At 45.3% G+C, this 139,595-nt stretch overlaps 5 protein-coding genes across 12 annotated transcripts; all 5 read left to right on the top strand.

The window, feature by feature from the left end:
* Positions 1-4,029: 4,029 nt before the first annotated feature.
* CACNG2 (calcium voltage-gated channel auxiliary subunit gamma 2) lies at positions 4,030-5,289 on the top strand. Its single transcript, XM_059847913.1, has 2 exons — positions 4,030-4,282; positions 4,714-5,289. Exons 1-2 carry the CDS (start codon positions 4,030-4,032, stop codon positions 5,247-5,249), a joined length of 789 nt encoding a protein of 262 aa, XP_059703896.1. The 3' UTR covers positions 5,250-5,289.
* Positions 5,290-20,634: 15,345 nt separating this feature from the next.
* EIF3D (eukaryotic translation initiation factor 3 subunit D) lies at positions 20,635-28,122 on the top strand. 3 transcript variants are annotated; one of them, XM_059846337.1, is made up of 15 exons: positions 20,635-20,786; positions 21,083-21,216; positions 21,450-21,495; positions 21,880-22,016; positions 22,114-22,199; positions 22,683-22,755; positions 22,896-23,008; positions 23,217-23,349; positions 23,935-24,082; positions 24,317-24,447; positions 24,893-24,978; positions 25,187-25,316; positions 25,795-25,937; positions 26,683-26,963; positions 27,966-28,122. In XM_059846337.1, the coding sequence occupies exons 2-15, from the start codon at positions 21,094-21,096 to the stop codon at positions 27,977-27,979; spliced, it is 1,644 nt and encodes a 547-aa protein (XP_059702320.1). In that variant the 5' UTR covers positions 20,635-20,786; positions 21,083-21,093; the 3' UTR covers positions 27,980-28,122. The 3 variants fall into 3 exon arrangements, with proteins under 3 accessions (XP_059702320.1, XP_059702319.1, XP_059702321.1); XM_059846336.1 differs by having other exon boundaries at positions 22,893-23,008; XM_059846338.1 differs by lacking the exon at positions 27,966-28,122 and having other exon boundaries at positions 22,893-23,008; positions 25,187-25,377; positions 26,683-26,754.
* Positions 28,123-28,290: 168 nt separating this feature from the next.
* On the top strand, positions 28,291-37,258 carry FOXRED2 (FAD dependent oxidoreductase domain containing 2). Of its 2 annotated transcripts, XM_059846330.1 has the most exons (9): positions 28,291-28,419; positions 28,896-29,441; positions 30,881-31,132; positions 31,592-31,861; positions 32,551-32,717; positions 33,359-33,524; positions 34,031-34,272; positions 35,099-35,269; positions 36,044-37,258. In XM_059846330.1, the coding sequence occupies exons 2-9, from the start codon at positions 28,918-28,920 to the stop codon at positions 36,307-36,309; spliced, it is 2,058 nt and encodes a 685-aa protein (XP_059702313.1). In that variant the 5' UTR covers positions 28,291-28,419; positions 28,896-28,917; the 3' UTR covers positions 36,310-37,258. The 2 variants fall into 2 exon arrangements, with proteins under 2 accessions (XP_059702313.1, XP_059702312.1); XM_059846329.1 differs by lacking the exon at positions 28,291-28,419 and having other exon boundaries at positions 28,616-29,441.
* Positions 37,259-38,040: 782 nt separating this feature from the next.
* TXN2 (thioredoxin 2) lies at positions 38,041-46,589 on the top strand. Of its 4 annotated transcripts, none has more exons than XM_059846331.1 (4): positions 38,041-38,171; positions 38,695-38,879; positions 39,857-39,980; positions 44,753-46,589. In XM_059846331.1, the coding sequence occupies exons 2-4, from the start codon at positions 38,695-38,697 to the stop codon at positions 44,867-44,869; spliced, it is 426 nt and encodes a 141-aa protein (XP_059702314.1). In that variant the 5' UTR covers positions 38,041-38,171; the 3' UTR covers positions 44,870-46,589. The 4 variants fall into 4 exon arrangements, with proteins under 4 accessions (XP_059702314.1, XP_059702316.1, XP_059702318.1 ...); XM_059846333.1 differs by having other exon boundaries at positions 38,048-38,141; XM_059846335.1 differs by lacking the exon at positions 38,041-38,171 and adding an exon at positions 38,188-38,281.
* Positions 46,590-68,448: 21,859 nt separating this feature from the next.
* MYH9 (myosin heavy chain 9) lies at positions 68,449-138,645 on the top strand. Of its 2 annotated transcripts, none has more exons than XM_059846327.1 (41): positions 68,449-68,603; positions 84,158-84,510; positions 89,329-89,485; positions 99,610-99,637; positions 100,374-100,467; positions 105,414-105,506; positions 106,202-106,265; positions 106,803-106,901; positions 107,749-107,892; positions 110,769-110,864; positions 111,927-112,045; positions 113,146-113,298; positions 114,471-114,644; positions 115,414-115,587; positions 116,160-116,274; positions 118,628-118,821; positions 119,160-119,281; positions 119,640-119,709; positions 120,666-120,826; positions 121,558-121,666; positions 122,660-122,791; positions 123,367-123,573; positions 124,069-124,206; positions 124,708-124,831; positions 125,609-125,780; positions 126,376-126,588; positions 127,036-127,180; positions 127,672-127,878; positions 128,825-128,929; positions 130,202-130,354; positions 130,721-130,969; positions 131,462-131,674; positions 132,334-132,546; positions 132,900-133,061; positions 133,744-133,872; positions 134,218-134,306; positions 134,514-134,637; positions 135,728-135,936; positions 136,355-136,463; positions 136,762-136,934; positions 137,102-138,645. In XM_059846327.1, exons 2-41 carry the CDS (start codon positions 84,178-84,180, stop codon positions 137,220-137,222), a joined length of 5,886 nt encoding a protein of 1,961 aa, XP_059702310.1. In that variant the 5' UTR covers positions 68,449-68,603; positions 84,158-84,177; the 3' UTR covers positions 137,223-138,645. The 2 variants fall into 2 exon arrangements, with proteins under 2 accessions (XP_059702310.1, XP_059702311.1); XM_059846328.1 differs by lacking the exon at positions 68,449-68,603 and adding an exon at positions 78,309-78,417.
* Positions 138,646-139,595: the final 950 nt, after the last annotated feature.

The raw sequence follows: 139,595 nt of genomic DNA, 5'->3' as shown, positions 1-139,595 counted from the left end.
TACGTGGTTCCCATTCCCATCCCGCCTCCCTCCGAGGCAGGCAGTGCTCTCCTGCCTGTCTGCAGCAGGAGTCACGGAGCTTCTGGCGCTCTCCTCTCACTGGGAGGCATGCTGGGCTAGGTTGGCATCAGGCTGGAGCCTGACAGCAAACCCCCCATTCCTGTGCAAATACGTGTGCGAGTGTGCAAGGAGAGGCCCCGGGCATTTCCCGGGCACACACACACAGGTGGGCATACTGCCTGGGAGGAAGGCAGGCGGGCACAAAAGGTGATGCAGAGGGCAGCTGTTCCTGCAAGGCAGGTTTTGGTGTTCTCATTTGTTCTTTTTTTCTCTTGTTCCCTAGGGAATTTTAAAGGTCTGTGTAAGCAAATCGATCACTTCCCTGAGGATGCAGATTATGAAGCCGATACAGCAGAATATTTCCTCCGTAAGTCCGCAGGCTCTTTTTGCAATGGCTCGTAGGTGCTAGCGTCGGGGGCCTTTTGTTTCTGAACCCGGGGTGGTGGAGACACAGGGACCTGTGGGGCTCAGTGGAAACCCCAGAGCCTCGTCACCCCCTAAAAATGACTCCACTCTCATTTCCCAGGGGCTCTGCCCATGAGAAAGTGCAAATTCAAACTCACAGAAACAACCAATGGCATTATTTTTATTAGCAGCGATTAATTGTGATGTAAAAATCAGAGTCTTAATTCAAATCCACTGAAAGGCTGCTGATTGAGCCTAAGGTGAGACTGGCCTAGCTGGGGCAGCGTGTGTGTGTGTGTGTGAGTGTGCATGTCCTCCTAAAGCGGAGAAAGTTTATATTTCCTTATCTGGTACTCCAGTGGCACCAGACTTAAGAAATTAGCTGGATTTTGTCTGAGGAGCTCTTATTGCTGTCTTCACCTTTCCCCAAACACCGCTTCCCTACAGAGGCTGCAGATCTGATCTTTGCTGGTTTAAGTGATGGGAGCAGGCAGCGGGAATAAGGACAGCCAGAGCCCTTTGAAGGAAAGACCTGGTGCTCACTCAGAGCCCCTAGGAGAGATGCTGAACCCTAGGCACAAGGCATGTCTCTAACGTCTACAATGTCTTGTAGCCCAAGCTCCAAGTCCAGCCTGAGATGTGTGAGTGAAGCTCACACTGCTTTGCGCAGCAGCATCCTGGCAAGCAGGACAGATCCACATCATGCGTTGCCTGCCTGGTTGCCCTCTCCAGCCAGCATTTTCACCCCCCTCAGAGGCAGGTACTTACTCTAACTTTAGCACAACTGAACAGGGAACACTCCTTTTAGGTCTCCACCTTGCCATCCTGCCCTCCCTCCACAAGCCCAACGTCTTTTGACATCATGAGATTTTCTCCCAACAGAAATTTGAGATAAGTGCTTTTGACCTTCCAAGGTTAATCATCAGAGGCTTCCAAAGACCGGGAGTCTTTCAGAATAGCTACTTGTCATCCGGGTGTGCTACAAGCCAGATGTGGAAACCCAGCCCTGCGGCAGGGATGAGAGAGATAATTTCGGATCTGTGAGGCTCATTTGTATGTGAAAAGAGGCAGATCTTATGCTGCTTCCTCTTGGTTTCTCAAACAGTCCTTCATCCACTGTAAATTGTAAACAACTGAGGGAGATTGCTTCTTTCAGCTGCCTTTCTGCAGCACCAGTCTCTTAATTGCTGCATGGCCCCTGAACAGCAGAGCTGAACACAGAGGTTTGATCCGGTTTGGCACAGGGATGCCAATGGTTTGCAGGCTGCCTCCGAGGGCAAATCAGCCTTTGCAGAGCTGCTTGGGAGCAAGGAAGCCGCTTGCAGCATCAATTGCACTTCAGAAAAAGAGTTTGGGGCAGGGGCCAAACATCACAAGAAGGATGGGTTTGTTCCCTCAGAGAGAACAAGATCTGAAGACAAAAACTGGCCCAATGTCAGGACCTGACAGTGTCCCCAGGGTAGAGCCCTTTTTAAGAAAGAACCAGGTTCAAAGAGGGATTTGGCAAGTCAATAAAGGATGATTTGGGTCATTCCTGAGGGAACTGGGATTTCTGCTGGCTTAGACCTGCCTGGAGAAGGACCCCACTGAACAGCTTCTTCCAAGAACTTCTGTCAAACCGGAGTCCGTGGGTGCTCTGCATGGGCGATGCCAGCGGTACCATCAGGAACAACTAGGAAGTTGTTTATCCATATCAGAGTAGGCAATTCTCTCATGCCCCAGGGGACCAGGACAGTGATGGAGCAGTGTCCATGGCATGGCTAGAGGGTTTTAGCCATTATTTCTGCCAGCCATCCAGATAAGGTGTATAGGATTTTTGAAATCAAATGCCTGTTATCAGAGAGGAAGCAGAAGCATCCCTGTGTTTCTTTACTAGCAGACACAGACGAGTTTAGGGAGCATACGCCACCAGCACCTTTTCTTTAGGCCACAGGCTCTGGAGCCAGGAAGGCTGGATGATATTTTCCTCCTCTCTTGCTGGAATGGTCCTCCTGAAAGGCTGAGGAAGACTGCTGTCCTTCTCCATTACAGGACACCTGCAGCTTCCCATATCAGTCAGCAACTTTGTTTTCTCCCCACAGATGTGAATTTCAGAATTAAGACACAGACAAAACTGACGTAGTCAGGACCAGGTTGCAGGACTGACCAAGCATCCCCCTAGAAAGCCTCTCAACAGTGGGTGTCTGTTTAACGTTTTCTTCCTGCCATTTAAGCTTCCCATCGTCAAATGCCACCTTGTTTTCCAGAAGCTATTAAGATGGTTATTACTGTTATCCTGTTCCCTGAAACACAGCCAGGTAGAACTGGAAAGCAAGCAAGAGAGGTTTCTCCCTGCCTTCTGCATTCCTCATGCACAAGCAGTTGGCTAGGCCCCCCTCAAAGAGCTGATTGCTTGAGCCTAGCAGGATCCAGAGGCCAACAGGGTCTTTGAAGCAGGGTCTCTGCTCACTTAGGAAAAAGTCCTGCATTTGCTTCATTGGATTCATTCTTGCAGGCAAGGAAGGATTCGCTTTCATCCCCCCCTTCCAGATCTTTGCTCCACAAGCAGAATTGCACCAGCCTGTCTGATACCTTTCTTTATCAAGCAAGGCTTCATTTCACACTTTAACAGCTTATTTTCTCTTGTGAAGGGAGGAAAGAAGGCCTTCCTAGTTAAAAAAAAATAGGAATATTCTCAACGCAGACTCAGGCAGAGCTCGGGCTCCCACCGAGCCGCCCACGAGCGGTGTGTGCGTGCATGCCCATGTGTGTGGGTGTGCGTACACACAGACTTGGCCTTTCGCTGTGGGAACACGAGTCAGGCCCCCCAGAAGCTTTGGGGTATGTTTTGCATGCACATACGAGCATATACGTGCATCTGTGCATCTATGCCATTGCCCTCTGCTGGCTGAGCTCTTCCCATATCGACCGATGGAGAGTGTGCGTGTGTGGGAGCTGGCACATCCAAACCATCACTGCCCTCTGGAAGCAGCCCAGTCATTTAATCACTAGGTTAAGCTCCGCATTTCAGCACACAGGGCTGGGACTGTTTCTTCTCAGTCCTCACTGCAGCTGCAGAGCAGTGCATGGCACCACGAGCTCCTTCTCAGCCCTAAAAAAAAAAAATCTCCTTGAGATACTCATGCACTTTTGGGAGGATTCGAGATTGAGCAGCTCTGCAGGAAGCATTTGGGTTGCTGTTCTTTGAAGTGCAGGCTTGAGCGGCAGAGCCCTGCAGAAGAAGCTGAGTGGTGCCTGGGCTCCCCCTCCAGCCCACAGTCCCCCCAAAACAGAGGAAAAAACAGTGTGAGGGGGCACAGACAATGCAGGCAGGCTCCCAGCCCAGCCACCAGCCCCACAGCCCCCTCTGCCCTGCCATGCTGAACCACCAGCTCTGTGGCAGCAGCAGTGGCCAGGGCATGGGAGGGTTGCTTTGGACCACCCTCTTTTTCTGACACACTTTGTTTCTCTCTCCCTCCCTCCCTTCCTCCCTCCCTCCATCCCCCAATGCCTTTATCTCTTCTTAAATTACTCCCCTACTGCACACTGCCCTCTGTCTCTCCCCTTCACCCCCATCCACTAAACATGCTCACGTGCCCCCGTCCCCTCACTCCGGTGCCATTTCTCCATGCCCCTTTTTCCTCTCTCTCACACCTGTGTTGTTCTTTCTGTCCCGCCCTCCCTCTCTCCTCTGCAGGGGCTGTTAGAGCCTCTAGTATTTTCCCGATCCTGAGTGTGATTCTGCTTTTCATGGGTGGACTCTGCATTGCAGCCAGCGAGTTCTACAAAACCCGACACAACATCATCCTTAGTGCCGGCATCTTCTTCGTGTCTGCAGGTAAAGGGGTGCACAGGGCCTGATGCCCCGGGGGTGGGCTCCAGGGACTGGGGGGCTGCCCAGCCAGGACGTTGGGGTACAGTTGCCTAGGCAGGAGTGTGTGCATTTCCCAGCCCTGATAAGTCTTATTCGGGCTGAAGGCAGCATCACAAGGACGCCTCTCCATCCCACCTGCTCACCCAGCAGAGGCAGGCAGGGAGAGGCTTTCCTCCTGCTTGGGAGCTCACGGAAGGAGAGTTTCCCTAACGTCTGTCATCTCTCAGGGACCAGGAGTGCGGTCCAGGGAAGTGGCAGGCACATGAGGAGGGTTTTGCCTGAGCTTCCCAAGGCAAACTGTCCATCCAGGAGGGGATGCAACCCGTCAGCCCCACCACTGCCATGTGTGACCTTCCTGACATCTCCTTCTCTCTCCCCTGCCGGATGGCTTGCAGGTCTGAGTAATATAATTGGCATCATCGTATACATATCAGCCAACGCTGGAGACCCCTCCAAGAGTGACTCCAAGAAGAACAGCTACTCCTACGGCTGGTCCTTCTATTTCGGGGCCCTGTCCTTCATTATAGCTGAGATGGTGGGAGTGCTGGCTGTCCACATGTTCATAGACCGGCACAAACAGCTGCGTGCCAACGCTCGTGCCACGGACTACCTCCAGTCCTCCGCCATCACCCGCATCCCCAGCTACCGGTACCGCTATCAGAGACGCAGTCGCTCCAGCTCCCGCTCCACCGAGCCTTCACACTCCAGGGATGCCTCTCCTGTCGGGATCAAAGGGTTCAACACCCTGCCATCAACAGAGATCTCGATGTACACCCTGACCAGGGACCCACTGAAGGCAACCACCACCCCCACCGCCACCTACAACTCCGACAGGGATAACAGTTTCCTCCAGGTTCACAACTGTATCCAGAAAGAGAACAAGGACTCTATCCACACCAACACAGCCAACCGCCGGACCACCCCGGTATGAAGCCGTCACCAGGAGCTGAAAATGGGGCAGGAACAGGCAGGAGGAGATGGGGGTGGGCTGCAGGGTGGGGAGGGTGGAAGGGGGCAGGGGGCAGCAGGGGGGTGGGGAATGAGGAGGTGGAAGTGCCCCTTGGTGGAGTGGGGACCTTCCCAATGCAAAAAAAAAAAAAAAAATCCACAAAAAAAAAACAACAAAAGCAAACAAAAAACTGACAAAAAAAAACCACAACAACAACGAAGGAACAAGCAGATAAGCAGACAAACAAGAGAGTGAACAAAAAAACAAATAAATGAAAAGGAAACATGAGGAAAGAGACAACAGTGAAAAAAATTCTTTAAAAAAAAAGTAAAAGAAAAAAGAAAAAAAAAGAAAATCCTTAAAACTGAGAGAAAGAGATTTAAAAAATAGAAATAAATTTAAAAGAAAATGCATGATTTCCCATGTACCATTATTTTAACATTTAATAAAAACAGATTAAAAAAATAAAAGGGAAGCAAGAAATAACAAATGACAATAAATCAAGTGGGAGGAAGAGGAGGAGGAGGCAGCTTTTTTAATTTTGGGAGGTTTTATTCTTTTATTTTATGGTTTGTTTCCCACTTACCTTTAACCCAGCACAGGCTTCTTGGGGAACAGGGGATGGGGGTTCGGCCTCCAGTGACTTTGGTGTCCTTGGGCCAGTTATGGAGGATCCTGGGTGCCGGAGTCAGCCATGACCCCCTCTGTTCCCCTGAGACCCATGGCGATCCGCTCCATTCCCCTGGGATCCGTGGGGATCCGCTCGTCCTCCACAGATCCATAGGGGTTTAAAGTGACCCTAGGAAGCGCAGGAGCTAATGCTGAGTCACCCTCCACAGTGTCCCCAGGGGGCTCCCCACTTCTCCAGCCCTGGGGACCCTGGGGTTAACAGTGACAGTGCAAAAAACAAACAGACACAGTAAATAAAGACACACACAGAGAGATAAAAAAAAAAAAAAAAAGGACAAAAGAGGTTTCTTAAAAAAAATAAAGTGGCAATTTTTTAATAAAACAACAGCTATAAATAAATGTAAATATAATAAGTGGGTTTACTTGCAAGAAGAACAGATAGTATTTTTTTCTTTTCATTTTTGTTTTCTTCAGCTTTAAACTGTGAAAAAAAAGAAAAGAGGCAGCAGGGAGCTGTGTGGGAGGCACAGGTGGAGGGTGGGGGGGGCTGGCGGAGGGCAGCTGAAGCTCCCATCCTTTCAGGGTGATGATGCTATGGGGGGGACACACATGGGATGCTGTGGGGGGGACAGCACTCGCGCACACGTGTGCCCATGCTCACACACTCTTGCCCTGCTGGGCGCATGCTCTCCTGTGAATGCTCCAGAGGCTCCCCAGGGTGGCCATGCACCCCTCAAATCTGCCCAGATCCTTCTTGGGTCACATCAGTGGGGCTGCAGCCATGCAGGGGCATGGTGAGGCTACACAGCTGCTCCCTGAAATCGCTCCCGTCCACGCCTGGGCACATCGAACACACCCTGAGCCAAAGCCGGCCACAGGCTGCCCGCCCTCGATCCGTGCCGCCTGCCAGCCGCCACGGCAGAGCCCCCGAGCCCCGAGCCGTGCCGGGAGAGGTGCCAAGCCGGCGGGTGTCCCCACGCCCACGGCGTTGTGCCTCCTCCTCCTGGGGGTCCCCGACTGCCGTGGTCCCCTCCACAGCAGTGAGGCAAGGCGAGCTGGGTCCCCCCGGGCCCCTGGCCTGGCTGCCGCCCCCTCCCTCCCTGGCACCCGGGGAAGGGGGCACCGGGGTGCCAGCTTCTCATGCAGCTCCCTCCATGAGAGCCGCTGCCGATGGAGGCGGGAGGGGAGGTGGCACAGGGTGACGGGGTCCCTCTGTGACACCCACAGACACCGGCCAGCCCGGGGCGAGGACGGGACCCCTTTGGGGCTGCCCCCCGAAAGAAGCGCCCGGGGCAGGCACAAAACCGAGAGTTTGCAGGATGGGGCCACTGAGCCCTTCGGCAGCTCAGACCCACTTTTCGACTTTTTTCCGTCCCCATTCCTGCTGCTCCAGTTTTAGGAGCTGCGCAGTCCCCGCTCCAGGTCCCAGCGGGGGTTCTGCTTTAAAGCAGACAGATCCTCCCCGCTCCCCCCGACCCACTGCTACTTCACCCTCCCTTCCCCGCTCTGGGGTAGGGCGGGGGCAGCAGAGGGACGGGGTCACCCCCAGAAATGGCATCACGGGGCAAGAGGCGGATGCGACGGCCTCGGCTGGGTGTTCAGACCCCACCCCACTAATGACATCCCCTCCCGTGGCCCCCCCAGCCCTTTCAGAACGATTCACAGGGGATATCCACCCCCTCCAATGCCCCCCGAGGAATAAGTCAAAGCCAGTTCCCCAGATTCCAGCGTAGAGGGAAGGTGGCGTTGGGTTTCCATCCCCACCCAACACTGCTCGGAGCTGGGGAGCATTCACAGGGCTGAGCGCGCCCGGGGGCCAGGAGGGAAGGGGAGAGTGCGGGAGGGCGCCGGGAGAGAGTGGGCAGGAGGCAAGGGCTGGAAGGGAAGAATTTTCCCCAGGGCGTTGCTTATGTCCAGCTCAAACCAGTACAAGAAACCAACCTCCATTTTCTTTATTTCCTGGGTTTTTTTCAGACTGTTAAAAAGAAAAAAATTTTAAAAAGAGAAAATGACAAAAAAAAATCCTGGTACATGAAATAAAGATTTTTTTTTTATATAACTTGGTCCTTGTTTATGTGGATTTATTGGGGGGGATTTGTAGTGCCAGAAGAGTACCTCAAAACCCAGCAAGAGAATCTACTGCTGTGGACAATTTCATCCTCACTGGAGATTCAGAGGATGGGCTTGCTTCAAGAGTCTTCGAGATACAGGAATGGATGAGGCAAGAGGAGAGTGTTATGCCACAACTTTTTATTTTAAGTAAGTGTGGATAAACTCAGGTTATACGTGGGCTTTCTCTGCTGCCCTCCAAAACACTTGCTCCAGCCTCTCTTTAGCCTCCTTCCTGTTCCATTCTTCCTGGGGTGAAGGTACCACAAAGGCTGATGATCCAATTCATACTGGAAACAGTGGCTTTCGTGGCAAGCCAAGAATTGCCAGCAAGGTCAGAATTCATACACACTGGAGGGCTCAAAAAGGAAAAAGAAAGCGACTGTTTTGGGGTTTTGTTCAGCCACTCATGGAAGTTTCCTCAGTAGCTGGGTTGGCAGTGGCTGCCTGGGAGAAACACTCAGGTAGGAGCTTGGAGAGGGGGAATAACCTACAGCTGGAGATACAGACCCAGAAACAGGTAAGGTGGCAGCAGAGCAGGGAGGCGAGATCCCCACAAAGGGGACTAGGCACGTCTCCTCACCTCCCACTCACCATTGGCAGCAAGGGTGTCACCAGTGAGCTTCCCTTCACCCTGCACTGGGCTCTCACTTCCCGTGAGACCCTCCACGGCTTTCTGAGGCAGACCAGAATCCCCATCAGACTCCGTGACCGCTAGCTCAGAGGGATGACGTAGAAGGACAGCCACCTGAGTGACAAAGCTTCTCTGTGTGTGACCCACAGGAGACAAGTGAGACCTCGAGCTGAATGAGCAGGTCAGAGCAGGGCAGTTGATTTGGCAGCAGCAAGGAAGGCACAGCTGGCTCCAGGAGTCCCAGCAGGCACTGGTGGGTCGCAGCGCGATCACAGCCCTGCAGTTCTCCCTGCTGCCCAATGCGCCTTACACATGCTGATACCTGTGCTCCGCATCTCTATCCCCTGGCTAGCACCAACCAGTGGGTCCCCACTCTGGCCCTCACTGCACCCCCTCCAGCACAAGCTCCTCAGCTCATCCTCCTTCTTTGGGCCCCTGGTAGCAACTAACACCCCCCCAGCATTCCAGCACGCAGGATGCTTCTCTGCCAAGGTAATTGGGGGCACCTGCCGACCCATTTCTGCTCCTCCTCCAGGGACCCTTCCCAGCAGCGTCCTCACCAAGAAGGAGGGCACAGGGAGGGGAGAGGCAGCAAAGCAGGCCAGGAGCCTGTCTGGGGGACACCAGGGAGCTCCTGGCCCTGCCACATGGGGAGAGATAGGGAGGCACATCTAGGAGGCACCTATCTTTCCCTCCATCTAGTGCACAGACCCCAAAACCTTCTCACCTCCTTCTCATCTCCTTGCCTGAGTGCCCACCCATGCTGAGTGCTCCTGCTTGGGCATGGGTGGGATAAGGATGAAGGAACCTCCCTGCACATCCTCCATCCACCCTGTGATGTTTTCAATCCCAGCCTGCTTCAGAGCTTGGGGCAAGAGTGTGCTCCCTTATCCTCCCCAGTGCCAGTGAAGCACTGGAGAGATGTGTCTACACTTCCCATGCAATGTCCTGCCTGGAATGAACGGGGTGCCCAGCTTACCCCCTCCACAATACTCCATGAGGGGTGCACTTCCTCATAGGGTGCAGAGGCTTCTCCCCTTCTCTGTCTGGCTTTTATGGGATGAGGCAGCGAAGCAGCTCCGGCCTCAAAAGTAGGTATGGGGAATGCCCTTCAGACTGCACCAGCCTCCACGCCATAATAATTAGTACTAATATTCAGCACTTATACAGCACTTTTCATGTTCAAAGCACTTTGCAAACATTAACTAATTAATGTCATATTAAGTGATGTCTTAGAGGGGCAGCATCGAAAGCAAACGACTTGTGCGTGGGCAGAAGCTCTCATTCCCCATCTCTCCCCAGGCATGTTAACACTTAGGTAGGTTAGACCCTAATATGTTTTCCTGCTCCCCTCCTAGTTCTCAGTGCTCCCCATTCCACATGCTTGTCTCTCCCACTGCTGACTGTGTGCTCTGGCAGCCCCTGACCAGGGTCCTCTCCTTCACAGCACTGAGCCACTGAGGCCTTAGGGAAGCCGAAGACTCGTGACTGAGAGGTCAGTTAAAATATTTGGGTTGGAAAAGTTCCTGCCCCAGTCCCAAGCCCCAGCAGTGGGGAAGGAGAGACTGCAGGCCCCTTGCAACACAGCCAGAGTGGAGATGGAGCAGGCAGAGTCTGGTCCAATGCCTTCAGCCAGGTCCCTGTCATGCCCCAGCCTCGTGACCTCTTTGGGGCCAATGGTCGTTCCCTGCTTTCAGGTGCCGGAGGAATGCAGTGTCTGGCCCTGCACAGGGATGATTTTGGACAGTGCCCCTCCAAACCTGAGGACACACTCAAATGCTGGCCAGGGATGGATAGAAGGCAGGCAGGGCATCTGCCAGAGGGAGTGCTGCCCTACTCAGACAGAGAAATTTGCAAGGATGGCTCTGGCAAAGGATGTGAGCTCCAGAGGGCCTGCACTGCCCAAGGGATGCTGGCCTGCACTGGCAGGGGTGCCAGGTCTTCCATCCCATGGAGGCACAGCATGGCCAGAGAGGGGGGTCCCTTTGGGGGATGGTGTGGGGCAAGGGAGCACTTGCTGCTGAGTAATGCCCAGGTCCTCATGTGTGTGGGTCTGCTGTCAACATGTGCTTGCTGCTCCTCTGCTGCCTCTCTCATATGGACCACAGCCAGAGCTGGCTGCGTTTTGCTTCAGTGGGAGACGCTCTGAGAGCTCCTCATGTGGGGAAACCCAGATACTTGGCTATTAAATTAACGTCGGGCGTTTAACTGCATCATTCAAATGGTTTAAACACCCAGGAATGGTAATTAGTAATTATGGTTTGGTGAGGGAGGATATTATTAAGTCCCAGGTATGGAGCCCAGTATTTTTCTCTGCAGATAATTTTTAGTGCCAGATGACTACAGAGAGAGGCCAAGCGTCAGACATGCAAGCCTGCTGTCTTGCTTGTGTGTGAGGACTGCCACAGGGGAAGGAGACAGCCACACAGCTCACCTTTCAAAAGCCAAGCACCGAGGCCAAGGACACAGAAAGGTTTAAGAAGCAGAGCTGATGGAGGAGGAGGGTCTGTGAAGAGGTACAGTCAACACAACTAAAGCTGCTAGGTGAGCAAGGATGGCAAAGGACAGGCTATCTGAATGGCCAGAATGTAACCCCAAAGGTAGAGGTGGGTCCAGATATCTTGGCATCTCTTTCCCAGGTGCCTTCCAGCTGCTGGGGCCTTCTCCCCTCCTCTCCCCAGGCTCTTCTGGACACCTTCTGGAGAGACAGAAAGAAGAGACAACAGTTTTGGTACAGAAGAGTGGCAGATGGAGGATAGAATTTGAGTAGGACCTATGCAGATTAAGCAGATGTGAATTAAATGCCACCAGCCTGAGTTTTGCCTCCAAGAGCGGGGAACAAGCCACCCTCACACTAAGCTGAGGCATGGAGCTGGACCACACATGGGCTGCTGTGCAGTGTGCATCTCCTCACCCAGGCAGGGCATTTACAGAACTTCTGTTCAAGCCAAGCATACCTGTACCACAGTTTGCTGTCTCCACAGAGCTCCAGAGTAGCTGTGTAACCAAGATACCCCATGGAGATGAGAAACTTCCCTCCAGCCTGAGAGAGGGAACAGGGTCCTGCCACACAGACATGGCCATAAAAAGACCTTTAGCTGGGGATCTGCACCCACAAGGGTAGGGAAGACATCTGTGATGTCCCAGTGTCCACAGGGGCTATACCTTACTGAAGCCATCCACCACTGGCCCGTAGAGGGGTGCTGAGGACCTGCCAGACATGGAGCTGCCCTGAGGACGCTGCCAGAGGATCCAGGACCCCCCAATGGGCCATGCTGCTTCCCACAACTGCAGTAGCAAAAATTGGGTGACTGCTTTCATCTTCCTGGCTGCAAATCCCAGCTTTGACCTGGCTCTGGCAGAGCCAACACAGACGTGAACCATTCTGGCAGAGTGTTGTCACTTGTGCCAATTTTACACCGTGGAGAGGAGTAACGTGTGAATGACGCCAAACCCCGCTGGCCTCATTTCGCTTGCCCTTTATTGAAACCTCCAGGACTTGCACCCTGAGCTCAGAGCGACACGGGTGCCACGGCTCCGGGCCTCGGCGGCCTCGGCATCCTCTGCAGCGGTCAGCTCCTGACATTGCGGAGCGCCCGCAGCGGAGCAGCCGGCTGGCCCATACCCGCGGCTGCAGCAAAGGGGTCAAGGTACACGGCTGTGGGCTGAGTCCCAGAAACAGATCCACAAGGGCAAAGTACCGGGCTTGGGAAAGGGTTTTCTCTGCTGCTGCTCCTCCTGCTGCTCCTGATCCCCTCGGGGATGGAAAAAACAAGGGACTTTGCTCTCTAGGGACCCGTCAATCAGAATCTGCCAGCGCCGTTTAATTTGCTGCATTTATGCCTGCCAGGAGCGCCGGCCGGGCTGCCTGTTCCTGAGCAGGCAGTGCCATCCCGTGGGACGAGCTCGGCACAGCAGCGGAGCCTCAGAGCCGCACTGTGCGGGAGCTGGAGCAGCCCCACAGCTTCCAGGGAAGATGCAGCGCGGGGAGCCTTGCCCGGTGTCCTCCTGGTGCACAGGGGTGGCCAGCGGACTTTTCCACTTTTCCAGGGCTCCTCACTACCTGCTTTCCCTCATTCTCCCTCTCCTGACAGCATCTCAGAGGGCACACAGGGACATAATTTACATGGGGGTTCAGCTTAGGCCCACCCGTGATGGGCTCCAGCCAGCACAGGGGCAGGTATTGTTTTAGGAGGGGAGGGCAGACCACAAAGCTCTTACTGTGAGCTTGGTGTGGCCATGAGGTTGGAGGCAGAATGGCCCAAGAAGCTGCTTACCATCAGCAAGTCCCCCCACTTCTCCCACTCTAAAATCTGCAGCTCTGACTCGTGCCTGGCCAGAGATCATCTAGGAGTGTTTAATGGGGTAATACTTCATGCATGCAGAGAAAAGAGTAATTCCAGAAAGCACTTCCAAGGCCAGGGAGCCCCATGTCTACCCCATGTCTCCTTCTGCCCTTGCTACTGTCCCTCGAGTACCTGGTGCTCCTTGTGGATCCTTTGGGGAAAAAGGGGTGAAGGGAAGGCTCCTTCCCAGACCAAAACCCTTCCCATCCCTTACAGCAGGGGCCAAACGCAAAGCTTGGGCCTGACCTTGGGAGTCAGCTGTGACCTTGGGAAGTGCCTGATCTGGAGGAACAGGCTGCAGACAGGGAAAAGGAGAGAAAGAAAGACCTTGGACTGCTGCAGTGGGAGCTTTCTGGAGCAAGGCTGAGAGTGCGCATCCGTCCCAGCTGCCTCGGGGTACCTGACGCCCGATGGGGGACATACGCAGCACAGCTTTGCCAGAAGGGACAAAAGCACCCGGCTGACTCCTCCAAAGACAGAAGAGAGCAGATGGCGCTGAAATCTGCTCAAGAGGAGAGGAAGGAATGGCCCCGAGGCTCCGTACTCCCTGTACCCTCCACACTCCCTGTACCCCGAGAGGCACATTTGTCCGTGGCGAAGCGTGTCAGCCAGCCCTGACCCTGACTTACCAAGGAGCAGAGAAGGGAATGGCTACCATGGATTTGCTGGGGTGCTGCATATGCCTCGCTGCCTTTCTCTTTTGTGGGGACCTTCCTGACAGTCCCTGGGAAGGGAACAGTATGTTATACATAGGTAGCATCTGCTTTTGCCTCCTTACTGCCTTGAAAGTAGGTCTTGTGCAAATAGGGTTCAACTGTGTTTCCTAGCAGAAATTGCTTGCACTCTTTTTCTGCCTCCTGATATTCTGCTTCGACCTCTTTTCCTGGCTGGCATAAACATTAAGCCTTTCAGAGAAGAGACCAGCCAGGCAAGAGCATTTGCACAGCATGTTTAGCCCCAGAAGATTCTGATTTTTCATGGAAGTTACTCTCACCCTGATGATGTTGAAGGAAATAAAAATGAGTGCTTTTGTGCTGAGCAAGGGCCCTTGCAAAGAAAACCCATATTGCTCACAGCTCTGCTCACATCGAGATCCTTCTAAGGGCAGTGCAGCATACAATTCAGGCACTGGATAATCGCAGAGCGTGGAGCCGGACTCCAGCAGGTGAAAAGCAAACTGCTAACTCAGTGGTGAGAAGGCATTGTGTGCCTTCCACCACCCAGGGCCCCATCCTCCTCCCTGCTGTAGATCTGGCTGGATCGATGCAGCATTTCCCAGAAGCAGTAGCCTCTGTTGACACGGTTGCCCATCACCATAGCTTGTGTCTCTTTCAGTCAGGCAGGGAATGTTGTCCCTCCGTGCACAGCATGGAGGTGACAAGCTCCCACTGCAGAAGCTCACTGGTGTGGCCTAGAAAACAGCCACAGAGCAGGGATTTGCAGCTGAGCCTGTGGACTCCCAAGCTCATACCCCAGCCACTGCACCAGCCTTCTTCTCCTGATGCAGGCTTGGAGCCAGCAGGGACGCTGCTGGCACCAGCTGCTCTAATTGAGATTTGTAGAATAAACTTGTGGAATTAGCCTGTTGGCTGCTAGGATAAAATCCAGCACTGAGTGCAGATCCAAGGAGACAATCTTGCTGACAGTTTGAGGGGAGGCAGCGGGCCCTGGGCTCCTTCTGCAGCTCTGGAAAGGGCAATGCTCAGCAGCCAAGGGTGAGGATGCAGCATGACACACACACTGCCTCTCTGGCAATTCATGTGGTCCAGACCCTGGTGGTCAAAGTTACAGAAACCTTGGGAGAGGTCTGACACTGATGGCAAAAATAATCAAAACCAGGCAAGAGACAGCACTAATTCACAGAAAGACAATTTTTGGATATACCAAACTTTGTGAGTTTTCCTGGTAGCATGGAAGGAGCAGACAGTGCAAGGTCAGGCTCTGAGCCCAGCCTACAGCAGTGTGGTTTAAGAAGGGTAAGTCTGTTCTTGCTCAGTTTCTTGTCTGTCTGTGAGGACAAGACAATCCAGCCCAGCAGCCAGGGAGAGCTCAGCACAGCAGGAGGAGGAAGAGGGGAAAAGCCTTACAGTGAAAGCACTATTTGCTACCAAGAACAATAAACTCAGCACATTCCTTGTGTGGACCTTATTGGACAGCCAGGGCTGCTCTGAACACACACAGCAAATCTGCCAGGTGCCACCTGCTCCCAGCCCCACCAGATTGCACAGGAAGCAAATTAAAAATCAGATTCACTGCACATACACAGTAGCGCTGTTTCGTGGCCATTTTTCCAGGGTTCCTGAAATCCAATCAAGAATTTTCCTGGAAATCCAACCAAGAATTTCCTTGACAAAGCTGGTGAGTAACCACCACACGAGAGGACAGGTTTACAGTTCAGCAACCAGGGCAACAGCGAGAGGAATTAAGCTCTTGGAAAGGAGGCCAAGCATTGCAGCAAATCACCTGGCCTGAGAGAACAGCAGACTGAGGAGGCAGATAAAAGTGCCATGGAAAAGATGGGATGTAAAGGGGAGGTCCAGGGAAAGAAGGAAGGAAGGAAGATTTGTAGGCAAGACTGGGGGTTAGCACAGTCGGGACAGACGGAGACGAGAGATCTCTGAAGCCAAGTCATGGAACTTGTGGTTTATTGTGAAGGGCGTGAGTACAGGGCCCTGCTGGGAGCTGCCAGCTGCAGCTCAGAGCAGGCCCGAGAGAAGAGAGAGAATGAGAGGGTAATAATGTAAAAAGGCAAGAGCTAAGAGCATAGAAAAGTAAGAGTAAGAGCGCAAGAGTAAAAGCAAGAGAACAAGAGAACAAGAGCAAACGCAAGAGCATAAGAGCGAAGTTCCCATTACAATACAATAAATCATCTTCTGTGTTGAATATTCTAATTCTCACTAACCAATCTAGTACAGCATACAAATCTTATAGCATTTACATACAGCTTATAAGAATTACTACATTACCATATTGTGCTACATTTTAAACCCTAAAAACTACTCTTCAGACCCCTTCTGCCAAGCGGGCAGGGTCTGCTCCGACCCTTTGACTTGCCTGCTTGCAGAGGGTATTGTTTCATCAAAAGTGGATTACCTTCAGCCGGCCACACCATTGTTTTCCCGTTGTTCAGTAACTAAGAGATGTCAAAGCTTGCTTTCATTTCAATCTCGCTTATAGTTTCTATATTCTCAAAATCTTTTGCCAAGCAATCATATTTGTAAGGCCTTCCTGTTTCATCTTCCCCAACAAAGGTTCCCAGCCTATGAACATCGATCCAGGGCATGAGCCAGTTCATACAGGGCCAAAATTGGTTACAACAAAAGCCGTGGAGCCAGCAGTGAGTTTTGCTGCTTTAAAGATGATGACAATGACTGCGGAAGAGGAGTCTGACCTGAGGAGGTGTGTGTGAACATCAGGGTTCCCCACAGTGGGAAGGTGTTAAGGCTGAAGACTATTTCTCTTGGTTTCTGGGTTTGTCAAGAAGCACAGGGCAGTGGAGACTAAGCATATGGCACAGGCATACGGTGTGTGTTTGGTCTTCAGTGAGGAAAAGGAACCCAACTTTCTATTTTTGATGCATTTCTTATAAGAATGAGAAAAAGAACTACTGAAGAATGGTGTTGTAATGCGAACATTAGTCTTCCAATCCTCAGCTGCCTCTTTGATTGGAAGTACCATCATACAAGCTAGAAAACAACCCATCTTAAGGCTTTCCAAAGCTTTTTCAAGGCCGAAGCGATCTATTTTCTAGGAAAGGCCCCTAACAGGTTGGGTGCTTGGGCATGCTCTCCTTCACTAAAACCTGGCAAGCCCCTGGTAACTTGGCCTGAGCTGTGTATTATCCTCTCTCAGCAGGAGGAGGCTGCTCAATCTAGCGCCAGCTCATGGGGTTACAGCTCTCCAGCGAGCCCCAAACTGCAGAGGAGATGGATGGCAGAGAAGGTTTTGGACTGGGAAATCCAAGGTCTGGAATAAGCCCCTCTTTTATGGGCCTGCTAACACTAGCACAGAGCCCAAAACCAAAGAAGTGGGAGACAAGAACAGAGAAACAGATGGGAGCAATTTATCCTGCCTGTTCTCATGAGCATCTTCCAGGGAAGAGTGATTAGTCTTATTAACTGATTAAATTATTAATTAACTGATGAACTGAAATTATGGATCAAGGATCAAATGATTGCAAGGCAAGTGTATTTGGAGTATTTTTCCAGGAAGCAACTTATTTCACATGCCTTTCATGAAAACCAGAGGCCAGGAGGGGAACTGTTTGCAGCAGCAGCAGTGTGGGGTCAGCAGGACAGGAGCGGAGGCACATGGAGCTGCGGGGCCCCAGCAGGACACGGGAGGTGCAGTGCCTGGTGTGAAGTGGGAAGCGAGACAGACCTGCTCCCTCTCCTAGTAAATGTGACCTGAGATAGGCAGAGAAAGTTGGTTCTGTTCACCCTGGAGAAGAGAAGGTCTCATGGAGATCTCATAGCAACCTTCCAGTATCTGAAGAGGGACTACCAGGAAGCCAGAGAGGGACTCTTCATCAGGAGCTGTACTGATAGGACAAGGATTAATGGCTACAAATTGAAAGAGGGAAATTTAGGATGGTTATTAGAAATAAATTGTTTACTGTGAGGGTGACCAAGACACTGGAACAGGTTGCTCAGGGAAGTTGTGGATGCCTCAAGCTTGGCAGTCCTCAAGGCCAGGCTGGATAAGGCCTTGGGCAACCTGGTCTAGTGGGAGGTGTCCCTGCCCATGGCAAGGGTGGTGGGACAAGAGGATCTTTAAGGTTCCTTCCAACCCTTAACACCCTATGATTCTAAATGTGACAGAAAATCCCCCCTGCTTAAGACTGGATTCTTTTTTTCATAGAACTCTTCTTCTCCTTGCTAAGAAAATGGAAGGTTAGATTTATGCCCAGGAGAGCATTTATCCCAGTGAAACCAGTCACTCCTTATGCATTCCATCTCCTCCAACCCACACCTATATCCAACTTTGTCACCAGAAAAAGAACTCTGATGGGCTGAGACCAAGCTGCACATGATCTGTCATCTCTGGTAGTCAGCAGCAGCACTACATTCTCTTGCATGCACCTCATGCAGGCTTGGGAATGAAGAAGAAACGGTGGAAAGCACAGGATTTTGTTTTATCAGTCTATTTCTCTTCATTTGTTCATTCCTAAGTCCATTTCTCTCTTCGGAACTTCTTCCTCTTTTCCTCACCATCCCCTAAGCTGAGTCCCTTTGAGCCCACAAAGCCCATTGTCCAGCTTGGGGGGACGAGGGACAGGCACTGTGGAGCTGGCATCCTATTGAGCCACTGCAAGCAACAAGGGAGGCAGCTCCAGGTCTAATGATGTTTGTCTCCAAAAAGGCTGTTTAGGTGAGACAGTTACAAATTGTATTTTATAAACTGTATTTCTATAAGTGGATTTTTTTTTCTTTTTGCTAGCGGGAAGAGGCGCTTTAATAATCCCACTTCTGATTAATGACAGGGTGTCTTGTCAAACCAAAGACCGCGGCAGCTTCAGTTCTTTCTCGAGGAGGAATCACAAGTGGAAAATAAAGAAGAAAATGCACAACCTCTTTGCCTGGAAAATATTGATCTAGACTCTTCCTAGGTAAAAGATACTCAGTATGATTCTCTAAAGAGTTTTTTAGCCTGTGAGCTGAAGAGATTTGTAAACCAGATCCTGCTCTTTTTAGGGGTAGAGAAAATTTCAATCACTCTGGCATGAGAACATTTGGGATTTAATGATTTATTGTCCTCATTCCCTGAGAAGAAATACTAACCCAATTACAGAGATAGGGACCCGAGGCACTGTTTTAAATCACTGGTTCATGGTCTCCTCGAGAGGCTGTTGGACTGAATCCAACTTCCAGCAGGTCAGGGAAGCCATCACGGACAATGGGAAAGCTCAAATATCACACTGTGAACACAGGAAGGGCAACTGATATTCCCATTCTTCACCCATCTTTAACTCTCAAAGTCAAGTGGTTTTTGTAACACCCTCTAAAAACAAAACGTTGGTTGAATGATCACACAATTACAGCTTGAAAAGTATCTGATTTTCCACAGAATCATTGCAGAGTTTGGAATACATTTTTATTTTAAGAAGTTGTGTGTGTGAGAAAATGAAGAGGCACACCATTAAGTCATGTTTCCTGTCCTAGCATGTGGCTTTATTGACATATTTCTTGTCCAGAGTCCTGTAAGTCTGTTCTCTGTCAAGTCCTCTCTTGACCTCTATCTCCATTTTTATCTGGGAAAACAGGAATTTACCAACCAGACCTCACAGTAACTCCATCACATGTTTGTACAGCAAACTTTACCAGATGAAAACTACACATCAGTAGATAAAATCTGTATCTGACTAAGCTGAGGATCAATTTTTTTTCCAACACATAATTTGTAGATTAAGTTGAACTCAAGTTTTTCTAAAGAGGAAAAAAAAAAAAAACAAACAAAAAAAAAAAAAAAAAAAAAAACCAAAAGGCAAGTCATTGACACCAAAAGCACTCCCAACAGGCATTTCCCTACCATAGGGCTAAATACCTCTGCCAAGAGAAGTTCCAAAGTTCCACAAAGTTCCAAGAAGTTTAGCCATCATTAGCACTGGAGATGTTTCTGACCTCACCATTGTCTGAGCTGCTGTGCTCTGCTGAGCCTTCAGCACACACAAAAAATCAAGTTTTCCTCCTCTTTATGACATCTGGGTACAAAGTGAATGGCTTTCCTCACACATCACCCCCAGCTTTTACACTTAAAAGCCAAACTCAAGCATTTTAATCAACAGGGCAAATTTACACTATTCTTAACATCATTGTCCTTCCACTCCTGCATATTCTTTCTCTATTAAGAGGCGATTAAGCAGGAAAGAAATTTCAGTAAATGACAGTGTAGTCCCAAAACAGGTTCTTTCACCCAGTCTGCAAGAGGCCAATCCACACACATAATCCAGGTATTTAATTTATTTACAGTTCAAAATAGAAAGAGGTGCTGAATGGCAAATCCACAAAACCAGCATGATGACTACCACAGCTTTTTGTTATTTATACATTTTACCAAACAAAGCCACTAATGTTCCTTGGCTGAAAATTACCTGATTCTCTTTTTAATTAGTATTCTGTCTTCTCCCTGCTCAGGCTAATTAGTCTGCATGCTCAGTCCTCTCTCCTTTCCAGTCGGTGGTTCTTGGGTCAGTGGCCATAATCTCCCCCTGCCAGAATTACCTTTTACTCTGTTGGAGCTGATTCAGCACAGTTGCTGTCTTTATTATCTCGGGGGTTCTGCCAAATGTCTTTGTAGCTTGTAAGTTCTGCATTCTCTGTCCACTGTCTGTGGTACATCCCTCTTCCCAAGCTTTGTTAACCTCCTCTGAGGTCACTGAAAAACGTTGATCCCTAAACCTTAACAAGGCAGTTCTACTGTCAAGTAATTTGTCTTTCTAACATCTGGACATCACTTGGAGCTTGTCTGTTAGCTCCTGTTTCACAGATTAAACTTGTTGATCAGAGCTGAAAGTACACAAAGATCAAACATCAATGAACATCTTCTCTTAAGAAAATTTTTAAAGAGTTGACATTTTGCGACAACGCTTCCGATTTACGGCAGCCGCGCTCGTTGCTCGCTTTTCCGGGGGTTGGCGGTTTTCTGCTTTTACGACAGGGCGCTGCCGTCGCGCGGCGCTGACGCGAAGGGCGCGCCGGGGTTGCGCGCGGCCCTTTCCCCGCCCGCCGCCGCCGCCGCCGGAGCCGCTCCCGGATCCGCCGCTGGATCCGCCGCCATCGGGGCCGCGCCGGGGCCGCGCAGGTGAGGGAGGCGCTGGGGTCGCACCGGAGCCGCTCTCCTGCCGCGCTGGCACCTCCCGCGTATACCGAGACCCCCCCCGGCCCCGCCCCGCCGCTCCCGCCGGTTCCGGTGGGGTCGCGTCCCCGCCCCTCCCTGGCACACGCAGTGCCCACCGGAACCCTTCCTTCCTCCCCGGGCCTGGTTGGCGGAGGCGCTTTCCCTTGGCGGTGGCTTGTGCCGAAGCAAGGCCTCAGGTCTCGGTGCCACACCGTGCGGCAGCTGAGGGTTTGAGAGTTTTTTCATTTTTTCACCTTTAGAAGATTAAAAAATGGCGAAGTTTGTGGCACCCGTGATCCAGGACAACCCCTCCGGCTGGGGCCCGTGTGCTGTGCCTGAGCAGTTCAAGGACATGCCGTACCAGCCCTTCAGCAAAGGAGACCGCCTGGGCAAGGTACCTGTGCCGTGCTGGATCCTGAGCTCTGGGGCCCTTCTGGGTCCCCGTGCATGCTGCCTCCCGTATTTGCTTTTGTTACCCTTGCTGCTCCTCTGGCACCCTTGGCAGTGCGTCCTAACACACTGTGAACACCTAGCAGGGCTGGCAAGCGCAGGTGGGAGTCAAAAGGATTAGACCTGGAGCATATGTTGTGTTAATTCTTACTTTTAACTGTTTATGCTCGTTCTTAGGTGGCCGATTGGACAGGAGCCACGTACCAGGATAAAAGATACACAAGTACGTGTGGTCTGCTGGCTGTTCCTGGGGTTTCTTTTCTGCAAGCTTACTTCCAAAGCGTTGTTCCTGCTTTCGTGTCTCATACCCACCCTGTAATTACCTGCACACCTCAGCAAGACAGCAGCTTACTTTAGGAAGCGTGTTTTACCCTTGGGAGAGCTCTGTGGGTCTCTCCCTGTCCTTGGGGCTTACTCTGGGTTTTTGTACTGCCTTACTGCCCAGGCTTGTAAGGTAGGTATGGTGGGGGAGTCGACGTGCAGGTATAAGGCAGGCATCCCAGTTTAGTTATCAGACTTAGGTGAAGGAAGCTGGGGAGAGAAAGAAGCAAAGCATCAGCGTTTTTTCTTAGGACCTTGGTGCTGAGCTGCTTTGTTTTGTTTCCAGACAAGTACTCGTCACAGTTTGGCGGCGGAAGCCAATATGCCTATTTCCACGAGGAGGATGAGACCAGCTTCCAGCTGGTGGACACGGCCCGGACGCAGAAAACAGCGTACCAGAGGAACCGCATGAGGTTTGCTCAGGTAGCATGTCCCTGAGACTGGATCAGAGGGGAGCTTCGGCAGCACGGGGTTCTTCCCAGTTGAAACCTGTTCCTTTTTCTTTCCGTCATTTCTGCAGAGGAACCTTCGGAGAGACAAGGACCGTCGGAACATGCTGCAGTTCAGCATGCAGACACTGCCAAAGAGTGCCAAGCAGAAGGAGAGGTGAGGCTGCAGAGACGTGCATACCGAGCTTGGGTTGGAGTGTGTGAACATACTGTTGATGAATTTGCAAACTTGCAATAACAGAATCTGCTGGAGCAAACAGTCAGCAAAGAATTTCAGGCTGTTTTGAGTACAGTGTTCTTCTGGTGTCAGTAGTACTTAAAAGCATGGATTTCAAATGGCTACCTAATAATTTAGGAGAATTTTTTAGTTGTGTTTAGAAAGTAATGGTGGCATTCTAAAGAGAGAATATCCTTTTTGAAAATTGCATTTCAGTCTTCAGGTAAAACTATATAAAGAGCTGCTTAGAGCAGAGAGCAGACTTTTTAATGCCTTGCCTTGGGCATCTTGATCAACAGATGGCTCAACAAATGTTTCAGCAGCTCAGTGTCTGAAAGCAGTGCTCCTCTGGTAGTAGTTTGGAAGTGGAGGAGTGGTTGTGGCATATAGGAGTCACGGCTTTTCTCACATTTATCATCTTAGAGATCGTTTGCGCCTACAGAAGAAGTTTCAGAAGCAGTTTGGAGTGAGGCAGAAGTGGGACCAGAAATCACAGGTAGACAAACTGATGAGCATTGTGCCCCCTCTGATGTTTAGGTTTCTGTGGCTGCACTCACAGGGCAGCTCCTCTTGCACAAATCCTGATGTGTCTCCATTTCTCTCTGTGTATGTGTCCCCCCTCTGGCCGCACAGCAGAAACCTCGTGACTCCTCTGTTGAAGTTCGCAGCGATTGGGAGGTGAAGGAGGAGATGGATTTCCCTCGGCTGATGAAAATGCGCTATCTGGAAGTGTCAGAGCCGCAGGACATGTGAGTTCCTAAGACAGCCCTTTGCTTGCTCCATGAAGTGACCGAATTTTTGGAAAGCGGGAGCTCAAGGGTCTCCTGCCTGGTCCCAGTTTTCTCATTGAAGTATCAAAACCAAGGGGAGGTAATGGAACACCGAGCAGGCCCTGTGCAGTTCATGGGTGGTGTTATCTGTAAGAGGGGTATCCAGATGGTCCTCTTATCTTTGCAGAGAGTGCTGTGGAGCCCTAGAGTACTACGACAAAGCCTTCGACCGCATTACAACAAGGAACGAGAAGCTCCTGAGGAGCATTAAGCGCATCTTCCATACCGTCACCACTACGGATGACCCAGTTATCCGAAAGGTACCCACCAGTTTGTGAAATTCAGTGTGGGCTGTTGTTGGAGACCACCTGTCACTGTCAGACCAAAGAGCAAAAGCAAGAAGCATTAGCTGGTATCAATATTTTTCTTAGATGGAAGGCAGAACTAGATTAATGATGAGGTAGGAACACTGGCCAAGGAAAAGCTCCAGTTCTGGAAGATCAAGCAGACCAGTACTTGAGCTATGTTGGGAAGAAAATTTATGTCAGAGACATGATCCTTGGGCCTTGCTTTTGGAGGTGAGGAAGGCTCAGACATTTCTCTCTTGTGACTTTATTTGCAGTGAGAAGCTGTGCATTTTCCAACAGAATTAACATTTTGTAGTAGTTTCTTACCTTCCCCTTGTGTGGGTGAGGGTGGGGCAGGATTGCTGGGTAGTACCTTACTCTTTGTCTGGCAGTCAATGGGGTACTTGCCAGTACAGCTTTCTAGTCAGAACAGCAGAAGAAATTCTTCTCAGTCAGAAGAAATCAGTGATCTGGTTTGCTAGCACTTCTTGTCCTACCTAGGGAAGGGGTATCTGTTTTTATTGCTGAAACAGTTTTCTCCTCCTCCTGTATTCACAGCTGGCCAAGACGCAAGGGAACGTGTTTGCCACGGATGCCATCCTGGCCACACTGATGAGCTGCACTCGTTCTGTCTATTCCTGGGACATCATTGTCCAGAGAGTTGGATCCAAGCTTTTCTTTGACAAGAGGGACAACTCAGATTTCGGTGAGGAAGAGTCCTGAAAGGAATTTCTGTTGCAGCAGCTATAGGGTCTAATTTTTCTCATGCTTATTTGGGTGTCCACACTGAGTCCCCTGAACAAGCTTATTACTGCAGTATGTGTTTTAGCTGTGTGGGGAACTTCAGTATTGATCTGCTCTGATGTGGGGTTAGAAATTCACTAAAGCTGACATAGTTACTCCCCCAAGTATAACCATTTGCATCTGGTTTTCTTCCCAGACCTCCTGACAGTGAGTGAAACAGCCAATGAGCCACCACAGGAAGAGGGCAACTCTTTTAATTCTCCACGCAACCTGGCCATGGAAGCTACCTACATCAATCACAACTTCTCCCAGCAGTGTCTGAGGATGGTAAGGCGGAACTGTGATGAGTAGTGGGTCAGCATTCCAGAGTCTCAAGAAGACACTTCATTAAGGCCACTTTAATACAGCACAGAAGCATTTTAATTGACAGTTGTGTTATACCAGTGGTCTTTCAGTTTTGAAAGAGGTGGGATTATTTCTGGTGAGCAGTGTGACTTTGTTGTAGAAAGGTTTTCACCTTGATTTCACAGATAAATCATCCTACTCCCATTGATGGTGTAGACAGGTTTCTCAGTACACTTAATGAAGCCTAAGTGCCAGTACAAGTACTGCTTATAGTGCTGTGACTAATGTGGGCATGAGGCTTTCATCAGCTGTCTTAATGTTTTGGTGTTCCTCTACAGAAGGGAAATCAGCTACTGTTGCTGTAAAAGAATATTTTTCCAATAGAGGAAAGCTGTCTCCTAACATGATTTGCTGTTTTCATCTGCAGGGAAAGGAGAAGTACAAGTTTCCCAACCCAAATCCCTTTGTGGAGGATGACATGGATAAAAATGAAGTAGCCTCTGTTGCATACAGGTAAGTTAATATTTCTGATGCCCAGGTTTTGTCAGTGTGATACGGAGGCAAAACAGGTTGGGAGTGTTATTGATAGAAGCTTTGCCTTTAGAGGGGTTCATGGATGACCTCACATCCAGTGAAAAGATGAATGTTTCTGTGGATCTGGGAGAGAACAAAGGTCTGAATATAAAGGTCAGAAATAACCAGCTGGATTGTTTATCGGCAGGTACCGAAGGTGGAAGCTGGGAGATGATATAGATCTCATTGTCCGCTGCGAGCATGATGGAGTGATGACAGGAGCTAATGGAGAAGTGTCATTCATCAACATCAAAACACTGAACGAGTGGGATTCGAGGGTGAGGAAGAACAGGATCCCCAAGCTAGCTCTAACTGCTTCACTGCTGCCTGACATGCCAGGTACAGCAGGGAAGATGAGACAAACATCTGGCGGTGTCCCCCGGGTGTTACATTCCACTAAGGAGTATAACTTTGGTGGACAAGCAGTGCTGATGAGATTCTCCCCTAAATGTGAGGTAGCTGGCTTGAGCCCTCTTGTCTCCCTGGGTTCAGCGCAGTAGCCAGTCTGTTCTTATGGTTCTCTTTAGAATTCTTTCCTCACTAACTAACCCTTCTAACCAGTGCCACAAATGTTGAGCAATCTCAGCTGTTTGCATTTCTCCCTTCCCGGTCCAAGAGCTTTCTCTGTAGGCTGCAGTTCACACTCCCTCACGTGCTACCATAGGGTAGACAGCTTTCCTATGTGATGACAAGGTGGCTGAAGAGATGCCTGCTCCTGGCTTGTCAGGCTGACCCTGGTTTTGATTCTCCTCTCAGTATTGCAATGGGGTGGACTGGCGCCAGAAGCTGGACTCTCAGAGAGGGGCTGTCATTGCCACGGAACTGAAGAACAACAGCTACAAGCTGGCCCGCTGGACATGCTGTGCACTGCTGGCTGGATCAGAGTATCTTAAACTCGGGTAAGGGGGGTGGTTCACATCAAATGTCTTCCAGGTGCATTTTCCATTTCTAAATTTGGTGTATGGCTGAGTGAAGCATTTACAGAATGAGTAATCCTAAAATCACCCAGTGTCTGAGTGGGCAAGAAAGGAAAGCTTGTGGTGAATGCACCAGCCTTGGAGTAAGCTGCTTCCCCTTAGCATCCAGCTATGACTGTCCCTACACATGAGGGACAGGTGGCCTGTGTGGGCTCTTAGCCTCTTTGCTGTGGTCAAATAAATACAGTGACTCTGTTGCCTGTCAGGAATCTGATTGAGATCCTCAGTGCCCTGTTACTGAGAAATTAGGTGGTGGGGGGAGATACAGCCACAGCGTTTTTTAAACTGTCAGCTTAAAATCAGTTGAGTATTGTAGGTAATGAACAAGAGGCTTTTGCTAAATATTTAAGTTCTAGTGGTTCAGCAACCTTAGTTCCATCCACAGACACAGAATTGATTCTTTTCCATATTTTTCATTCCAAGCTCCCAGCTAATCGTGCTATTTCTTAATTTTATCTGTGAGGCTAATTCTTCTTTATCTTTTGTACCTCTCCATCCGATTTGGGGATTTCCAGGTACATTGCATATCCTCTTAGCTTTCAGTGTTGGAGTATTAGGATTTTTTAGCCCAGAAAACAAAAATAAGATGATCATGCTGCTTTTCTTGCTGGTGTTCTGCTGTCTGGGTGCAATCTGATACCCCTCTGGTTTCTTCTTGCCCCCCTAGGTACGTATCCCGTTACCACGTGAAGGATTCTGCCCGCCACGTGATCCTGGGCACACAGCAGTTCAAGCCAAATGAATTTGCCAGCCAGATTAATCTGAGCATAGAGAATGCCTGGGGCATCCTGCGATGCGTCATTGATATCTGCATGAAGCTGGATGAGGGAAAGTACCTCATCCTCAAGGACCCCAACAAGCAGGTGATCCGCATCTACAGTTTGCCTGATGGCACCTTCAGCTCTGATGAAGATGAGGAGGATGAGGAGGAAGAAGAGGAAGAGGAAGGTTTGTAGCGTACTTGGTGCTTTATGCTTTGAAGTGATGTTCTAGTCTGGATGAAATGGGGTTATGTATGATGAAGACCAGAGCTAAAGGGTCGGATCTGACCAGTGCAGTGGCGGGAGAGGAATGAGGCTGGAGAATGTGTGGTCCCAGGGATGGGACTCTGTTGAAAAGATGTGGGTGACATTGGGAGTACTCCGCTGGAAGAAAAACTGTGCAGAGTTGGAGATGCAGATGTTGTGCCTCTGTACAGATACTTGATGAAGACTGATTTTAGCAGGGTTTGGGGGGAGGTCCCAGGTCCAGAGCACTGTCTGGCAGAATGAAGCCTGCCAAGAAGCCCTTCATTCAGCGTCCCTAAGGTCTGCAGAATTGGGTGGATGCTAATTTCTGTTGACTGGGATATTTTTTGACTGCTGTTTTAGAAATGGCAGTGACTGTAAGGTGACACATTTAAAATGCGTGGTGACAGCGCAATTGAGGGAACATGGTGAAGCTTTTCTGAAGTGATTCTTGAAGCTGAGCAGTCACTGGCTGGTCTGGATGTGAGTTTGGAGGATCAGTGGTGCCCAGTGGACAGCTGCTCTCTTCCCTTTGCTGCCTAAAACCATGTCTGATGGGGGATCTGTGTATATTCCACTGACAGAGGGAAACCATTTATCCTAGAGCTCTTGCTTCTGTGATAGGAAAGATATCTCCCAGGTTATTTTTAGGCTGTAAGCTTAGCCTGGCTGCTCTGGATTTTATTATGGAAATGTTAGTTGGGTTGCTGCGTAGTTAGGAATGAAAATTGTGTATGATGAGTGTGTGGTCTTGGCTAATGGGCAGGTTTGTTGGGAAGCTGGACAGAGGCAAGGAGACAGTTGGAGGTGGCACAAATCTCCCAAAGTGACAGCCTTGTTTTTTTTGTGTTCATTGTGGTATTTCCTTGACAGCGAGGGTTTAATTCTGAGGTTTTCTTCCCCCAGCTGCACTCACTTAATTTCTGCTGCTCTTCTTTTTCAGAGGAAGAGAGCTGAACCCTGCAACCAGCACTGAGGGGCTGTAGTGCCCCGGCAGCCCTGGTCCGGGGATGAGCTGTGGCTGTACCTTTGCCCCGGCTGCGCTGCACATCGAACATAAACGGGGGGAAGGCTGAATAAAGTTGATTTTGCCGACTGCCCGCGCTGTTTGTGTGTGTGTGTGCGTGGTTCGGGTGTCCCCCGCGGTCACGGCTCCGTCCCGCGCCTGCCCCTTTAAGCGCCGCCCGCCCCCGGACACGTGGTGCGCGCGCCGCCATGGTGCCAGCGGCGGTGGCGGCGTCACGTGATGCGGGGAGCGCGCCGCCCCCCCCCCCCCCCCCCTCGCCCCCGCAGCGGGCGGGAGGCAGCGCCGTGCCCTCCCCGCCTTCACCGGGCGGCGCGGGAAGGAAGAGGGAGCGGAGCGGGAGGAGCTAAGCGGCGGGAGCTCCATGGTGCAGGTGTGGCCCCGGGCGGGACGGGTCCGGACGGGCGGCGGCGGCCCTGCGCGTCACGTGCGCTGCGCCTCGTGCGCCGTTTGGCGGGGGCGGGGGCATCAGGGCCGGGACCGTATTGGCGGGGGAGCGAGGGCAGCCCTGGGCACCCCATCTCCCATTGGCTGGGGCGCTTGCGCTGCCCGTCCCCATTGGCTGGTGGGGCGCAGAGGCGCTCGCGACCAGCAGTCTACAGGTGCTGCCCCACCTTGCCACCTGTGTGGTGTGGCGGGGGCCACTGTGCACCCATTGGCTGGAAGGCCCGGGACCCCTGCTGCTAATGGCTGGCAGGGAGCAGGGCCCCGTTCCAACACCCCAGCCTGTGTGGGGGTGTCATGGCGGCCGGCTCTGGGCGGCCGTGGGCGAGGACTAGTGGGGTCGGGGGTCTCCTGTGGGGAGGCTGCAGCCCCTGGGGTGACGCCTCCCGGTCCTCTTCCCTTCAGGGCCGGCTGCGCCAGCCTCGCCATGGTCCCGGCGGTCTGCAGGACGCTCCTGGGGCTGGCCCTCTACGCCAGCAGCCTGTGCGCGATGAGTGGCGCCACGTTCCTCTACCACGACTACTGCGTCATCGGGGCCGGCCCCGCGGGCTTGCAGGCGGCCTATTTCCTCCAGCAAGCCGGCCGGGACTACATCGTCTTTGAGCGGAGCCATGCTCCCGGCAGCTTCTTCGCGCTCTACCCTCGGCACCGCAAACTCATCAGCATCAACAAGCAGTACACGGGCAAGTCCAACAGCGAGTTCAACCTCCGCCACGACTGGAATTCGCTCCTCAGCCACGACCGGAGGCTGCTATTCCGACGCTACTCTCGTGACTTCTTCCCCAACGCTGACACGATGGTGCGTTACCTGGAGGACTTTGCTTCCCTGCTGAAGCTGCGGGTTCAGTACAACACAGCCATCATCCATGTGACACTGGAGAAGAATGAGCAGGCCTGGAACGGCCATTATTTTCTCCTGACCGACCAGGACAGGAAGAACTACAAGTGCAGGTAATGGGCAAACCTGGGGCTTGAAATGCAGCTCAGAGCTTTGCCCTGTTGGGCCATGAGTATCCGAGCATGGAGATTTCACAGCCTCTTAGAACCTTAATCACCATCGGGGTGGGGAACATTTTTTAGGGATTGGCTAGCGGATGGGTGGAATAACTGCTCCTGGGACGGCATTGCCTTTCACGAGCAGTGTTTTGCTTTGGGCAGCTGAGGAGGTTGGGAGGGCAGACACAAATTGGCTGCCATGGCCATCACTGCAGCGTCTGTCCTTGATAAGTATGCTTGAAGTCACTTTTGTTTTATCACTAGATAATTGCTGTCTGTGAAAAAAGTAACTCAGTTGTACTCATAGCCAGCACTGCCTTTATTACAAACTGGATTGAGTCAGTGCAGTGACATATTGCTCCAGTTTTCCCGCATGTGCTCAGGGGTGTGTCCCAGACAAGTGAAACCCTTGGTTGGCACAGAGCTGGAAGAGGCCGGGGGGGAAGCAGAGGAAAGTGAGGAATATTTTGGGGAGGGGCAAAGAGTGTGAGAAATAACCCTCAGGGCTGCTGGTCGCTGAATTCCCCTTCCACTAGTCCTATTTACGTGTGTGTATCCCGTACCACCACTGAGCTCCATTCCTAAAAACTTCGAAGTTACTCGTGTGAACATACGGAGTATATTTCTCACCTCTCCTGAGAGCCTCAGCTCTACGACAGCAGGTCGTGCTGGCTGTCACTTGCCGGTGTGCTGCTGGCAGGCTCCTAGGGGACAGAAGGCAATCCCGGACACCCACGTACCACGAGCAAGTTGCTCTCGGGATGCTGTGTAAGCAAGGCTGGGACAGCAGGCAGTGCTGCTTGCCTCAGCCGCATGGTGCTTCCATCTAAGTCACAAAAACTTCCTCAAGAATCAAGTAAAAGCTCTTATGGAGTGATATAAAAAGATCACTGTAGTTATTTTTGGTGTTAACAATTAGTGATGTTGCTAACGTGTTTTTATGACTGGCAGTTACATTTCAAAATATCAAAACTGTTTCCTGTCTGTCTTAAAAATTACTTCTGCTCTGCTAAAAGTCAACTCAAATTTTACATTCAAGTCATTTTTATGCAACATATAATCAACCTGTGATACTGTCAGTGAGTTCATACGAGTAGAAGTTGCATTCATGAACAAGCGAGGGAGATGCATATATACAGCACCCACACTGACTGTTGCTATATATAACAGTGTTCCTAGTTGTCCTGAGGATAGGGAAGAGAGGAGCAGGTCATTAGATGAAGCTAGGTAGAGGTTTCTCTTGAAACCATGGCCTGTGCAGCTGGTCCAGTGTCACTGTGGGGGTCACATTGCAGCCACCTTCCAAGTGGGAGGAGGGAGGAGGAAGGAATGAGGAGATGGAGCCCTTTTCCTGAAATTTCCTTCATTTCCACATGCTATCCCTGTTCTTGCAGCTCTTTGTTGGTTGCTGCTGGGACGTGGGTTCCCAATGTGGTAAACTTTCCGGGCTCAGAGTATGTTGAGGGTTACGAGACTGTGTCCATCAACCCGGAGGACTTCACTGGCCAAACCGTGTTGATCTTGGGCCGAGGGAACTCGGCCTTCGAGACAGCGGAGAACATCCTGGGTGTCACGAATTTCATCCACATGGTGAGCCGGTCCCGCGTGCGCCTCTCTTGGGCCACCCACTACGTTGGGGATCTGAGGTAAGGAACTGCTCCTATTCCTAACACAGCTGGAATATTAACAAGGAGAATCACCTCTTTCCCAGGCGACAGGCTGGACTGGTGCTGTCATGGGGGCCATAGGGGTATTTTGGGGTTTTCTATAGGTCCTTGCTTTAAAGCAATCCAGGTTGCAGTTGCTGAACACAGAGGCTTGGTGAGAGCTTTTTAGGACCTGAAATAGAAACATGTCCGCTTGGAAACTGTAATCTTTAAAATATACTGGCTCTCAAGTTATTCCCTTGCTTCTAGTTACAGAGGAAAGTTAGAAGGTTGGCTACATCATGCAAGGACAGCGAGGCTGTTACCTGTGCTGTTCCTGTCAGCTCTGAAGCTCTGGGGATAACCCTTACACTGAAGAGGAGTTGGGATGAATGAATGATTCCATTTTCAGCAGCCAAGACTGAACCTCCCTTCTTTACATTCTTGTATTTTCCCTAGAGCAATTAACAATGGCCTGCTGGACACCTACCAGCTGAAATCTCTGGATGGGCTTCTGGAGGGCGACCTGGAAGATCTGGCTATTGTTAAGGACAAAAAGGGAAAGCTGCACATCACACTGAGGTTCTACTTGGAGAACAGGAACATCAGCGCAGGCATTGACTCCATCACCCTCCCTCAGGATGAACTGGACAATTTTGCCACCCGCGCACCTTACGACCGAGTCATCCGCTGCCTGGGCTGGAAGTTTGACTTCTCTATCTATAACAGGTGAGGAAGAACCAGGGTCTCCATGAAAAAAGGTATTTAGCCTGAAGTAGGGAGGAAAGGGAAGAACAGGTCTTCTCCTGGCAGCATTGTTTGGACCTCTGTGTGCTCTGAGCTGCTTGGTGCTGCACAGTCCTTTGTTTATCCTGCAGGTGAGGCTGTGTGCCAGTGGAAACATATGTCACTGCCCTCTGACCAACAGGATTTAAGGCTGTGCCGATGCGAGCAATGAGACCTGTGTGACACAGAAAAGCTTGTACCTTCAGAACTTAACATCCTGACCTGCCAGATCACAAGAACAAGGCTAGCAATAATTGGGGTTTTTTTCTGAAATGAGGATGATAAAGGTGCAGATCACTACAAAAAGGTTTTGTTGGGGGAAAATTCCCTGAGGATGCAACCTTCATTCCACCTTGGTACATCCTGCAGTTGAAAATGATACTGCTAACTTCACTGTATCTTCCAAAATTCATTGTAGTGGCTCAACTGACAATTAGACCTTGTCCAGGGCTGTCTTGAGATGAGCACCCTTATCCTCCAAATATCCTCATTTTAGTAGTAAATGTCACTGAAGGCAGCAGGGGTATGAAGCAGAATCTTGCAGTTGCTGCAAAATAATGTGTATCAGAAACCCTTTTTATTTTTCTACTCCTGTCCTTCCTGATAGCCTGCTCTTCTCCTTTGCATATCAGATCCCTGAAAATGATGCCAGGAAAAGGGAATATTAAGAAGTATCCTCAAATCAAACCAAACTACGAGTCTAGAGGCACTCGGGGGCTCTTTGTTCTTGGTACTGCTAGCCATTCAGTTGACTTCAGGAAATCTGCTGGGGGCTTCATCCATGGATTTCGGTATACAAGTAAGTACTGGGGTGTACGGAAAGGGCTGAGGTGGAAATCATTCCTCCCTTCAAAGGAACAATCCATAGCTTACTGCTGGAAAGAGATTGCCCTTAGTCTTGTTCTGGCAATAAAAAGGACAAAACACAGTTAAGCTGCAGCTGCATCATCTGAAGCGGAGGAGAAGTGACTTGGGTTCATATATGAAGTTTTTGGTTGTCTGTCTTTGTTTTGTCTTGTATCTCTTTTGCTCACTGTCTGTTATTTATGTAACACAATAGATTTCTTCCTGCCAGACGCTCTGCCTTGTGACAGGCTATGGGTGAGAGGTCTGTGCTGTGGAGTTAAAACCCAGCAGCTGTGGGCAGTAGAGAGAATTTCCTTCTTTATGTGTGTGTGCCCATCCTTATCATTAAAGGACTGCTGAGAAGTAATGAAATATCCCCAAGGACCCCCCCGCCCCCTCCCCCATCACTTAGCATCACATCAGCTTTCCGAGGGCATCTCCACTGCAGTTACCAGCGATTGGGGTGGGAGATCCTGAGCACGGAGGACCTGTAAAGGTTATTTATTGCATCCTGCTGCAACACAGAGATTGGATTTCTTAAAACATTAGCTTGTGTTGTTAAATAAGCTGTCTTTGTTTCTCTCCATGTCTTAGCTCGGGCAGTCCATCGCCTATTGGAAAACCGTCACCATGGTGTCCCCTGGCCATCCACAGTCTACCCTATTACACAGCTGACCAATTCCATCATCAAGAGGGTGAATGAGGCCTCAGGCCTCTACCAGATGTTCAGTGTCCTGGCTGACATCATACTGCTGAGAGAGTGAGTGAGTGAGTAATTATTCCCAGAACCGCCCTCCATAATTTCATTTCTGTTTCTTTACCATTGCCTCCCATGTTGACACCACACCAATTGTGCTGCTCCTGCCTAAGGATGTTACCATCGCATAGGCAGCCACTCCAAGCCTGTACTACTGCTGCAACTGGTGCCCAATTGTGCAGACTGTTTCTCCCTCTTAAAGGGCTGAAATGGTCCAGACCTTCCCTTTAGGCTTAGAGGTGTAGTACTCTTTTACTGACCCCAGGAAAAAACTTTGTTGAGCCGTGCTACTGTAGAGGGACTCCCATAATCTAGGAAAACAATGGTGTCTTGTAACAGTATCTGCAGCCTTTTTAAGCTCTGCATCAAGTCCAGCTCAGATTTGTAATGACCAAACAGAATTACTATCTGATGACTTTTTGGCTTTAGCCTTGACCAGCTGAGGGTGGGTTGGATCCCAGCTGGCTTTCTCTGGTGGAAAATTCCGATGGTGTGTTTTCAATTCACAGGAATGCCACAGCATTTGAATACCTGGAAGAGTACCCTATTGGAGTCCTGGCCGAGCTCGAAATGCAGACAGGAAGAAAGGCTCACAATGGGCTCTTTGTCATCATCATGGAGTATGGGAGGAATTTCTCTGGGGCTGACAAGGATGTCTTCTACTACAACCGTGCTGTGGGAGAGGCGCAGCATGCCTGGCAGTCCAACTTTTTACACCCTGTTATTTACTATTACAAACACCTCCCAACAGGTAAGCTTTCCTGCTAATTGTGTGACACAACCAAAACAAGGAGGGATAAAGATAAATCAGAGCCAGAGTGGGGATGGTACCTGAAATCACTATTCCCCCTTCCTGTGAGACACCTCCCACCACTGTATGAGTTGAAAAGGAAGCTGAGAGTTGGCAAGAAAGTTCCATCCGTAAGACCGCTATTGGGGGTGGGGGGTTGTACCAGAGACCTCACATCTGAAAATAGGGACAAACAGCCATGCTGGAAATTTCCTCATGCCTAAAAAGAGGAACAATTCTTCCCTTTGGCTGGCACCCTATGTGAATTTTACAGAACCTGACAGATGAGGGTGTTGTTGTTTGGCCATCTTGCTGCAAAGAAAAAGCTGCACTCTGGCAGGCCCAGGTCTGAGAGGTCACACAAGACATAGAGGCAGCCAAAGGCAAGGATTTGAAGAGAAGTGTTCTATCTAGCAGCAGGGTAGACTTCTTGGAAAATGAGTGTGTTGAAGTCTTCATCTCCAGAAACCGAGGGTTAGGGTCCCACTTGCCTTCTCGGAAATAAGCATGATGGGTAGCAGCATTAAACACAATGTAGCCCATCTGGCAGTCCCTGCCCAGAGGGAACTGGAGTGAGATGACAGGAATGCTACAGGCAGGAACAGAGGGCAGCTGTGCAGTGGCAGGGCTGTTGAGGACAGAGCTAGCAGAGGGGATTGCAAATGAAAGTAATGGATTAAAAGGTCAGAACAAAGGCGGAAACAGCTGTCACAGCTGCTTTCCACTCCCCAAGCTCTTTTTAATGCCATTTTGCTTCTAAGAGACTCCCTTAATGTTCTCTTGGCAGAGCGTGAGGTGAGACTCCGTCCCCAAGACTGGCCTCTGCCTCGGCCAAATGCCATCCATCACATTGTGGAGGACTTTCTGACAGACTGGACAGCCCCGAATGCTCACATCCTGCCGCTGAGGCGATTTTTGGAGAACTGCCTCAGCACCGACCTGCGCAATTTCTTTGCAGGTAATTTCTGCACAGGGTCAAAGTGGCAGGAAGAGGAGGAGCAACGTGAGGAGCAAGTGACAGGAGTGATCTCTTCTGCAAATAGCTGAGATCTCTCTATGGTGAGCTGCTTATGTCTCACCATCAGTCACACCTCCTCAATGCACTCACCAGATGGTACAAAGTGTTGTTCCGTGTGTATGTTCTCAAAGAGTTCTTGCTCTTGTCACCATTAGAAGAAGACTGGCCCAGGCATGCCAGGATTTAGAGAAAGGCATATAAGGTTGGGTTCAATCCTTTTTCTAGCTGCAGCTTTCCTTTCTTCTTCATTATCTGAACATATCTTTGTGTCAGTGTGTACTAGATCTCATGTACCAGTGATTGGATTGCTTTCCCATGGGAAATGGGAGTGCTGTGATGTGAGAGGTGAAGAGCCTCTGCTGCCTCCCTTCCTGGTCTTAACACTGGTGTGGGACCCTCCTGCAGGAAGCCCATGTGGCACACAGAGGGAAGCCGTCTTGTAACAGAAAGAATATGCCAGATGGATGCATGCTCAAATCCAGCTCCTTTTTATCTCAGTGTGCAGACTGGGGATCCCTCTCTACATCTCCTGAGCTCTGCAGAATTAGATCAATTACTGTGCTGCTACCCAGGGAAGGGTAGCGGGTGGGAAGCTCCAGCCATCTTCCCTCATCCTTTTTGCTTTTTGTTTTGAACAAGTCCCTGATAGTTTATGGGAGTATTTCCCTGTGGGGTATCTCTGCTGACTCTAATTTTTGATCCTTTCCCCTGCAGAGTCCTGTTTCCTGTTTGCCTTCACCCATCAGAAGCTGCCTCCCTCCTGCCAGCAGGGGTACGTTCAAATGCAGGGACTGCTGGGGAGCCAGGAGCTCCGGCAGCACGCGGTACAGGCTGGGCTGCTCAAGGATTATACTCACACAGACTTCTCGGGTGACAGACCCCCTGACAGCCACCACGGGTCACAGGAGCACTTGATGAGAGATCATGGGATACCAGTTCATCCTCTGCAGCATCTTGTTAATGCCAAGGATGAGCTTTAACCTTTCTTGCTCCGCACTGAAATCTATAGGTGCTCTTGTGACAGTACTGTAACAGAGATCCGCAGCAGGATTCTGCCCTTTTCCGTCCCCATGCCTCCCACTGATCGTGAGTTGCCAAAGACCTGCTCAGATCTTGCTGTTACAAAGAGGACCAACATACTCTCTGAAGGATGGAGGGACCAAAACCCAGTGATTCTGAGGTTCCCATGTTGTCCTTGCAGAGTTCAGAGTTGCCTGAAGATAGTGTTGGTGTTTATCTCACTGACCAGTATCTGCAGTGACGTACAGAGGCCACAGAAGTGAGCGCAGGAATGCCTGGGAAACTTCAGATGTCACGTCCCCTTCAGAGGTGACCTGCTCACAGCCTGTGGCTCTCTGGTCCCTGGATGCCATACGCTGTGTATACTTGAAGATTTGTTTCTGTGTTGAATCCTGAAGTGGTACTCCAGGCAAACTTCCTGGTATTTTTCCTGCTTTTGAGTTAGGGCAGTTGTGTAGCTTGAGTGGGGAAAGAATTTTTATTTTTAGTTACTGTATATGTCAGATAATTTATAACTTCCTAGAGAACACTGCAAGGGACTCTTTCCTCCACGACAGATGAGTAGCTTGCTTGGAATGCCTGGGACACAGAGACTTAAAGAGTTTGGGTCTACTGTCCTCATGGTTTTTTTCTCCCACACCAAGCAGCCTAGAAGGTTAGCCTGTCTTTTATAAAGAATGACCAATATTTCTCCTACTTGCACTATGTCCCATCAAGAAAGTTTGATGTTGTTAAAATGCTCTTTCTGTTTTATTCCGCTCCAATCACCTTGAGATTTTAGAGGGACTGACAGGGATATTGTCTGCACTTCACTGCTCCCCTTGTCAGCCACGTATGCTTGCCTATCACCTCCCTGTGAACTCCTTCCATGGGCCTGGAGTTGTAAAGCAAGAGAAGTTTTGAGCTTGACCTCATGATGTCCCTGTGATTTCTAGGAAATAGAGGAGTGATGACAGGGAACAGGCTTCTATCTCCACATGTTTTCCAACTCTCTAGCTTCTTGAAAAATGCACACTATTGCTTCCAAACTGAGGGGGACTGTACCTTACATGTACCTAAAGCTCTCCCAGTCCTTTGAATTCAGCTGCTCTTTTCCCTAAAACCTCAGTTCCTTGGAGAGGCAGGGAAGCAGAAGAGGTCAAGGAAGTGACAGAGGAGTTGTTGCTCTCTTTGAGACTGCTGGGCTCTGCAAGCAATGCTGCTGCTGGAAGATAGTGCCTGTTCACATGCAGCTGGAGAGGGTGGCATGAGCCGCGCTGGTCTGTGTTCACATGCAGCTGGAGAGGGTGGCATGAGCCGCGCTGGTCTTTGGTCACCCCTGAGAGTAGAGGTGCAGGCTGGTCCCGGTGCCTTTCCCGTGCAGGCGCGTTGTGGAACTGCGTTAATTGCTGTCTGGGAGACTGGAGAGCTGTGCACTTCCAGGAAAGCTTAAAGCAGGTGAAGCTCGCAGCCCCTTGCCTAGCCTCAAGCTGAAGAGAGCCGCCAGCCGGAGGGACCGGGAGTGGCACCGGCATCGGGGCCGCGCCACGTGCGGAGGGCTTCCCACGGCTTGTGCTGCGCCCGCTGCGCCCATTGGAAGGCTCCGCCGCCAATCAGCAGCCAGGGTTCGCCCCATGTGACATCCCACCATGCCCTCCAGGGGCGGGGCGAAGCGGCCTAAAGGACAGGCACGGCAACCAATCAGAGGTGCACAGCTCTTCGGGCGACTGCCAATCGGCTGGGAGGGCGGTGGGCCCCTCCGTAGCAGCCTTCCGCCGGCGACGGCCAATCGGCGCAGGCGGGCGGGAGCTCGGTGTGTGCGGGTCACCTCCGCGCCGGGAAGGTGCGGGCGGGCCGCGGGCCTGGCGGGTGGAGCGGGGCCCTCCCGGCCGTGCCCTTTGCCCTCGGGCTCAGGGAGCAACGGGACGCCGGCGTCTGGGGCTGTTCTCCCCTGTGGGTTGGGGTCCGGCGGCGCTGTGCCACCTGTTGGGACACATCAGCTGAAGGAGCCCCGCGGTGTCGGAGCAGGCCTGGCTCTGCCCTGTGGGTGGCGAGGAACGGGCCGTAGGGGCAGCTCTGCTCCGCAGGGCTGAGCGAAACGGGGAGCCTGGGCCTGGAGCTGTCTCCCTGTAAACGGGGAGGAGGCGGGGTCCAGCTGGGCGCGACGTGCCCGTTGGGCTGGAGCTGCAGAGCGGGGCAGGGGCTGGGCACGGGGCAGGAAGCAACCTCACGTCATACCCCATAAACTTTTCTCCTGGACGCCTCCTGGCGTGGGGGCCGTCCTGTCGCGGGGACTCGGATCGGGGCGCTGCTGCAGTGGGACCAGCCGTAGGGTGTACCCGCCCCACCAACCACTCTCCCCACAGATGGCCCAGAGGCTGGCGCTCCAGCGGCTGCTGTCGCTCCCCACGCGGGGGCCCCTGGCATCCCACGGCAGGGCCTTTGGCACCTCAGCCGGCCGCAGGAGCACTTTCAACGTGCAGGATGGCAGCGACTTCCAGGACCGTGTGGTGAACAGCCCCAAGCCCGTTGTGGTAGACTTCCACGCGCAGTAAGTTCCACTCGTGGCTCTTGCACCTCTCTCCACCACCGCCATACAGGTGTGTCCCTGTGACTTTCCTGATGTGGTGGCACTCCAGGCTCACCATGGAGGGGCATGCGTGAGGGCTTCTCAAGCTGTGGAGTCCTGTGTTAAAAGATGCTTCTGCCTGTCAAGCTCAGTCCATGAAGATTCCCCTCACAGCTACACCCTGCAGCAGTGTCAAACAAGAGTCCCAGGAAAGCATTCCCCAGGGTGGCATAGCTGCACCTTCCAAGTGCTCAGGTGTCACCCCAGGCCCAGTGTTGCATCATCCTACAAAAGATGCCTCAGGAAAAAGCTCTGGTATCTGCCCTATTTGGCTTCATGGATGCAATGTCCTCGGAGAGCTCTGCACTTGCTATGCGTCACCATTGTTGTGGTGTGTTGTTCCATGTTTCTTAAAGCTGCATGGTTTTGAGGCTCTTTATAGCAAATGTCTTTATGTGTTGATAACAGCCTTGTGGCACCAATGACAGCAGTTGTCATCACTAAAAATGCTGTCACCCACCAGCCAGGAAAAATATTCCTAGGTGCTATCTGCTCTATTAACAATACTGATTATCTTTGGGTTTTTCATGTATTTTCATAGTCCTCCAGTACTGTTATGTGAGCCTGTTACAGCTGATTTTGGGCAAAGAGAACACAAAATAGCCAAAAAAACTTCTGCTCTAAGTAAACCAACTGACAAACCAAAGTGAGCTCAAGCTGGGATCATCCAGGGAGGAGAGGACAATTAATCGAAGCCTGAAACTGGATGCAGAGTTTCCTTAACCTATGACAGCTCCTTTGTGAGAGAAGTGTTTTTCTAAGCTGTGGTTCAGGAATTGTATTTCCAGGCTGGCTCTTGAGTGGAACAGCAGGGGTGGTAAAGGCACTGGTGTGCCAGCATGCCTTCCATGGCTGCAACTGCCTCTCCTAATGTGCCCTCTCTTTTCCTGCTCCATCAGGTGGTGTGGTCCCTGCAAGATCCTAGGCCCCAGGTTGGAGAAGCTGGTGGCCAAGCAGGAGGGGAAGGTGCTGATGGCCAAGGTGGACATTGATGATCACACAGATCTTGCTATCGAGTATGAGGTAGGAGGTGGAAGAGCACAGGCTTTCTTTGGCTGGCAGTGCAAAGGCGTTCCCTAAGGAGAACTGTGCCTGCACAGCAGCAGCATTGGAGGGGAGGAGAAGCCCAGAGTCTATAGGTTCCTGATCCATTGGGTCACTTGTCAGTAGGTAGATTTTGCTGCTTGGCTCTGCTCCAGCTCTGCTGGTCATGCCCAACATCCCCACCTCTGATTCTGCAAGGAGGGGTCTCTAGGCCTTGCAGGTGTCTGTGCGTGTAAACACTTCCCTGGCCTCGAGGAGCCTGGAGTACACATGGCATTTTGCTGCCAGCTGGAGCTGTTCAGGTGTAGGGCAACATCATGAAGATACAAGCCCCACTCTGCCGTGCTACTGAACGTGTTTCTTTGTGCAACCAGCCTGTCCTCTCTTTCCCTTCCTTGCTCAGGATCTCAAGCTGGGTCATAATGTCCCCATCCTTAAGTTGCGGCACAGGGAGACACAGTGAGATTTGTTTGGACAGGTAGAAGCCAGGACAGAAAAAAAAACAGCCAGAGCACATGTCCTGCTCTTGAAAGGGGAGGACCTTGGTGCTTACATTAGCGTGTGACATAACTGCTGGGTGTGTTCCCTCTGCTGCCTTTCTCCCAGGAAGGAGCAGAATGACTGGAGAAGGCCATGGCTTTAGTTTATATGATTCATTTATTTGTCCCCTCTGTCAGTGGTTAGGTAGTTTAAGAAACACAAAAGCCCTTCTGAGGGCCGTGCTTGCCTCTGTTGTCTGTCCTTGCAAACAACCACTCTGCCCATGGAGTTGGGGCATCCTGCTGTTATATTTTACAGGGGGAAAACATGCTTCATTTTCACTTGGGTATCATGCACATGGATCTGCTCCCCCTCTGCAGATGAAGTTCTGCTTTTAGGGTGACAACTAGCACAGCAAGCTCCTCAAGCTGTCCTGAAAAGTGTGAACCATCTCCCGAGCAAGCTGTCATTTTGTTGAGCCTGGAGAAGATGCCATTCCTGCACCCTGCTGAGCCAGAAGGAGACAGAAGTGGGAACAGCTTGTTCCCTCCCACTCTTTCCCCAGGGAAACCTTTCTGCCTTGCTGTGGTGGAGTGCCCACACAGCTGGTGGCCACAGTCATGACTTGCAGTTCCCACAAGCTCAGCACGAGAGCCTCCGGTGCTCTCCAGGGTAGAGGCGTGCTGGCAGATACACCCCAGGCCAAGGAAGATGGCTGCTGGCTCCTGAGTAGGACTGGGTACTGCAAGCCCAGAAGGCTGCATAGCTCAGGGGGTGCTGGTGAGAAGTTGAAGAGGATGAGGTGGTTTTAGTGATGATTTAAAAGTGTGTAAATCCTAATAGATACATGGAAAGCTCTGATAGCAACCATGCTAAGGAGAAGAGAATAGAGATTATTAGCTCAACTCATGTATTGTTCCAAGCCTTCCAGTAGATAGAATGAGCTGAGATTACAAGAGAATAATCTCAGATGAGTGGAAAACAACAAGCAGGGTGTTTGCATGCAGAGAAAGGTCTGTGAAAAGAGGCTGGAAGTCCCAAATTGTGCAGGTTTGATGATGTTTGATGATGTGCTGTGTGTTCTCTCCCCACGGGTGCTGAGGGAGCACTGCCTGCTGTGTGTGTTTGTGTGCAGCTAGGACTGAGGCTGCAGGGAAGGGTCAGCTTCTAGCAGTTCATTCAGGAACCTTACATACAAACATGGTGAAGTTTTTGTTTTGCAAGAGGCCCTCCTCCACTTTTGGAGTGATGCATGTGTGTCTTGTCTTGGCCATTATTCCCATGACTGAAACACTGTCCTTAGACTGTCTGCAAGTACCGTATCTGCAAACAGGTAGGGGAATGGGAGAATTTTCTGCTCAGATCTTCAAAGTTTGGAGCATCCTTTCTGAGGCAGAATTTTTGTTCATGTGCTGAGCATGTGTTTGGTTTTGCTTCATCTTCTGGGAAGTTGCCGTGTAAGGAGAAATGTAAGGGCTGATGGGAAGGCACCAAGTTGAGATCAAAGAGGGACCAAACAGTGTTTGTGAGAGATCCGGAAAACCACAGGTGGTGTTTAGAGGGGATCAGAAAACATTTGTTTTAAAGCCATTCTTTAGGGGATCAGATGTCTGCATGCTGAGGAAGTCTTTGTTTGGGGGTTTTCAGTGTCCATGCCACCCCCACAACTCCTTCACTAGCTGCCACGAAGTCTCACTCCATCCATGTTTATTCCCCTGCCCACGCACACACGCACCCCCAGTTTGCTGCCTGCTTGCACAATGTCCTCTTCAGCAGCCTCCTTGGTGCAGGGGGAGGCAGCGGGAGGGGGAGGCCCCCTGGAAGAGCTGAGGAATGCTGGCACATTCCTTTATACAAGCCCTTGGCTCTTAGCCATCCCAGCTTAGCACAAAGCACAGATGCATTTCCTGCAACTAGGAATGTCCCCCGTGCCCTTCCCTGTCCTGTTGTGCCTAGCACAAAAGTGTTTTCTCTGGGGACTCCCCGTTTTATTGAATACCTTTCATCTCTGGTTGTGGCCTTTCTCCACTGCTCCAGCCAGCTCCTGACCTCTCACCTCAAGAGCAGAAAGGAAGAAGAAATACTTTTGTTTATCTGCAGTCTCTTAAAATTCTTTAGATTCATCTCTTGCCTTAGCCAGTTGCCTCTGTGTGTGGTGACCAGGAAAGGGCAGCCCCTTCTCTGGCCACTGTGGGTGGGCAGCTCAGGAGAGCTGCTGGGTACAGAGGTAGTCATTCATCAGTGCAGCTCCATCCTGTTACCTCCTCACTCAGAGGCCTGGGTGAAATCCTTTCCCCTGCTCTGTTGTGTGGCATCTGAGCTTGTATAAAAGTTTTAGATGGGGGAGAATTCCCTTGGTATGCGTGTTGCCAGGAATAACCTGGATGGCCATGTCTGTTTATTTATCTGTATGGTCAACACTAATGAAAAGCAGACTGATTTTTTCTGTAGAAATGCTCTTCAAGGAGGAGTAAAGTTTGTTTAGGTTCAGTGCAGATGGGACCCAAAAAAAGAAAAAGTGCCCTCAACTTTGCATTCTAGAAATTCCCATGATATTTGCTTCTTAACCAGCAAAACAAAGTACATGCTCCATTAACAGCCTGCCCTTGATGCAGCTGGCAGGAAGGAAGCTGACAAAAACATTGTGTTTTCTGAGCGGAGGAAAGTTGCTTTGTGCCCCCAGTTCTCATCTGGCTTTGCAGCACGAGCCCCAAACCTTCCACTCTTTCTTTGGATTTGCTCACCTGCACAAAGAGGGAAAGAGACAGAGGAGTCAAGGCCATGTGAAACTCGTGGGTGCGCTGGTCAGCCTGCAGGGCCTGGCAACATGGTGTTGGCTGCTTCTCCGTAGAGCTTCCAAGAGTTGCCTGTTCCTCACCCCAGCCCTAATAGGGGCCAGCTCTTGTTTTTTTGGATAGGACTGGAGCAACTCTGCTTGATATTAACCCACTGTGCAGACCAGAGGGAGGCTTAGTGGAGGTTTGCCTTCTCAGGGACGGAGCAGCTGAGTACAGTGCATCTTTTCTCTCTCCCAAAATCGCAACGGAATGTATTGGCACCATCACTGGTGCTGGGGCCCAAGCCCTCTGGATCTACTCCCTGCAGTCACTAGGAGGAGCTGAAGATTGTGCATTGAGCAGCCCTGATGCTCCCATCCCTTCAGATGAGACTGCACAAGCCCTGAAGGACACTGTGGGGAGCCATGCTGGACTGCCCAGCTTGGACTGGGTGGGAAGGGAAGACAAAATGTCCCTTTCATCTCAGGCTCCCACTGGGAGAAAAGCCAGCCCTCTGATGGGTTTCCAGAGGGATTTACAGATCTCTGTTGGCAGCAGGGCTGGCAGTGCACTCGGGAAGGCCCTGCAGGCTGGAGGAGAATCAGCGGGCAAGATAAGGACAGGATGTGTTTTGGGGGGAAGACTTTGCAGAGATAAGGTGTGGGGTCAGAAATGTGATCAGATCTTCCATTGCTGCAGCTCTCCAAGCTCTGGTTGTCCTTCTTTCAGTCATGTCCCTGGGGTTTCTGCTGTCACCAGTCAACCAGCAAGTCCCTGGGGAGTGTTGTCATTTCCAACACTGTTCTCTTGGATAATTCCCAGCAAACTTTGTTCTGAGCTAAAAAAGCAGCGCCCAGAGCAGCACAGCTGGCTGCTAGCTCTGGTCAGAGGGACTTTTTCACTTCTTACCTAATCATGAGGGATCTGCACTGAATGACCACTGGTTTGTGACCAGATAAATAACTGAAAACAGAAGTGCAGAAAGGAAGAAGGCTTGGAGGGGATTGTCATTGCCATAATATGAGCAGGAAATCTGCCTGTGCATTGGCAGGGCGGGTTTGGATTAGAGCTCCAGTCCTGTCTGCAGAAGAACGCAGGTCCAGTCTGATGCTACCCTGGCCATAAAATGTCCAAAGGTCATTATGTCTGAGATGTGTCCTAGGTGTGTTTATGAGAGGACAAAAGGGAAGGAGGAGAAGAAGCTTTTGTACTAGAGATGGTTTTTTGTATTAGTTGTGGTTTTGTCTTTAAACATTTGGGTCTTATTTAAACTCAAAAAGCAGCTCAGCCTTATCTCAAGTAGAGTGCTGTAAGACAGTGCAGAGAGGGGGAATGTGCAGCTCAGCTGGCCTATTTTGCAAGTGGACATCTTACCCTAGAACAGTGCATGCTTAGCTCCGTTGTAGCTGCTTCCTTAGACTTCCCTTGGGAGACCAGGTGTAGGTGGCTTCCTGCTGGCTTTGCTCACGTGTCTCCCTGTTTCTCTTGCCCCAGGTATCAGCAGTGCCAACTGTGCTGGCTATGAAGAACGGAGACGTTGTGGATAAATTTGTGGGCATAAAGGACGAGGATCAGCTGGAGGCGTTCCTCAAGAAACTCATTGGAGCCTGAAGTAAAAGGGTGGCTGTACTTCTGCCTCTGGACATGTCCATGTTGTGCATTCCTTGCCTGGGAGAGCTGAGGGCAGGTCAATTGCCTGACCTGTACAACCCGGGGGTTTCTTCTGTTTTGGTGTTTTTAGGAGATGGAAAATATTGTAACCCTTCCCTCCTTCTCCCCCTTCTCATGAGCAGCAGTAGTTGCAAAGGGCGCTGAGGAGCAGGGCTGCTTATTCTCAAAACAGGGAATGTGGCTGGAATTAGGAGCCTGTGTTAATCAGCCAAGAGCTGACGTGCAGAGCTGCTGCTGCTGCTGCTGCTGCTGCTGAGTTAAGAGGAGGAATGTTTTTGTCTTTGCCTCACATCTGATAGCCCAGAGCAGAGAGCAGCTGCTCCCTGCAAGATGATGGTACATACCTGCCCTGGGTGGGTTTGTTTAAAGCTGAGAATGCCTCTGCCTTGTCTGTGAAACCTGTCACTTTCTTCCTCTGTCCTTGTGTTGATGGGACAGGTAAAACTCCTCCACAAATCCATGGGCTCCTACCATAATTTAATAAGAGAAAATAGGAAGAAGTATTTTATAGATCTCCTTTTGTATGTTTGCAGCAGTAGAGAATTTTTTATCAGTCACTGCTGTCTAGACGGGAGAATAAAACTTGATTCTCACAAATCTGTCTGTCCAGAGAGGTGAGTTGGGAGTATCAGCAGCACAGTTTCTAATGATGGGTTGGGAAAGTGCAGGTTATGACTTGATCCCTACTGAAAGGTAATGTGCTGAAAACAAAATAGGAGATTCCTTCCATGGGGCTTTCAGTGCTGCCTGTAGGACCCCCTTTGTGTGCTGCTGGATCCAGGGGGCCAGAGGGAGGACTCACCTGTCACTCACAGATGAACAGCTGCTCATTGCGCACAAGGAACCTGAGCTGTGCTCCCTCCCCCTGTGCTTTTCTCACCTCTCCACTGTCTGTGGAGCCTGAGAGCCTCCCTCTCCCTGTTGTGAATAATTAAATGTGGTCACATGGGTGAGCCCTGCTAGAAGGCAGCCTTTTGACTTCAATTGCCCTGACCTTTGGACTGAGGGTACCAATTGTGGGCTTCTATCTGAGCAGCCTTCAGCCCTTCTAACCTCTTCCTCCTCCTTCTCCTCACATACACCTGTTTCCTGTCAACCTGGCTTTTAAGTGCTCCCAGCTTCCTCCTGAGCTTGCAGGCAGAGTACAGCACCAGCACTGATGACTACTGTACTGTTTAATTCCAGCTTGCTTATCTAAGCTGCATGGGAACATTGTAAATGCTTAATAACTATGTACAAGCTGCCTTTTTTTTCTTCTTTTTTTTTTTTTTCCACAGCTTCTGTTTCCTTCAGTCAATCTTAAATCTGGTTTAGCATTGCTCCATTTTACCTCCCTGGTATATGAGCAGACAGGTAATTTTTTTTTTTCTGCACTTCTGCAGTAACAATTTATGACCTTTGAAGGAACCAGGGGAGTGGTGATCCAAGTCCTGCTGCAACTGCAGTGCTGCTGGCTGCCATCACTGCTCCCACCTGCTTCTGTCCCCCCCGGAGCCAGGGCCACAGCACAAGGTGGTACTGGTCTCTTGAGGTGGCTACCTCCCATTGGGGCTGGGCTGATCTCACTGCTGGCATGCTACTAGAGGTGATGTCACTTGAATGTAATCTGGTAAAGAACTGTTGGTCAGTTACAATCAATAAAAACTGGCATTTCATTTTATTCCAGAGATCACAAAGACTGTGCTGCTCCTGATCTCCTCAGTTTCAGGCTGGGCAATTTCCCCTGCAGTTTCAGTGTTCCTGCTCAGTAAACACTTTTAGTAAAGACTCCATTTTCCTGCACAAGCAGGAAAAGTAGGGTAACAGCGTCACATACCCAACAATAATAAGCCTTCTTGCCTTACCATCCTACAGAACAGGAAAAAACACAGTGACTTTGCATTGTGTAATTAAGGGGCAGTATAAAATAGGTTATTTTATTGCTTCCTTCTAAGGAAAAGCTGAGCTAAAGTGTCACTCAGCTGTTAAAGTGCCAGCACACTTTAGGGTTCATTATGTGAAAGCCACAACTGGATTTTTTGAGATAAATGCTGAAGACCCATGTACTTGGTGCCTTGTGGGAATCCTTCAGAACAATGTAACAGGTGGACAGTAGGAAGAAGGGTTTGGGGACAGCTCAAGATTCCTCAAGCAGCCTGCAAGGTTTCCACCACAGGACAGGACTCAGAGCAGAAGGATATTTTCTTTGCCAGGTTTTTAATTCAGCTCCCTCTTTGCCAACTGCTGGGGAAGGCTTCAGGGATTCCCACAGCGGTGTTAATAACAGGAGGTGCAAACAGGAAGCAGTGCCAGCAGTGTATTTATATAGTGGTTAAAGAGGGGCTGCACAGCAATTTTCATCCACCTGAATGTGATGTTGGTCTTTCCCGATTGAAGGGAGCTGAAGCAAAGGGTAATTCCTCAGCAGCAGTTGTTTTTAGCATGTCAGCTGGGAGAATGTTTCTCCAGTGAAGATGAAGTTTGTTTTCCCTTTTGGAGTTAAGCACATTGAATCCTCCTCTGATCTGTCAAGCATTTGCTCTCTCCTACCCAAGCCTGTCTATTTAACAGTAGCTTTCTTAGCTCTTAATGTTCCTTGTTTCTATTTTAAGAGGACATGGCAGTCAGTGCCTTCCCAAGGGGAGCAACACTCAGCTAAGCCCACATCTCTTCCCCATGCATGTTTTGAACCCAACGCCAAGGGTCAAGCACAGTGTCTCTGTCCTCAGAGTCTTGTCCAAGGCGCCTGATTCCAGGCAAGCAGAGGTTTTCCATTAATTTCTGTTGGCTTTACACTTGTATGAAGCCCTCACACAGCTGCTCCTTTCCCCAAGATGTTTGTGCCTGCATGCTGAACTCTGAGTTAATCTCCAGCTGCTCTGGCTCATAGTGAATATCTGCAAGGAGGAAGGGAGAGCTTTGCTGTCTTCTCTACTAGAGGTGCTATGCCAAGACCAGCTTCAAGGGCTGGTAGAGGATGGAAAACTCAGGTTGCTTGGCTTGCAGTACACAGTGGGCTGTGTATATGTGGTCCTCTGAAGGGGGATAGTTTGGGCCAGTTTGTTTCCAGTGAGGTCTGACCTTGGCATCCTGGCCAGTAAATCCTTTGCTTTATCAACAAATATGATTCCTCCTGTGCAAAGAAGAAAACAAAGACCAGCTCCGTGTGGAAGTAACCCCCACTGATGCTGCCTTAGGCAGGGCCTTTCACCAGCCCAGCCAGGCTGATGGCCTGAACAGTTAATCACACTGAGCTTCCCCTCACACACCTCATTTTTCTCATTCAGGTAATTATAGGATTCAGACAGAATCAGCAGTTAGTTAAATTCTCCAGCCCTGCAAGGCTGTTAGCAGCAATGTTAAGCTCAGTGTTGTTCAGAACTACTGCTTAAATGGTGGCAAGTGTTTGCTGTGAGTTTCCTGCAAGTTAAAGAGTAACAGCAGCTGCAATAATCTAGTCAATAAAAAGATAAAATAAAGCTACCATAGGCTTGATTTGCAAACCAAAACCAGACTAGATCACCTGTTACACAGTCTCTTGTCCTCCTTACCTGCCCCTGCAACACACCCAGGCTCAAGCTGTGATTTAACCCCAGCTGACAACTAAGTACCAGGTAGCTGGTTATTCACACCTCTCCTGGTGGGATTGGGAGGAGAATCAGGGGAAAAAAGGCAAAACCAAAGGTTGAGACAGGAACAATTTCATAATTTGATAAAAGTAAAATACAAGAATAACATAAAAATACTCATAATGAAAAGGGAAATTACAAAAAGAAAGAAAACACAAGATGATGCACAATATAATTTCTCACCATGATTGATGCCCAGCCTGTCCCTGAGCAGTGATTGGCTCCTTCCAGGTACTCCACCAGTTTATACACTGGGGATGATGTCCTATGGCATGGAATATCCCTTTGGCCAGTTCAGATCAGCTCTACTTCACAGCTTCTTGTGTAGCTCCTTATTGGCAGAGCATAGGGAACTGAAAAGTCCTTGATTTAAAGTAATCACTGCTTAGAAAGAAGTAGAGCATTGGTATGTTATCAGCATTATTCTCATACTAAATCCAACACACAGCACTGCACTGGCTGCTAGGAAGAGTATTCACTGTGTCCCAGTCTCAGTCAGGACACTGTCCATCACCACATAGGGGTGGTGTTCTGCTGTGTCCTTCTCATCTTTTTAAGGATGTGGGGCACCTTTGTGAGCTTTGTGTTTTCTCTGCCTCAGAAGCTCTGTAACTTCAGCAACACTTTTCCCCTTAAAAACTTTTGCAGGCAAAAACCAAAGACTGCAACTCTCAGGGAGGTGGTAGCCACAGGCTAGATGCAGCTTGGAGGTGGCTGCTGTGCTGAGCCGTGCCTGCTTGCTTTCCCTCTCTGTGCATTCTACTAGCCAGGGAAGGATGGAGGCAGGAGCAGCAGGGGAAGCTCCAAATTTCTTAGACCAGAGGAGCCAAATGGGTGAAAACAATAGGCTTACAGGAGGAGACTGAAAATGCATCTGCCCACATCCCAGTGGGAATGGAGTGAGAGAAACCCTGTGGCTGCCTTCCTGGTGGCAAAGGGTCCCTTGCCCAAGAGTGGAAAGTGAGACAGGGAAACAGCCTACAAGGAGAGGCCAGAGGGGAAAATTGGAGCCGCTCGTGTCCTGAGGGTGGAGGACAGCTGGCAGCTGCAGGCAACAGGCCAGTACCCAGCTTCCCACCTCACATTGACTTCCAGGCTCTCATGATCCAAAAGCCACAATAAAAATGCCCTAAAATTGATGGTTTCTCTCCATGGCCTGCATGAAATAAGGTCTGTGAAATAAGGTCCCTACAGGTGTATATGTATACATACTTGTTTATCTACTCCCATACTCTGGTTCTCTGTTGTGAAGAGTGCCAGGAGTTTCTGTGACTCACAGATGTCCCCAGCAGCTGCAGCTGTGTACAGAAAAGGACAGGGGCCAGCCTGCTCCCACCCAAGGCAAGGCTGAGCTCCCTGTACCTTTCTCAGCCCCTGCACACTTCTCTTCGCTGTGCTGCTGAAGGCACCCTGGCTCCATCTCTCTTACGAGTGGACAAATGATTGAGCAATTTCCTGAAAAACAGGAAATTTTTGCAGTGAGAGTCCTCAGAAACACTGACTTCAAGTCATCCAGGGGGTACAACATGCATCAGAGATTTCGGTGTTTTCCAGAGATGGTGACCTCTGGTCACCCACGTGGCTTCAGCTCCTCCATGCCAGCCCCACACAGCTGTCAGTGAGAGGGTGTTTGTCCCTGCAGGCTCTGCACATGGAGCTTCATGGCCTTGGGAAGGAGAGGAGCTGCATGCCCCGGGGTTGCTGTCTTTCTCCATCATGAGGCAATAAGGTTTCCCAGCAGCGCCCTTAGCTGGGACTGCAGGGCTCCTTTCCCTGCAGGTGGCTTTACCTGCGGGGCCATGGCACAGGCAGCAGCAGGTAACAAACCCAGCCCTGGCTCTGGCTGTCACAGCGGGCAGGATGGAGAAGGAGTGATGCAAGCTCCAGCATGCCCGCTGGTATTTATATAACATCATTTTGCTTTAATCTGGCTTTTAAAGTAAACTGTCAAAGCCCTTTCTGTTCACTTGTTCACTAGGAACTTTTTTCTTTCATTTTTTTTGACTGCAAGTTTCATCTTTCAAAGTGTGGCTAGTTTTGAGTGATGCTGAAAAACCTCATTTACAGTGGCTTTTTGTTCTGTGCTGGTATTGTTCAGGCAGAAGTGGTTGTTTTCTTTTTGTCCTGGCATAGCTCAGAAGTGACTGCATAGTCTGAGCTCAAACTTTCTAAAAATACTTACCCGTGAGGAGAGATCCAGCATGGCACTGTTCAGACCCAGAGATTAACACCTTGGAAAGGTGCAGTGGTCTGAAAAAGAAGCCAGTGGTGGTCTCCTGCCAGCTCTGGTCACCATAAGCCCTGGAGCTTCAACACGAGGCAGGCAGAGAGGATGGGCAGAGGGCTGTGGATCTCTGAGGCACCAGGGAAATCCACCCAGTGCCTGCAGAACCAGCCCAAGGGAAATACTTTCTGAGGAGAGGCTATAGGGTGACTCAGAAGCCCTAAAGAGAAGCACTTCTTGCTGCTTGGAGAAGCACGGCTGAACAATGAGCCTGCTCTGCACCAGAGGTTGGTCTTCATAATCACATCCTCCTGTTGGAGCTTGAGATGGCTCTGGGGAAAGGGAGGATGATAGGCACTGAGCAGAACAGAGATCAGACATATGACAAATAGCAGGAAAGCATGTGGGAACTCCTTTTTGTCCTACCACTGGCTGATTGCAGGAAGCTTCCCAGGTGACAGCTTTAGCAGCTGCTGGGACAGGAGACCTTATTGTTCAGCACTCGTGTTTACGGCTATGCCAGTTTTTGGCAGGAAGCTACAAGACAAAACCCCCGCATTCTTCCTTCTTGCTTGCCAGGTCTGTTCTCAAGGGGGCTGATCCTTCAGCCTAAGCTATTTCAGCTCGCTACCTGAGGAGATCCAGCTTCCCCTTCCCAGCCAGGCAGGTCCCCAGGGGCTTCATCCTAAAATCCTGGCAAGAGCATGGAAACTTTCACAGATCTCAGGAAAGACTAAAAGTTGTTGCTATCACACCTACTACTGCATTTCTCATGCTAAACTGTGCGGTTGCCCAGCACTCCAACCCCCTTGTACCTGCCTGAACCCTGTTTAGTTCTTATTCCCCTTTCCCTGACCTTGGGAACAAGTTTTGTTCTTAGTTTTTTGACAACTCTCAGGAGGAAGCACTTTTGGGGTTTTCCTAATCTGTCTGGCATTGCACACGAAGGCAAAAGCTGGCAGCATCCTGGAGATGAAACGATGCAGGAACACAAGGGACCCCATCACTGCTGGAGCCTGCAGCACAGAAACTAGCAACATGTGGTCATGTCTGCAAGCAAACTCCTTAGGCTGCTGTCATCTCCCTGTTCTGCTGCTCCCCCACAATGCTGTGCCTCCCTGTGACATTGTGTCCAGCCTGTGGTGGCCAGCAGCACATGACTGACCCAAGGGCACTGTTCCCAGCCTCGTTTCTCCAGCTTGCAGCTGGGGTCACAATGGCTAAGTTCTGCCACTGTTACATCCCAAGCCCTGTTCCCCTGCCTCCTTTTTCCTTCCCTCCCTGGGGTTTTATACTGAGGCCAGGAATGATGGTCACATCCCCTCCAAGGAATCGACAGGCTGTGGCATTTCCGTTGAGGACAGAATCTGAGGCTGCTGGCAGTAAATCCCTCTGCCATGGAGCTGACGAGGCAAGGAGGCTGGTGTGTCACCGGCTCTGCTAAGGGGTGTCAGCCGGGGTTTTCCAAGGACCAGATGCACCCACTGTCGTAATCTCACCTGGAGAGCGCCTGGCTGCAGTTCAGCCCTGCCACGCTTGCCTGTGCCTGTAATCTCCCAGGGTTTTGCAAAAGCACCGGCAGCCCACAGTGGGGGAGCTGCAGGGAAGGCACTGTGCTAGCTCGGGTGATTCACTGAGGAGCCTCTGTTCCAGCTGAGTCAGGCCTTATTCCAGCATTTCCCTGTCCTGCTGCAGGGGGCTATGTCTACAGATTGCAGGAGCCTCACAAACTGGGTCTCCCCAGCACTTCTGCCCCTTCCCCCCCCCAGCCCAGCATCCCAGCCAAAGCTGGCTCCGGCCGTGGCCGCTTCCTCTTCGTGGGACTGCTGTGCACAAACAGCTGCATCATGTCAGCCCGGCGGGCTGCACTGCCCTGATAAATGACCCAGTTCCTGAGAGCAGGGATGGAACTTCCAATGTACAGCTCCCTGCACTGAGGGGAGGGCAGCAGATAGCCCAGCCATACTCCGGGACCCTCACTGTCCTCATATCATCTGTCTCCCACCAATACTGTGTCTCCCGGTGTCTTCTCTTGCCACACACACACAGCAGCACAGGTAGTAACCAGGGTGTCTAAATCCATAAACACTGCTTTGCAGAGAGGTGAATGGCAGCACTGTTGGCACTTTGGAAAGCCATGGCCAATGCCTTGGAAAGGGTCTGCAGAGGCTGAGCACCTGCAGATGGTGTCCTCATAAAGATGGAGGAGAAGTGGCCTCCAGCCATCACCCACGGGCACCTATCAGCAGCCCAGAAGCTTGGGCTGGGGACACTAGAAGGTGAAATGCTGCCCTACAGGGTGTTCTCTTGCCCCATTTCTACACCAGCCTGCGCTGGCTGTCCTTTCTCACATCAGGCAGGGGGATGGGACAGGAAGGCCCTCATTATCCAGGGCTTGCTAATTAGACGGGAATGTTATCTCCAGCCCAGATGTCAGCTCTGACCTCCCTCTAACCTTCTTCTAGAAATCAAAACAGACACAACTCTGTTTGTTTTAAAATAAGAAAAATAAGCCTTTGGGGTGAAGCAGGAAAACCTGGCCTTGGGGGTACATCTGGGGAGGGAGGAGGGCACAGAACCAGATTAGCCTTGGTGAGGTTCTCCAGGCTGCCAAGCTGGGCAGGACTGGCCACCAAGCCCTGGGCAGAGCACAAGGTCCCATGGCTCATGGTGGCTGTGCACGTATTTTGGGCCTTCTAGCGTATGGTGCTGAGGTGCAGACACAGCTTCTTGTCCCAACACATCCCAGGGAATCCCAGCTGGGTCTTGTAGATCCAGATGTGGAGCTGATAGGGAAGACCAGCTGAGTTTGTATTTCACCTCTCTGCCTTGCTTTTTGGTATTTACAAAAGGATCTCAAAAGGAGATGTTGATCCCTGAAACAAATTCTGCCTTTCAAATCTGACCTGAATATCTTTTCCTCATGCCACCTAAGCAGTCCTTAAATTGTTTCAGAAAAAAGGGAGCTGGGTGACATAAACAGCTGGTGATTCTTGCCCTTGACTTATAGTAAAACTTTGTTTTATTGCATTTCTGTAATAATTTTCTATGGCTGGGGAACAAACTTTGCCTGGCTCTGATCTGGGTCAGACCATTGAGCACCTCACCCTCTGTTAACCTAGATTTACATCTCCATTCCCCATAGCAAGCTACATTGCTTCCTTTCCTCTTCTTTGTAAGACTACAGCTCCAGACTGGAGATTAACACCAAAGAGGTCTTTATCCAACACCCCTTTTCCTTCTGTGTCAGGCATCCAGGCACCCAGGGCTGCAGCACCAAAGCTCCTTATGGCAGAGGCTTGATGCAGTTCTTGCAGTGAAATGAGGAGTGGATGTGGCCAGCTAAAAACCAGCACCTCAGGGCTTTCTTCTGCTGCTACGCCTTTGTAGCTTGGGGCAGTCACTGGTCCAGCCCTGGCTCTACCCTGCCCAGTCCACCAACACCACAGTACCAAGACTTAGGAAGACACCAGAGGGATTGCTCATTTAGCCACAATCCCAATATTTCAAAAGGTACTGCTGATTCATAGTTATGCAACATTTTGCCTACCATATCCCCAAGACAGCAAGCAGATAAAAGTTTTGAGGTGTCCCATTTTCACTTGCCTCCTTCAAAAACACCTTTTGGCCCCCTCAGTAATGGGGGCCAACAGGTGTTTGAAGGCTGTGCCTTATGCTCATGACATCACAGCAGTGATGTGTTGCTCTCTGGCAACATCACCAGAGCAGAAAATTATTTCTTCTGTCTTCCAGACGTGGCTACTGACTGGTACACCCTGTTTCCCTGAGCTTCAGGGTTACTGAAGCAGAGTAATAGCTGAGAAGTGAGTAATCAAGAAGCTACCTGACCAGATTTAAACCTGACTGTAAACATCTTCAACAATAATGAGAAGGAGGATCTATGCCTGCTAAGGTGCAGAGCTGCTGCAGGAGGACCATGCACAGACATCCCTGGGACTCAGTGTGGATAACATTCACACAGCACACCTGCAGGAAAGCTCTGCTTACAAAAACCAGCACAGCTCCACAGCCTTGAGTTAATTTGCACCCATTTTTATGACCTAAACTCCTGAGTCAATATTTACCCGAGAGGCGGATGCACAGCTGCCCTGTGATGCTGTGTACACACAGGACAAATGCTGGTGCTGTGCATGCACCCCCCAACACTCACACTCGAAGACTCAAGCTTCTACAAGCAGGCAGAAACACCTGCCCTCCCTCCTCAGGCTGCTTCAGGATGGTCCTTCATTTGCAAGAGGGACACTGAAAAACTGGAGCAACTCCAGGGCAGAAGTATGAAGCTGCCCAAGGCAGCTGGACCATCTGACTCACAGGCAGGGTCTGACGGAGCTGGATTGGTTTGCAAAGGGACAAGAAAGCTCACGAGGGGGACTATCTAACCACTGACTTCTACTACCCAAATGGGAGTTATGTGGAAGGTAAAGCCACATTGCCAAATGTGCTCAGTGGAAGGACAAGAGGGAAAAGATGGTGGATTTGCCATCCTCCGAGTTTTTCAAATCCCAGTTGGATATGGCCCTAAGCACCCTGATCTAACTTTAGGGCTGGTCCTGCTCCAAGCAGATGGTTGACCTGGAGATCTCCAAAATTACCTCTTATGCTAAGTGATGCTGTGATTTTGGTAATGGTACATATTTTATATTAGACGTTCTTTAATTCAGATACTGACTGCAACCACTTGCCTGTGGGATGCCATAAGAACACCTCTGACCAGCCACACAACTGAATTCAATTCATTCACAGTATCCCTAAAAAGGAGGCTTTCTGGCCTCTACTGAACTTCAATTCCCTCATAGTTTCTGAGCAGCTTGGGGGTCTGGCTGCTTATGACTGTAAATTTTCAACACCTCTGTAGCAGGCACGTAGTCAAATGTACCAAGAAAATTATCAAACTGGAAACATCTGTCTTTCTTTTGATTCAGGGTTGTTTCCAGCTGAATCAGCTGGCTGTCATCTGAGACTGGCAGTGGGAGTGTGAAGATCAGAGGAGGGAGGGGAATAACCCTCCTTCAGAGACTGCTCAGACTTGGGTTGGCTTTACACACTCATCAAACTCCAACCCTGACCCTTGAGAGGCTGAGGAGAACATGATGTTCCTTTGCAGGTTAATCTAACCCATGTTGCTCATCCCAGGGCAAAGTGTGCTCAGCTCATCTTTCTTGAGAAAGAGAAAGCAGATAAAGGGTGGCTGGGTGACTCAGAGAGGAGAGGGTAAAGCAGGGTGAAGCAGAGCTTAGGAGAGGGCATCTCCTGAAATCACTCCCATCTGTAGACCACTCCCACAGCTCCTGCCCCTCTCTTAAAACATGTGGTGTGAGATCTGTAACAGCTCAGTAGGTGGTAGGGAAGATCATTACATCTGGCTTTTCTGTAAATTGGGGTGTCTGAGAACTGGTAAGTCCATATAGGAGCATCTAGCCCAGGCATTTCTGCAAGTCAAATACAGCCCCAGTTACGAGAAGTGTATCATAGGGGAAGCTCTTAGTGCCTGTTTCATAATACAGAAATTAACTACCTCCTGCAGTGCTAAATATGACTGGTTTTGGTGAAGGCTGCCGAAGCCTGGCTTTGTCAATGTCTGCTTTGCCTTCTGGAAAAACAGCTTCCACAGCTGCCAAGTGGCATGGCTAACCCTTGCCTCCTGCTCCTTCCCAAATCACACCAGTATTCGCAGAGGGAGGTGGGTGCTGTAACATTCTATTTTATTTTATTTTGTTTTCCCCCTCCTATTGGGAGAAACTGAGTCACACCAGAGTGATGGCTATGGGCTGGTAGAAGACTAAAAAAAATAAAGTTACAGCCTGAATCCACACTCACCATACCCTCCTCCCCATCCCAGGCAACATAGGCATGTGGCTTAACTTTTCATGTCCTTGGTTTAATGAACTCATGTCAGGAATTTCATGTGCATAGCAACCTTATCTGATGACAGTGACATTTTCAGCATGTTTATGTTCAGTTTTATTTGCAAACCGTTTCCAGCATAGTTCAGTTGGGTGGATTGGACAGGGCTGAAATGTGTAAGAACCCAACACACATAATGGAAGCTCAGCCAAAGTTACTGGGGGGCTCTTGAAGCACATCCATGGGCAAAAGGATCTGCAAATGAGTTTGTGCACCAGTTTTTCCAGCTGCAGCCTTTCACACACTCCCTTGTGTCCAACAAGCAAGCTGGGGGGCCCATGGGGAGGGTTGTTTGTTTTTTCTTTTTTTCTTTCTTTTTTCTTCCGGTTCTCAGTACTGTCACAACCAGATGAGAATATGTTTCCCACGTCGGCTGTGGGGGCACTCTCCAACCCAGTGCTCCCTAATACCCACAATATTACAAAAGCAGACGTCTCTGCTTCACCACGGCTCCAGCTAGTAGGAGGTATGGGGAGAAGGGGAGGGGAGCCAAGGCGTTTTGTAGTTTGAAATTTGAACAGCTGGATTCAGCAAGGGTTCCCAGGGTTTTTCCCGGGAAGGAGGTCAGCCGCTTGGGCAGGCAGATAGCCTGGGAGCAAACATCAGGAGTGCCCCTGGAGGCTCCACCTCCGCAGCTCTGCCCCGACTGGAGCGCTCTTGCCCTTATAAGGCTGCGATTGTCACAAGGCAAAAGAGCCATAAATAGTTGTATGATTGTTACCTGCTTCGTTCTTCCCAAGTCAGGCTTTTCCTGCCTGCAGCTTCCAGAGCTCCCCTCCCCACTCCAGCTCCAGAAAGGCAGTATTTCCCCATGTCTCTGCACATGGATGTGCAAGTCCAGGTCATGAGATCCAGTTTCTCCAGGTGCTCTGCCCTGCACGACTCCTTGCTTTGGCCTTTGTAGAAAGTCTCCTGCCTGGGCCTGGGACTGTTCAATTGTTTTACAAAGTGCTGCAGGCGAGGGACTGTGGTCCACCCATCTGTCTTTCTTCAGCAGCTCATGGGCCAAAAGTTTCCTTGGTTTGAAGGGTGTCACTTTCTTCAGTTTTGGGGGTATGAACAGGGTACAGTGTTGGTGGAGAATGCAAAACAGTAGATAAGGGCAAAAACAAGACACTTAGCAAAAATCGCAGGCTGCCCTATGTTTCTGTTTGCTTCTTTTCCAGGGTGAGATCCATACCTAAATGCAGAGAAGACCTTGATGTCTCCTGGAAAGAGATCATGATCAGTAAGACACTGTGGGCTGAGCAGCAGCAAAGTCTTAGACCAGCAATCAGGAGACCTGGTGTATCTGTCAGACAATCATTTGCCTGTTTCCTAATATGGTTGAGTTTTACCCCTTCCCCCTTCTCAATTTTTCTGTAAGTAATGAAGCAATTCATTGTCAGTGCATATTTTAAACACTGACTCTCTTGGTTCCTGTCTTAGACCCAGCTTCCCAAAGGTTTCCTGTGGGCCCCAACTAGAGCAGTTTAAACATTTTCCATCATACGTGCAGTAGCTATGTGCTGCCATGGGGTCCTCAGCTCTCTGACTGCGTGGTCAGTCAGGGTAGGACCTGTACATACTTCCTGCGGCAGGCATTGAGGCCATGCTCAGCTTTTCTTCACTTCTGATCACGCTCTCACACTGAGTTTTCCTGGTCTGTCTGAGCTTGAAAGTTCTTTGGGGAAAGTAGCAAGAGCTGATCTTGGCTTCATAATCAGTCTGTGCTACTGCAATACAGGGAGAAGAGAAGAGTGGTTTGATGTGCAGCAATAGAGGTAGGAATGTCTATCTTCCCTAAGCTATCTGCAGTCTCTTCCAGAGAGGAGTGGCAGGTTCCCAATAAGAACTGCTGTGCTTGGGAAGCTGCCACTAAGAATTATGAGTTTCCCCCAAGACAGTCTTTTCCAGGTCTCCTGGCAGGATGGTATATGCAGCCTCCATTGGGAATGTAGGTAGAGCTACTCTTTCCCCAGTCCCACAGAAATGTTACTCCCCTGCTTTCTGGGCAGCTCCTTGGACAAAGGCAACTTGGAATATGTGGTGCCTTCCATGTTGTAAAGATGCTGGGCAAACAGCACTATCAGAGGCAACAAGTGTGGCACTGACGGGAGACTGAATCATAACGTGCTTCTTCCAATACCATGGATTCACATGCCTTGCTCGACCTTTCTCCAGAAATTAAACAGAAAACAAGATTAGAGAGCAGCAGCGTGAAAGGTTTCATGCTAACACAGGGTGAAAAACGTTTGGTGTTAAGATGGCAGTCATCCTTATAGTACGGTTTTCCATCATCGGGACTGCCTCTCTTGGAGGCAGAAGGACAGCCCCGAGCCCCTGGGGTTTGCTCTTTCCCTCGGCAGGAGGCAGAGGGAGGAGGAGGAGGGTTCTAGTGCCTGGGTGGCTGGCGCTGCCCTGGGGACAGCTGGGTGCCAATGGGTGAGGTCACCGCCAACAGGGAGGAGGGCAGGGGCCGCTCCCTTCCCAGCTGTTGTGTCCCGAGTTTGAGCATATGCTGAGCAGCCGGCCGGGACACCGGCACGCAGGGAGATGTCTGGAGAAACTGCAGCCATCTCACTTTCCTCCTCCTGGAGGGGTGAGGGTAGCAATCATTTTAGGGCACACAAATCCCGACCACATTCTTTCACATGCCCAGGCATTTACACTCGGAGTCGCTTCCATTTTCAGTCTTAGAGGGGACTTTACACTGAACTTAAAAGACCTTGGTCTCTTGTATCCTGAAGAAGCACAAAAAAAATATGCATCTTTAAGTGCTTCTAATTATAGTGGCACTTTTCCTCCTCCTTTATTTATTTTCCTGCTTGGGTTTGGTTTGGATTTTTTTTCCTTGCTAATTAGAAAACTAATTTTAGAAATTAGTCTTGTCCACTCTGGAAACCTAATAGAAAATTAGTAAAAATGCAATAGCAGGAAAATGAAAGTAAGCCTGGGGAAAGGTAATTGTTTATAACTGAGGGGTTCTGTTAACTCCTGTGCCTAATTAACACACTACAAAGGGGAGCCTTTGTTGAAACTTCCACGCCCTGCTTTTTCAATTAAAGTACAAGAGAGATCATCATAAAAAGAGCTTCGAGACAGCTGGTATGTCCCCTAGCAAAGCTAAACCTGATTTAGCATTCCTTAAAATTAAAAAAAAAATTAAATTAAATCCTCAAAAACTGAAACCCAACAATACCAAACATACACATACTCGCTTTCTTTTTCTGCATGTGATTATTTTTCTCCATGTAATGCAAAGCTCTTTCTCATTAGTTCCTAGTAGCAACAAAAAAACCTTAAATTGTGGTGCTCATTGCTGATGTGTTTTTAGCCCACAGGAAAAATGGGCTGGGGTGATTATTTTCAGGGTTATGATGGCTGGTTGAAGAAACTTTGCAGGAAAGCTGAATCATTGGGTGAGCATCTTGTTTTCATCTTTTTTTATTTTGCTATCCCACATCTAAGGGGTGGCTTATGAAAATTCAAAAGGCTTTTATATGTGCATTCCTCTATAAAGAGTCAAAGAATTACAGGCCTCTGCAGTGTCTCACAATTAGCTGCAAACTTAGGCATAGGTGTGTGTTTCAAGCTCAGTGTTAGATGCACCTGTAATCAGGAGAGTGCTAGAGCAGTAAGAGGCTTAAGGATGCTTTAACTTTATGTACAAACAGAAAAGTCAGGGAGGGAGAGGACAGGATTTACCACAGGTTGAATGACTTGCCCGATTAGGTAGAAGAGAGCAGTGTTACCTTATTTTGTGTTTTAGGTCTGTGTTATGCTTGGGTCTGTAACTCAAAGTCCAAATAATATCCAAAATATTCTCTTCCATAGTAAACATTTTATTTTAACTTACTTTTCTTTGGTTTTTTTCTTTGGGGGGGGGGGGGGTTGGGGTGTGTTTGTTTTTTGGGGTTTTTTTTGTTGGTGTTTTTTTTTTTGGTTGGGTTTTTTTGTTGGTGGTTTTTTTTTTTTTCTTTCCTGGGACCAGTGCAGTACAAGAAGGCAGCAGTGCTTGCAAGACTCTACATCGTGGCCTAACATAAGTTGCTACCTCACCTGAAGGAACTCCAGAATTTCCTGGGCACCTCTGTACTGTGGGTTTGATTCCTCTAACACTTTCCTGTCTCTTGGTAGCTGAGAAATTGCAGAGCAGGTGCTAGCCTGGGCAGCTCAGAAGCCTGCTACTCCTCAGTGAGTTATTGATTTTTGACCAGAATATGTGTGTTATAAAACCACACTGGATGCCCAGTGAGTCGCTTTCTTTGTTCCAAAGTAATCCCAGGAAATGATGATCTGATAAATGGGAAAGAAGAGTGACTGTTAAATGGAGCTCATCTTCACCTCATCTGAATGGAGGCTTCCCACAGTGATGGCACCTCATGTATCTGTGTTGGCAATTTCTCACATCCTACAAAGCTAATGCCTCAGGAAGTCCTGGTGAATTTTCTGTGTCAGCACTGTCAGTTCACTCTTCTGGTCCATCCCCCTGACCCAAACCCGGGGCTTAGAATAAGGGCAATGCACAGATCTTTGTGCCCAGCTTCCTGCACTGGTCCATATGTTCCCAAAGGCAGAGCAGACCAGCAAAGCCATACAGAACAGTCTGTGCTTACAGAAGGAAGCTGGAGGAGCTGGGAGAATTGAAGAGGTTCTCAAGGGAGCAGGAAAAAAGTCCTAAATGTGGGAGGGAATCTTGGCAGAAATGAGAGGGGGGTTGTTGAGCAAAGCATGCACTGGCTCCAGATGCACAGAGCTTGCAATATGTTATGCTGAGAATCTGTGGGTGTGTTTATAAGACCTGCTGCTGACTTTCAAGCACAAAGGATGTAGCCTCCTCTTATCAGAAAAATGTGGACTTCAGCCTTGCAGAAGAGGGAGAATGAACGTTCGGGTAACTTCACATTGGGTCTTCTTTCTGGTTGTAGCCTGACAGAATGATCCCAAAGTTTGGTTTTGACTGGACCAACTTTGGTTTCTGGCAGATAAAAGTGGTGTCTTTAATTGGGGTAGGCTAGAAATGAGTTAGTTCCCCTGCAGTTCCCACAACAAAGCTACAGTGGGAATCTGGATGACTTTCTACAGCACTGGAAAAATCCCTTGCTCTTAACATCTCTTGGGCATACTAGAGAATTTCAAGCTAGTTTCACTTTGTCCTCAGCCAACTTCCTGAAATGAGAACCACAGGGCCACTTCATTTGAGCAAATATTTGGCCTTGATTACTGTAGCAGGCTGAGCCCAAAAACAAACAGCGGACATGGGATAAACTGAGAGGCACCATAAGTGGAGAAGAATCTCACACAGTAACCTCGGGAAAGGCAGCAAGCTGAAAGTAGGGGTGCTTTCTTGGTTTTTTGTAAGGAGGATGTTAAAAGAAAGGGTGACTAAATTCATCCTGGAAGAGGGAAGTGAACATTCAGCTAGATGCCTTTTGTTTAGACGTCCATTAAAGGCGGCTGATGCTGAAAAGCAATTAAAACAATGAATAAATTTTGTGAAGTAGTTAAATGCTGTCATTCTTATGTGTCCTCTGAACCAAGTCCTGTTTTTGTTATAACACAATCACTCTGCTACTGAATTCTTGGTTCTGTGAAAACATGGCCCAGCCTGAGACCTACAGAAGGAAAATAGAAGCAAAGGTGGCAGAAAGCTCTCCACAGCCCTACCTTATCAGAGTGAATTCAACAGTGTTTAGATGGATTTGTCAGTCTCTTTAAAGTGTATTTTCCTTATCAGTACCTCACCCAAGCCTGGCTTGTCATAATCATGACAGGTGCAGGGTGACAGAAGGGCAGGATCCTGTTCTCCTTTCAACTTATCCTCTGCTAAGAGGAATGCCCCCAAGCCTTTCTGAACTCAGGAATCTGAAGCATTTCTTACCCCTCTGAGAAAGAGAGAAGGAAAAGGAGGTATTTGAGATGTTAATAAAGGCTCCTTTGCAATTGTTGAACCAGGGAGCTGTGAGGCCAGGGCAGACAAGCCTAAAATTTTGTACTTGCTGAATTATCACTGAAGGAGCTAAGGTGTAACAGATGCTGTAAAAATGATTGTTTTCTTCAGGAAAAAAACCCACCAAACAAAACCAAAAAAAAAAAAAAAAAAAACAACCACAACAAAAAACCCAAAACAAAACAAAACAAAAAAACCCACACAAAACAAAAACCCCCCAAACAAACAAACAAACAAATAAAAACAAAAAAACCCCACAGAAAACATCCTGTTACCTGCCTTAAAAAAAGCACAGTTGCTGTGCTTTTTTTAAGGCGGGTAACAGGATGTTTTCTGCTGGCATTTAGGACAAATATGGGTAGGCCCAAGGCAGGAAACTCAAAGATTCCTGAGTTCCAAAACTGAGTTTTGGGACAAAGATTCTTTTGCTGGATTGCTTGTATTCGTGTTGGCCCTTTTGTATACTGGTGTTGGATGGCAGCTTTTCTGAATTTAAAGCTGACTAGAACATAGTGAGCAGCAAGAGAACAGGGCTAGAGTAAACATACTTTGGAAAAGGATATAATGAACTAAAAATTGTCTGTTGCTTAGCATTGTGGTTCCATTTAAATGGCAGAGGTACCTCTTGGATGTAAAGAGCTCTGGGCCATTATTCTCATTGTCAGATCAGCAATGTGGTGTCTGTAACCATGCCAAATGGAGTTGTAATCTCATCTCAGGGAGTGGAGGAACTCACAAGCTCCAAGAAGACTTTGCCTCAGACAGAAGTTTTCATCTAGGTGTGTTTATGAGGATATTTCATGGCTTCAGAGCATAGCTGTTTGATAATCTGCTTCCCCGATAGGGTCCTTTCTACAGGATGGTGTCATTTGCATTTTATTGAAAGAAGGGACTTTGGCATATGATAAATATACTTACTGCAGTACAGTGGTAGAGAAGTGTGCTTCTGAATGGTATCCCAAATGACTACATGTATGTAAATGGTTTGTTTTTCAGCTGCAGATATTGTCATTAATTTATTGAGAAAGTAAAAACATGTTCCTCTTTTACTAAATTTAAAGCAAGAACTACAATGAGAGAGCAGGAGTTCAGCAGGTAGTTCACATGGAACTGTGTGGGTGGTGGATTGGGGAGAGGTGAAAAAGAGAATGTTTTAAATGCTAGAGTATGCCAGGTACAGCTCCTCCCTTCCTCCCCTGTCTTGGGGTGCACATATATTTCCTTCTTAAATTTTCTCCATCAGCAAAGTCAATTTAAAAAATTCCCATCACGGTGCCTCAGTTGTGCTGATGCATCTCTCTGAGGGCCTATAAACTAGATCAGTGAACTGATCTTTTTTTCTCGACCTTATTTTTTTAGCTGTTCTTCAGTGATCCAGTGTACAATATGACTTTTTAGACATCTTCACCATCACTGCTGGAGCAGTAGTAAGCTATGTCACAGCAATAAAACCAAATGTATAGTGGGAGAATAGACAACACCTTAAACCAGTTTTGCCAATGAAGAGGGCATGGTGGAATTGCACCTTGACATGTGAAAGTGAGCCAATTAAGCCTTACCTTTTCTACAGCCATGCCAGAAGCTGCATAGTTCTGCTAAGAGTAACATCATTCTGTAAGAAAAGGACTGCTCTCCTCCTAACATCTGCTCCTGGCTGCTTCTGAGACAGGTTAGCCGGGACACCTTTCACTTACTTGTTCTCTGACACACACACCCCTCCCATGCCTCAGGGGAAACATCACTTGCTTTCACTCCTTCCACATCTCTTAAGATGGCTTTCCACCTTTCACATCTCACAGTTTGGATGTGGCATTTGGTTTGGGAGGAGAACAATAAAGAATTGGTATAAAGGGAAAAGGAAGTTATGTGCTAATACATGGTGCTTAAATTGCAGACAAATTTCAGGTTGCTCAGAGGCACAAAGTCCACAGACATAAGTGACTTTCTTCTACAGACCTGCCTCCAAAGAGTCACTTCCTTTTGCTACAACACCTGAAAATGCTTCAAGTTCTCATTTGCATTTATAGCTGCTGCTTTGTATGGGTGTATCTATTAAAGCCACTTAAGAGCTACTTCTTTAAAGTAATTCTAATTATGAATCTGCACTGAAACAACTAAGGTTTCAAGTTTTGCAGAAGCAGAGCTCAGGCTTCTTAGCAACACCAGATTGTGACATTCTCCAGATCTGTACATGTGTGGTTTCTGTCTAAAGCCACTGTGGTTAGAGTTTAGCAATGTGACTCCTTCCATGGAGTAAACACCTTTTTGTCTCTGTCACTCTTCTTGTTTCACTCTCTCCAGCTTGTCAGTAAGAAACTAGTTTTGGAAGAGGTTTTTTTCTGCCCCCCCAAAGCATTGAAAATTATTCACCAAAATTAATTTGGCCACTTTATTTGTCAGATACAAAAATGAAATGTCCCTACATTTATTGCTGATCGATGAAGTGCAGGCTTCTCCCAGTGCTTGCTGTTTGCCAACAAATTTAAGCAAAGTTTGTTTGCAACAAACTTAAGACCAAACTGGTCTTGGACCAGTGTAGGGGAAAACAATGTTGTTCAGCAAAGTGGCCCTTTATCTGGTGTGTAAAAGCTGACAAAGGATCTCTGGATGCTCACTGCCTCATAGATTTGTTTCCCTCTGGAAATACTACAGTGCCATTAGTTTATTTCCATCAAACTGGTAAATCTATTTGCTGTTTGGATGTTTTCCAGAATTCAGTGACCATTACAGGTTTGTTCTTCCAAATCATGCTGGCTTGCAAACACTGATGGAAAATATGAGTGAAGTTGATCAGAAAGATCCACCTAAATATCCTGTGAATTTGTAGAAAGTAATAGATGTATAAAATCAATCTGATAGCTCTTTTAGTCACTCCTGTTTTTCTCTGAGGTGTGTCCCCTTTCCTGGGTAACTTCCTGCCAACAAAAACCTATTGCACTTGTTTTCAAGGTAATCAAGCTACAGAACACACACATTTAAAATCTGACTTGCCTTAAGTATGGCACATCTCCAAATCTGACCATGAGGGAAACACACAGAGTTTTCTGTAGAGGTGGGATACACTTTTTGTGAAGGGGAAGGATGGTGTAAACCTGTACCAGTCTTTGTTCTGAACTCAGTTTTGATGCTTTACTGATGAAGCCATCAAGAAAGTTTTAATGTCAATTAAGCAGGAGTGGGACCAAGTTCTTAGATGAAAAAGAAAAAGAAAAGGAAAAGGAAAAGAGAAAAGGAAAAGGAAAAGGAAAAGGAAAAGGAAAAGGAAAAGGAAAAGGAAAGGCAAACCTTAAGAAGGCAGTCTAGTCTGACCTTAGCCTTAAATTTGAGCATTAGGAAGAGCAGAGAACATAGGCAAGTGTGAGTGTCAGAGACAAATAAAAGAATTTAAACCACCAATAATATACACTCTTCAAAAATGACTTTGTGACAACCTTTTTATGTCTGCATTTCATGCTTCCAGTCATTATCTTTTATTTCCAAAGTAACTATGGCTGTCAGTTCATGCTGCCTTTTGTACTTGCTTTCCTAGCTAAGATCTGCTACTTTTCCTCCTTTAAAATCTCTGTTTAGACTTGATACTGACTGCTTTCCTTTCCTTACCTTTCCTTTCTCAGCCACATGGCTAAAGATGCAGCTTCTCATGTAGTTAAGAAGATTTTGATATATTTGGTTACCTCCACTATTTTCATTCTGCTCCATTTTTGTAGGAGAAGTTAAAACCATGCTGTTCAGCTTATAAATATCTGTTCCATATGTTGGTCACTTTTTTCCATGGCTCAATATGAGCCACTGGATTGACCATAGAATCATGGAATGGTTTGGGTTGGAAGGGACATTAAAGATCAGGCAGTTTCAACTCCCCTGACATGGGCAGGGACAGTTTCCACTAGACCAGGTTACTCAGTACTCCATCCACTCTGTTCTTGAACACTTCAAGGGATAGGGCATCTACAGCTTCTCTGGGCAACCTCTGCCAGTGCCTCATCACCCTCACAGTAAATCCAAAGGTACCAGTGTATGTAGATAACTGTCTGTCACAATTCCAGCTTCCTTTCATTTTCTTCCTTGAAGCACTAGTGAAGACATACCCTGTATATTACTTTCTCATGACCAAATTAAATTCTCCTATTTTGCATCTGTATTTACATTTCTCACCTCTGCCTCTAACAGTGACACTTCTGTGTCCCTGATACTCAGCTGTACAATCACCTTTCAGTGATTTCTCCCACTGTCTTCTGTGTCTTGAGATAAAAATATCTAGGATTGTTTCCAAACTGCTGCAGTGAACCTTTCTAAGCTTTAAGTGTTTCACTCAGACAAGAAATGCTTATTATAGATACTTCTCTACTAACTTCCCTCTTTATTCAAGCCTCTTTAACTTCATTTGCCTCTTCTCCTTGTAGCATTGATACTGCCACCTGTAAATTTTGCCTTGCATTTTCTGTCACTGGCACCTACATCTGCAAATGTACCCTCCTTGCACAAAGTAGGAAGTCATAAAGGGAAGGACCCTTGCATTTCTATATGCTCATAAAGTGTGCAGTAAACCTTATCTGCTTTTCTGGATCTGACATAAGGATTTAGATATGCTGTACTCTTTTCAGAAGGACTTTGGTCTTGCATCCTGGCTATTGCTTCCTCCTTTAGCTCATCCTGAAGTTCCACTTAATATAAGGAGGCAGAATTACCCCCTTTTGTCTTTTCATACATCAGTGTTTCAGCCTGCCTTTTAAAATGCATTTCAGGCCTCCGTGAGCACATGCACTGGCTGTTCAAAGGCCTCAGCAGCATCAGGGGCTGCTTACACTCCTGCTTCTGCCTGCCTCAGTTTTGTCCCTTAGAGTCCAGTGAAAGGAAACAAGTTCCTTCACCCTCCTGGGTGAAGGATCTGGAGGAAAAGTCTTATGAGAAGCCACGGAATCTGCAGTTGTTGAGCCTAGAAAAAAGGAGGCTCAGGAGAGACCTAATCACTCTACAACTGACTGAAAGAAGGCTGTAGCCAGGTGGGGGTCAGTCTCCTTTTCCAGGCAACCAGTGACAGGATGAGATCATGGCCTCAAGCTGAGCCAGGCTGGACATAGAAGGAATTTTTTCACAGAAAGTGATTAGACGTGGGAATGCCCAGAGAGGTGGGGGAGTCACCATTCCTGAAGGTGTTTAAGGAAGACTGAATGTGGCACTCAGTGCAATGGTGTGGTTGACGTGGTGGTGTTCGGTCATAGATTGGACTCGATGATCTCAAGAGACTGACTCTGTGAAACAAAATTTTGACTGGCATCTTCCTGTTGCAGGTATTTTGCACTACAGCGAGGCTGAGTGGGAACCTCTTGGCCGGGACACCCCCCAACCCCCATCTCGGAGGACTTCTGTCACGGCCACGGGCGGCGGGGCCGCAGCCTCTCGCCCCGCGGAGCCCCACTCCTGCTCTCGGCCCCGGCCGCACCCGCTGCCCTCGGCAGCACCGAAGGCCGGCGCGGGGCATTGTGGGGCTGCCGCGGCGTGAGGCGTTGTGGGGGCAGCTCGGCCAGCTCAACCCGAGCGGATCGGAGCGGGGGAGCCCTACCCGATCCCGCAGCCGGCGGGGTGGAGCCCGCGGCGCCCCAGAAGCCCCGCCGCTGCCGCGCCGCGCCGCTCCCCGCCCGAGCGGCCGCGGTGCCGGGCTGGGCTGAGCTGGGCGGGGCGGGGTCGGGCGGGGCGCACGGGCGTTGCTAACGGCTCAACGGCTTCCTCAGCCTCCGCACACCTCGGCCACTCTGATTAGTCACGCTGGCCGTCAATCTTCGGGAGCGGCGGCACCATTGGCAGGTGGCGGCGCGGGGGGCGGGGCGGCCCCGCCCGGGCGGGCGGGCGGCTCAGCCGAGCCGGTGAGCGAGCGGCGGTCGCGGTGCTGCGGGAGGAGCCGCAGCCGGAGGACGCCGCACTCTTGCTGTGAGGAGCGCAGCCGCCGCCGCGGCGTTTCCTTCCCTCCACCGTAGCCGGGCTCAGGTGAAGCCGGTCGGGCGGGGCGGTGGGCGCGGGTGGCTCTGGTTTTCCCCCCTGGCGCCGCGCTTTTCTCCCTCCCTCGCCGGGTTTGGCGCCTCTTTGTCCGGCCGGGCGAGAAGGCTCCCGCTGTCCCGCCGCACTGCCGCTCCCTCCCCGTGGGACCTGCCGTGCTGGTGTGCTCCCCGTGTGCCCCCCGTGCTCCGGGGCCGTGCGTGCCTGCCGAGTTGCCGCTCTGCTCCCCGCACGCCCCGCGAACCGGCCTCCCGCAGGTAGGGTGGGTGACTGGCGCTCTGTGCCGCCGGAGCCAGCTCCTTCCCCTCCCTCCTTCCCTCCGCGGCGCGGCCCGCGGGGGCAGCGGGTAGGGGCCGCCGGGCAGCTGTCAGGGCTGCAGCCTGAGTCACGGGCTGTCAGCCCTCCTGCACACACCGCCATGGGCTTGGCTTCCGCCCGCCCGCCCGGCTCCACTTCCTCGTTCGGTTTGGGCCAGGAGAGAGGGAGGGGGGGAGGAGGGAGTGACAGGGCAAGATGAAGCTTGCACTGAGAGCTCTTGCAGATAGCTTGTGCTTTCAGGCATCACCTCCAACCGAGTAGTAAAAGTTCTCCGGCTTTGAGTGGTATCTTTACCAACTTGTCCTCGGTAGGTGTGGAAAGTAACGAGTTCCATAGCCCCCGAGCCCAGGGGATGTCTGCCCAGGTGGTGTCTGCCCAGGAAGTTTAATGGGAATTGCTCCTAATTTGCCTAAACACAAGGTGAAATGAGTTTTAAAAGAATAACACGCTTCTGGTACTAAAAGGGGATTTTTTTCAGAAGTGAACTGCATTGGTCAGCAAACTCTGTATGCAGTGACTATTTAATTCCACTTTCTTTTCCTCCTTACAATTCCTTTCCTTCTTTTTTTACCTCTTGAAGCACTGTTTGTGCTCTTGATCTTTCTTCTTCTGTAGGTTTTTCTGCCATATCCTGTAATAATGTCCTGAGCCACACTCCATCAGAATGGACTAAGAACCTAACCTTTTTTATAACTGGGCAGGTCTTCCAAAACAGAGTAATCTTTCAAACAACGCATTAAAAAAAATAATGCTTCAAACTTGTAAAGATACTGTAGTAGTCTGCAGGCCAAGGTCCATTTATAATTTGCCTGCTGTAAGGAAATACAAGGTAACTTATATGGAGACTGTTGAACCGTGGATTGAAAGATTAAATTTCACATTCTTGACTCTTGTATACATCTCCTGTTCATAAGGCTAGATATGGTAAAGTTTTAACTCCAAAGTAACAACCCTCTAATCAGTTACTGCCTGTGTAAAATGCCTTTGAAATTAGTCACTAGGTCACGATGTGACTAAGTTCACTTATCGATGGCATTCCAGCAAAAATGGCAGCAAAAATGGTGCAGATATGTATTGACTCATAGATGCACTGTCTGCATCTGTAATGCTCTCATAAGGCTTCAATGAGATAAACTAATATTTTTATTAACCAGAAAGTTGTAATGAGGGGAAAACAATTGATAAATGTAAGTGGCACAAAAGGGTTTTGAAGTTGTTAATCACAATTTTCCAAACTGTATAAACACAAGACTTCATGCTAATCTGACCTTGTGAAAATAACTACAAGGAAATCATTCAACAGTTCTGTGATGCTCCATATCAGGTGGAACTGTTGAAATCATGTGTTCCACTTCTTGGTAGCTTTATTTATTGCACTTATTCATACTGTGTGCACTGTCTTTATGAAGGTGGACAGGCAAAATTTTCTATAATGCTAAAGTAGAAGCAAAATTGGTAGTAGTGGGTAAAAATGGGGATCTGAACTTCTTTACTGATCTGAAACTTCAAAGTGAGTGTGACTGGCACCAAGCTGGTGAGTGATGTGGTTCATTTTGGAATCTGGTGTTATGTCTTGGATGCTTGACTTGTATAGCCAAGGTCTGACTTTGGAAGACCTCTGGAGAAGCGTTTGTGACCTCTGGAGAAGAGTTTGTGCCGCTGAGTAGCCTGTGTCTGTGTGTGTATAAACAGGAAGACTTAATAGTCAGGTTCTGTCTGCCCCAAAAGAATGAGTGGAGAAACTGAAGTCCTTTTATTGGCCTTTGCATAGATTGTTAGGCTGTTTCTACCATGGTCCTGGTTTGGTTTTTTGGTTGTTTCTTTGTTTCTTTTTTCTTTCAAGTTAATCTTGTAAGAAAAAAGTTGCCAGATGGTAATTTCATCTCAAGAGATAAAGAATAAGATTTTTTTCATCATTTCCTCTGCATAGATTTTGATGTGTTTCGGAATGTTCTAAGAAGACAAATAGCTTGTGAGAGCTACACCATAATCTTTTAAATGAATCTAATGAAAAAGCAATAATAATGAAACTAAAACCAGCCTTGTCCAGTAAAATCATAGGAAAGAGAACAGAAAAATCTCTCACTTAGGAAGCTAAAATAATCTTTGTTGTCCAGCATATTATTTAGGTATTATGCAAAATGTTGGAGAGTGTTCAAGCTGTATAGCTGGTCGTAACTCTAATACTCACTCATTTTCAAGTTGAAAACTGCCTTGCAGTTGGATGCCACAGGTGCTTAAGTCTCTTTGTAACATTACTTAGCACTGAAATGTATCTACTACAAACGCCAGACTTGCATTGCCACTTCAACAAACTATCTTGGAAACGCGAACCATTATTATCTTGGAATGTCTTTAAAAATAGTGTACTGACTGTTTTCATGTAATAATTCACAGGTCGCTTGTGTGTCAGGCTATTCACATGCAGGTTCGAGGGAGTGCATGCATATCAGCTACTACTGGCTTTGTGAAAATACTCTTCAGTTGTACTGGGAGATTAGTCTGTCTATATCCAAATTTCAGATTTGGTTCTGTTAATGCCCAGAACAAAGGAGACAGGACACGTGTCAGGGGTACTGTGATTTCTGAGCTGATTCTTCTCAGTCTTCCGCTTCTACCTCATCCCTAGGCCTGTGTCTTGCCCAGACTGATGTCCCTTATGGATTAGTGTGACCGTAATAGGGTGAGGTTATAAGTGGGCCCATGGGAGGTACAGGAACTCATCTAGTTAATGCAAGGTTTACTGAAAGGGGAAGTCAAAGCTAAGGTTGTGTTATCCCCCATAGTACATCTACTTTTTTGTGTGGTAGCTTTGGGTTATTGGGTAACATGCTGAAACTAACTGACGACTGGAGTGCGTTTTAGAGGCTCACAATTAGTCACGTTTGGTGCATGTCTACTAAATGGTGTCCAAAACCTTAATCCTCAGTGTATGATTTAATGTATTTTTGTTTGTTTGACTTAATAGTGCACTCGGTGCCCTCTAACATAAATTTTTTTCTTTGATTTCTTGTGTAAATATCTCGTTACCCTTTGCTTTCTTAGTTTATAATTGAGGCAGAGCTGTTTGCATGTTAAGTAGAGAAATTGTGTGCCTGACATTAAGTCTTCTGTGGGTTGGAACAAAACTATAATAGCAGAGGATTGCCTACAGCAGCATTGTTTTTGCTGGCAGTTATTCTAACTTAATGGTGGCTCGGTGACCTTGTACCTTAAATTTCTTTTCAGTTTAACCACACCATGGTTCTAATTGAGTTTTCTAGTGTAGAAAGAGATGGAAACTAGCAACCTGATTTTAATAGAGTATGCTGAAGTGAAAACACAAATGCAACTTCTGCCCTGGAAGCTAATGCAAATGGGTGTTGTCCAACTAAATTAAATGCATCAATTTACAAGTTCATCTTAATTATGGTTTATCCGCTTCGCTTTTTTCTTCAGTGGCTGTGAGAACTTGTTCGGAGTAGTTGAAGTAATAATCTCAATGCTGATTTGTCCTGTAGTCCTAGGCCACTGTAGTGGTTTAACAGCTTCTGACCTCACTCCAGCCAGTTGTGTTCAGCATAGTGGATTAGTCCCTAATTTCACTTAATGGTCCTTTGGCCTGTTACTGTTTGTCACAATATGTTGCCTTTCTGAGCATCCTGAAGAGTCTGGAGAAACACTAGTGTCTGCAGTTTTCTGGTGATGGAGCTGTGATTGATTTCATTGTGTGATACTTCTGGAGCTAGTACTGCTAAGTCATGTTCTTTTTAACCATAGCAAAAGGGAAACTGGAAAATTGATCTGGCATACTTTGTCTACTGTAATTTTTTTCTTGTAGAAGTATTACAAATGTATTGCTGTTGGTTGCAGAGAGGTATAATGAATTGTAATGCTGTATGCTGTGTCTTGACTCCATGACCTATTTATGAAATTTATGCCTCTAGAGTTTTGTACATGGGGTTTGGATTCTGCTTGTCTTCATGACTAGAAATATAAATTTCTCCTAATGCATGTATGCTGACTTTACTGAGAGCAGTAAATAAAACCACATGGTAAGCGACTTTAGTAAACTCAGGGTAATAATTAATATGTTAAGGGAAACTTAACTTGAAAATCTGTATCATGAAGTCTTCTTAACTGATGAATACTTCCATTCGTCAAGAGCTACCATTTTAACGAGTCTCAGCAGGAAATCCATTGTGATATATGCCTCTGCACAGAACTGGAGTTCTGATTTGCGTGAAAGCAAACTGGGTGTTCAGACTTTTAAGAAAAAAGGTTTAGAGAAATTTTACAGCTCTATTTTGTCACTTGTGTGCAGTCAGAGGGTTTTTTTTTTCTTGCTGGGCAGCTTCCTCTTTAAAATCTTAGACTTAAAGCATGCTCTTGTAATAGTTTACTTTGGTTTTTATTTTTTGTAGTGATGAGAGTACATTCACCTGTGTTTTTCTTTTAAACTCAAGATTTGACCAGTTCATTTGAATTTAGACTCTTTTACTCAACCTTGGAGGTGCAGTAGATTTGAATTTGGTTAAAGTTGGTTATGGTCAACAACCAACCCGGTTAGTTTTAGTGAGAGAATTGTTTTACATGTCCAAGAAAAAAAAAAGGAAACCTACAGACAAATTTCAATTAAAAATTTAGTTGCTTCTCTTTCTTTCCAAATGTGACTGACTTAACAGAACTGTAGTATCAGTTTGTAGGTCAATTGGTAAGTTCTTTTTGACGGGGACTGTTACATGTATGCTTGCCATTTAATGCGAGAGATTCCAATCTTTCTGTGCCAGAATTGATAAAATCAGTTATTTTGAAATGCGTGAACAAAGTTATTTTCATTGATGTGCTATCAATTTAAGAAAAAGAAACCTTATCTGAGGATTTAGACATATTTGAACAGGTAGAGGGTGCTTAAATGAAAGAACTTCTCAAGAAATGCTTAATGTAAATCTGAAATCAAACCAGTGAACTGGATAAGAAAGTTCCTGGCTAAGCACTTGAAACTAGTTGGTTTATATGGTAAATTGATTTTGCACCTTTTTTTAAATGTAAATAAAAAATACTCTCAGGCTTCTGTTTTAGCTGTATCAGTCATAGTTCAAAATGTAGAGGAAGGTATTGACATTTTGCTTTGGGTTTTTTGGGTGGTTGTGAGAATGGATGGCTGTGTGTTTAACAATTAGTGAGTGGAACAGGTCAGAAGGGGAGGATTTGAGATGAAGATAACCAGAAACAGCAATTTAATTTGTAAATTCCTCATTGTCGTAACTATCTAGAAAACAACTTTACTTTTTGCTTGTAAACGCATATGAGGTAGTCTAAGAAATATTTCTTTTGTATTAGTGGAATTTTATTTTTTTAGCAGAATGACAAATATATTTTGTTCTTCATAGTTGTGGTTCAGACGTTGCTTTTTTTCCCATTGTTCAGAGATAGAAATGATTTTATCCCTTTCTGACATCAAGTGGAATGTATTCAGACTTCTCAGAATTGTTTAAATAAATGGAAGTATGGATGCAGATATACAGTAGACTACCTAAAATAGTTAAATAATTAGATTCTTGAAATGGCTGTGTTTCAAGTGTATGTGTCTGCCTACTGACCACGTAAATCTTCTTTGTTAGAGGAGCATAAATACCAAATAAGATTTCTCTACAAGCACAAAAACTCTTTAAATTGTGACTTAAGATTTGTGACTTTAACCCAGACAATAAAAGCTAAGCGAACTGATTTATGTTGCAGTATGAATCTTTATAGCAGACACTAAAGTCTGTGACATTTCATTACACAGTAAATTATTGTGAATTGGTTTAATGGCCCTTTCCAAATTTAATGCAGTATATGATGGAAAAGTAAAATGAGAACACACAAATGTGATGAGAAAGATGTATTAGTCATAAAAGAAGGATTGACAATTTATTAGGCAAATTAATGTAACTTCTAAAAGCTATCTACATTGCCCATGTAGCACTGACATATACATGTGCAAAATCAGTTTATCTTCTTCTTGCACATGGTGGGAGGTAATCTGTTATGTGGCAAATCATAATTTTTTTCATAATGGGCAGAACTGTATAAGTAATGCTCAAAAAACTTGATGTAGACTTAAGTGATAAATATCACCATGTTGTATTATTGCTAATTCTGTCAGGAAAAAGTGCAGCTGCAGCAGTGGTTCAGCTCTTGCTCATGTAGATAAGGAGAAGAATATCAGAGTCACGGGATGGTTTGGGTTGGAAGGGACCTTAAAGATCATTGTGTTCCAATCCCCTGCCATGAGGGACATCTTTCACTAGGCCAGGTTGCTCAGGGCCCCATCCAGCCTGGCCTTGAAAACTTCCAGGCATGAGGCATCCACAACTTCTCTGGGCAGCCTGGTTCAGTGCCTCACCACCACAGCTCTGCTGTATATGGGTGGGGACAATGTTGTTAACTGTGGTGGAAACACAAAACAGTTTGGCTACTCTGTGGTCAGTGTTTCCTTTTGTTGTTTTTTGTCCTTTTAGGGCAGAAAACAAAACTTTATTGGAAAATTTCAGATTATATTTGTTTCGCCGTATGGGAATCATGGAATATAGTACCAGTCACCTGTCAAAATGAGATAATTTTCTTTTTTTTTCCAAAAAGGTATTTTCTAGTATTGCCAGAATATAGAAAATTTTGTACACCATATAGCCGTGATTGTAATAGTCCAGACTAAGTTTCTACTTCAAGTGCCCTTGCTTTTACTCATTTGAGATTGAAAGATGAGTCCTTTCTTGTCCTCTAACACAAAAATCAGTGTTTCAGGAGATCCAGACAGTAGGGCATGGCTGGGTGAATTCTAAAATTAGCGATGCCTAATGCTGTTCCTTTTTAAAGACTGATATATTTTCCAATGAGAGAAGAAAGCGCAGGTCAGGGAGGGAGCAAGCTAACCAGAAGTCAAACTTTAGTGTTCCTCACGTTCTCTACTGCACCACGAGCTTTCTGTAGAACAGTGCTTATAATGTATAGCTAAGAGGCTGTGCCAGACCTTGAATGCAATAGGGAAATGCCACAATCTAGACTTTCAGACTATCTTGAACATGATATTTATGAGCATAAGTATTTTTAAAACAAATATAAATATAATACAAATAAAAATTAAAGAACCATAAATACTTTCAACCTGGCCTCATTACACATCCTGGAACATAAAGGCTGTGTAGCTTTTTCTTCTTTGTGTAAGAGTTGCTGTGTTCTCATGTCCAGAAAAAGTCATTCTTTAGACCTCTACCTCAGACATCACTGTCATAAACAGAGATGTAGGACTTCTTATTGAACTGTTATGTATTGCTGGGAGGGTTGAGAATCCAGCTTGGACCCTGTAGAGGCGGTACACTTCTCTGTGCCAGGATTTTTGCCTGCCATCCTCTTAGCTGCTGTAAATGTGCATCAGAACGATTTGAAATCAAGAGTAAAAATATGAGATGTAGAAGAAGGCTCCTTGTACACAGTCCTAGTTTGGCACAGTAGGCTGAACTGAAAGTGTCTAGAGAAACTTCTGCTGCTAAGTAAAAATAATACTTTTAAAAATTATTTACTGGACATATTTACACTGATGATTTGTTCTTTTCATTGTGAGCTGGAAGATGATTAGTAGTATTGATGCTGAGATCAAAGCAATTTGTCAGTTAATGTTAGCAAGAGTAATTGTTCCTGTAAGATGACTTTATCTTGGCCACGTAAATGCTGAATATTTGCATCTAAAAGGATGAACCAGCACTGTATTTTTTTTTTTTTTTTTTGTCTCTGTATTTAGATGTAATTGTTTTATTCGTTGTTAGCTCTTGCAGGACTTGAAACCCTGCATTGACAAGGATGACAGAGAGTGCTAATTGATGTATGTAGAGCTACCTTACACAGTGCCTCAGAGTTCTTCGCAGATACGTTTTTAGCCTTAAATCAGAATATTAGGGAGGTGATGAAAAGTGACCCCGAGGTAATAAAGGTTAAAACTTTCTCTTAGAAAGTTCCCCCCTCTCTCATGCAATGTCTGTAGGGAACTCTGCATGCCTGATCAGAACTTATGCAGGCCATTATGCCTCCTGAAAACAAGTCTTCCAGCAAAACAGCTTGAACAGCAGGGATGGGCTGCAATTTTCTGAACTACAGCTGTCTCCTTAAGTGGGATTACTTTACTGAGTGGTCACGAAGAATGTGTTCTCCCCCTGGAATGTTTTCCTTGTGGGCACACTGTCTCTGTAAGAGGAATTCTCTCCTCTGCTGAGAAGGCATGTACTGTACTCCACTAATGAGAAACAACAGTTGCAGAAAGTGTATTATGCAGGATTGTAAACTTTGAATATTTATTCAAAGTGAATGGGGTTGGGTAGCAGCCAGCCTAACTTTGTCTTGCTAAAGACTGGACTTGAAATCAACAGAAGGCTACCCTCCCCCTCCCTAAATCAGAGTTTAGTGTGTTTAAACAGCATGCACAGGCTTCATAGAGCTGATTAACAGTATTGGTGCCATCTACATGGTGTAGTGCAGTAGTCTTTATGTCTCCCTGAGCTCATAAGATGCAATTAAAATAGAGGCAAGCATACCCTCCCTAGCATTAACTTAGGGAAGCTATGCCTGCCTTTATTTGCCTGTAACCTACAGTGGTTAATTACTGCATGCAGTGTGGTTGCCCAAGATTGTTCCTGTGCTTCTGTAGCCCGTGGTGAAGCCTGCATTATTATCCTGTTTGCAGTCTTTGGTACCCAAAAGTAGCCTCTTCAGATTGGCATTAATGTTTGTTAAATCCACATAGGCCATGCTTGTGGGACTGTTCTCACAGTCCTGGTGTACTTGAACCCAGTGGAGAGGAAAGGTGACTATTAAGTGTCTTGCTTGTACGTGGCTTTGTGGCCTTTGCATTTTACCATGGGAAGTCCCAGCCGCCAGAGCAAACCCCCTCTGTCAGCTGTTAAAGCAGAATTTATGCAAGTGCTGCTTCACACATACCAGAGTGGTGCTTGGCAGCTGATGAAGAGGGCTGGATATGGAGAAACCAGGAAACATTTATTCCATGTACACCGTTCTGAGGATGTGTGTTGGGTACCTTTAGGCCACTTGGAAGATGCAGAATTTCCTTCCGTTTCTTTCTTTTGTCTTACCTATAGTCTGACCAGCAGGTCACTTCTGTGCAATAGGAGCATCACTTATGCATTAGATAATTAGATTCCTCATTCTTGGTTCTTAGAGCCCCACGTACAGAGAGGGCACTTTAGTGCTCTACCTTGAGTTTAATTTACAGTAATAAACAGGGTAGCTGGCAAGTCTGGGCAGCACTACAGTCAAACTGAATATGCAACAATAATTGCCAGCAAACTGCATTCCAGTTGTGAAATAAATCTTTCAACAATGTATTGTGTGCGTCAGACTGTGGCTGGAGAGGAAAGCAGTGAACTACAGTAAGCCTAATAGCAGTCATTATGAATCCCAAATAAAGCTGAAGTAGAAGAAATGAGTCTGCATGGCAGCATTCTGAATGGAAAGGGTAAGTGCCGCTCGCTCGGTGCCTTCAGCATGGGGGGCTGTCTGTGATGGGGTGTTAATTGTGAGCTCAGGTACTTGCCTGGTGTTGTATTCTCTTGTGGGATAACTGAAATTCATGATTCTTACATTCAGCCTGAAGCATCAAGCACTGGCGTGTCTCAATGTACTGAACTTGAGAAATAAGCAGCTATAACCTGTCCATCAGTTTAGCTTCCTGCCAGCTTTTCCCTTTCCTTTCCCTCTGCCTCCTTGTGATTCATTTTTCACCCTTAGTAATTTAAACTCCGGATTTTATGTAGGTGTTGCTTACAAATTGGAGCAGTTTGGGCTAACAAACTTTACAGTTTTCTTTTCCATAAATATACTGGCACTTGGAGCTGTGAAGTGTCACTCTAACCTAAACAAATGAGATCTGAACAGTTCCTTAGTGAATACAAGGGAATTATAGGAATTTTTTTATTGGTAGATTAGGGGCTTTATAATGTCAGTTCATGGTCACTGTAGTTCATGGCCACTAAAGTCTATTTTAGACTAGTTTAGTCTAGCATTCTAGCTGCTCTTAAATCTAATTTGAGGAACCGCATTCAGCTGGCTGGGGAAAGCGAAATAGTTGAATTGCAGGAATAATGCAAGTATTAGCTATTCAGATCACAGCTCAGCAGGGATTCCCATCATATGAATGTTACTGACCAAACTTAGTTTGAATCATAAAAGCCTCTCAGATTATTTTTAAATGCTGTGTATTAACAAATAATCAAATTTCTTCACTGAATGTAATGTAGTTGTACCTAAAATAGGGCCATGAGTGACCGGTAGTGCTGTAACTTTCTAGTGCAAAAGCCTTGTCTTGCCTGTAGAAATGGTGTACGTTCCTTTTGTTCTGTGAAAGTGCCTTTTGTCCTGTATTGCACCCTCTGACAAGCTGCTAAACGTGAGATATTTTGGAAAGTGGTGGCAAAGTTGTATTCGTGAGCTGCTTTTAAATGGTGGACTCTTTAAAGAAAGGGAAATTAACTTGTAGTCTAAGTATGCTTGCTATTTATTGTTCATTCTTTTTGTCACCCTTTAGGGTAGTTCCTCTTGCACTGCAAGTAGAAAGGCCACTAGGCAAACCATGTGGGAGGATTGTTTAATATGAAATCACAGGAAACTTGTAACAGTGTCTTACTGGTGGATATGAAACAGAAGAAAACTTACATCCCTTTTCAGGCTGGCTCAGTCTTACAGCAAAGTTCTGAAGTATCGATTTGAATTGCCAAGGATTCAGTGCATGTATATGGCTGTTCTACATCCTTGGTAGCACAGTATTTCACAAACTTCTCATAATTCATTAAAGCAGGGAAATTAAATGATGTATGAATAAAACTGTCTGTTCCAGTGTAGTAATGCATCTTTGCTAGGAGTGAGGCTGAAGCCAAGAAAGAACAGTGTGGGGATCCCTACTTTAATGATGGTTTAGGTAACTCAAATTGGAGGTGTTTCCTTGCCCAGCCAGTGCTCTAGTACTTGTAAGTGTGATGCTTTAACTCTTGCATTAACGCTCTTATGAAATAAGTATAGAATTCTTATGAATTCTATTTCTACCTCAGTTGTTAGCTCCATAGTTTAGTAAAGCTCAAGCTTATCTAATTGAGCAGTGGCTCACTCACAGGAACAATTCTGTGGCTGCTGACAGAGTAAATGTCTGGGGGGAATGGGGGATGTAATAGAAATAGTTAGTGAAAATTTAATTGCAAATAGGTAATGTTCTGTGGTTTTGGCAGTTGCAAAACATTTGTAATTGAAAGAAAGGGATCTTACAGCAGAGGTACCCTTTAGACCTTTCCAAACCAGATAAAGTATTTGTTCCCAAGTTTATGGGAAGCGCTTGATGCTGCTTTAAGTAGAGTGTGTTTGAAGTGTCTTATAATTCAAGCCTTAGGGCTATGAAATTGCAGGAGACCGAGGCAAACTTCTGTCCATATGACTGTATTCCAGTGAGGGTTTGGAGTAATTCTGCCTAATTCAATGGGAATGCATGTCATCTTAAGTTAAATCTAGTGTTTGACTTGTTCCTCTCAAAAGAATCTGTCTTCTGGGAAATATGTATGTCAACAGGGCAGTTGGTATTATTTTTTAAGGTTGCACTACATGCTGAAGTCTTGGTCCCATCCTATTCATGACTGTAGAGAGTGTTTTGTCTCCATCTGTGACTGACTGTACGGCATCTTTGTGGCAATGATGTAGTTAGGTAAATGGCAAAGAGTATCTCTTGGACCCTGAAATAATGGAAAACAAGCAAAGTTTGACCAGCCTCTTCCCCAGACTGCTGTGAACCACAATAAGGGAACCTACTGGGTTAACAGGGAAGTGACTGTAGTATGTCATTTTTGGAAACAATACTAGGAAGGAGACATTTAAACTCAAAACAAGGATGGTCTGTCTTCCTTCTGTATTCTTTGGTCCTCTTGCCTATAGACTGGCATCAAAAAGAATATTGTTAACGGTATTCTCATCTGGCAGTTGCACAATAGCCATGTAAAGATAAATGTCCTTGTCCTACATAATTAACTACACCCCAAATGCAAACTACCCGGCAAACAAATTGCTTCCTAATTTGTTCCTAAAACAGCAGTGATTTGCATTCATTGTGAGTTGGTGTAAGAGCTTACTGGGCTTGCTTCCTTCCTTGACCACTTTAAGGGATTTTTAGAAATGCCCAGTGAAATGCAGCATAAGCTAGGAAGTTTAAGAGTCCATGAGATGGAACTTGCTGCATCTGATTCCTCTGGTACTGTTCTTGTGGAGAAGACAAATTAATGGTTGGTTTGTGGTATTGCTAGTTTAGACGCCCTATGGCTTCGAAGTCAGCCTCGAGAATAGCTCTAATGCCATGTTATCTTAGCTTGAGCCTCTGTCTTTTACTTCTACTACGTGAGGATTCTGTTCTGGAGCATAGGAGAGCTAGTTTAAGATGATAAGAAGGCTGCTGCTGCCATGCAATAGGGGAATTTTCAAGTCTGTTTCAAGTTTGAGGTGCAGACCCTTTTGGAATCTCGCTACTCTTTGGTGGCACTTAAAATATTAAAACTTATATTAAATAGATATATTTATATATACACTAGATTATACTATATTAGTATATATTTAATATATTTAAAATATCTTGAACTTAGTGTTTGATGAGATTTTAGAGTAGCTGTGTTAGACTATTTCTCCTCTTACTGTGAAAGTTGTTTTGAGCCCTGAAAATAGAAAGGTATAGGTGCTCTAGAATGATCTCTTACTGGCTGAAGAACGCACTCTTGTAGTATGTGAGATAATTTGGGGTTCCCTTCCTGCAAAGTATTTGATTAACCTCTCTGTAACTTTCTTATTTTCTTAGTTCTCTTCAGATCTAAGACTGACTGGGGATACCCTTTGAAAGATTTCTTGTGGTCTTATCTACTCCTTAGCCAAAAAAAGAATTAGTCTTTATCATAGAATGTATCTTAAGGTGTACTGGATGCATGCATGTACTCTAGCAGTGAGGAAATAAGGACTATGTTTCAGTGTAATGTAGGACACTTCAGATGGCTGGTTACTTTGGATTCCTCAGGAAATGATGAAACTGAATTTAGCTGAAGCATAGTGCCTCAGTCCTGCCTGATTATAGCCAAAAAAGGCAACTGGTTACATTCTGGGAGTTGCATAGGCAGGAAGCTGTGTAATGAGGGTAGAGCACAGCTGTTGCTTTGCCAAACCTGATACAACTCTGAACACAATTGAATATTTATTTCTTTTTTTTTTTTTTTTTCTTTTTCCCCTCTTTCCTTCCACTCCCTTTTTTTAACCATTTGATTGCAGCCTGCAGATGGCACTTTGCAGTGTCATGAAATCCTAATATCTGCTGTTGAATTGTTGGCCTTCTTTATTTGCTATATACTCTGTCAGGCTTGCTGTTATAGGATGGTCTTGGAGCTCTCCCGACAGCTCAGGTTTTTTATGGCAGCCTCCACGCTGCTGCATCTTACCTTTACAACATATCTCTTTTTCATGTATCCATTAAAATCTAGTTTTCAGGAATAATATGAAAAGGAGGATTTGCTCTGAGAATCACCATTGTGGTTGAGGTGGAAGTGTCAGTGACCCTGTGGGGAAGGAAAGATGAGGTCAAGTGTGGAATAGCTGCTTGGCATATCCTGTAAGGCCTAAGACAAAAATTTTAAACTCAAGCTAAAGGAAGTGATTATTTATAGAGTGATTTTCTCTTTGTTTGCTGAAGAATTTTTTGACTGTGAATATACAGCTATCCATACAGTCTCTGGCACAAAGTTACATACCACTTACAGTGATACATTTGTTGAAAGGAATTTCCCTACATGCTTACAAATGACTGGTGTGGGCATTGGCGCCCATCATTATTATGGCTGATGTTTTTCTGGCTTCATTCACTGTTTGCTAATGCTGGGACTCTACATCTATTGTTGCTCTCATGCATGTTTGGGAATTGAGCTGCTTCTGTCCTACTTTCAATACTTTTTTGTCTGCAGTGTGTGTAGTCAGACTTCACTTACTTGATTTGCCAGCTGGTTTGTAAATATGAATTCTGTAGAGAACTTATCCATATAGCTCCTGATAGCCTTCTAGGACATGAGTACTCATATTTTCATTTCCTGTTCTTTAGGTAGTAAAGAGCTCTAGTTTCTTTTCAAGCTATGAGAAACATATATTGAGGACACTGGTATCTTTGTGAGGAAGAATTCAAGAAGTAATGTTTATGGGATCTTGTAAAGAGGCTGCTGTTACATGGCTAATGAGCCTTGACGCATGCAGTCCTTTTCTGATTGAAAGGACTTTTGAATGGCACTAATAAAATTGCTGCCTTATAAACTGGAAAATCCCTGGCGGTAGTGTTCTGGTTTTGATGAAACACTAAATCTAGGGTGCCATTTTTGAAGTATGCAGCCTAAGTCTCCCTTTTGTAGGGGTGAAACTCTGTCCTCTATCTGACCACAGCTTCATAGAAGGATGTTAGTAGAAGATATTTAGCTGTAAAATTTCCTGATTTATTGTGTTACTATCTTGGAGATATTTTTCTGTTGAACATTATGTAGGAAAAAAAAAGATTTCAACTGGTGGGCTGGGTATTACTACTAAGCTGGTGGAAAGTATCTAATCTCAGTCTTAACTGGTGTCTGCAAATTACTGCTATCTTCTAGAAGCAAAGTGCACCTCACATTTTAGGCTGGTAGTTGACATTTCTGAGAAGTTGTGGGTTTTGATTTATAGCTTATCAGAATAAGGAGATACAAAGGAAAAGTGTTGATTACACATTTATGATTTTATTTCTGAGCCAATATCTCTACCAAGTAGAGCAGTGAAAGGTTAATCTTGACCTGAATGTTACTGACATAGTGTCTGATGCTATGAAGATTGGCCCAAATTGTTTGGTGCTTGCCACTTTAATATGCTTCCTATTTTCTGCCAAATAATGGCTTCCAAATGCTTAACGGTCAATGTTTTGTTGTAGTTTTTGGGGTTTTTTATAAACTGCTTTGTAGTTTGGTTTTTTTCAGATCTTGGCAAGCAAAACCTTGGCCTTATTGGAAGTTTGACAACTTTAGCAGTGCTTACTAACATGAAATTAAAGGAGGGAGCAGCATGCTCTAATGACCAGGGATTCAGAGTACTTAGCATGTGCCTGTCTGCCTCTGAGAAGTTGCAAAGCAATTTGAGGCTTTAAAAATAACCTTTTTCTTTGTTTCTCCCTTTCTTCACAGGTCCCCAACTGTAAGCCACAATGTCGCAAAGAGACGCAGATAAGTACCTTTATGTGGACAAAAACATCATCAATAACCCCCTGACTCAGGCTGACTGGGCAGCTAAGAAGCTGGTATGGGTTCCCTCAGAGAAGAATGGCTTTGAGGCAGCTAGCCTGAAGGAAGAAGTGGGAGATGAAGCCATCGTGGAACTGGCAGAGAACGGAAAGAAAGTGAAAGTAAATAAGGATGACATCCAAAAGATGAACCCCCCCAAATTCTCTAAAGTAGAAGATATGGCAGAGCTGACGTGCCTGAATGAGGCTTCTGTGCTTCACAACTTGAAGGAGAGATACTACTCAGGACTGATCTATGTAAGTAATCTTGTCTGTTGGGGTAGGAGTTCCTGATTACATTGTGTGTGAACTTAATGTGATTGCTTTGCTCCTTAAAGTGTATGTTAGCCTTTCATTGCCCCTATACACAACTCATCATGTGACTTATCTTCCTCCTTCTACTTAAAGTTTTTTCACTAAACTATGCCAATCCCCCTCTAGTTAATGTTGAAGCTTTCAAGGAATGCTATGGTAAATCTGGCATTAATGTTTTAATGTCTTTGTTTGCAGGATGTTTTGAATGCTTTTTAACTTTTTCTTAGCAAGACACAAGAGCAGTTGGGTAGTGGTAAACAGGGAGTCTGATCTGAACCTAACCAAATAATAATAAAAACACAGTCCTAATCCACCCAGCATCTGAAATGTGTTTCCCATGTCTGGAGCTTCAGTAGGAAAGAAGTGCCAAGCTTTTTGTGTGGATCTCAGAGCATCTTTCTGGAGAGGAAACATGTGTGCCTGCATGTACTTACAGATAGGAAATGTTCCTTTTCTTTCCATCCCCAAATGGACAAGACCAGAGATTCCTGCTTCTTTTTGCTGTGTAAATAACAGACACCATTTATGGGACCAAGGGTCATACCCAATGAAGCAGGCAGCAACCACTTCACTCAATACCAAAGGCAATAAATAGGGAAAGGCGGGGAAGGAGACTTTGGAGCCTTGACCTGGTTCTTCAGTTCCCTCCTGATTTTCCCCTTCATGTTGCCCATGTTTAGCAAGCAGATGTTGGTCATGCTAGCTTCTGCTTTATTAATACTCTGCAGTTATAGAATGAGTTGTTAAACTCAGCAGTAATGTAAAATTTGTGTGCAGTGGTTGGTTAAAACAGGACTAGGGAGAACACAAGGGAGAAACTCATGACTTACTAGTGCTGTGTCTGCTCTTCTGGAGTGGCATGAAGGCATACAGATGACTCTTGGAGAAATTATCAGAGACTATCTGAAAGATGCAAGACTGATACAAATTTAGCCTGACTTCCACAGTCTGATGTCAAAATTTGAGAGCTAATGTGATTGGAGGTTTATGTAGTTGATTATTTTTGTAGTTAACAACTCCTTCCACTATTGGTCAAAATCTACTCTCAGATGGAAAAATCTTGGTATTCAGATGAAATAGGATACGCAAGACCTATGCGTAGCATTTTTAGAGTAGAAGACGCTGCTACATTATATAATAATTGTTGAAAATAATTCAGCAGTGTCTCAAGGTCTGTTGTATGCTGTGCAATGGGCTGTTTCACATATCTTGCAAGATACCATCTGAAATTTCAGACATGGTCTATGACTAATAATTTGAGTTCTTCTAATAGGATTGTAAGAAGATTGTAAGATTTTTTTGTAAAAAATCCCCACACCCTTCACCCAAGCAAACCTTGCATAGTGTTTCTCTATTACAGAATCTGAGTCTTGCCAAAACTGTGTTCCTGTGCACTTGTGAAATGGACTGATCTCACCTGTCAGCAGTTCTCAGCAAGTCAGGAGATTAATGGGAAGGCTTAAAATACTTTCATTGGAGTGGCTGTTAGTTGATCATTAATCCGCTTGAAGAAAGGGAGTAGACGCAGTGCATCTCCAGCATAAATGTCTGTGGAAAGATTGAAGATTGCAAGCATAGTTTAGATCTGTTCTTCTCCTTTCTTTCTTATTTGGCAGCAAGACTGTGTGTTTTTATAAGTTATTATCTTTTTTCCTTTTCATTTGTCTTTATTTTTCTGTCTTTCCATCCTGTAATACAAAGGGGGAAATCTTTTTGCTGGTGCAGGCAGATTTTGAGTGAGGAGTGACAAACAATTCAAGATCTAAGAGCTTGACTCCAAACACCATTTTGCTGTTTCCATGTGTGGATTGGTTCTGCACTGAGGTGACTTGCTAAGAGACTGGCTTTCATATTAACCCTTTCTATTTGGAATCCTTTGCCAAAAGATCATTTTCAGCTTTTGTGAATAATTTTTGCTTACCTGAACTGCTTTGTTTGTATTCAGTGTGAAACTCAAAACTCAATCTTACATGTTCCAGTTATTTTATTGAAGTTAACTGTTACTGGAAAATAAATTTTCTGTCGCTGTCAGCTTTGTACCATGCTGCAGATGGTCCTTTCAACTCCTCAGAGTTAGTTTAACAGTTAGAAAAATAAAACTAGTTCCAGTTTGGCATGTGTGTCACTTGAAATTGTTAGTGAAAGGTAATGCCAGAATTCTATTTTGAGATAGTAATGTCTGAGACAAAGTACAGATTTCCAAGCCAGCTATGCTTATAATAGATGAGCCTTTGAATTGGAACCCTGGGTTCAATTCAGGGATTTATGCATATGAGTCTTTATTTGTACTTCAGTAAGATGAAGATAACTCTTGTCTTCTCTGTGGTGGGGCTGTCATCTTCTGCTTATTCATACAACTCAACTTGCTTCCTATATGAAACTGTCAGTGGGCTCAACCAGGAGTCATGACATGATGGTCTCAGTTTCTTATCCTAGCCATAATTAGTTGCCCATCTTTATTAGACAAAAATATCCCTCCTACACGGCTGAGGTCGTTTTACTGCTTGGAAACTTCCCTTAGGTATTTCTCCTGGCAAGCAGAGTGCTGGAAGAAGGTGGTAGCTTCTTCTTGCATACTTGCTTCATGGCTTCATCACTCTAAGTGAAATTAATGTGTTCCCTTTTCTAAACTGCTGCTCTCATCCACAGGGTGGCTTTAGACATGAACTCTATTTACATGAAAAGCAACCATTCTAATTTGTCAGCAGTCACAGCCATGAAGAGTCACACATATAGAGCTAAGAAAGCTCTACCATTCTTGTGGACTTGTGTGCACTGTGAACATGCTGCTTTCACATTGACCCATTTCTGTCTCTTTTTCCTACTCTGTGTTCCACTGGTGTAGTCAAAGGTCAGGAAAGCATCACCCAGACTTCCAGCTTTTATTCTGTGCTGTGCAAGTGCTCTCAGACTTGATGGAGAACTAAAACTAAGGCAAAAGGAACTGACATTGCTGGCTTGGTTGCTGTAAACTCCTTAAACTGCTCTCTTCAAGCACTACCTGAAACCTAACCTGACTAGAAGCTTAGCTTCCTGGAACTTTAGAAGGAGTATGCCAAAAGGTTTTTAGCCAACTTTCATAGTTTTCCACTTTGGAAAGACATTTAGTATTTTCTGTAAGCCATTCCAATAGTCCTCAAATATTTAAAAAAAATGAATGGAAAAAGAAAAAGGAGGGGAAAAAAAGAGTAGGTCTGGAAACATATCTTGATTGTTTATACTGGGATGTGGAAAAGAAACCTTAAATATCTATGAAAAACTCACTTCCTGGAGGACATCTGTCTGAATCTATATCTGAATCTGCTGTATGTAACAGTGGACTTGTTACTTAGTGTTAAGCCAGCATGTAGAAAATTTGGAGATAAACTACATCTGCTACTACAAACTGTGTAGTAGATGCTATTTTCACCCTTCTGATCACTGCAGTCTAATCCTTACCTTTAGCTAAGGAGCTAAATCTGATTAAGTACTCTCTGTGCTCCTTGTGGAGAACTCTTTACCACTCCAAAGCACTCTTTTTTCATTGAGCAAACAACAGAAGAGATCTTGGCAATAGAAATAAAAAGTGCCCAATGCACTCTCTTCTGGTAGCACTGCAAGTTGCTGTAGGAAGCTGCTCATCTCCAGATGTTTCAAACAGCTGCTTCTGAAGTTGACAGGGAGCTAGGATAGCACTAAGCCCCAGGAGCAGGGCTTGGAATGCTATTCTTAGAATGTCTAGGAAATATCTAAGAAGCCTCTGCTCTTCTTATTCCCTTTGCAAGTAAAAAATTTGTTGGGGTGGTTTTTTGTTTTTTTTTTTTTTTTTTCTCAGATCTCAAAGTTTGGGTTTTTTTTTTTTTTTTTTTTTTAAGAATCTTAATATTTTCACTGGAAGTGTTTTGACAGTTGTATGTCCTCAGAACTGTTCAATTTAAGCCAGTGGAAACCAATTGAGAAATGGAAGTTTGCTGTCATAGATGATGAATTAACCATTTGATATTAATTAGAAGTAAACTTTGGCATATATTGCTGACTTCTTTTAGATTTTTTTTCTATTTTGACTGGCTTGGAACAATACTGAGCATTCTAAACATACATACTGAACATACTATACATTGCTGACCTTACAATTTGAATCTAGTTCTAGTCACACTTGCTGCCTTATAAATCATGAAAGTGTTCTGGCTTGGAGGGTCTTCAGGAGGCCATCTAATCAGCTTTCCATTCAGAACAGGATAGCACTGCCTTAGGCATAGTCCAGCAGTCTTGAAAACCTCTTAGGAGTAGGCTGGTCCTATTTTTCTTTTAGTGACTATTTTGGCTTGAGGTTCCATTTTGTTTAGTGATCATTTACTAGATAAGTAGATATTAAGCATGAGACACAATGTAAAATGTAGGCATTTTGCAGCTAAGCACCTACATTATATAATAAAATGGCACTTGACTTGGAGTATAGGAACTTTGAAAGGAAGAAAATCCAGTCCTAGTGGACTGCTAATTAGCTGGGGAGCAGACCAGTGATATCAGGGTGACTAATGGATCAGTAGGTGTGCACTGAACACCTGGAAGAGTTGAGTACTGGTCAAGGTGAGAGGACTTTGGCTGTTCCTCAGATTCTAATACTATTTAGTGGGAAACATTCCACATGGCATCACTGGAAGAACTAATTAAAAAGCACTGTTTGGTTTGTTTGTTTTTTCAAGTAATGTACTGTTAAAAATATGCAAGTATACAACATTTTTAATTTCTGTCTCTATTTGCTGGGGCGTTTCTTTCCAGACCTACTCAGGCCTGTTCTGCGTGGTAATCAATCCTTACAAGAACCTGCCCATATACTCAGAAGAAATAGTGGAGATGTACAAAGGCAAAAAGAGACATGAAATGCCCCCTCATATCTATGCCATCACAGACACAGCCTACAGGAGTATGATGCAAGGTGAGTGCTGACTGAGATAATGACTCTTGTTGAAATCACAAATCAAAGTTGCAGTCAAAACACTGTAGGAGAACAACAATTCACTGCTATCAAAAGGCATTATTGTCCTTGCTACAGACACTACTTGGTACCAGCTTTTGTGTTCAGATGAATAGCTCTTTCCTGCTGTAGTGGATTGAAGAACCATACAAAAAGTCTGGTGAGAGCTAAATTTGACATAAAGAACAGGCTGGTGTGAATACATGGGGTTCAGAGGAGCAGGCAAGGAGAACTGAGGTAGCAAATCTTCCATCTCAGTGGTGAGCCTATGAATTGAGATAGCTGTAGGTGGGAAGGGATGTGTACTGTTTGATAGAGGCTTTTAACAAAAGCCAGCTTAAAATCCAATTGCATAATCTGGTTGGGGGGCTCAAGCTTAGTATTACCTATATTTTGAAGTGTGATAGTCAGTGGTAGCTTTACTGTCAAGACTTGTTTGGTTATATTCTTACTTCATTAATAAAACTCACTATCAGGGAATATTAAGTACATCTGTTGCCTTTTCATGGAATAAAAGAAAGCAAGTGGATAGACCTATTTCATTCCACATTATACATATATTATCTGCTACCTGGTTATCACTTGAGGACTTCTAAATATGGAACTCTGGATGCATTGTGCATATCCCTGGGTCTGAGAGGAAGTTTTTCACAAAGTCAGTGGTGGTGTGTGTGTGATGCTTGGAGAGGTTCAGGTGTGGAGGTATTTTGTGCTTTTCTTCCAGTCTGTTACCTGGGTTTTATGAGGAGGAATACTTTGTAAGGTTTGAAAGGTGTAATGGACAGTTTGATTTGGTGTGCCTGTGTGAATGTTACTACTCCTTCATTTTTTGATGCCTAGAAATGATTAAGATGTTTTTTACCCCTAGGTCTTGTCACTAGCATCACATTTTTGAGCAAAGTCCAGATATAATAAAATCACGGTTTAAAATTCTCATTAGTCTCAGTTTGAGTTCTGCTTTTCACCTGCCCTTGCTACCACCTGCACCTACAAGAATAGGATGACTATAATGATATAGGTTCCCAGAGTGGAAAAGAGAGAAACTCCATCCACTGACCTATGGTAGTGTCTTCCAACAAACTTGCTGTGGGGAAAGCTGATAAAGGTTGCTAAAGTGTGGTGCCATGCAGGGCAGAGCACAGGGGTGAGCTAATGTGATGGATCAGTTAATCTATATTTATAAAAGCCTGGGGTGGAGAGAGGTGAGTACACAGACATGCTGAAGTGGACTGGTGGCAAGGCGTTGGTGGCAATTTGCTGAAGATGTGGCAAGTCTTGAAGAAATACAGGCATGCTGCTGGTGTGTTACTCTGAAATGAATGCTGCATCCAGGAGATAAAAACCTGTGAAGCTGGACCTCTAAAGGATCTCACTTCCCTTAGAGGGAGATTGGATATGCCAAGAATAGATGCTCCACCTATATTTTACATGGCAGAATGTTGTCCATAAGCCTCATTACACTTTTCCTCCTTTTATTGCTTCCTTCCCTCCTTTGCCTGCTCCCTGTTAGCTCAAGCACTAATTTGTATTTTTGTTAAACAAGCTATTAACTGTACCAAAGTTACTGTTCCCTAGAAAGAAACCTTGTCTACATAGAATCAGAAACAGTTTCTTTGGCAGTGTTGAGAGGAGACTGAAGAATCAGTCCTTTTCCCTTATAGACAGCAGTTAAAACCACTTGAAAGATGTGTCTGCATCTTGTCCTTCGTCCCTGCCAGGTATATCAGTATGTGACGGAAGATACCCCAACAGCTGCAATTCTGCATCAGGGGACAGGTGACCTTCCTTGGTCTGATGGTGGTTCAGAGGTAGTGATTAATCTATGTGGGTATTTTCTTTCCTGTTGAAAAGAGGTGATTTCTTTGTCAGACCCTGCTTGGATGATGTCTAAGACTTGGCAATCCCAGACTTGACTTGCTTTGTTATACAGAGCTGAAGAATGGCAGCCCTGCCTGTGTTTTCCAAGCATGGGAAAGTTGCTATGAGGCCTGCTGGAGTGTTTACCTTTCCCAGAACAATTCTAGCTGTGCTGTATTCTCAGCAGTATTGACAGTCTAGAGGCTTACCCCAGTTCTTCTTTGCCTAGTTTTAGATAGCTTGTTGCTGACTTTTTGTAATGCTTGTTGATATGAATATCATTCCCAGTTAGCTTTTGAACTTACCTGCCTTCATCTGTTTAACTAGGTTTGGAAAGATTTTTCTGTGTGGTTTCACAGTTACCTGTGTGTGCTCCAAGACCTCTAAAGATTGTTTAAGGGTTATTTATTGCCTTATTTCCTTGTTTCAAAGGGTAGCAGTAGCATTCCAATCTCTGCTACTGGGAGTGAGGGTGAGTAGTAGGTTGTTGCAGTGTCTCTGGTCCTGGCTAGCCTCAAGGGGAATGGAAAGCAACATTCCTATTCCACTTTCTGGGTTTTGCTCAGCGGTGGGGGAGGTTTGGTGCAGCAGCCAGTGGTATGGCAGGAATCTGTACAGAGAATAGAAGATGAAAGGGTCGGGTGCTCCACATGAGCCAGAGGCATTTAGGATTAGGCTGCCTTCCCTAGGTTACTTTCGGAGCCCTGAAGACTGGGAATCCTTCATGGCCTGGAGAAGGATAGCAAGCTGATTTGACTCTGACTTCTGTGAGCACAGGGTATAGTTATCTCTTAAACTGACAGCAGGGAAAAGCTTTGAGTGTTAATTGATTTGGACTCAGATTTTTTTTGGTTGGTTTTCAGTCAATTTATGGTATTTGAACAAGCAGGGCTTTCAAAGGGATTGTTCATCAGGAAGGGAGAGGAAGATGAGAGTTTTGGTCCAACCTCTGCTAATCCACAAACTGTTTAACCCTTTTCAGGCCTCTGTGCTGATGTACTGTGGGTGAGCTTGGTCTTCTTTTTGTATCTTCTGGTTACTTCATTGACAGAAGTGTCAGGGCACTTAGATATTCCAAGAGATTATATTGCCTTTTGTCAAATTTTCTCCAGAAGTACTTTCTTGAAGAAATAAAATGGTGAAGGGCATGTTCAGAGTGCGTTGTTTGTTGTTATTGGGGTTTTTTCCCCTTTTTTCTCAGGCGTAAGACTGTGACTCTCAGAATGAGATGAAAACATTATTTTGCTACATGTTACCTGGAGAGACTTCCTGTGCTTCAAGAACAGAACTCTCAAAAAAGTGACATTTTTGCTTTTAGAGAAAACAACACTTTGTCTTAATGTTTCTGTTCCCTGGGTAACCTGGATGCCAGAAGCCTCAGATCTGCTTTCAGAAGAATTATTCTTCTGGTGCTAGTGATTGAAGCACAGTGCCTGCAAGTGGAGTGGTGTCTTGAGCAAACAAATCATTATTCTAATGCAGCTGATGTATACTGAAGAGGTACATTATTTACCTCAATTCACAGTCTCCAGGGCCTCAATTTAGAAAAACATATTTTAAAGCTGTTAAACAGCACCTGTTTGTCTATTTGGAACACACATAGAGAATTTTCTGTGTCAGATAGTGATAGAAGATATACATTTAATTGGTATCTGGAACCTGAAAAGTATCTGAAACTTCTGTAATAGGTTAGGTCAGTATGGTGATTCTGGTCTACAAAGCTTAGACCTGTTCAACTAAGGTAGGTAGGAGAGGGAATAGACAGCACATAGCTAATGAATGTATTCCATCTCTTTTCTTAGCTGGTTTTCTCCACATTATTGGAGAGCTCCTAATGTTTCACCTAGCAAAACTCTGAAAATCACTGAGCAATGACTAAACCCTCCTTCACCTTGATGGATTAGTCTGCAAACGGACCTGTATGCCCAGAACTGTGCTGGTGTTCACTTGGGAGTTAGGTAGTCTCTGGGTTTGGTGTTGAAAATAAAAAAATCTGAAGCACGTACCTTTGTGATTTTTTAGTGACACCTTGTTACATTAAGTGAGGAACCACAGTGTTAGGTGTTGTAAGACAAATCCCTTGCTTTGTGGATCCTCACACACACCTTGGGACCACTTGTGATTTTCACAAAAGACAATCCTCTAGATCTGCTCCCATAGAATATAGACCTTCAAGTGTTTTGTTTGTAATTCCTAAATGTTTGCATATTTCTCTTAAGTTTCTTAGCTAGCAGAATACTTCTGTTTTAACTTCCTTTCTTCCAAGTAAGTTCCCAGCTTGCTTCTATATTATGCTATATAATGCACTTAGCATTGCTATATTTTTGCTATATAATGCACTACCCCAAAGTGCATCTTTCCTTTCTGTATAATATTCTGTCAAGTGCTTCTCAGTTGAGACCTGCTCAGGTGATGTAGAGGCACAGATGTCTCTTTCAAGTTGCGTGTAAAGGTCAAGTTCTATTTCCACTAAAACCCAAAAGAATATAGCTTGTGGTTTCACAAGTGTGTTTTCCAGATATCTCCAAATTTCTCATGCAGGGGCAACATGAAATTTGGATGCTAGTTATGGAGGATATTTGTTTTGGTGCAAATGGCAAGAAAATACGTACATTGTTTTAAATTTCCTTAAGAAATGTTTTACGTGCTTTGAATTATCTGAAATTTCTAAATGCAGCTCTAAAAATCTGTGCCTTGAGATGTGGTTTTCATGAGAACAGGGAGCTAAAAAAGAGTCCGGTTGCCCACTTGTTTTTTAGTAGTTACCACACCCATTTTGCTTCATTCCTGTAAACCAGAGCAGGATTTCTCTAGCAGTCGCTTATGTAATGGTTCAGCCCCTGCTGTCAGTCTCCCTGCAGTTCACTGTTTTAGTATCATGAGTTGCCTGAGCTTTTTGCAGTCTATTATACTAGTTTTTCTTTTCTGTCAGAACTTCAAAAACATTTGCATAACCTAAAATTACAGCTTACAACTTGTTTTCTGCTATCTCCAGGTTCAGTTAGAGTTCTAGAGAAGGGGAGATGTGGGCTCTAGTCCAAAAATGTCTTGGGGGAGTAAATATTTCCATTTGAGTCTGTAGGATATATTTCATTTTGAAAAATGAAATTTACTTTTCTCCTTGTGACTGTTTTCAAACTTCAGCTAATGCAGAGCTGAATCTTGGCATTGCAGTATTCCTGCCAAGTCAAGTGATTTTTTTTCTCTTTTTTTTTTTTTTAAACATCTTGAAGCTGTATTGTTGAGAGCTGTCTTGGATATGCTATGTTTCTTCTTCATTTGATTTCTCTTTTCTCTTTCTTTTTGTACTTGATGATAGCTGTTAGCATTTTGAGACTTCCCTGTAATATGTTCTTTAAATGACAGTGCAAAAACAGGTTCTGGGGCTCTGTTCTGGTGTTCCCCTGGAGTGTTTTTGATCCCATTTAAGCCAGCATGTAGGTTAAAGCACCACAGTGAACCTACTTGATTAGGTCTGATGCCAGTGGGGTTGTTCCGTGTAGCACAGTGTGTCAGGTCCCTGGGGCTCCTCCTGTGTTAAGAGCCCTGAGGAAAGGACATGGGATGTAATATTATGTTAATGTTGGAAGAGAATTTTGAGGAGGCAGTAAAGAGCTGAAACGACTGCGTGGTTGAAGCACTTAGATGCATTTAAGAGTAGTTTTTGCTTTAGGTCAGCTGTGTAGCTTGGCCGGCCAGCCCAGGCTGGGCTGCAGGCGTTCCGTGGGTGCTGGGAGCAGTAACGGGAGCGCGGAGGGCTGCGCTGCCCCGGCCTGCCAGACGCTGTGGTTAGGAGGTGGGTGGTACCATCAGCCGTGGTTAAGCTTTTAGCCTTAATGAGTCAGCTATAGGCTCGGGACTGCAAGCCAAGCCTTTGCCTTTCAGCTCCACTTCCTCTTAGCTGCAGAGGTGATGTCACCATTGTGTGAATGCTATATTACTTCTCCTTTTATGGAGATGAACAGGCTTGAAACGAGAGTCACTCATGCAGAGGAAGTGGGTGATAAAGGCCTGGTAGGATGTTCTGTAACTGAGATGTGGAGCTTAAATTGCACATTCTCTTCTAGCCTTCTAACCTTTTTCTTCTCCCATCCCAAAACATTTAAAAACAAAATTCGATTCTTTGGAGCTGTATTAATTTATCAATTATGCCAATGTGTTTGACCACAGCAGTTCAGCATTCATTCACACTTGTTGTTTTGCAGTAGTATATTTGGTTGAGTACTTTCTATGTACAAAGATGTCTCTCTTGTGAAAACAAATACGTTTTTAATGTATGCTGAAGCAGTGAGCAGTCTAAAATGCAGTCTTTTGTTCTTGGACGAAAGAAAGTCAAGAATAAGTTACGTATTATGGAGTTTTTTACATAATAAAATTAATCTACTGATCTTATTATACCATACTGCTGCATAGTTTAAATTTGAAGGATATTTCACTTCCTGAATTTCTGGATGTTTGAGGCTGCTGTGTCTTGTGATCTCTTGAATACTATGGTGATGAGAGCTGAAGAAGAGCCTAGATAAAAAGCTTTCCTTGTCAGCTGGTTTGAAATACAGAACTGTTGCTATAATTAACTAATGAGTTGTTATTCTGGATTGTTTTTAATAAGTTTAGAACTGAAAAGCAGGTGCAGATTTATTTTAATCAGGCATTTCTTGATTGTGTTATTATAAGCAACTGAGTTTATGGTACCCAGCACATTCTCTTTTGCTGAGTAGGTTGCTTGCACAACTGACAATGAAGTAAAGGCAAGTGCTGACTGAAGTAGTGCAGTACACCCATGTTGAATGATCCTTTGGAAAAAAAAAAAAGGGTGGGGGGGAGGTGGCCTCTTACCTGAACAACTGAATTCTGATTCATGATGGCACAAGTCAGTATCATATGGACAACAAATATTGGCACTTGAAACTGTTCTTAACTTGAAGAGTATCTAAGAGTTATGCTTCATATGTGCTAGCTCTTTGCCCCTTTGGTCGGCTTCAGTTTCCTGTTGCTCAACACATTATTTGAGTTGTCTGTCTATACACAATTAGAAGAATTCCAGCTATCCCAATGACTGCTGCTTTGCAGTCCTGGGAAAGAATTTCCCCCGGATTGCAAACAGGAATGTTGCCTTTTATGGCAGTGTCTGCGTGCTCCCAGAGACTTGCCTGCACTCGCAGGTACGATCCTGCTGACTTAAAGCAGAGGTGACTAAGGCAGCTGCAGTGGGCCACCAGGAAAGTATGTTGGGGGAGGAAAGCTTCATGCCGAGAGGATTTCAAGCACCGTCTGTGACTTTTTCTGCCTGACCGCCTTTCAACACCTTGGTCTGTGTTAAGGTGGGGAAAAATCCTGTAGCTCCCCCTTTGGAGCTCCTTAGGGTCAATCCAGGGTGCTGTGGCTATCTTGCCTTACTGGAACAAGGCTGGAAAGAACTTCTCAATCAAGTATGAGAAAACTTGGCATGATCAAGAAGTGTTCAATGCCAAAGAACTACTTGGTATTATTATCTGATGTTGATCATCTCTTTTTCTGTTGAGCAGTCAGTTTATCTGTCTGCTTACTGGTATTCTTTTGCTATATCATCTCTAGGATAGAAATGGGAAGGCAGGTGCTATTCAAGTGCCTGGTGCTCCACTGCCTGAGAAGCACCAGCTCATAATTCCAAAGTCAGAGCTGGTTACCAGCAATAAGGACCACCTTATTTAGAATTACCTTTTAAAATGTTTTTTTTTATTTCTCTCAAATCTACTTCTTAGTAGAGCCTCTGTAGTACCTGAATGCGAGCATAACCTTTTCTGGATAAGTGAACTGCTTGTTTTTATTCAAGCTTTTGAAAGTCAGGTGTTATTGAGAGGCACAGTCTTGTCCTTTCACATAGCTGCTTTGTGGTACAGAATTGTACTCAGGTGTTGTGCTACTGAAGAATACATTTCCTTAGGCAATCCATAAATGAGTCATTAGTTATTCCCCTGATCCACCCTCAAAGTGCCCAGTCATGCAGAGGGCTGGCATGTGCCTGCTGAGCCCTTGACCCACTGGGAACCTTAAATGTGTGAGGCCTTTGGAGCTGCCTAACATCTATTCTTGGCCTGGCCTTCAGCAAAAGGAGTGTATATCTCAAAGGCAGTGAATAAATTCAGCACTTGAAAAAATGAATATGCAATTTAAGTAAAGCTGCAGTATCTAGTTTTGAAAGCTTAAGAATTTGCCAGGCCAAAACTCTGAGTGGTGATTTTATTCTACTTGCTTTCTTCCAGGCTTGGGGCTGATCAGCTTTTTCTGAGAACAGTATTAGCAGGGTAATGGCAGGTAATCTAAGTTTTAACAGAAAAAAGCAGATTATTTTCCTCTCATTTTTTGTGCTCATCTGCATACAATCGGTTTCCAGTAAAGATGGTTAAGAGCAGGAGTTGCAAATGTGAACCTAATGCTTCCATTATTGGCTTCAGAATATTTTAAGATGGAATCTCAAACCTGTTAGGTTTGCTAGCTTTCCTTATGCCACAAAAATATGTGCCAAGGGTAGATACACTCCTGTCTTTTTAAACTGTGTGTATGGGAGATTTTTCTTGATTAACATGCCATTCATGCTGTTAATACTGAAATGCTAAATGTCCTAAGTGTTTAAGGGTATAGAAAGGGGTTTCAGGTACTTGAAATCTATCAGGCTAGAAAGCCTTCCCTAATTACAGCTCAATCTCTTTATCTTGCACAAAATAACTTGAATGCTGACTTAATTATATCATCTAAGTGCTGTCTGGTGGGAAGAATATTGAGCGGTCTTGGTTTCTCTAAGCTATGGGGAAAAGGAATAAAAAAAACCAGTAGCTAAAATGTGGAGACAGTCACACAAACATACTGTTGGGTATGAAAAAATTTATTAGAGAGATCCTGTGAATTGCATACTCTCATGGATGTTTGAGGCTTGCTTTCTCTCTCTTTAGAGAGTAGATGTTAGTCCAGTGCAATGAGTGGAAAAAGGAAAGTGGCAATGCCTGAATGCCATCTAACTGCTGCAGTGTTATTGAGCTTCTCAGACTGAATAATCTGGCAGTCCTCTGGTCTTGATTTAAAAATAAACAAACACCTAACATCAAACCAAAAAACCTCCCAGCCTAATGTGGATTTTGAGTTTGGCGGCACAGTGTGTTCTGTGTGCCCCAGTGGCTCTTGTGGGCTGTCAGTCAATGACTTGCTGTGCCCACCTGTTGTATGTTTCACTGTCCCTGTCACAAGAACAAGCTACTTGAGGCTGTTCTGGTGTAGGCACAGGCACTCCCCAGTCTTCCTAGTGCTCCCAGCTCATTCCTGGTGTTGTGAAGAAATGGGATGGAATCTGGGTGGAGGTAGGTGGGCACAGGGTGGAGGGCAGGGGTGAAAGTGAAACAGGGCAGAATCGGTAGAATGTGTGCAGGAGCTGTGGGATGAAGGCATGGTGGAAGGACTGGTCAGGACTGTGCATAACAAAATGAAATCGTAGGTGAATGCTGGCAGGAGGTTAAAGATGTGGGAGAAAATAGTAGTAAATGGGCTGCCTGAATTAAGTTCTGTAACTGGAACGATATCCACAGCTGGGAATTGAACACAGGCATTAGTATGTCTACTGGTATGTCAACATGGAAAAGAAAAGGTTTCTGTTGTTACCAACTACTGTGTTAATACAATAGGGGATGATGCCACAAACAATCAGCTGTATAGGATGCAGGCTGCTGCTCAGTCTTCTAGCTTCTGCGTCCAGTCTGTACAAAATAAGTAACAAATATTTCCTCACTGAGGCTCCAGTGTTTGTTTTGGTCTCAAAGCCTCAGTTTGATGTGTATCTTTGGCACTTTGGGATTTGTAACAGTTGCTGTCCCACTTTCCCCCTACCTCTTCCATTTTCACTGCTCTGCAATAACTTTTCTAAGTCAGTATGGGCCCACTGCAGTAGGGGCTGAAGAACAAGTAGATGCACATCACACTGTTGCTTGTGGTAAAGAAATATTCAGTAGGAGACTTCTTTAGTGTTTGTAGAAAAATTGTAATGCAAATAATATTCTTTCTGGATGAAGAAAAATAAATTGCTGTGGTGCCATTATATACTTTGGCATATAGTAACCCCAGAGAAGGGGTTACTTGGCTGTGTTTCTGAAGATACTTGTCAGTGTTTACTATTTCCTAGTGTCTTTGGTGTTGATTTCATTCTGTCAGAGAAATTTTCTTTTAGAGTTCTAGTCTGACTACTCTTTTAAAATTTCTTCTAGATCGAGAGGATCAGTCCATCCTTTGCACGTGAGTATTTCCAATTGTCAGTTTGTCTGCATGTCAAAGTTTGTGTTTTTACGTTCTTGTAAAAAGGAAGGACTCTCTTAATTTTAGGTGCTGGAAGTGGAATTACAGAATTAGGTAATAATGGAGAGTCAAGGAAAATCCCACTACAGTTCCTTCAATATATAATTCCTTTTGCAAAATAATTTCTGTAATAAATGGAGGAATGGTGGCTTTGAAACAGCCCCTGTGCTCAAACTACTGAAGAAATACAACTTTGTCAGTGGAAAAGGCTTGGAGTGATCCTTCAGATTTGATGCAGCTGTTATGTTTAAGTACATGCATACTGATGAGGCTGATAGAGTAACAGATACTCTTGATGCAGCAGTTTGTCTTCTAGACACAGTAAAATTGATTGGCCCTCAGCCATGCTTAAGGAATTGGTATGTTTCTTCTTGCAGTCAGGAGGCTTCCGTTTGAAAGATTTACTTCGTTACCTTTCACCCAACCTCTACAGCAGCCTCCAAGCTATTCCTCAGCCACTTGACAGTCCCTGTATCCAAGTGACTAGAAAGCACAGTTCTTTATTGCCTTCCATGTTGCAGTCCAGCTGCAGCCCAGCTTTTTTTCCCTTGGTTTTAAGGGAGGTGCTGCAATGGCCAGAATGCAGTTAAGGATGTCAGTAGCCCTTTTGGGATTAGAGATATGGTGATGTCCCCTTACATCTTGTTTGTTGATAACTTGCAGATTTTCTTTACAGAGGTGAATCAGGAGCTGGTAAAACAGAGAACACCAAGAAGGTTATTCAGTATCTGGCTCATGTTGCTTCCTCGCACAAGTCCAAAAAAGACCAGGTAAGACCTAGGTTTAATGATGCTTTATTGCTTTGCTGACTTTGGACACTAAACATGTATTGGCTGATATTGGTGAAAGACCTACTGCTAAGTAGAAGCTTAGATGTTAACATCTGTCAGGGGATTGAGGAGGTCAGTGAACTGTGAAACAACAAGTCTGTCAAAAATTGCAAGTCGGGGAATACTGTTCAAAGTCATAACTCCTTTGAATTTGGTGGATTTACCGTGGGCATAAACTCATCCACAACCCCTTGGATACGTGGGCAAGTGCATGGGCAAGAGCTTCTGTAAATGCATCACCTGTACTGATCTTTTCACATGGTTGTATTGCTTATAACCAGTCTAGGCAGTTTAAAACTGATCCTTCTGTGGGGGAGTTGTCTCCTTTCTTCTGTACCATTATAGATTAGGTCTGGCCATTACATGTACTGTCTCTAAACTGGAGAATACAATGATAGACTAGTGGACATCAGTTGAAATCTTACAAATTATAGGAAAACATTAAAAGGGGGGAAACTGCCAGGTGTTAGCAGCACATGAGAGGAGGGTGGTGATGATGGTGGGAGGACTTTAAAGATGTCTCACTTATATTTTTTTCCCCTCCCTCTCCCCCGATGGACTATTGCCGAATTCTTCAGTTGTATCCTCGTAGGTGAGCTGCACGTTTACTGCACGTTCTGCACCAGGAATGCATTTTCTGTCCCATTGTGTGATTTTTTTGAGCAGCTTTTCACTCCACACCAATATCACTTTCTGCAGCTAAAACAAATCCATAGACAATTCACAATTTTTTTTTTTTTTGTGTGGTGCACAGTAATCTTTTTGTAAGGATGTTCAGTTGGAGACCGTAGTGATATCAAGAATACTTGTGTTCTTTGATCAATAGTAGTTTGCCTTTAAAGTTTTTCTTGCAGGATTTTCCTAGACACGTACCATCTTAGAAGTATTCCATCAGGACTGGACAAGAGTTTCCTAGAATCTTAAGCATATAGTGTGTGTGGTGTTCCTAGTAATATTGATGTAGTTAAGTGTTTAGCCAGGGTGTTTTAGGACTGTGGGCTTGTTAGCCAGATATGAACACGTTGGAAATGTTCATTAATGAAAGCTGAGTGCTAGGTGTGTCCGCTGCATCTCTAAGTAAGTTTTCCTGTAGTAGCTTATTGTGTAGGCATGTCTAACGCATGTAGAGCATATAAATAAGAAGGCATTTCTGCATGCAGGCACACTGTGTGTGTACATGCACATACTAGTAACTAACTTCTGGAATTCTACCAAAAAAAACCAAACATTCTCTGTGCCAAAATTTCAGACATATGAAGGTTTTTCCATGGTCTGTCAGTAGCTGTATTTAGAAACATTCTCCTTTTTTCTTTTTTTAAGTGTGGAAAATAGAATCATGGGGTTGAGTTAAGTATTCTTACACTCTTGTCCATAAGTAAAATTTGAACCACCGAAGCAGGACAGGCAATCTGCTCAGGAGAATAAAACAGTCCTAAGTTGGACTGGTTGGTGATTTGCCCAAGTTCAATATTTAATTTTTTCCCTAAGTTTTGATTTTTTGAAAAAGTCCTGCTGCCCATGTTTTGTGACTAAACTGACCTTACCAGAGGGGATTTAGAGCTCAAGCCTTTGTTAATCAGCAGTGAGTGCTCTCTGCAGCACTTCTTTATGGAGCAAACTTGGAATCAGAATATAGGAACTTATGAAAACGAATACATTTAATTTTTTGAGGATCTCAGGTATACTGGTCATGGAAGATTTTTGTCTTTAGGCACAGAACTAAACAAAGGAAATTATAGAAAGTATCGGTACTTTCTTTACTGTGAACTTTTGGATGTAAACTGGTATTTTTCCAAATATCAGGGCAAAATCAGTTTTATAAAACATATTCTTTAGCTCACTTGTTTTGGAGGTAGCGGTGCATTCCACCATTCCCAGTGCATTAGTATATTCAGCTAAATAAGCTTCTAGCTGCATGGTGTGACTTCTATGCACACTAAGGCTCCTTTTGGGGGGAGTACTGAATCTAATGATAGAAACATTTTTTCCTTTAAACTTCTAATTATGGAAGGTGAAATCAGTGTTTTTCCATGTTTAATCTAAGCTTCTCTACTGTTTGATTAAATCATGTAATGATTTTTCAAGATGTGAGTGTTTGTAGCTAATCGGAAATCTGTGGGTAATAGTAGCTGATATTCAAGTATTTGTAACGCAACTTTGGTTATGGTTGATCTTTTTCCTTCCCCTATGCAGCCACTGGTGCTGGGATTTAGTTATTTGATAATCTCTCACATGACTGCAGAGAAGAATACAAAAGCAAATCCCAGAAGTGTAAAAAAACAAAACAACAAACTCCAACAAACTAAACAACCCAAACACCCTCCCCCATATATTTTTTTAATTGCATGCTGCTAAAGGTAGATGTGATTTCTAGATGCCTTTCTCCATACTTTCGGAAGAATAAATAGTTGAAAAGGCTTCTATCTTGCTTAGAAAACATTCCAAAAAGTGTGTGAGAAGCAAAAAAATTCAGAGTGCAAGGTAGATGTCAAGGATTTTAGTTGCTTGGTGTTGTAATTTCAGAGCAGTAGAAAGACAGCATACTGAAGAATATTGACAACTGCTAACTGCAGGCTAACAGGCCCAGTGGCTTTTTCTGCTTCTGTTTTCATGAGGAATATTGCACATACTTCAAATGCATGCCAAGTGTTAAACAAATTAGTTTCAGGTCAAGGAATGGCAATTACAAGTGCCAGAAAATTGGCAGCATCTTAATGATAGGTACCTTAGGATTTTTAGAAAGCTTGGACAGCTCTGTCTTGTAATAGTTTTGCTTTGCAAAATTACCTCTTGTATAAAAATAATGAAGTATCTTCCGTCAGTGAAAGGTGACCATCAAAATTTAAAGTGAAAAATGCCCAACAAACTCCACCCCAAAACTTATTAAAAATTTTCAACATGATGGAATTGCCTTTTAAACAAAGACAGCATGCAGTGAGGAATGGGTACAGTAATTGCAGACACTTAGTATTATGTGCTGTTACTGTGGCATGCTGAGAACTTGGATTTTTCCACTGTGTCATGGTGCTGAGGCAAATCAGGAAAGCTCAGTGATTTGACCAACTCTTCAGCATTTTCCTTTCCCCAGAGCTTCATATTGTTGTGAGGCCAAGCTGTCATTCTCTATGCATATTCTACCTTGGTGTTTCAAGAGACTTAATCACCTCTAAACTACAATTTACCAACACCTACTTGAAACTAATGACATTTTTTCCTGAGGTACTAAGTAAGTAGGGTGTATTATATGTGGATTTGCATAAACTTCCTGTCTTTGTGTAGCTACGTATGGCCTCAGTTTTATTTATAGCCAAATAATTAAAATAGATTTGATGTCAAAACCTGATTTCTCTTCCCCCCTTGTTCCATTTAGTTGGGTTTAAGTGCTGTGTTGCTTTCATCTCTCACTTGAATAATAATAAATTGCAGTTAGAAACAGAGGCCTAGGGCTTCACTGCAGGATGGGGAATAGAAATAGTGTGAGCGAAGAGCATTCCAAGTTCAGTGCATGTGGCAGAACACAAGGGGAAATGTGACCACCACGCAGTTTCAAGGACTGAACCCTAGTTTCAAGGTTTTTTAACAGGCAGTGCTAGATGCTGGGTCTGTTGTGAGACAGTTGATGTCCCAGCTCAGGTTCCCTTACCAGGGCTAAACTCCTTGTTCCATATACTTGACAGTGAATGGAGGTGTTTGCAGCAGCTGCTCCTTCTGTGTATATGCAGTTCCACCAGGGCTGGGGGTCTTGTTTGGCCTTGCACTTTGCAAGCATTAAGTGAAATGATCGTGGAAGTAAAAAATAAAGACTTGTAGTTTGTTGTACAGTTTCTCATATATCTTCCTCCTTTTTTTTTTTGTTGCTTGTATTTTTAGAGACACTGTGTAAGAACTAATCTGTCTTTGAGAACAAATGAGAACAATTTTCCTGCAGAAGTAACCTTAAATAGTTTCCCCATAAATTCCAGTTCTTACAAATCAAACTTCATTTCCATCTGTTATGCACAGGCAGTCTTGAGTACTTACTGATAACTGCTAAAAAGAGAAACATTAATCTAAACTGTAATTTTGTGTCTCCAGAAGCTTTTTAGTTGATCTTGAAATATAGAGAACACCATGCTTTTAGCACAGACAAGTAATTTTTCAAAAGAGCTAGGGATACGTGTAGAGCCTGCAGGGAAAGGTCCATATGCTGCAATGGCCTAGTACTGGGCAGAGATAAAACTTCTGAATTTCTTTCTCTAAAATTCCAGTATTTTGTGTTCCTTTAGGGGAGGAGTGTGTGAATATGGCAGCAGACTGCAAGCAATCATGCAGTTTGTGGGATACCACTAATTCTCTTTTTTGTGTGTTCCTCCTTACAAAGGAGATTTTTGCTTGTTTGTACTTTGTAAGATGTAGACTTTTATAAAAGTGCAAGCTTTTTGTGTTTGGTTTTTACAAAACATTAGACCTTTTCAGACTAACTTCTTAACCTACTAGTAGCAGTGTTCAGAGCTGTCTTTTAGTAGCAAGATAGGATTTACCTCACTCTTCCAGGCTCTATGGCAGTACACTTCTGGGATGAGGGCCTGGTCTTGGATGCTGGTATGGTTTTCACTTTGTCCCCGGGAAGTCTGCGGGATATTACAGCCAAGTGACTTTGAAGGGCTTCTTGCTAACAGAAAGACACACTGGGAGGAAGGGAATGAGGCTTATTTATGAGTGTTTCTCTTTAACCCAGATAACTAATGAGTCTCCTTTGAAGGTTTAAGTGATCATCTCCTAAGGTTTAACATGGCTTCTCTGCAACAGATGCCAAACTAGTGTGAATTGAAACCACAGTGCTGGTTTGACCCAAGGTTAGTGCTGTGAACCACTACCTACTTTATTAATTTTGGGTTTCTCTCTAGGGAGAACTGGAGAGACAGTTGCTCCAGGCTAATCCCATCCTGGAGGCCTTTGGAAATGCCAAGACAGTAAAGAATGACAACTCCTCAAGATTTGTAAGTATTATTATGTCATGAGTGTATTCAAAAAGTGCATCAAAAGTGTATTTTACACTTTCCAGAGTGCTCTGCTTTTGGTTGTATTCCTTTCAGAGATAGAGTAACTGAGTGACTTTCTTTAAATTATCTGGGAAATTAATTTCATTTGGTGAATTTTCCAGAACAGATCTTTTAGGTCTCTAGAATGAAGAAACCAGACCCTGTGCCAGGATCATCTGTGCTGATTTTTTGGTAATCATTACAGTCAGCTTTATCCTAGAGAGCAAATACTCATCCTTATTTTGCTTGCTCTGGAGAACAATGGACAACATCTGAGAGGCAGGTGGGGGAGCTGGAGCAAAGCCAAATTAAAATGGTTGAAGCTAATACTGAAAGGGGTGGAACTGTCAGGGTAGTGTAACGTGAAATTCAAGGGACCCTGGTTGTGGGAAGTGTAGGTTGAAACATAGTGAGTGTGAGTTGTAGGTTGTCACAATGACAGAAGTGTCTGGAAGTGCTTGGTGTCTTTTTTTGTTCACCTACTGATCACAACAGCAATTGTTGCCTATTGGCTGACCTTATGCTTTGCCTAAAAACCTGCCTGATCCATTTGGAGTTTCCTTTCCTGGATTAAAAGAGAAGGTTTACCTCTCCTTTACTGTTGTTACCAAGCACAAAGAATACTAATTTTAATGCTGTTGTCTTCCTCTTAGGGCAAATTTATCAGAATCAACTTTGATGTCAACGGCTACATTGTTGGAGCCAATATTGAAACCTGTATCCTTTCTGTAACCCCTTGAAAGGTTCAAGGCTCTAGAGGTGTCAGGAATGGTACCTAGCGGTCTCATCACCACTGACGTAGGTTGAGAAAACAGTTGGAAGCACTCTAAACTTCTGCTATCAAGATCACTGTTGTAGTCTCCTCTTCTCTCAGTAGTGTTTTGTGACCTTTGTGATCATGGTGCCGACCTTTTCTGAGTTAATGAATTTGAATCTTAAGAGGTGAAATGCAAGTATAAACTGCAGCATATGAATAGGTATGGAATTTCATAAGTCATTCTTGCTTCTTTCCAAGGCAAGTAGGGATTGATGGCATCAATTTTTGTGTTTCTTACCAATTAAGTCTCTCTTACCATGGTCATCATTCAGAGGCTGGCAGAACTGAGACCAGAAGCTCAATGGGTATTGACTGATAATGATTGCTAAGTCAATACCCCTGTCAATTGGTACGAAGAGAACATCAGGTAGTTTTTTCTCCTACCACAGAACAGGAAGGGATTTGTATGTCCTGTCATGGGCCTTGACTCTCTGAAGATCTGCTGGAAAAGTCACGTGCAATTCGCCAGGCCAAAGAGGAGAGAACCTTCCACATCTTTTATTACCTGCTCTCTGGGGCAGGGGAGCATTTGAAGAGTAAGTATGATTGTGTTTTGGTGAGGGAATCCCATAACTACAACAACAGAGAGACCTGTTCCTTCACAGTTCCTCCTTCTCTGCCTTTTGGATATGGTCAGGTCTCCTCCAGTTCTTTCATGCACTCATACGTCCATCTGCCCTCCCCCTGCACTTCTCAGTTCCTGAAAACTTGCTTCTCTGGTTCCTTCCTGCACTTGTCTCCCTGCCAGGAATGACTCTACGCCCTTCCTTATCTAAATCACTGTCCCATGTTTAGTCTAGTCTTGCATGATGTAAACCATTTTGGTGCAGGAATGGTCCTGCTGTGATGCACTCGGCGTGTAACTGAGTGGAGCAAATCTGCAAGCCTCTAAGCAGCTCTAGCAGTCTGGGATCCCAGCACACCTTTTTAATATCTCAGCCTGGTAATGTGGGTCTGTGTTGTGCAAGAGCTGCAAATGGATCTGCAGGAATGACACAAGGAGAGGACTTTCTCATAGCTGCTACTGTGTCAAGAATTCATATATGAACTTTTATCTGACTTGAAACAAATGAGGTATCTGAAATTAAAGGCAGATTTACTTTCAAGTTAATCCCTACTATTTACAGATTTAGGACCTAATGATTAGTGGCACTGTTTTGGTGGAGTAGTCCAGAGGAAAGAATAGCAAGAAATAACACAGAAAAAGCTCTGTGTTTATCTAAAATACATTAAATATTCAGCCCAAAGTAAAACTGGGTTTAATCCTAGATTCTTCCAGGAGCTGGTAGTGTATGCAAGTCAGAAATTTGATATTGGTGGTAGCTTGTTGTCTGTTTAGAAAAAAAAAATCCATAGCAACTTGTTTCTCAATTCTTTCCTAAGATGATCTGCTGCTGGAGCCTTACAGCAAATACCGCTTCCTTTCCAATGGGCATGTTACGATCCCGGGTCAGCAGGACAAAGACATGTTTCAGGAGACCATGGAGGCAATGAAGATCATGGGCATCCCAGATGAAGAGCAGATAGGTATGAATATGCAAGGAATGAAAAAGGGAACAGGCTGTGTCTTGAGATTTTTTGTTCTGGTGTTCTTTTTTGTTTTGTTTTGGTTTGTTTTGATTTGTTAGTTTTTTGTTTAGGGATTTTGTTGGTTTTGTTTTGCTTGTGTCCATTCCTGCTCCCCCTGCCCTGAGTGAACAGTGTATAAGCAAGAAAATTCAGTGGCTTTGGAGTGACCCACCTCAGGATCTACCAGCACAGTTTCAGGTTATACAGTTAACTCTAGAACAAGCAGCTAATAAAAACATGCTCCTGCTTGCTGTTTTTGTTCCCAGTCTGAGGCTTGTATACCCAGTTTATGAAAAACACATCGAAGATACAAGAATCCCCTTGTTCTCTTATGCAGTGCATGGCTTGTGTGCTCCCCCTGTCCCTTCGCAGTGGCTCTAAAGTATCTGATCCAACCACTGCTGGATTAGTCCTTTGAGAATGGGCTGGTCATAGTGCCTTTCTTTCCAGCTTAACACTGAACTGCTGATCAGAAATTAATATTGTCTGATTCTGGGAGCACAGTAGCATGACAGTGGAAATAGAAATGCACACAGCCAGCACAAAGCACAGTGATACGCAGTCACCAGAGCTCCGTGCTTGCTCATTCATGATCTGCCCCACTGGTGGGAAATCAGTGTTCTGCAAAGTCTCACCTTCAAAATGTGTATGGTCATCTAAAGCTAGGACTGTCTCTACACTGAAGCAAGCAGTTGTGGTTTGACATCACTACCTCCCCTGCTGGAGGCTGCAGCTCTTGTGGCTATAGGAAACATTTATTTACCTGTGCCTTCTGCTGTTTACAATCCAGCTGTTAAAATCTGCGCTGTTATTGACAGTTTAATACATTTCTTGATATCCTGAATCATCTGAGACTGAAACTTCTGTATGGAGGTGAAGAGAAATTTGCCTAAACCAAATAAAAAAGAAATGGTAGCCTAAATCATTGTCAGAGTGTCCTGCTATGCTCAGTTTTTCAAGTTGTTTTTAATGTATGCTCTAGGGTTTGTCTTTGCTGTCATGTAGATGAGTTATTGGTTCCAGGCACTACAGCAAAAATAGCTTTAATGTTTTGCACTTTCTGAGGAGCCAGTGCCCTTTTTCCAAGATCCAGCCTAACCCTCCCCTGACAAAGCTTCATGCTGTTCCCTTGGATCCTGTCATTGGTCACCAGAGAGATGGATGCCTGGCCCTCCACTTCCCCTTCTGAGGAAGCTGTTGGCTGCTGTGAAGTCCCCTCCTCAGTCCCCTCTTCTCCAGGCTGAACAACCAAGTGACCTCAGTCGCTCCTGCTGTGGCTTTCTCTTGGCTCATTGCCATCTTCATAGCCATCCTTTGGACAGTCCTTAGTAGTTTTATATCTTTCTGATATTGTGGTACCCAAAACTGTACCCAGGAGCTGAGGTGAGGCTACACCAGTGCAGAGTGGGACAGTTGCAAACATGTATTTCTTTTCTGTTGCTCCTAATGGAGCCTTTGTTCACTCTCTTATCAAAAGGATGTTTTCTTAAAACAAATCTTTTTATGATAGTGTTGTGGTTTAACTGCAGTTGGCAACTAAGCTCTACATGGCTGCTCATTCACTCCTGCCCAGTAGGATGGTAGAGATAATTGAGATAGTAAAAGTGCATAAACTCATGGATCAAGATAAAGACAGTTTAACAGGTATAGCAAAAGCTGCACATGCAAGTGAAGCAAAGCAAGATGAGGAATTCATTCACCACTTCACAGAGGCAGGCAGGTGTTCAGCCACACCCAGGAAGGCAGGGCTCTGTCACAGAGTGACTTGAAGACAAACATTATCACTCCTAACATCCTCCCTTCCTTCTTTTCTGAGCTTTATATGCTGAGCATGATGCCATGTGGTATAGACTATCCCTTGGGTAGGTTGGGGTCAGCTGTCCTGGCTGTGTCCTTTCCCATCTTCTTGTGTACCCCCAGCCTCCTCCTGTGTTAAGAACATTTGTTTCCAGCACAAATCCAGAACACAGCTCCATAAGAGCTACTGTGAAGAAAATTAATTATACCCCAGCCAAAATCAGCATAAACAAGTAGAAATTGGAGGGACAAAAAATACCTTTATTAGAAGATCCCCTTCAAGTGACTGGCAGTTTACTTTGCTCAAGGCAACTGGAAGCTATTATGCAATGAGCTTTGATATGTGGTGAAAATTGAATTGACACCATCTTCCCTGTCCTGGCATCTAGTTTGATAGTTTGGCTTTTTTGACGTGCATCTTTTGAAGAGTATGAATGTGTCATTAGCAATGGGGTGGGGTGCTTCAGCATATAATTAGTAATAGTTACGGTACAGGCACTTTCGCCCACATCCTGCTGCCTTCTGTACTTTATAATGTGTGTCTGCAAAGACTACAGATCTTGGTCAGGGAACTGAAACTGTTACAGGGTTAAAAAACCAAAATCTTTAATTGGGGTGTACTCTTAACTGTCTCTTTCCTTTGTTCAACAGTTACTGTTGAGGAAAATTAAGTATGAATTCATTGCATGAGTCTTTATCCTCAGGCAGAGAGAAAAGTGTATTATTAAAAAATACAGTTGCTGTAGGTGGCACTTTACTCTCAGCCCTGTCTCACTATTTTATAGAGATGTTGAGAATAGGTAAATTTCTAGGCTGTGTAGTCTTGCATAGGAATGACAAGGCAAGTCCTTTGTCCTGAATGGGAGTCGTTTAGGGAGTAACCTGTGGTGGTTTTTCCTAAATTTCAGAAGGATTTTTGGGATGCTGAGATGGGCCTCTTTACCAAGTTAGGAAAGATAACTGGGTAATATGGATATCTGGGTCACATTTTGGTGATATATGACACTAAGCTGTTATCATTATTACTATTTTAAAAGGTCTGCTGAAGGTTATCTCAGGTGTTCTTCAACTTGGCAACATAGTCTTCAAGAAGGAGCGTAACACAGACCAAGCCTCTATGCCAGACAATACAGGTAACCAATCTCCTGCCCCACACCAAAGAAAAGTGCAGCAAAAAAGCCTAGAGGAAGTTCTTGCAAGTGGGAGAATGTATTGCAGTATGTATGGAATGCTGGAGCCCTGTTTTTCCACAGGGTGAATTATTTGTCAGAGGAGCTGGTGTGCCTCATAGGAATACACAGTGTTCTGCCAGGCGTGTGTTTGCAGCCACCCACGGGCAGGAATGTGACACTGTGCCTGTGGCAGGGCTAGGCAGGAAGTACACACCATGAACAGATGAAAAGGATTACTCTACTGGAATATGTGGAGTGTGTGATTTAATTGCTCCTTCAAACCTATGTTATCGGATTTTAAGGAATGTTCTTTGCTGCCTTTGTAGGTTCTCTGGTAACTGTAGGAGTAAGGTGGTGGATAGTTTTATGGTGGATATAAAAGCATATGTGCATATTTTAATTGCACTGACCATTGTTGAATGTCTAAATTGTGCCATGTTTCACATGATAGAAGACTGTTTGTTGGAAGACTTAACTCTTAGATCTTCATTGTAGATGTGCAAATGTTGCTAATTTATCACTAAGTGAGGGGGTTTTTTGGCCGTTATTATTTAAAATATGCTCTACATTTCATTTTAAGGAGGAGAGTAAATCATTTGGGTTTTGGATCTTGAATCTGAAATACAGAGTTGTCTCAAAGACTAATCAGTAGATGAAGACAGAACAATTAGCTTGATTAAGACTCCATTATCTGATGTATTTTTAGATTGATTACAGACAATGACCTTTCTAAAGCTTCTGTGTTACAATTTAGTTGTATGAGGCTGTTACTTCAAATATACTCTAGTGGCTTCTGGAGAAACTCTGTAAACTGTAGTATGGGTTACAAGAGGGTTTTTTTAGAGTGTGTTTTTTGTTAGGAAGGTATTTTGTCTCAGCAACCTGTTTTTCTTTTAATCTTTTTTGTAAGCTGTTTCCTGACTTTTCTAAAGACAGTTGTCAGAATATTTTTCTTATAGAAAGCAAGAGAAAAAGAAAAACAGAGTAATATGAATCTTTTTGTTTCCTCTTAACCATCTTTAGCTGCTCAGAAGGTGTCTCACCTTTTGGGTATCAACGTGACAGATTTCACTAGAGGTATCCTGACTCCTCGCATCAAAGTTGGACGAGACTATGTCCAGAAAGCTCAGACCAAAGAACAGGTAGGCATTCTCAAAAAATGAATGAGTACTTTGGACTCTAATCCTACTGCTGCACTGCTAATGAATGTATCAGAGGTTTCTGTAGTGTTTACTAACCATCTTTATGATTGCAATGTATGGCAAGCACACTCGAACTTTGTGCCATAATATATTGCTTCTAGCACAGTATATTGCTTGTTCATGTAATCTGTATAAAGCTAAATTCACCCTGTCCCTTAGCACTTTTTCTCTTCAGAAAAATAGAAAGAGAACACAAGTCCCCTAATTTTTGTGACTGGCTGTCCCTGGGGAGTTAGTACTTTCAATGTGGTATGCAAGGGTGGCATTTTCAAGTTGGTGCAATACAGAAAGCACTATTTTTGAGTGAGTCAGCTACTAAGATAGAAGAATTTGCTGCTCTCCATTGAAATTGACTGGAACTTTTGTAACATTCTTGACTGGTTGTGCTGTAAATGAAACCTGACCTAGGAGCTCATGGCCTGCTTGAATGGAGCAAACCCCTGTGCTTACTCATTGCCTGGCTTCTTTATGAACACAGCATTATCCTCTAAATAAAGAAACATGGCCCTGTAACATGGAAGGGATTGGTAAGAGATTGAAGTCTGGAAAAAGTCAGAGGTTGCCTTTCCGTGCTGCTTGTCTCTTTTGATGTATAATTTCTTACTACATGTAGTATTTGTGTCAAACACAGGTAGGGTAGTGACAGGGAGGGATTGGGCTTCAGAAATCCAAAGTTACAAAAGAATTTAAGTTCATTTCCTTGGGCCTATGAAATACTCCATGTTACTACAGTTTTTGGGAGCGGCTGGGCATAGTTTTTCTTTCTTTAGTACCATCTCTTGCTTCCTCCAGCAGTTAGGATCCTGAAATTTGGTTTTGACGCACTAATTTAGAGACAAATTCTTTGCTCTTGTATATGGAATATCACTATGCCATCTACTTTTCATTTGGAATAAACTGAAATAAGCCTTGTTCGGTGAATTTGCTGATAGGGAGAAAATGTCAGACTAGAGTTGTGCTGCTAGATCCCAAAGCAGTGTGATCTGTGCCTTTCTTTGGTTTATAATGCAACTTTTGGTGTTGATCTGTTTGCTGTTTAGGCTGATTTTGCCATTGAAGCACTGGCCAAAGCCACTTATGAGCGGATGTTCCGGTGGCTGGTTATGCGCATCAACAAGGCTTTGGATAAGACCAAGAGACAGGGTGCTTCCTTCATTGGAATCCTTGACATTGCTGGCTTTGAAATTTTTGAGGTAAGATGTCAGGTCCTTGCACTCAGCACAGTTTTAATATGGAGCAAAGACCGCAGAAGGAAATAGCTTTACAACTGGGAAATGACACACTCTTGATAAGGATGTGAAGTCCACAAAAAGGGGAATCAGGATCAAGTCTTATTCAAGATAAGTGTAGGAGAGGAAGAGCTGAAGGAAGGTTGAGGGAGAGATGGGAGAGAAAGGAAATGTGAGCGCTCTCTCTAGATTACAGTGAACCGTTAGGCCAAACTGTTATGGGATTCTATTAAATAATTTTAGGATGTGGTTTGCAGTATAAGCTGAAGCAGCCACAGACTGCCATGAAAAAAGAGGTATACTACCATTATCCCAGCAAGGCATCTCCTGTCAACCTGTGTTGTGTTACACTGGGTCTAACTCATAAACAGCTGCAGAATGAATTGGACCATTTATTCATGAAATAGAAAACTGAGACACAGAAAAGCTGGCGTTGGGATTGGGTTTGTTTGTTTGTTTGTTGGGTTTTGGGAGGTATTTTTTTCCCTCTCATTGGTATACCTTTGGCTTCACGGTTGCTGGATCTCATGGAAAGAAGAGGAGAAGAAATAATATAGTTAGGAATTATTAAATAGAGAGGATTTAGAACAGGACCACTTTCTTTAGAAGCTGCATTATGATTTGTGTGGTCAAACAAAAATACACTGTGGGTTATTAACCTTGTCCTTACTGTTTGAAGAAATCTGGAAATTTTATAGAAATTACCCTCACTTTCCTTGCTCTCATTTTATATGAGGATGAAAAAAGGGACTTTCCAGTTCACACACTTTTAGGAATTTGTCTTCAGGCTTCTGTTGCTGCTTCTTCCTATGAAGAGGACTTGCTGGCTCTGCATTTATGAGAAAACCAGAGTCCTTTCTTGTCCCGGGTTAAGTAGTTGCAGTAACTCTTCTGCTGTTTACAGCTAAACATTCTTTTGCAAAGTCTGAGAACCAGTGTGTATGAACTTCCCTAGGGATTGCAGCAGTGTGCAGTGGCACGTGACAGAACAGGCAGTTCATATCCAAGGGGGTTACTGACAGTGGACTGTCTGCCCCACTCTAGCTTAGATTCCTGAAGCACAGATACCATCTAGGTTGCTAGGTGTGTCTTCACAAGCAGTTGCTCAAACATCTTTCTGCTTTTTTCTTCAATAGCTGAACTCCTTTGAGCAGCTGTGTATTAACTACACAAATGAAAAGTTGCAGCAGCTCTTTAACCACACCATGTTCATTCTGGAGCAAGAGGAGTACCAGAGGGAGGGCATAGAGTGGAATTTCATTGACTTTGGCCTGGACCTGCAGCCCTGCATTGACCTCATAGAGAAGCCGGTAAGTTTGTTGTTTTACTGTCCAGCAGGAAATGACTGCACTGATTTTGTCATTGAGGACATCATCTCTGGCCCTTTAGCTTTTGTTATCCTCTACCTACACTGTAATATGATTAGAAGCAGGAGTGAACAGTTTCTTCTTTATATGAAAGTGTGTCACCAATAAGGCTGTTAGTATCAGTTCTGTAGGAAACACTGGCTGAAAATGAATCTAATTGGCCACTTTTCCTTCTCTATTGTCCTCACTTGTGTAGGTCTGCATGGTGCTAGATGTATGTGCAGCTTGCCATAAGTAGTGTGAACTTCCTTACTTAACTACAGGTGTGATGAGAAGCTGTGAACTCTGTTGCTTTCATTTTGCTCTAATGAAACTTAAGAATTTACAAATTTCATAGCACATGTTCCAATAGTAAGAACTAGTTTGTGAAACTTTCTGCTATGGCCTTTTGCATTTAGACACCTGAATATATTTAGAGAACCGTATAATAATATTTCTTCTACTAAAAAATATCTTTTCCCAAAAAAAGCAACCTAGTCTCTTCTGTGACATTTGTCTTTCTCATAAAAATGGTCAGAATTCAGATATGGATATTGAAGAACTATTAAAAATTTATATTACAATAGAAGTAGTTTAACTGATATCACACAAGAGGTGAATGTGATGTGGATCAGGCTTAGTTGTTTTCTTTTTTCTCCTCTGGCCATCTAAAGGTGTTAATTATCATTGTAGTCATGTAGTTAATAATGTTTTGATGTTTCCGTTCTTTAAGGCTGGGCCTCCTGGTATACTGGCTCTGCTGGATGAAGAATGCTGGTTCCCTAAAGCAACAGACAAAAGCTTTGTGGAAAAAGTTGTTCAAGAGCAAGGCACCCACCCCAAATTTCAGAAGCCAAAACAGCTGAAAGACAAAGCTGACTTCTGTATCATACACTATGCTGGCAAGGTAAAGAATTAAAAACTAAAATGTGAAGGCTGGAATGATTAATTCATAACCATTACTTCTTAGAAATGGTTGCTTACCAGAATGGTTGCCTACGAGAAACCATCAGAAGATTTCATGGAAGTGTTCCATTGCAGAGAAGCTTACAGGGTCTAAGAAGGCCGTACTTGCCAGCAATTTTATTTATATTTATAGTTCAAGACATGTTAAACTGACAGCAATTTAAATTTGTTCTGTGTGACTTGGTGAGACTGGAGGTACTGCTCAGAGGAAACCTGCATCAAGACTTCATCACCAAAAATGCTGATGCAGCTGTTTTTTGTGTCACACTCTGGCTGGTACAAAGTAACATTTGCAAATCCATTCCCTTTACTGACAGAGCAGAACATGCAGCTTTTTGTAAGGGTTGAAAATTCATAGGTGGGCTTACTTAGAAGGCAAATCCAAGGATGGTTAGGTAATCTGTCATTGTGCAAACCTTGGTGATACTTTTCTAGACTGTGCCAGATGTTGTTGGATATTGGGCTGCAGAAAATTGCCCATCCCAAGCTTCTTGATGTGTTTATCTTCTCCAGGTGGATTACAAGGCAGACGAATGGCTGATGAAGAACATGGATCCACTGAACGATAACATCGCCACTCTTCTGCACCAGTCGTCGGATAAGTTTGTGTCTGAGCTGTGGAAAGATGGTATGTTATTGAACTTCATTTCAATTGTTTGCTCTTTTTTTGTGTGAAAGAGCTTGAGCATCAAAAGCCTGTGATGAGCTGTTTTGCTTTTTTCCCTGAAGACTAAGCCACCAAGATGAGCATTATCTGGAACATCCTCTGCTTAAATATGGTATTTCATTAAAAGTTCACTGTAACTCAAGAGAGAGATTCATTTCCATCAACTTCTGTTAAACTTGCTGCATATATAGCAATTCTGTCTCAAAGTGAGGAATACTGGGATAAAATATGAATGCACCATTATGAGCCAGCAGCTTGTATAGCTGCAACACTCAAGATCTGAAGTGGAATCTGTTTTCAATCCTGCAACTAAGTGTGCCCTTTCTGCAGTGTTGTTCAGTATTTTACTCTATCTTCTCTGGGTTTTATCTGGTTTTGAGTCTTACTGTTACTGTCAATTTCTGTGGTAGGTTTTCTTTGACGTCTCTGTCTGTTGCAGAGATGCAGAAGGTTCAGAGAGCCTATTTCTATCAACACTTTCCTATTCTTCATCTAGAACCAGGTGACTGAGAAACCCAGCTGTCGTGTCATGTGTGTGATGCATCCTAGAGCCATGCAAGAAATGCTTCCGTTAACTTCTCTTTGTCCCTTTGTCATACCTGCCTGTCTTTCTTGTTCATTTCCTATGCTTTGTGCTAGTAGTTCCTCATGGACTTTGAAACAAGAGTAAAACTCACCTTGAAAGTGGATCCAGAAATACAGACACATTCAGGTGCTTAAAGTTGCTCTTGCACAACTTGAGTAGGAACAAATCCCTGTCAGCTGTTTGAATGTAGAGCTAGTACAGCTGTATTTCTTGCAAGATATGGAAGGAAGATTTCTGACACTGCATAGAAACTGAATTCCAGTTTAACATTCGTTTTAGTACTGGGATTTCACTTCAGCAGCTGATAATTTAAAAGAGGGTTTGGCAAAGGAACTTGTCCTGGATGAAAAATGGCCATCAGCAAGTTGAGCCTAACAAGGCCTTTGCTGTGTGAGACTACTTTTGGGCTTGAAATGTCAACTGACCACAGCTTATCGGTTTGCATTTATTGTTCTTAGGTGGATCTTCTTTTGCAAGTGACTGTCCTTTTCATTATCCTGAAGTGCATTGCAGGGCTCAAGACTGAGTATTGGCATAGCCACAATCTGGGATGCACTTCTATGGACTTCCCTGTGATGTCATCTAGTAACATAGCCTTCTTTTCTTTCTGATAAGACAACCTTGACCCTATTCCAACAGCTGCTCTAGAAGTGAACAGTTTTTAGCTAATATTAGCTGTAAATGAGGATACTCTTTCTAGTTTAATCTTTTGTAGGGTGTCTGTTAGCAGCTGTGTTTTTTTAAATCAGAAGAAAGTTGAGCGCAAGCTGGTGTATTTTCTGAAGTGAAGACTGGGAGCCTGAGTGTAGACATCAGCCAACCACTAAAGGTGGTGAAGAGTAGCTTAAAGCCCTTAATAAAAGTGTATTGGAAGTGTGGAAATTTCTAGTGATAGAGTTGGTTTTTGCTGGATGGGTGAATTTTTATCTCTATGTAGAAAAGCAATGGGAAGAAGTAAAACTCCAGTTTACTCTGGCCCCTTCTACTATCTAGCTGACTAGCTAGATCTAGCTGACTTCTGTTGAGGGGAAAAAAAAAGCTGTGGTGTCCATCCATCAAGGTGATAGTTTCACCAATGCTTGGATGTCACTGTGGCATAGTGGAGAAACTTGGGGCAGGGAGTTCTTTCTCATAGTGCTGTTGTTCATGTCTGTGTCATGGAATACTTGTACTCCAAAAACAGCTCAAGCAGTGGTATCCTGAGGTTTGGGTTTTGTCATGCCTTTTATTGTGCTTGTTCAGTTTACAAGTAGATATGACATTTCTAATAATTGATTATGACAGTCCTGCCTGTAATGCAAGAGTGAAGCTGGGCTTTTTCTCTGTCTGTGGCCCCTCCTGGATCAGAGTTAACTAATAGTTGACTCTGCTGGGCTAGCAGCTAGAGCTCTTGTTGTTTTTCATTCTAAGCTAAGCAAGTAGAAGCATCTGAAACTCACTTCTAGATTGCTCTTCCAGTGCTGCCATCCAGGGCATCAGTAGAATATGTTTGGGATTAAGTTTGACTCCATCACTCAAACTTCCTGTAGCGAGCTGATGCTTTCTTTTCCTTCCTGCTCCTATCCCTGCACAAATTTTGTACAGGAGTCGACATCTGTGTAGAGATGAAGCAAAAAGGATCCTGCAGCTCCTCTCATTTATCCTGTTCTACCCAAATGTTCTTTGTATGTCCCAATGCTTCCTTTGTTTGTGGGAGAATGTTAATGCTCTTTCCTGTGCTCTCTCTAGTGGACCGTATTGTTGGGCTGGATCAGGTAGCTGGTATGTCAGATACAGCATTGCCAGGGGCCTTTAAAACCAGGAAGGGAATGTTCCGGACAGTGGGACAGCTCTACAAAGAACAGCTGGCTAAACTGATGGCTACTTTGAGGAACACCAACCCCAACTTTGTCCGTTGCATTATCCCCAACCATGAGAAAAAGGTAAAGACAGCTTATAACAGCACAGCCCATTCATTCTTACATGGGCTTCCTGAGGTGTGTGGCTGGGTTGATGGCTTTTGTCAGGTTTTACAAGTGATCTGGAAGAGGCCCTGTTTTCTCAGGGTATTTTTTAAGGTTATCCTACATAACTGTATGCTTACTAAAATTTTGGAGACTGATCTTTGCAGTTCGTAAGGTGGCATAAAAGCTTTCCATTGTTTCTAACTGGAAAAGAGAGAACTGTCTCCTTAACAAGAAGGAGAGAGGGGGAGGCAAGGGGGTAAGCCCTTTTTGTAAAAGCTTTATGGTGTTCATAAAATACACATTTTCCTCACTAGGCTGGAAAACTGGACCCCCACTTGGTCCTTGACCAGCTTCGCTGTAATGGAGTGCTGGAGGGAATCCGTATTTGTCGTCAAGGTTTCCCCAACAGAGTTGTATTCCAGGAATTCAGACAAAGGTGAGCTCTAGAAAAGAATCTGAAGCAGTCTTTGGCCTGGCAAAGTTAAGACATAAGTACAAAAGCGGAAGTCTTTTATTGCAACTAGATTGAAAAATTGGCAAAGACAACACATCTGTACCTTGGTTTTCCCTGGCATGAAGCCTCCCAAAAGCATTTTTGATTTCTCCAGTAAGGATGTAGTTAGGATGAGGCATAGAGGACCCTGTCCAAGGCTGCTGCTTCATTCTCTGCTGTCTAGAGGGGCAGTGTTTTTTGAAAAACAGTTGAACTCACAATGGCATAGGGATGCATACTGATTTCTTTTGTTGTTTTCAAATACACTTGTGTGACTAGTCTGATGCTTTCTCGTTTTCAGATATGAAATCTTAACTCCAAATGCAATTCCCAAAGGATTTATGGATGGAAAGCAGGCTTGCGTGCTGATGGTAAAGCATCCCAGAAACTCTACTTGAATAGAATAAACTTTATGGGTGTGGTTTAAAAGTTGGAGTTGTGCATGCTAAAAATAACTTGTACTCACAGACTAAAATTCCAAAGTCAAATGTTTTGTCTGAGAGAAGGGTGCAGAAAGCTTCCTCTTGGCTTCATGGATGGAGGCTTTTGTCTGGCATGAGATTCAATAATCCTAGGCAAGAGGTCCTTTCTGTTTCCACAGATGCATACTTCGAGATGCCAGCAGTATTCATAGAATCAAAATGCTTAGAAGCATTAATGCTATCTTTAGCACATGCTGAAAGTATGAGCTTCAGTAAACTTTTTGTAATGGCCTGCTGCTGACAAATGCTTTCAGCAAAGGCTCCAATCAGTTTTGTGGAATTGCCTGCTTCAAAGGGAAAGCTTTGGCTCTAGCTTGATGATTAGGCTTGAATTGAGCATGGTCATAGGGGATTCCCACTTTTCTGTCTTACAGGAGTATAGCTGATTCTTCCTAGCTTAGCTAATACAAGCATTGGCAGCAAGTCCATGAGAGGAAGGTTGAGTTGGGATGTCTTTTTTGGACAAAGATAGGATTGAGAAAAAGTAAATGGGAAGGATCAACAGACGTGTTTCTTCTAGAAAAGGAAGAGGGCTCTTGGGACTAGGCATGCATTCCTCACAGCATCCTTGTATTCTGAATACTTGATGTGATACTGCTATTAAATGATGCTTTCTGTCATATTTTCTGCCTCTGATTACCTCCATTTGATGCTGTGCTTGGCTGAGCTTCAGCTCCTCTAATTGGGATAGGCCAGGAATTTATTGGGAATTGGTAACTGTGGTTTGCCTGAGTGGCCCATTGTAGGGAAGGACTGTTTTAGAGCCACGAGCCACAAATATGTTTTGTGATGTTTCACATGCAACAGTCTTTGCAGGACATTAATTCTTCTCTCTTTCTTTTTAGATCAAAGCATTGGAGCTGGATTCCAACCTTTACAGAATTGGACAGAGCAAAGTGTTTTTCAGAGCTGGAGTCCTTGCTCATCTTGAAGAAGAGAGAGACCTGAAGATCACAGATGTCATTATTGGATTCCAAGCATGTTGCAGAGGCTACCTGGCCAGAAAGTAAGTACAGTGATTTTTGAAGTCATAATCATGTATTTCATCATAAACATGTATTTCTCCCATTCAAGCACAAGTTTATCTTCAAAAAAATGAAATAATTTTGTCTAGAAATTATTTTTTGTCAGAAAGTAATGATTTATTAATTGTATATAACAGTTAATCTTTTAGGGTTTTCTCAACTCTGTAATGTCAGACTTCTGGCACCTGCAAGAATCTCTGTTTGCTGTATCCCAGAAACTGCCTGAGCAGTAAAGCCTGTTCTTCTCTGTAATAATGCTATGCAGCAGATCAAGTTTTTGACAGAAGGGCTGTGAAGGTGCAAATGGACAAGTCTTAGTATGGTACTGATACAGGAGGGGTAGTGTTTCTTGTAAGATATCAGGTAGGGCTGCAATTGGTACAGTTCTAAGATCAAAAGTAGTACCTGTCAGTTTGGTGGGAAAACACCTCTGCTTCAGATCCCCCTTCTTGGAAGTGAAGATAGTAAAGCTTTTCAGAATAGAAGACATGAGGGAAATTTTGTTAAAATAGGAAATTGGATAAAGGAAAAAAGAGCCACTCTTACCTGAGCAGAACAAAAAAATGAAAATCATGAGAAAGTTCACTGGAAACTGCTAGTTTTTTGGGAGGGAACCTTCTAAAGAAAAAACACAGAAGTATCTAAGAAAAGGCTTGGTGGTGTGAATTGTGTGCTGCTCTGGGTTCCTTTCTTATCTCCACTTGCTTTGCAGAGCCTTTGCCAAGCGCCAGCAGCAGCTGACAGCTATGAAAGTGCTTCAGAGAAACTGTGCTGCCTATCTGAAACTGCGGAACTGGCAGTGGTGGAGGCTGTTCACCAAGGTAAGAGTTTTCCCTTTGCAATCCCCCTGCAATGAACTAAGACATCTTCAACTAGATCAGTTTGCTCAGAGCCCCATCCACCCTGACCTTGAATGTTTTCAGGGATAGGGCATCTGTTCACCACCTCGCTAAAAAACCTGTTCTAGTGTTTCACCACCTTTATTGTAAAAAACTTCTTCCTTTATCAAGTCTGAATCTACTCTTGGTTAGCTTAAAACCATTACCTTTTTGTCACAACAAGCCTTCTTAACAAGTTTGGCCCCCTCTGTTTTGTGAACCCCCTTTTATATACTGACATGTGCTCTGAGGTCTCCCTGAAGCCTTCTCTTCTCCAGGCTGAACAGCCCCAACTCTCTCAGCCTGTCTTCAGAGCAGAGGTGCTCCAGCCCTCTGATCATTTTTGTGACCCTCTGGACCCACTCAAACAAGTCCATATCTTTCCTGGGCTGAGAACCCCAGGTCTGGATGCAGCACTCCAGGTGGGGCTTACCAGAGAAGAGGGGCAGAATCCTCCTCTGGATTCAGCCCAGACAGTTCTTTGATCACCAAGCACTTCACCCATCAAGTCCATATCTCTTCAGTTTAGAGAAAAAGATCTTGGGATACCATGCCAAAAGCCTTACAGAAGTCCCCTTATATGACATTGACTTACCTATGAGTTTCCCCATTGTATGGCAACTTTTGTATTCTCTAACTACTACTACTTAACCCTTGAGGGTCTGGAATTTCCTGAACTCTTTCCTGAGGCATCCCATCCTGGAGGAGAATAAATGGGCTGGCAGAAAGTGTGCTGTTGGTAGAGTAGGTGATATCTCGTTCTGTGTAATTCCCCCAGTGTTCTCCCCCACCCCCAACAAAACAGTTGATTGGTCCTTCAGATAAGAAACTTACCTAAAATGTTATTTTAGTCAATGCTTCTCTCAAGTACAAGAGCATTTCTTCATGTTTTTGTTATTCCTTATACACATCTCATTCCCTTGGTTTCCCTTTCAGGTGAAGCCCCTTCTGCAAGTGAGCAGACAGGAGGAGGAGATGATGGCCAAGGAAGAAGAACTAATAAAGGTCAAGGAGAAGCAGCTGGCTGCAGAAAATAGGCTGAGTGAGATGGAGACCTTCCAGGCCCAGGTGAGTTTTGCAAATCTGATGTGTAAAAATTTTTCTCTCTCTGCTTGTCCATCTGCTTGAGAGCACTACCTTTGCTTTCTTGGTCTGATGGACAAACTGCAGGATTCCAAATTGCTGGAACATGATTTGGCTGCCTTTTCCTTTGCCCTTCTGTAGCCATTATAGGAAAAAAGTCTCCTTTGGCCGAGTGTTACAGCAAGCTGGTTGAATTCAGTCTTGTCATTAATGGAATCCTTTTTGTTGGGAACACAGAAGGTGGGAGCAGGGTTGGTTTTTTCCCGTAGAGCTGATAATTTTTTATTACTTTTGTAAGTGGAAATAGACAATATCCCTGTTTCAAATGGATATGTTCTTGAGAAATTTGTGAATAATTTGTGGTTGTAGCTTCTGATTTGTGAAGAACATGCACTTAAAACCGTGTTTTTGATAGTTAGCTTTTGGTTAACAGCAGGAGACTGCTGCAATGTTTAAAACTAACTGTGGAACAGAGGAGCACAGAACTTCACTTAACACACATTGCTAAGTGCTTTGGTAAATTGGAGCTTGTCTTATTTTTGGGTTTGCATCCAATGTAGCTAATGGCAGAGAAGATGCAGCTGCAGGAACAGTTGCAAGCAGAAACCGAACTGTGTGCTGAAGCTGAGGAGATAAGAGCTCGCCTGACAGCCAAGAAACAAGAGCTGGAGGAGATATGTCATGATCTGGAAGCAAGGGTGGAGGAAGAGGAAGAACGGTGTCAGCATCTGCAGGCTGAAAAGAAGAAGATGCAGCAGAACATCCAGGTAATGCCTTAGGAATGCTGTCTCTTGTCAGTAAAAAGGATAGTGTGGATAGAGTGGTTTTTTTGCCTCAGCTTGGAGGGAAATGAAAGAGAGAAAGGGGGGAGAAAGAGGCATGGGAAAATCCATCTGTGGAAACAGCAATAGAACACGGCAGTTCGGGTGCTGAGCTGACTGACATTCAGTCAGTTGTCTGGAATGAGTTGTTCCATTATTGAAGGTGATGGCCACTTCTCAAACAATTAAACAAGTATTTGCTTTGTTTTAGGAATGGTAGTATTCTTTGCAAAATAGCATTGTTTATTCTGCTCTAAAATATGTTGGTTGGCATGCAGTATGTTGCATTAAATCATGGCAGAGATGTCAGTCTAGGACCTACTGATAATACCTTGAAGGAAGGGTTGAAGAAACCTTCCATTCTAGTATTGCTACTGAGCTGTTCCATAGATTAGTGAGCAGCACTGACAAATTCCTTGCTTTTCTTTGGGTGTCATGAAGGAGCTAGAGGAGCAGCTTGAGGAAGAGGAAAGTGCAAGGCAGAAGCTGCAGCTAGAAAAAGTGACCACAGAGGCCAAATTGAAGAAATTGGAAGAAGATGTTCTAGTTCTGGAAGATCAGAATCTCAAATTGGCTAAGGTAAGACCCCCCACATCATCTTCTACATGCTAAAGATGCACTGGTGTTTCTCTTGGAGAAAACCACTACAGGCTGAACTTTTCCCTATTACAGGAAAGCTTACTAATTAATTCAGTCTTGTCTTTGGAATTCTGACCTGAATTTTTCAAAGTAACTGCCTGCCTGTATTCTCAACAGTCAGTATTGTATGATATTTAAATAACTTTCACTAAATAATGATCCATGAGCAAACATTTTCTGATGCATTGTTATGCCAATCAGTATCAAGTTATTTTATAAACAGACTTCCCTTTCAGTTTTTAAAGGGGTATCATATCTTTCATTTAAATTCAACTTTAAATTTGTTTGAATTCTGTTTGTGATCCTGAAAGGATTTCTTTCTTTGAGATTGCTTGTAGCAGGAGTAGGCACTCATGACATTAACATTTCTAAGCAGTCGGATCTGGAAAAATACCCTGTAATTCCAGCAGCTCTTTTGACTCCACTTTCTCAATTCTTCAGGAAAAGAAACTCTTGGAAGACAGAATGTCTGAATTTACAACAAATCTGACAGAGGAAGAGGAAAAATCTAAGAGTTTAGCCAAACTGAAGAATAAGCATGAGGCCATGATCACTGACCTTGAAGGTGATTTTGATTTTTGTTTTGTTTTGTTTTAAGATAGATCCTGTAAAGACCTTGCCTAATTAGTTTTAGGTGGTTTCTTGTTAAAATTTGTTGAACTTCAGTTTCATTTCTGAAAGAGGTTTAGTCCTCCCAAGTTTCTGAAGGGTTAAAAATTAGTCTATAGTGTGTGAGCTATTGATCAGTTTGATAGAGCTGTGCTCTTGTCTGGCTGAAGGTTATGTGCCTTGTCAGCTGAGCCCTTGATCTAAATAAAAATCCTCTCCAAAGCAGCCAGGCCAATGGAGAAGAGAGGCTGGTTCTCTTTCTTCTCCTGCTGTGGAAGTGTTTCCGCTTTTCTACTTCCAGCAGCATCAATCTGTCAGGGTTAGTGCTGTTTCTGATAGCCTGTTTGCACAAGTTCTTCAGAGCTCTAGAAGGATATTCTTCTGGAGACTGCCTGTTTCGTTTCAGTAAAGAGAGAGCAGACTTTGTGTTCAGCACCACTATGCTTATGCTTGCGTGGTGTGAGGCTGGCACTGTGTTTGCATTGTTACAGTGAGAGTGGGAAAAGGAGGTTCGGCTGTAAGGTGAGGGGAAGGGAAATTGCCCAGATATATTTTGAGGGCAAAATAGAGTAGATGGAGTAGATGCCTGTATAGGTCCTGACAAAATAGTGCAGTCCACCTGCAGTTTGGACAGTTGTGTTATCAGGAAAGAAAGTCTTGCTTAAATAGGTTATTTTTCTGTGCTCATACAATGTTCTCAGTGTGTAACTTAATGTGTCCCCATCTCCATCAGAACGCCTGCGACGCGAAGAAAAGCAGAGACAAGAGTTGGAAAAGACTCGTCGGAAGCTTGAAGGAGACTCCACTGATCTGCATGACCAGATTGCTGAACTGCAGGCTCAGATTGCAGAACTCAAAATGCAGCTGGCCAAGAAGGAAGAGGAGCTGCAGGCAGCCTTAGCTAGGTGAGACCCTGACCTGTGGGGTTCAGGGCCCACCTGGTTGGGAAGTATTTCTTGTCTTGTGTCACTTGGAATAGGGTGAATAGGGATAAATGCAACCTGTAGATGTTGTATTTTAGCCTGTGGACTATTTAAGATCCATGTCCTTGGCATTAGAGTTCTTTAGCTGCTGCTCAGTGCCACATTCTCTGTCCAGAACTAGACTATGGATGCAATAGGCACTGCATGCATTTGACTGGAGTAGTAATCCTTAAGCTGTGATTAAAAAGTAGTGGCAGCACACTGGTGTCCCTTTGGTAGCTGCTGTATTCATCTACTCAGTAAAGTGTCTGATTTCCATTGTAAAATGGTGCTTTCTCTTCTGCTTTCTTCTGTTGTCAGTCCCTCTCTGTCCCCTTCTTTAAGGTGAGTAATTGTGCTGTCCCAAGTATTGGGAGATAGAGCTTAGGATTTGTAGATGATATATGGATCAAAGTCTGAATATAACATTGTAGAGCTGACCAATACCAGCTTTTCTTGATTATTTTTGGTATGACAAGTTGTCTTAATTTGTGTATGGCTAAAGTCTGCTCTGACCAGAACCTTATGTTGAACACAGAGTGGAAGAAGAGGCAGCGCAGAAGAACATGGCCCTGAAGAAGATCAGGGAACTCGAATCCCAGATCACTGAGCTTCAGGAAGACCTGGAGTCAGAGAGAGCATTCAGGAATAAAGCTGAAAAACAGAAGCGGGATCTGGGAGAAGAGCTGGAGGCGTTGAAAACAGAGCTAGAAGACACACTAGATTCTACAGCTGCTCAGCAGGAGCTGAGGTAACTCCAACGTGGGGCTGTGTTATCTTTATTTGGGTTCTGTTTTGGCTGTTTTTTAATAATTCTGCTGTATTCAGTCTCTTACCATAGGAAGTCTTTGCCTTTATCACTGGTTAGCGGCCTCAGTGACTACAGAAGGTGGAGGTGGTGTGCAAGCCCTAGTCAGGACTGTATTACCTCACCTGATGTCAGAAAGTTGATTTGCTCCCTAACCAAAGTATAAGTGTTTCCCCTGAAATATTGGTATTTTCAGGCTGTTGCTTCTTAGGCAGAAATAGTGCTGCCAGTTTGCACTCAAGAAGGATGCAGTGCTAAGTGCTACCTTTGAAAAGTATCTTTACAGCCTAAACAGACCATGGCATTTTCATGCATTAGAGGTGCTGTTGGTGGATATACACCTCTGTTTGATTCTCTCCTTCATCTAAATGGAATTTGTGAATTTTGCAGGTCAAAGAGAGAACAAGAAGTAACGGTTTTGAAGAAGACCCTTGAAGATGAGGCAAAGACTCATGAGGCTCAAATCCAAGAGATGAGGCAGAAACATTCACAAGCTATTGAAGAGCTGGCAGAGCAGTTAGAACAAACCAAACGGGTATGTGGAACAGAAAACATAGGGCCAAAGCAGTCAACCTGAAATGACAGTACAGAAGAGCACAAAGTGTTCATGATACTCATACATGTGTTGTTCTTCCCTTGGTAGGTAGTTTTTCTCTGTGAAGCATATATAAAGCTGTTCTAAATAGTGCCATTCATTCTTTTTTTCTCCTGATAGGCATGTTAGACTGCACATCCAAGACATTCTTCTCACTGCTAGCACTTGTTAGCTTGTACAACCTCTAATTTGGAAATCTGATCTGATAATGCAGGACTTTGTTCTGTATTGTTGTCTTGTCTGATTGTTAGATTGTCTCCTGATAATCAGTGACAGGCTGTTCATCTTCTTTTTTTATTTTCTGAGTAAGCAGTCTGCAACTTAACTGCTAAACATACAGCATTAGCTTGCTTGTTAGAAAAACATGTACTCACTGGATCCTCCATATGTGAAGTCTGAAGGGTTTTGTTGCCTTTTCTTTTCCTCTTCAGGTGAAAGCAAATCTTGAAAAAGCAAAACAAGCTCTGGAAAGTGAGAAGGTTGAACTGTCCAATGAGGTGAAGGCTCTTCTGCAGGGCAAAGGCGATGCTGAGCACAAGCGGAAAAAGGTGGATGCTCAGCTCCAGGAGCTGCAGGTGAAATTTACAGAAGGCGAAAGAGTGAAGACTGAACTGGCTGAGAGGGTTAACAAACTGCAGGTGAGTGGCATGGATTTTGCTTAGCTTCAGCCCAGGGCTCAAGAGAAAAGGTTGTAGGGTGGTGTCTCCCCATGGCTAGTCCAAAAATTCTTCTCCTCCTGAGGATAATGTTCCTAAAACCAGCAAATCCATCATTTGCTTCCCAAGGGCTATGCAAACTCCTTAACTCGTTGCTAGACTAGGATATTTGGATTGATGTTACTTATTTTGAGCAGCCCTGAGAAGGTGAAATAACCAATTGATGTTTGAGTTTTAAGTTTTGTAAGGCTCAAGGAGTCAGAGTGTCTGTGCCCCTTGAAGACAGGCATTGGTTTGCATAGCACAGCTCTGTGAGCACTCAGCTGCTGGAGCACCTGGAGTGGCACACACAGACTGGTGGTTGTGTAACTCTTGTGGGAGACGGTGTCTGGAAGTTTTGTCACATGGTTGATGGCATGGTTGGTGGGAATTTGTGGGTTTCTTCAAAGGAGCAGCAAATCCCTTAGAGTGACATGAAACATTGTCTTTGGCCTTCTCCTTTATGGAGGGTTGTCATTAAAAATCAAACACTACTAGCATGTGCACAACCTTTTGAAGCATGAAAGTGTAATTTTGAGACTCTAGGTATAATCCTGAACAGATAGTATAAAATAGAAGAGAGTAAGTTTAATAAAAAATTTTACAATTGCTTACCAGGCTAGAATCTCATATAGGCCTTAACCCAAGCTGACCAAAATCAGAAGGCTGTTGCAATAGAGGTGATCTGAAATAAAAATCTCATTTCAGCTTCTCATCTTTTTAATCCTGGGACTGTGGAAATGATGTGTTCATTCCTTGAAAGATTATACACATGCCCTCCTGTTGAGAGATGCCTCCGTTTTCAGTTTTAGCTCTATAGCTGCTCACCTCTTCCTGACTTTGTTTTTGCTGATGCATTCAGTAACTGATACTCTGATCTCTCCTTCAGGTCGAGTTGGACAATGTCACAGGTCTTCTGAACCAGTCTGACAGTAAATCAATCAAATTAGCAAAGGATTTCTCTGCTCTGGAATCACAGCTTCAGGATACACAGGTGAGAGCTTTGGAAACCAAGGCAACTATGTGTCTGTTACACATTGGTCATTGGTAAAGAGAGAAATCACTCTGGATGCCATTAAGTACTGATTATACAACAATTCAAAGGATTGGGTCTGGATTTTTTTTTTTTTTCTTTTTTGCTAAGGGGTTTAAACTGCATGGCGCTGAGAGCATTTCTATAGAAAAAAGCTGGTTGTCTTCCTTCTGCTTCTTGAGCCTTTGGAGCATATGTGACTTTCCCTGTCTTGGGCTTAGAAGTCCTCCTCTATCACTTTTCCATCTGAGAGCACTTAAGTGCTTCAACTGACTGCAATGCTTGTTTTAAGTTCTTGTTTGAGATCTTCATAGTCAAGTGTTTGACTGGGTGTCTGTGTGTTTGTGCACGTGTGTGTGATTTCCAGTAAATTTGTCAAATTAAGCCGAAAGTTTTATTTTCCAGTGGATGTTGGGGAAGTGATAGATTCAAATTATTTTGTATTTTTTTTCAGGAATTAAATCATCCTTAGTCTGACACTTTGGGGAAAACACGCACTTTAAGTTAGCAGAATATGACTCTTAAGGTCAAGCATGGAGTGCTAAGGAGGTTGGAAGGGAAAGGAGGAGCACATCAATAAGAAGTAGCCTTGGACAGTCACTGATGTTCTGTCTATTTACTAGTCTTTAAAAACAGACTCGAAGACAGGGTGCAATACAAAAATTCTGCACTGGGTTTGAAGATTGGTTCATCTTTACAGATTTTTCAGCTCAAGCACTGACAGCATAAGTCAGTCAATATTGTTGTGCCCTAAGCTGGTAGGATGACCAGTGCTGTGCAGTTCTGCTGAGACCAGCATTGTTTTTAACCATGTAAGAGCACTTGGGTCTGTTGTGTGTTCCTTTGGTACTGGAATATGAGAGAGACACATAGAAGAGTACAGTCGTGCTGTTGTTGGGAAAGGTCTGAATACTTTCTGTGCTACTTGGAGGACTCGAGAAAGAAAGGACTGTGGAAAAGCTTGTGTGGTAAGGCCTTGAAAAAGGCTTGTGTGTCAAGGAGTGTACTTTAATGATTAGAGTGTAGGAAAGAATAGGACCCTTCTGAATATTTTGTTTCTATACTGACTCACTGAAAGGCAGTTTTAAATTCTGTCTTCAGTTGTCTTATCTGTGAAATGAGTTGCATGCTTAAACGCAACTTCAGAAGCACTCCTGGAGAGAGTGGATGAGGATTGTGAGCCTTTAAATCCAGCAAGTGGTGCTGAATTCCACTGGGGTGTTTGCTTTATAGGAGCTGCTGCAGGAGGAGACTCGCCTCAAACTGAGCCTCAGCACCAAGCTGAAGCAAATGGAAGATGAGAAGAATGCTTTCAAGGAGCAGCTGGAAGAAGAGGAGGAGGCAAAGAGAAACCTGGAGAAACAGATCTCTATTCTTCAGCAACAGGTACGGAGTCTGCATCCCATAAACCAGTGACTTTAGAGAGGAAGGACTTCTCTCAAGGAGACACAGGTCTGTCTTGAGAGAAGTAAAATTTAAATGCAGAATTGACTTCTAGTAATACAACCCTTTCTGAGCAAGGGTGATTTTGTTGATTTGGGTGAGAGAAGAAATTAGGTGGTCTCTGATGATAATCATATAAACTGCTTGTAGATTTCTATCCAGGAATTCCTTTGGGAATTCAGTCATACAGTATTATCTGAACAGGGAGTAGTACCTTCAGACTCTCTTACTTGAAAGTCCTAAACTTCTGGTGCTGGTAAACTGCACAAAACATTTTCTGTGGCTTCATGTGCAATCCTGGTCCTTTAGGCAATAGATGCAAAAAAGAAGATGGATGATGGTCTGGGCTGCCTCGAGTCAGCAGAGGAAGCCAGGAAGAAGCTGCAGAAGGACTTGGAGGGCTTGAGCCAGCGATATGAAGAGAAGACAGCTGCATATGACAAGCTGGAAAAAACAAAGACCCGTCTGCAGCAAGAGCTGGATGACCTCGCTGTGGACTTGGACCATCAGCGGCAGATCGTCTCCAACCTAGAGAAGAAGCAGAAGAAGTTTGATCAGGTATGACTTCAGTCATAAGCATTCAGTAGGTATCTTATTGACAGGTCTGCTTTAAGAATACCTAAGCAATACTGCCTGGAGAATGCATAATTATTTCTGAACTAAGGCAGAGCACGTAGAGTGGAGGAAAAAAGCTTTAATAGAAGTGAATTAATTTTGTTCTATGAATAGGAAGTTAAGCAGTGTTCCTTTTCCCAAAGGGATAACATTTATATCAAAACCAAGATTGAGTTTGAATTGTCATTTGCAAATCCTCTCAGGGAAGGTTGAGAATAATAGGTTGGAGGCCTAGGAAATCAGGGGTTTGTTTACTTGGGGTCAGCACAGTTGTAAGAGATGGGATGTTGCGCTTCATTCTCTGAAGCTGCATTTTCTTGATTCCTTTTCTCCATGGAAGAACACTATTAAGAAGGCCCTGATGAAAAGATGCATGTTTACCTTGTTAGCAAATGGTCAGTAATTTCTCAGAATACTGGTGCTGTGCTCTTGTAGCTGTTGGCAGAGGAGAAGACCATCTCTGCCAAGTATGCAGAGGAACGGGACCGCGCTGAGGCAGAGGCCCGGGAGAAGGAGACCAAGGCCCTGTCCCTGGCCAGAGCACTGGAGGAGGCCATAGAGCAGAAGGCTGAGATGGAACGAATGAATAAGCAGTTCCGTGCAGAGATGGAAGATCTCATGAGCTCAAAGGATGATGTTGGGAAAAGTGTAAGTATTCCATTGAAGTGTCAAGAAATGTCACACAGTCAATACCGTTACTACTGTACTGCAAAAGCTGATGCCAGTGGTAACACAGAGGAACGTTGTAGAGAGTACTGGATACAGTGTGAGTTTGTAAATGTTATGTTTGTATTATATCAGTAATTGGTAAAGGTGGGTTGGAAATGACCCAAGTGAGGCAGTGGCAAAGCTGAAAATTACCTGGTATCCTTGTGGCAGAGATTAAAGTATGGTGTGAACCTGATATGTAAAATACAGCAATTAACCAGGCAGTGGAAGACATTACCTCCAATATTTCAAAACAATAAAAATGTTATGTTAATTAAGGAAAATAATAAATTCAGAGGCTAAGAAGTATTTTCTTGATTTCTGTCAGAACCAGAGGTATCCAGCTCTGGTAAGTCTTCAGTAAGTCAGGACTGGGCTGACAAATGCTTTTCTTTCTCCTCACCACCACACACACAACCAGAACTAACAGTAATTGTGGTTCAGACTGGCAGTGTGCATCTGCCCTAATACAAGGGACAGGTGCAGTGTTCTTGTATCCAGTCTGATGTGAGTGGCTGTTCTTAGCCTTTCTTTCTCTCAGGGTAGACTAAATTGTCTGCACTCTCTGCAGAAACCTCACAGGTGGTACTGTGTTGTAGGTCCATGAGCTGGAGAAAGCTAAGCGAGCCCTGGAGCAGCAGGTGGAGGAGATGAAGACACAGCTGGAAGAGCTGGAGGATGAACTGCAGGCCACAGAGGATGCCAAACTGCGGCTAGAAGTGAACCAACAGGCTATGAAGGCACAGTTTGACCGGGACCTCCAGGGCCGTGATGAACAGAATGAAGAGAAGAAGAAACAGCTGATCAGACAAGTAAGAACTGCTCTGTAAATCCTTAATGCATTCTGTGCACAAAGGCACTTGTGTCCAGAGATGGTCAGGCAGACAGTGCCAGTCCAAAGATTGTTGTTAATGTTAATACTCCAGGCAATATTGCAAAGCTGTGACAGACTTCCTCCTTTGTGTGTGTGGTTGTTCCAATAGTCCTTGTCTATCATAGGAACCCGTGGGGCTTTATTAGTGAGGAATGTCAGCCCCATCCCCCTGCCAGGGAGAATGAAGACAAGTCACATGCTTGCACTTACACAGCCTTTGAAGGGAATGTGAGAAGTGGGTGCTGGGAAGGGAAGGAGCTGAAATGCTGATGCCTCTGCTGCTCCACATAGGTTCGGGAGATGGAGGCAGAACTGGAGGATGAACGAAAACAGCGCTCCATGGCTGTGGCTGCCAGGAAGAAGCTAGAGATGGACCTGAAGGATTTGGAAAGCCATATAGACACTGCTAACAAGAATCGTGAAGAAGCCATCAAGCAGCTGCGCAAACTGCAGGTGAAGTGTTGCAGCTGTTTCAGCTGTCAGGGCAGAGTTTTTACCCAGGGAAACAGGATGCAAGATTTTACCTTGCCACAACATTGCATCAGTGTCTCAAGAGCAGCAGAATCTTGCAGCAGTTCACTGTGAAAGATTTTTTGCAATCTCAAGCATCCTTCTAATCCCAATCTTCCTGTTTAACTCCCTGGGAGACAAGCTGTAGGCAAAGTCCACTCTAGTGCTTGCTTCAAGGTCCCTGTTTTTGGAAAGGATTATAGAGCTGCAAAGCTAGAGGACGTTAAATAACATTTAGGCCTACTCCTGCCCCAAGATGGCTCTGTTGTGCTTTTTTAAATTCCTGCAAGCAGTTGTCTGACCTGTTCTCAGGAAAAACTAAATCCTCCCTAGACTCCATTGCTTCACTAGAAATCTCCCTGTACCTTCCCTTCCCCTCTCCATTTATCTGACAAAACTTTTTTTCTACAAAAAGCAATCCTGTTTGCTTCCATTGATATTTTTACATGTAACTTGTGAAATGCAAAAAGGATGACTCCTTTTGTTTTTACAGCAACCTTTGTGGTTGCTGAAGAGTAATGAATCCCTATTTTTGTTTTCCACCTATGTTTCCCATAAGACAAACAAACCCCATCTCTTAGTATGAGTGCTCTGAAATTCACCCCTTTCTATTCTCTGTTTTCAGGCACAAATGAAGGATTACATGCGGGAACTGGAGGACACACGTACTTCCAGAGAAGAGATCTTGGCACAGGCCAAAGAAAACGAGAAGAAGCTGAAAAGCATGGAGGCAGAGATGATCCAATTGCAGGAGGTAATGGAATATGCATGAAAATCAAGAGCTGGTTTGTTTTCTTTGGCCAAGAACTACATGTAACAGTCTAAGCTGTAGTGTTTATTTCCTTTCTTTTGTACTTTTTGCTCTGCTCAGATACGAGGTCCAATACAAAATGCAGACTTTGGCCCTTTCCTGACAGCTGTGATAGGAGTGTGCAAAGCAAAGGAAGCTGTGGGGGGGGACAGGGAACAGGCCATGTCATAGAATTAGTTTTGGATCATGCTGGAGACCATACCAGCCATTACCAGTAACTCCTTTTTCCTATGCTGCATTAATTGGTAGCTTCCTATTGGATCAGTGTCCGTCTCGTTTTCATTCCAGGAACTTGCAGCTGCTGAGCGTGCCAAGCGCCAAGCCCAGCAAGAGAGGGATGAGCTGGCTGATGAGATTGCCAACAACAGTGGTAAAGGGTGAGTAATGTTCCCCGTTTGAGGGAGGAGGAGCTGCTGTGAGAAAATACTTCTTGGCCTGTTTTTTTTTATGTAGACTGCAGCACACACTGTATCCCCTCTTGTCCCTAAAGACTGAGCTAATTTTGTGTAGAAGTGGTGAGTTTTCCCCAAGGCATTGATGCCATCAGTGCTGCATTAATGCTCTCTTGACTCTGTGTCCTGTAGAGCACTGGCCATGGAGGAGAAGAGGCGCCTGGAGGCACGGATAGCTCAGCTGGAGGAGGAGTTAGAAGAAGAACAGGGCAACACAGAGATAATCAATGATCGGCTCAAGAAGGCAAATCTTCAGGTACCTGTTCAGGCTGCAGCAGCCCATGGGGCTTCTCTGGTGTCTGTGAATTGTCCAACTGTGCTCTGAATAATGCCAGCTGCTACCTTGTGCAAAGTGCAGGCCCTCAGAAGGCCATAGGTGTGAGCAAGATGAAACAGCTGAATACCACAGTACAGAAAACAGCAGCCAAAATTATGTTAACTCACTGGCTTTGACCATTTAAAATCATTGGGTAGCTGGAACAATCTCCCAGGTTTATTTTAAACCTGACCAACCCCCTCCCAGTCCTTTTTTCTGTACTAAGGGATATTGAGAAAGATGATCTGTGGCATGCTGCTCCAACTTGACATGCTGAAAAGTGGCACAATGTGTTCAAAAAATTACTTTTCTGCCAGTTCTATGCTGTTTCAAATGGACTGAACATATGAAATTTATTAGGCTGCTATAGAAACCATGAATCTTGATCTTGATCTGCCTGTTGCATGCCATATTTTGTCTGCCCAACTTTGAGAGTCAAGCATGCTGTTTTCTTAGCACTCCAAAGCCAAGGATCTGGGCTGATGGTTTTCCAAAGGGCTTATTAATTCTGATAGACAAGAGTGTAGTTCTCTACTTGGATGGCTATCAGCCAGAGCCCTGGCTTGGAAGTAGGCAAGTTCTTGCCCTTTTACCCCTTCTGTAAGTCAGTATTTTAAAGCTGCTGCTTTGTGCTGGATAGAGACAGACAGCAAATAAACAATAAATTAGTAAAGCACATGTATTGGATCCACTTGCCTCAGGATTTTTGTAATTCAGAGACTGATAATTACTGTGTGAAGTGCCAAACCATGGCTTTAGCCCCAGAGGGCAGTGAATGTGATTGGCAAGTTTAGTTAGCCCTAAGAGGAGGTTGATAAACCTGTTATTCAAGGAATTACTTTGAAAATCTGGGTAAACTAAGATACTTTGAGAAGTGTCCTGCCTACAGATAGCTCCCTCTGCATCAGAGTTATTCCAAGTATTCAGCTCACCCTCAGGGTCCTTGTTCTTTTTGAGTCTGAGAAATAAATGAGCCTTTCAGCAGGAGCACTGGCTGTGCTGAGCAGTCCTTATCTCTGTCTCCGTGCAGATCGATCAGATGAACGCCGACCTGAACGCTGAGCGCAGCAACGCGCAGAAGAACGAGAACGCTCGCCAGCAGATGGAGCGCCAGAACAAGGAGCTCAAGCTCAAACTGCAGGAGATGGAAAGTGCTGTCAAGTCCAAGTACAAGGCTACCATCACAGCCTTGGAAGCAAAGATAGCACAGCTGGAAGAGCAGTTGGACATGGAGACAAAGTATGTACTAGGAGAAACTCTGTCTGCTTTACAAGCTTCCATCCCTTCTGGGATTTTAAGCTCTTCTTAATTCTGATTTGTCTGAGTGAGAGCTTCATCCTAGGTATACAGGGTAGTACAGAAGTAAGATCCTGGCACACCTTCCTTGTTTTTCACAGTAAACACTTACAGCTTCTTCTGAATTCAACCACTCCTAAAACTGTAGCTGTGGTACACTTGTTGCCCCTCTGTAGCTCTTGTCCGTGTGACATCAGCCTTTTGGTCATTTCTGGGGAACGTTGCTTCCCATCCCCTTTTCTTCCTAAGTTAAGGAGGACTTTTGCTATCTTCCTCACTTCTAACTTGCCCAGGTCAGGTGGTCTTGCTGGGGACAGTGGGAGATAAGCTGTTGTCTGAGCCCCCCTGTGTTTGTGTTCAGGGAGCGCCAGGCTGCCAGCAAACAGGTGCGCCGTGCCGAGAAGAAGCTGAAAGACATCCTGCTGCAGGTGGATGATGAGAGGCGTAATGCTGAGCAATTCAAAGATCAGGTGGGAACAGTGATCTGCAGTGTTTGTGAGTCTTCTGGGGCGGCAGGCTTTTCCTTTTACAACTAAGGCATTCACCATCCTATGCATTTCTCCTCTGTCACTGTAATAATTACAAGATGAGACAGATGAAACCTGTGATTCTTTTAAAGAAAAACTAGGACCTCTCAAGTCCTAGGCAATTCCCTTCAGAAAGAGAAGAGGGGGCTTTGGAAACTCTGCCTTTTACTGCTCTAACTACTGTGCTGCAACTCTGGGGAAACACTGAGTTCTTATTACTTTTTGCCCCATACACACTCAGGCGGACAAGGCCAACATGCGCTTGAAGCAGCTGAAGCGCCAGCTGGAGGAGGCAGAGGAGGAGGCCCAGCGAGCCAATGCATCCCGTAGGAAGCTGCAGCGGGAGCTGGAGGATGCCACCGAAACAGCGGATGCCATGAATAGAGAAGTCAGCTCCCTGAAGAGCAAGCTGAGGTAAGGAGGAGCATTTCGTGCCACTCCTTGGCAGCCAGTGCAGCATGGGCTTTGTGCAGCTGCCCACAGCAAACTGCAGGGCCAGGTGCTTCCCCGCCTCATCCCAGAGCCTGCCCTGTCTGTGAGCTCCATGGAACGTTGCTGACGTGCCGTGTGTCCTTCCCTAGGCGTGGGGACCTGCCATTCGTCATGACACGCCGGATGGTCAGGAAGGGAACGGGAGAGTCGGTGTCCGATGAGGAAGTGGATGGCAAGGCAGATGCTGGTGATGCCAAAGCTACTGAATAAGTCCTCCCATTTGACCCAGGTTACATGTGAGGGGGAGTGACCCACCTACCCTCCCCTTTTCCATTGGACTTTCAGCAAACCCTCTCCTCCTAAATTGGCTGGGGATCTGCAGAGCAAGCCCAGGTCTGTGTGTCTGGAGCCATCAGGCATCTGTGTTCCTGGTTTTCTCCTCTTTCCAGTTTCCTAATCCTCTTTGTATTTAATGCCAAAGAGTCAGGGCTCCGAAATTTGACCAGCAGTTTGGCCACTACAAAGGCCTGTAGAACTGTCTGTGCCATGTCTGCTGGTAAATCCTTACAGTTTGGAGGGAGTGGGGCTAGGAAAAGATTATTTTTGCTGTAAATCTCCTTTTGTCTTCAATTCTAGCTGCAGGGAAGCTTCATCCTGTATTCTTTCCCCTCCCTCTTTGTTTGCTTTTGGCAATCATGTTCAGTGACCTCAGACTTCTGCCTCTTTTAATCTGCCCACCCATGTGGTTTGGGAGCAGTTTCAGGAAAAACGGTGTGCTTTGGCCATGGCAATTTGCCCTTTCTTCTTTCACGTGTTTCCAGGGAGGGCTGAAGAGGGAAACTCCTCTTGGGACCGCTTACCTGGGTGACTTGCCAAAGTTGTCTCTTTTTTCTTGTGTCTTTTTTTTTTCCATTTTTTCTTTTTTCTTCCCTTCTTCTTTTTCCTGTCTGGACAGATCTCTGAAGTGCAATGATGTCCTGTTTGTGTCTCTGCCTCTGAGCGGTTTCATCTAAGGTAGTGTGGACCAGTAGTTAATGACAGGCTGGGGGAGCAGAGCAATGTCCTTGTGCTTGTCTGAGAATCTCTGGGGGACCAAATATATTTAATGGTAATAGACAGAATCTAGAGGAATTTTAATAGGGTAGTGGGCAGAGGGTGGGGATAAGAGGAGGGAAATTCCTCTTATTGACATGTCCAAGCCTCTTGCACCTGCTCTGTAACCAGGGGTTGGGATTAGTTATTGTGCACCATTGACTAAGAGTATATTAAAAACCCTTTAATCTGCACAGATATATGTAAGGCCTTTGTATTTCTTGTAATAAGTAATTAAGAAAAAAATAAAGGTCTTTATCACTGCCTTTCTCTTGGGACCATGGTTATATATAGATAGTCTTTACTTTTCTACACCGTACACTGGTTGCTGGATTTACCTGTATTCTTAACCATATTGTATATGCTGCATTTAGACCTACTTATGAGCAAAGTAAGATTTAAATATGAAGCACCATACTGTATGCCTGAAGCACCCTAATGGAGGAGCCTCGTATCCTGATTGCTGTCACAGAAGAATTTAAAATTTTTTATATAATAAAAGTGCCTTAGCATGTGCCTCAGCTGTGTGTCACCACTACAGTCAGTAATGGTTTACTGGTGCTCCACTGATGTTACCAATAAAGATTATCCATGTGCTGCAGTCTTGCGTGTGTGTTGCCCTTCCCTCCTCTCCTCGGTGCAGCGAAGACCCCGTGCGGCCACGGAAACTCTGCTTTTTGTTACATTTTTGCCAGAAATCGAGTAAGAAACTTGTGCCCGTATTCTGGTCTTCCTGGCCCCTTGAAGTGCCACAAGCAAGTTCTGGTCCCTCAGCCAGGGCAGGAGAAGCTGGAGTGTAACACAGCTCGTCCCTCCCATCCTGTGCTGGCAGAGATTCAGACCTTGCTGAAAAAGTCTGAGCTGGGAGCTGCGGTCGGGGCTGGGCGGGGCCCTGGGTGGCAGCGATGGGGAAGGAGCTGCTGGCACTCAGCATGAGAGGCCTGTGCTGCCAGCAGGGGCTGCTGCCAGGGCCAGTCTGGCAAACAAGGAGCAGGGAGGGTGCAGCTTACAGGAAACTCCTTCCCTGGGGAGCACATATGGCTGCTGCCCACAGCATTTCTGCCTAACCAGATGTTGGGAGGGGAAAAGCCTTCTCATTAAGAAACTTCAGTGTAAGTAGAAGTTAAAAAAGCCAAGGGGCAGTGCAGGAGGAGCAGGCACAGTTAAGCATGTGCTGCTGCACAAGAGGGTGCAGTCCCTTTATAGAGGGTCAGTTGAGAATGTGCTGCTTTTGAAGCTGTGTTATGTTGGCTGCAGTTTTTGAAAGTCTGGATAGGGATTAAGGCACGAGGGGCTGGATGTGGGTTCATGATGTGTGGAATACAGGCACTGCTGCTGTCCTGCTTAAAGGACTGTTAAAAACAGGACTGGACTTAGTGTCATCTGGGAGGTTACTGATTCAGCTGCTTTCATCTTTTTCCAAAGTGTTACCCTGCAAGTTTCTGGAAATCTCTGAGACCACTGTGCCCTTTAAATTGCATAGAAATTGCTTTCCCGTCATAGGATCAACTTGAAATGGCACCACTGGCCAGGCACTGCAGCGATGCAGGG

The sequence above is a fragment of the Haemorhous mexicanus genome, chromosome 5 (assembly GCF_027477595.1).
Source record: "Haemorhous mexicanus isolate bHaeMex1 chromosome 5, bHaeMex1.pri, whole genome shotgun sequence".
Classification (NCBI taxonomy): domain Eukaryota; kingdom Metazoa; phylum Chordata; class Aves; order Passeriformes; family Fringillidae; genus Haemorhous; species Haemorhous mexicanus.
Note: the sequence above shows the minus strand (reverse complement) of the source record. Positions and strands in the feature narration are given on the sequence as shown.

Excerpts from the sequence above, each read along its gene's own strand:
- CACNG2 (XM_059847913.1), top strand. The coding sequence starts at position 4,030 with ATGCTCACGTGCCCCCGTCCCCTCACTCCGGTGCCATTTCTCCATGCC. Across the intron at positions 4,283-4,713 it reads CATCTTCTTCGTGTCTGCAG|GTCTGAGTAATATAATTGGC; the intron begins GTAAAGGGGTGC and ends GATGGCTTGCAG.
- FOXRED2 (XM_059846330.1), top strand. The coding sequence starts at position 28,918 with ATGGTCCCGGCGGTCTGCAGGACGCTCCTGGGGCTGGCCCTCTACGCC. Across the intron at positions 31,862-32,550 it reads GACTTCTCTATCTATAACAG|ATCCCTGAAAATGATGCCAG; the intron begins GTGAGGAAGAAC and ends TTTGCATATCAG. Across the intron at positions 35,270-36,043 it reads CCTGCGCAATTTCTTTGCAG|AGTCCTGTTTCCTGTTTGCC; the intron begins GTAATTTCTGCA and ends TTTCCCCTGCAG.
- MYH9 (XM_059846327.1), top strand. The coding sequence starts at position 84,178 with ATGTCGCAAAGAGACGCAGATAAGTACCTTTATGTGGACAAAAACATC. Across the intron at positions 84,511-89,328 it reads ACTACTCAGGACTGATCTAT|ACCTACTCAGGCCTGTTCTG; the intron begins GTAAGTAATCTT and ends GTTTCTTTCCAG. Across the intron at positions 107,893-110,768 it reads CCCAGATGAAGAGCAGATAG|GTCTGCTGAAGGTTATCTCA; the intron begins GTATGAATATGC and ends CTATTTTAAAAG.
- TXN2 (XM_059846331.1), top strand. The coding sequence starts at position 38,695 with ATGGCCCAGAGGCTGGCGCTCCAGCGGCTGCTGTCGCTCCCCACGCGG. Across the intron at positions 38,880-39,856 it reads GTGGTAGACTTCCACGCGCA|GTGGTGTGGTCCCTGCAAGA; the intron begins GTAAGTTCCACT and ends CTGCTCCATCAG. Across the intron at positions 39,981-44,752 it reads ATCTTGCTATCGAGTATGAG|GTATCAGCAGTGCCAACTGT; the intron begins GTAGGAGGTGGA and ends CTCTTGCCCCAG.
- EIF3D (XM_059846336.1), top strand. The coding sequence starts at position 21,094 with ATGGCGAAGTTTGTGGCACCCGTGATCCAGGACAACCCCTCCGGCTGG. Across the intron at positions 22,200-22,682 it reads AGTGCCAAGCAGAAGGAGAG|AGATCGTTTGCGCCTACAGA; the intron begins GTGAGGCTGCAG and ends TTATCATCTTAG. Across the intron at positions 25,938-26,682 it reads TCAGAGTATCTTAAACTCGG|GTACGTATCCCGTTACCACG; the intron begins GTAAGGGGGGTG and ends TTGCCCCCCTAG.